Source organism: Cygnus atratus, chromosome 8 (assembly GCF_013377495.2).
Source record: "Cygnus atratus isolate AKBS03 ecotype Queensland, Australia chromosome 8, CAtr_DNAZoo_HiC_assembly, whole genome shotgun sequence".
Classification (NCBI taxonomy): Eukaryota; Metazoa; Chordata; class Aves; order Anseriformes; family Anatidae; genus Cygnus; species Cygnus atratus.
Genome location: NC_066369.1, coordinates 15260565 through 15364323, shown reverse-complemented (window position 1 = coordinate 15364323; position 103759 = coordinate 15260565). Strand labels below are relative to the sequence as shown.

At 38.5% G+C, this 103759-nt stretch overlaps 4 protein-coding genes across 12 annotated transcripts; 2 read left to right on the top strand and 2 right to left on the bottom strand.

The window, feature by feature from the left end:
- Positions 1–7950: 7950 nt before the first annotated feature.
- Positions 7951–25759, top strand: PRG4 (proteoglycan 4). Its single transcript, XM_035537445.2, has 9 exons — positions 7951–8044; positions 12326–12445; positions 15230–15349; positions 17349–21164; positions 22216–22305; positions 22542–22681; positions 23239–23395; positions 24240–24419; positions 24633–25759. Exons 1-9 carry the CDS (start codon positions 7951–7953, stop codon positions 24893–24895), a joined length of 4980 nt encoding a protein of 1659 aa, XP_035393338.1. The 3' UTR covers positions 24896–25759.
- Positions 25760–25909: 150 nt separating this feature from the next.
- Positions 25910–69489, bottom strand: TPR (translocated promoter region, nuclear basket protein). Of its 4 annotated transcripts, none has more exons than XM_035538049.2 (51): positions 69319–69489; positions 67912–68016; positions 67482–67555; positions 65982–66078; positions 65422–65525; positions 64598–64762; positions 63789–63881; positions 63593–63673; positions 62129–62216; positions 61473–61613; positions 60472–60563; positions 59452–59649; positions 58808–58915; positions 58093–58319; positions 57079–57242; positions 56516–56655; positions 56286–56434; positions 55820–55982; positions 55231–55365; positions 54324–54464; positions 53985–54153; positions 53224–53390; positions 52136–52288; positions 51313–51429; positions 49971–50174; positions 49704–49888; positions 49132–49279; positions 48636–48773; positions 47794–47925; positions 47347–47477; positions 46796–47006; positions 44802–44948; positions 44204–44402; positions 43364–43569; positions 42594–42655; positions 41424–41632; positions 40839–41111; positions 39919–40067; positions 39017–39100; positions 37578–37778; positions 36126–36257; positions 35530–35620; positions 34867–35051; positions 33960–34028; positions 32772–32866; positions 32034–32140; positions 30056–30151; positions 29267–29423; positions 27810–27928; positions 27143–27241; positions 25910–26124 (listed from the first exon to the last, which is right to left on the bottom strand). In XM_035538049.2, the coding sequence occupies exons 1-51, from the start codon at positions 69467–69469 to the stop codon at positions 26069–26071; spliced, it is 7107 nt and encodes a 2368-aa protein (XP_035393942.1). In that variant the 5' UTR covers positions 69470–69489; the 3' UTR covers positions 25910–26068. The 4 variants fall into 4 exon arrangements, with proteins under 4 accessions (XP_035393942.1, XP_035393943.1, XP_035393944.1 ...); XM_035538050.2 differs by having other exon boundaries at positions 32772–32863; positions 69319–69488; XM_035538051.2 differs by having other exon boundaries at positions 39919–40061; positions 69319–69488.
- ODR4 (odr-4 GPCR localization factor homolog) lies at positions 69467–86468 on the top strand. Of its 6 annotated transcripts, none has more exons than XM_035538058.2 (14): positions 69467–69602; positions 70589–70723; positions 71165–71296; positions 71680–71775; positions 72926–73032; positions 74100–74136; positions 74269–74409; positions 75023–75118; positions 75658–75720; positions 77285–77413; positions 78078–78168; positions 79793–79978; positions 83969–84061; positions 85289–86468. In XM_035538058.2, exons 2-14 carry the CDS (start codon positions 70625–70627, stop codon positions 85354–85356), a joined length of 1338 nt encoding a protein of 445 aa, XP_035393951.1. In that variant the 5' UTR covers positions 69467–69602; positions 70589–70624; the 3' UTR covers positions 85357–86468. The 6 variants fall into 6 exon arrangements, with proteins under 6 accessions (XP_035393951.1, XP_035393947.1, XP_035393949.1 ...); XM_035538054.2 differs by having other exon boundaries at positions 75655–75720; XM_035538056.2 differs by lacking the exon at positions 69467–69602 and adding an exon at positions 69975–70102 and having other exon boundaries at positions 75655–75720.
- A 4884-nt stretch (positions 86469–91352) lies between these two features.
- On the bottom strand, positions 91353–94901 carry PDC (phosducin). Its single transcript, XM_035537897.1, has 3 exons — positions 94826–94901; positions 92569–92729; positions 91353–91880 (listed from the first exon to the last, which is right to left on the bottom strand). The coding sequence occupies exons 1-3, from the start codon at positions 94884–94886 to the stop codon at positions 91353–91355; spliced, it is 750 nt and encodes a 249-aa protein (XP_035393790.1). The 5' UTR covers positions 94887–94901.
- Positions 94902–103759: the final 8858 nt, after the last annotated feature.

Here is a 103759-nt window from a genome sequence, read left to right as displayed (position 1 = left end):
CCTGTGCTGCAGATAATTCCTTTTTCAAGTCAGACTTGGATCAGCATTGCGCCAGCTGTGCTGTGCTATAGCCTCGCTGGATAATTTACATTTTTGCAATAATTGTATTTGTTACAAAAAAATCTTGCTGTTATATTTAAACTGCAAATGGGCTGTTGTGTTCTGCGTGCCCTGGTTTGAGTTGCTGCAATCATGGTGAGTGCACAGCTCCTGTGAGTTTGATTTCTCAGAGTTCACTTTGAAGGCACTTAAAAGAGAACACAACTTGTTCAAAGATCTTTGAAACAGAAGGGAAAACAATTTTTTATTTATTTTTTTAAATCTTTATCTTTGACAAAGAAAAAGGGATTTGTCATACTGAGACAATCTTCTCTGCTAAATACCCAGCGGCTCTTGTTCATGGTGGGTGTCTTTTACATAACAGCAAAGAGAAAAACCACAGTGCAGCAGAAGTGCATGAAATAACTTTATCTTGAAAGAAATTTCAGCGTCAGAAAGAAATCAGTGGACTGACATCCCTTTTGAAATACAGATTTTGGCTATCTATATAAAAAAAAAGTATCTCTTGTGTACTGTTTTCAATTTTAGTGAAGATATTCTCCATTAAATTAACTCCTCTTTGTCCACAAGTATCGATAGTGTATTTTGTCTTACAATGCCTTATATTTTCTCTTCAGCTGAAAGAATGGCCTCTTTTCCTCTCTACCTTTCCCTACCCAAAACCACATCTGGTGCCCTGAAAACTAATATTGCCAGAATTTAAATTGTCTTCTATCAGCTACTGCTTTCCAAACTGTAGTGGGTTTGTGTGGCAAGGTTTTGGTAGCAGGGGGCCATAGGGGTGGCTTCTGTGAGAAGAATCTAGAAGCTGCCCCATGTTAGTTAAGGGCCCCGCTGTTGACCAGAGCCAAGCCAGTAAGTGATGTTGTTTGTGCCTCTGTGAGAGCACATTTAAGAAAGGAAAAAAAATGCTGCCTCACAGCAGCTGGGAGAGTGAGAGGAGTGAGAAACAGCCTTGCAGGTGCCAAGGTCAGTGAAGAAGGAGGGGGAGAGGTGCTCCAGGTGCTGGAACAGAAGTCTCCTGCAGCCTGTGGTGAGGACCATGGTGAAACAGGCTGTCCCCCTGCAGCCCATGGAGTACCACGGTGGAGCAGGGTTCCATGCTGCAGCCTGTGGAGGAGACCACAGTGGAGCAAGTGGACCTGCACAGACAGAGGCTGCGGCCTGTGGAGGACCCCTGCAGGAGCAGGCCCCAGGCTGGAGCTGCAGCCCGTGGAGAGGAGCCCACGCAGGAGCAGGTGACCTGGCAGGAGCTGCTGCCCATGGGGGACCCGGGTTGGAGCAGTTTGCTCCTGAGGGATGGACCCCGGGGTAGGGAGCCATATCTGGAGCAGTTCTTGAAGAGCTGCTGCCTGTGGGAAGCCCACACAGGATCAGTTTGGCAAGGACTGCATCCTGTGGGAGGGACCCCACGGCACAGGGGACGAGAGTGACTGAGAAGGAGTGGTGGAGACAAAGTGCTAGAGACTGACTGCAACCCCCATTCCCCCATTGCCCTGTGCCGCTTGGGGGGAGGAGGTGGAAGAGGGTGGATGGGGGGGAAGGCATTTTTGGTTTCTTTCCTTTGTTTCTCACTTCTCTAGCTTGTTAGTAATAGGCAATAAATCTTACTATCTCCCTATGCTGAGTCTGTTTTGCCCGTCACGATAATTATTGAGCGATCTCCCCATCCTTATTGCAACCCTTGAGCTCTTTGTGTCTTGAGCTCTTTGTGTCTTTTTCTCCCCCTTCCTCTTTGAGGAGGGGGAGTGAGAGAGCGGCCATGGTGGAACTCGGCCACCCACCCGAGTAAAACCACCACACAAGCACGTCCTCAAGTCCTGCCCGGAAAAGTGGGTTTCTGTGCGTTAGTTAGTGTGTCATCATTCAGTACCCAAGTGTTGTTCCCCTCCAAAAACATTAAGCTTTCCTCCAGCTTGTGTTACACTTTGAGCAGGTTTCTGTGATACACCATCAAATTGTTAGATCTTCCTTAAGCTAGTTACTCTTGTTGATAAATCATGTTGTATTATAATTTACAGAAATCAGACTTGATTGTGAGGTTGTAAGCCACCTATATAAAGTCTGTCTCAGAAGCCTTCTTTATTGAGCCCATGCTGTTTCTTGTACTCTGTGCTATATTTTTCTGCTTGGCAAAATCCCAGTCCATTAAATTTGTTCACAAACGTAATGAAGAACTCTGCCTCATTCTGCAAAATCTTTTCAAGTGCTGTACTTTGCATCAGTTTTCAACGACCATACAGAACTACAAGGGTGATTGAAACTGAAGAGACTAGACATGACAAGAATGCCCCTATCCTCTAAGAACTCCATTAAGCAGAAGCTAAGTGCTGATCATTTCAGTTGAAGAACTCAGACTGTTGTAAAACTATGAATGATCAAAATCAGGTGTTTACTTTACAGAAAAGACAAAGGCAACTTCCTCAAGCCTTTGGCAGCTTCAATGATAGCTCTCTCCACTAGTATTAATACATAGTATTCAGTATTGCCAAGGGAGGTTTTTTGTACATGAACTTATTTGTCCTACAAGACCTTCCTGTTGAATACACCTCAAAAGTTCCAAACAAGAAAAAAAATCAACCCCCTCCAAGAAGAAAAAATTAACTACTTGTTCTTATATAGTTATGCTGATCCAGCTAGTCTTTCCCCTTGAATACAGACATTTAAACAGACCATTTTTGCTTGAATGCATGAGACGTGAAAGCTTGAGCATGAGTAAAGAGGATTATTTATAGCAGCCTGAGCGCAATGTTTAAGAAAGATGATTCTTCATGTTACAAGAAAATTACTTCATACTAAGTCTGAAAATAAAATAAAGACTTGCAATGATGTCTCACACTTTTTCACTGGTATTTTGCCAAAGCAGGGGTTTTATTTGTCAGTCACTTAACGAGTGGTGGCTGTTTCTGGGAATCTTTATTAACAGTCCTGTAGGTGGTAATGAAATAACTGTGTTCTGAAAGAGTTTGCTGCATCTTTCATTCACAAGTTAACCAGTAGCCACTGCTAATTCCACTCCTGCTGCTTAATTGGGAATTCCCTGTTTAACTCTTCTAGATTTACCTCTTTTTCTACCCCAGCCACCTTTCTTGTGTTCATTTTCCCTATTCTTCTTATCATTTGATATCCTTCATATGAACCAAAGCTTCTGTTATTTTTTCTTCCTATAATTGAACATCTTGCTTTTTCCTGCTATTATTCACTAGAAAAATTAGTCCATATACTATATTGATAAAAAAAAAGAACAATGTGAAATACAATTCATTTTGAGAAATGTTTTTTATGAGACAATAGTCACTTTTTAGCCTGTATGGATTGAAATCAATAAATGGAACCAAATTAAGGGGGAGGAATAATTAGTATACTTGGAAAGAAAGGAAAGACAAATATTTCTGATTTAGTAACATCCCGCTCTGTCAGACCTTTTCGATGGAAGATTTCTCCCTGTAACTTTCTGCTTCTAAAAGCCTGCTCTGTTTTATGACTCAGCGCTCGTATTCCACACAACGTGAGATTCTAGCCTAGTTTAAGTAAACCCATGTTCAAGCTTTGAGGCTTTCCTCTTTTAGAAGAAATTGATAGGACCCACAGAGAAGTATTGTAATAGCCATTGAATGATGATCTTAGGGTCAAGGCTCCAGAGGAATTGTAGCTATGCATATCTATAGGTATAAACGGCCAGCAGACCTGCTCCTCCTCTTCCTGCTCTTCAAGGTGTTCAGTAATGTCTGCAGTTGTGCTGAGTATAGAGAGGCTTCTGGAATAAAAAGCTTTCTCCTACCGATCTCGATAATACTACAAAAATAATGCAAACACCATGCAGATTTTATCCTTCATCTTCCACCTATCATTATTGCCTCATCTGTTATCTCTATGTGGACATATACAATTTTTAAGTCATATTCTTCTCTCTACTTCTTACTTTTAAACCATTCTGTCAACTTTTTAGGTATTGGAAATGTAGTAAGTCTATATTGATATCAAATGGATGACGTATGTGTCCATCTGACCCTTATTACAGCAGCGTGCTAGAGCAGAATTCATTGCAATATTACTGCTACTCGAAATACTCAAAGATCACAGAAAAGCCATAGTACTAATACTCCTTTGTCTTAAAAGTCAGCATATTTAAATTCTCTTCAAAATTATTATTATTATTATTATTTTTTCCCCTAGAATCTAGTTAAATATGAAAATAAAATGTAGCCAGTTCTGGTATGGAAGGTGCATGATCATTGAAGGAAATGCAGGGAAGTGTCCTTTGGTCAGTTATCAGATGCCCCAGAAGAATTAATTGTAACCCTATGCCCTCCCACATTAGGGCTTCTGCCTCCCCTGCATCGTTCTCCTTCCTCATCCCTGCAAGACAGAAAGCCTGGAAGATCATTAGCAAGAGTGTTTCCACTACATGGATTTAAAGGTGCTTAAAGTACGTTTTACATTCTGTTAATCCGCTTACTGAATTATCCCATACAGCACACAGGGAAGATAAACCTGCCCGCAAAAGCAGCTTAGTGATGAATTTGTTATGAAAAAAGAGAAAAAAAGTTTTATTTTATTCTGAATACACGATTTTATAGAGGCTAGACCACTTCACATTGTGTATCTTCACATTCTTCACATGAACGTATGTTTCTTCACAGAAAGCTTCACATTCTTTTTTCTCTAAAAAAGAATTTATGATATTTAAAGGTGCAACCTCACAGTTCTGGAAATCCTAATTTAACTTTCAGGATAAGTGACTTGACCAAGCTTGCCTCAGAACTGGAAACCAACCTGAACCGATCCTCGTTGACTTCATTAATCTGCAAAGGAAAAAAACACACACACACACAAAAAAAAAAAAAAAAAACACCTTCCCATTTAACCTTCAACCATTCTTTCAGAAAGTATGCTCTTCTAAATTAGTTTTTAATGCTGTAGAGAAAAGTACTACAAAGAAGATTCATTGGAGATTTTCAAATATGATTTTTTTTCTGCACAGGTAACAGAGCAAATGTGTAACAGCCTCAGTTTCCATGCATCACAAAAGTAAATGGAACCCACACAGGTTGGTAAAAATCCGACATACTGTCAGATGCTGCTAGCTAAAATTGCATTGACCGGAAAGAAAGGAAAAACTACATTATCAGTTTCTATTTGAAGTTCATATAACTAATGATGAAGAATTAGTAGTCATCAATGATCACCTAGCAGTCATTCAAGTATAGCAAATACAAATGCTCTAGATGAGGATAACTGCAATTGAAATCAGGTCACAGCAGGTCAGGAAATCATCTCACGATTCATACTTTGGAACCCCATATACATCTTGCCAATCCAATTACTTAATTCATAAGAGAAGTGAAACAATACAGCCCTACCAAAATGAACATATCTGTAAAACAAAATACTTGTAGCAGCTAGTCATGACTATCCATATTTTCAAGCTGTGTATGTACCTAATTGGCTTTTGATTTATTCATACTGCCATGTTAGCAGATCACGATTAAACATTTAGAGCTTATTTTTGTTTACTTTTTTATATATATTTTTTCACCTCATGTAGCTGGCCACTATTAACTGGCACGCAGAGCTGTACTGACTGAAATGATAGAAGTCATCAAATCTCCTTTAAAACAAGGATATCAAAATATACTTTACCATGTAGTCTTAAATGTTTAGCTTGATCTAACTATAAATTATTTAAGTTACGAGTATTTTAGTATTTTTCTAGAGAATCTAGAAAATGAAGTTGATTATTTTTAACTACCCTAACTTCTTTCCTGCGTTCTAAGTATCTACAGGTTTGTACCTTTCATCTCAATCCACAGAGTTTCTGTGTCAAGTGTATAGTCAGCTCCACTAAAGGCTGAATCAAAGCTCTTATTATGACAAAGAAAGGTAATGTACTTCCTCCAGTGTATTACCTTGAATATACTCCGTGAAATCTCAGGGCCTCAGGTTTCTTTTTTCGTATAGTATAGTAATAGCAGAAAATTATTGGCAGTGGGCAGAAGAGCTCGAATAGCAGACTGATACTGTAAGTGCTCCCATTTAATACTTTTGTAAATAACTCCAGAAACTTTTGCAAAGACCATGCATGTTCCTAGAGCAATGAAAAAGCACTCTTTTATTGATCAGAATTAATTAATGGAAGTGTTGTAGTGACATGAAAGCTATTAGAAATGTCCACAATGCAGAAAGATTGAATGAAACTGCTTCTATAGTGATAACATATAAATTACAAAGAAATTCTAGCATAAAAAAGCTATTCAGTCATTGGACTAAGCATGGAAAACATTTGAACCCAGGTCTAAACCCATTCTTTTTCAGAGATACCTACATTTTTTCTTTAAGTGACTTAAGCCTAATGGTTAAGTGCTTTCCTCAGGTGGGATCAGTGTGAATTGTACATATTTGTTATTTTGGGATATTGAAGTTGCTCTGGGATTCAAGTAATAGCATAAGACAGGAGTACCAAAGTTCCCTGCCTCTATTTAAGTTAGTTTCTGTGTAAAGAGGCAGCCCCCAAGTCCAGAGAGTCAGCATGACTGAAGTTTCAAAGGGAGTCGCCTTTTGCTCTGGGAGTGCCAAGCAGCCATTTCCAGTACTCTGAATAGTGAATGGAGAAATGCAAAGACCATTAAAATAATGTAATTGTCTTCCGTTCATTTCTGATGCTTTGTATAGAATAGATACAATAAATTTGAGACTTGACTAAATTGTTTGATTTCTAGCCAACACCTTGGCAACATTTCCATTCAGCTTAGGGGAAAGTAACATATATTCAGTGCAGAAGTGGAAAATTATTTATGACTGAGTGAACTGGATCTCAAAAGTTTTTGGAGAAGAAACACCATCAGTAGTGGATAGTACTGCATAATTTTAGGCTACTGTCACCTAAGCTTTATTTGACAGGAAAGAAAATATACTCTGCATTTGCCTATAATGACTTCTTATTGCTATGCAATAACGTCTAATGCCTTCCAGATGCATTCAGGACAATTTGTTCATTTCACTCAGTGATCAAAATGTGTTTTGACTAGTAAGTCTCTATTTATTTTTTTCTGTAATCATTTTTCTTAATGGGAGTATTTTCCAGATGTTGTGTTAGTCTAGTCATCTGGGACCTCTTCCAATTCATGTGGAAAGTTTGCTGTCATAGGCTGTCATTGGCAGTTTTGTTTAACAAGCAGTCTAATTAGTTAACCCCAGGATAGTTACAAAGAGATATATAAGGCATCTGAACCATCCCTGAGGGCAGACATATTCACTGTTAGGTAAGTGTAATGCCTCTCTCTACTCAGAGTGTTCTGATCAAAGTGCTCTTCCTCAAAAGGAAAATGATGGGCTGGAAAAAAAAATACTTTTCCTTTTGAAAGAAGATTTACTTTTATCCTACATTTCCATTGACTTGCTTAAACACTAATATTTTGATGATAGATTATGGTTTATAAAAGTATGCTGCTTAATAATTGTTTTGACAGAGTAATAATTAATTTGACAGTTTAATAATTGTTTTTGACAATTTAAAAATATAATAGATCTATATTTATCAGTATTATAGCCCTAGGGACTGGTGTACTAAACTCCATCAAGGTTAAAATAAAAGTAGACCGTGACTGTAGATTTCACCTAATACAGTTCTGCAAAAAATACTTCCATTATTTGTTAATAGTGAATTTTCCAAGTCCTACTACAAAACTTAACAGCTGATCAACTAATAACCATGAGAGAATTTATGGAATAATTCTAAATTACTAACTCTCCTTGAATAATTTTAATATGAATTTTATGTTGCTATGAAACTCACATTATGTATAAAGATATGCATTTCAAGTTTAATTGGTTCATTATTTATAAAAATGAATTGCATGTAGTGATGTGAAATTATTCTTTTTAGGGATGATGTCGTACCTGAAAGTAATGATCATATGGAATGTACTTTGTGTATCCTTGGTGATCCTTTCCTTGTCCCTGATTCAAGAAGTGTCTTCTCAAGGTATCGTAACATACAAAGTTGAGGGGAGGGTGTCTAAGATATCTGACAAATAGTAAGAAAGCTCCAAATGTATCCTCATAAAAATACTAAATTCTAGAACATAGTATTTATTTGCCTGTCTATTTATTCAAACAGGCATTGTGATTCAGTTTTATTATCACTGATTACTTTCATACCTAAATTTTGGTACAGCGTGGTCCTCTTTATTTATTTATTTTTTTTGCGGAGTAACATAAATATGAGTATTATGCAAGATGCATATAAGCCTATTTCTTTTTCTGTAGACATAGTCTACAGATCCTGTTGTTCTTAGGTTGACATATTTAACCAAAGTGATTGGCAATATGCTTCAAAGAGAATCTTGAATTATAACACCCATATACTTTAGTTAGAAATGTTTGAATGGAAGAATGGGCTGAGGGAAAGGAATGTGCACACCGTGCTAAGTTCTTTGCCATTAAATACACTGTTATTATCACTGCTAAGGCTGATTTCAGCATTTAGGTATCTAATACTACAGAATTTAATTTACTCTCAAGCTCTGTAGTTGACCTCTGATGAAAGTAGCACCATTACAAAGAAATGAAAGAACCTACAGCCTGGCAAGTCATGTGCTGTCATGGTTCTCAAGTGGCTCTAATGTTTTTACAGTGATAACATGGTGTACCACTTGCTAGTAAAATAAAGTTTATTACTGTTTGAGCGTCGAAGTGTAACATCTGTCCCTCTGAGCAGCTCATCACAGCACAGAGGTGTCAGGCTTTACCTGCAGGGCAGAGCCATCTGGTGCTGCGCCTTCCACAGCCAGGGGAACCCTCCCGCTAGCTTAACAGAAACCAGACTCGTGCCAACAGCAGATAGAACCATTTGGGCATTTTCCTTACAAGTACCTTCACAACTTCCAAGTCATAAATTAAAAAAAAAAAATGGATGAAAAGGCATTATTTTCTGGCTTTATCTATATTTTCTTCCCCAAGGCAAGGAAGGTGCAACATGCTGAACACATACCCAGAAAGGAAGATGTCTAGCTTCCCTCTTCAGCTCCCCTATTACGAGCCCATTAACTCACACCCACTGACTTCTCCATTTACTCCCCAGCTCCCCTGTGCTGATGACTTGTTATCAGGGCCCCAGCAGTCCTCTTAAGAATGGTAGCACTTATTACTTGTAAAGAAATGGTAAAAAAATGTTATACCTCACTGCTGAAAAATCACAATATAGATTCACAGGCTTAATTATTTGTTATCTTAGGGTCTTCCTTAATACACACATGAAGAATGTGTGCTGTTAGAAATTATTGTCTTTGGTGTTGTGTTGTGTTACATGTTATTCCTTGTTATTTTCTTGTTGTTCCTCAGTGTTTCAGCTAATTATCCAAAGTCTGTTTTAGCTTGCTGATTGTTCAGCTTCTTTGTTTGTATTTAGGGGCACTCCACTTGTGGTCCTGCATGTTTCATTTCCAGAAGAAGCTGTTAGTGCGTTAACGTTAGCAGAGATTTCACATAGGAGGGGGAGTTGTTCCAGGCAATTATCTGATATTGAATATTTGATATTGAAAACTGACAATAAAAATGGCTCCAGGGACCTGTATTTATTATGACAATGCTCACCAGTTTAAAAACTAAGCTGGTTTTGATATGAATAACTTTACCAAAAGTAAAATTCTGACAGACCTAATCTGTCCGTCAGGTATGCTGGCGCAGGCACACTTCTATCACCATGCGTAGGGTCTTAAGACAGAACATAAATCAGTAAAACAACATAGCGTTGGCTGATATGTTGCCTAAGTTAAGCCCGAGTCTGTCCGGATGCCAGAAGTGGTGCAGCCCCTCTCTCACCTGGAGGGGCCGCTGAGCAGCCCGGGGCTGCGCTCTCTCTGCAGGCCACTGGGCGGCACGGGGCTTGCAGCTCCATGGCTCCCAGAGAAGAAACAGCCTTCTTTAGGAGAACGTGAATCTTCCCACCTTGCCATTCAGTGTTTCCTTGCATAGCATTTTGGTTTGGCAACATTCACACTGGTGTCGTGTGATTTTAGATTTATGGAGCTGTACAGGGAGATGTGGGGAAGGGTATTCTAGAGAGCATGGCTGCCACTGTGATTATAACTGCCAATACTACATGGAGTGCTGCGCTGACTTCAAGAAAGTCTGCACGGTGGGTAAGTTCCCAAACTCAGCCAGCTCCTGTCAGCAAAGGCTTCTCCTCCTGCTTGCACCAGTGTCTCTCCTCCGAATGCTTAAATGTTTCTTCTGCTTCACTGCATCCTTGTTCTCCTCTGATATGCGTGGTTCCCCCCTCAAAAAGCCTCAGTGATAACCTCTCATGGACCATTCAATGAAAATTCTGTATCTGCAGTTTATCACCAAGAAAAGGGTTTTGGTTTTTGGAAGAGCAGAGCAAGAGGGGGATTTTTCCCAACTGCTTGCTTGCTCTTTCTTCGTGCATTTGTACTGTATCTGTTTGTCTTTTATGCAACAAAACTGTTCAAAGCAAATTCAGGTAGGAAGGAAAGTTTCAGGGTTTTCCAGAGAGAAATTCGGGGACAATCCCATTCAAATGTAACAGATGTGGAGACTGTACGGTCTAATCCAAAGTCAGAGGGAATCCTTCCACTGACAGAAATTAACTCTGGGTCAGAACCATGTCCGGAGTGTGACAGAAAAGATGGCTGGACAAGTATTATTTATATGCAATATAAAACTGTATAGTGTAAATAAGCACAGGTATTCCAAACTGTTCTACTGAAGAATTTATCAAATATATGATATTCTTATAAATTATCAATATGTCAAAAATACCAGTGATTTAGATAACTGTAGTTTGTTACACTACATTGTAGTTCTAATAAGATTGATGGTGTAAGATAAGACTTCTTAGATCTAGCAATACAGGCTGAGTATTAAAACTCAAAAGCAGCATGACCTAAAATGCTAATTCTTTAAAAAATAAAAACAATTCTCACATAGGCACGTGGAATGAATACACTGGCATCAACAGATCACACCATCTCTACACTGGTCAGAAACTCTTCAAAATCTGCCTACACAGTGATGCTAACTTAGATAATTACTTAATTGTAAAATAGGATTTTATGCCCTGAGTGCCAGCAAGACGCTGACTTCAAAGGGACTCATGCACAGTAAAGATACAGGACAACAACAATAGATCACATGATAATTCTGGAAATACCAAGTGATAGTTAATTCTCAGCTCAATTCTATGAGATGCTAAGCATCTTAAAAAATATCCACTTCAGGTCTAATGTACTCCAATTTAGCTATCAACTAAGTACCTATTAAAGATATTACCAAATTTCAAAAATAGTTTGTAATGTAAACATTTAAGGACAAACTTAATTCTTGACATATATAGCAAGCATGTTTTGCTCTAGTCTGTAATAGCTGCACACACACTTTCCAAAACAATCTGGTCATTATGTAGTACAAAACAGACATACCGTGGTCACTAAGGTTATCAGATGTTAGCCACTAATGTAATATTAAAAATGTGGTTATTAGTCATCTGTCAAAACATGGCAGATACTCCCCTAGTATTAATAATTTAAGAACTGTATTAGACTGGGATAAAACCTAAAAAATAGTGACTTTGTGTAACTTTGTATAGTCATTCATATAACTAAATTACAGTATTTGCCTGTGGACACCAGGTACACTTAGTCATAACTTATACAGGCCAATTCTTTTTCAGAAATACTTTGGTAGACACATCTGTGTTGCTGCAGAGTGGTGCTCTGAAGCACCATCTTTTTGAAAATGTGGCCCAGAATTACTTACTGAATTTAAACATTATTGAGATAGCTGCTATTTGATTAGGGAAATGGCACAGGCTACCCACAGAGGCTGTGGGGCTCCTCCTTGGGGAGCTTCCAGAGCTGCCTAGACATGGGGCTGGGCACCAGCTGGGGGGGCCCTGCTGGGGCAGGCCTGAGGCCAGGTGACCTCCAGAGCTCTCAGCCTCAGCCAGTCTGGGAACCCTTCTGTGATGGGGCCTATCTAAAGTGAACTCCGAGGCTGTTTCATTCCACTATGAATTCTAAACAGTCTCACTACACCACCATGGCAAAGTGCTGTTCTGGTTACATGATTTGATCCAAAACTCACTGGACTCAACTAGTTAAACAAGTTTTGGATCAGACCAGAGTAACCACCTCGGCAGCTGTTCTTTAAATCAGCTTAAGCAAGCGACTTCACTGTAGAAAGGTCCCAATGTTAAATGTGAGCTAGACAAAAATACTAACTCCATTGTTCTGCCTTAATGTAGCAGTCTCCTGCAAAGGACGTTGCTTTGAAGCTTTTGAAAGAGGAAGAGAGTGTGACTGTGACGCGGACTGTGAAAGATATGGCAAATGCTGCCCCGACTATGTGAAACACTGTAAAGAAGGTAAGAAATTTCTGTATTGCAAAATTTTTCCTACATATATTTATACCTTATATTGCCATAAAATATAAACCACATAGACTTTGTTCTTGGTATGATCCACATTAGTTCTCAAGTGAACCTTTCCATAAAATTCAGCCATGCTAGTACACCCACAGGATGACAGCCCAATAAACAGGAACCAGGAGGCAGAGACTACGTAAATGTTTGCTAACAATTCCATACTACAGAGATCCTGCACAACTTACTGGCCTTTTCTAAAATCACTGGCACTCAGCATCAGCTATACACAGCATTAGCTGTACAAAAAACGAACAAAACGAAACAAAACAAAAATCATAAAACCTAATTTCAGAAATAAATTGGCCATTTTCTGAAGTGCGAACACTGAAGCATATAGGTAGATATACTGGCATCCATCACATGATATGAATTCCAAGGGGAAAGTTTTATTTTGTCTTAGCCTCTTTAGCACTCCATACCCTAATTCACTATCAGAACCATTACTCAGAACAATACATGTAAGGCCAGGTTTGACACATGTATTTCCACTCATGCTACTAAAATTATATCAATAACATAATTCAAAGACAGAAGCTGGGCAAAAATGAATGATGCTTTGCAGTAAAAAGTCTAGGTCATATACGGAGAAGTAGTAAGGTAGGTCCAACTCCCTTAAATTGCCCTGCAACCCACCCAGATGTGCGTAATAGCCAGTCCCTGCACTGGGGATAGCACTACTTGAACCTTCAGACCATTTGCTTTTGGTTGCTGCAATCACAGGAAGCACATGGGCAAATTGCCCAGATCTTTCCCACCCTGAATCCAAAACAGGAAGAGCAGCCCAATGTAGACCCCCTCCTGGGGGGCAAGGAGGGCCTCCCTGATGAGATGTGATTGCACATTCACACTGCAAGTGAGACATTTTAAGAAAGTCCACGTTTAGCCTTCAGGCTGTGAATTCAGTTCAGGGAATGCTTGTACCGCCCCACAGTCAAGTCACTTTTGTTTATCCAGCCCTTCACAGACCAGACAACCTACAAGGCAGCCAATTTTCAAAGCCTGTCCTTTAGCAGACAGGAGAAGTGTTAGGGATTATCATTTGGTTCACATTACCAACCACTCCCAGTCCCCAAGCCCTGGTATAGCTGCTCGGTTTTGCTACTCAGTTGCATAGTAATTTATACTGAAATAGACTCTGTATTGAGCACTTTTGACTGGATGTCTACAAGATAAATGTCTTAAAAGTGTCATGAGGTGAATTTGCTACCTTGGAGGTTGCTTCTTTCTGCTGGATCTACCAGGATGCCACTTGATTTAAATGACATTATCTACTATTTTATCAGTGATTACATTCCATCTTCTTTTTCTTCTTGCTTTTTAATCCCTGCTGTGAAACTCCTTCAGTTAGAGCAAGATTCCCAAAAAGATGTACAAGTGTAACACTGGGACTGCAATGGACAAAGATGACACTAGAGCACCCTTCTCAGAGCTGCCTGATTGACCAAGTATCTCCTTTTGGCTCAGAAAGTCCCCAGGGACTTGCAGCTCTGCCTTCAGGGAATGCATAGACCCATCCCAACTTGGTACCTGGCTGTCTCAGCTTCAGGGATGCCCAGAGATCATTGCCATTACATTATATAGCATAACATTAGAAAAGAAAAAAGAAAAATTCTGCTGGAAATCTTAGACACACGTGTGATTTATCTGATGTTTTTCAAAAAAATTCTCAGAGAACAGTAGCAGTGGCATTCCAGGCTCACGAAATTTCCATTGCACTAGTGCAACCAATTTGGAAATTCAGGAGTTTAAGATGCATGAACACCCACAGGACATACTTAGCTGTTTCACTTGTTCTTCAGTTCAAGCATAATGAAAAATTATCCAACTGCTCATAGTCTTAGAAAGTTTCTTCTAGGATTTTGGTTTCTTAGTTTCGCTATTAATGTTTGTCAAAACATACACAAAACCAGACACCCCAAATCCACCCTATTCAGTACCCAGTATTTCAGTATTTTTGCTATCTCTGAGTAATTAAGAAACATTTTAAACTTTTTGGAATAATGCAATAACTTAAGTCATGCAGTGAACTTTCACTTTGCTCTGTCTATATATTGTGACCACTTTTTTCTGGACAATGGAGCTAAGTTCATCTAGAGATCATTTTTATCTTTCTATTCCTCCAAAAGCCCTCTACCCCAGAACATATACACAGAGTTAAGGACTGATCAAATATCCCCACATTGACTCATCTGAAAGCTGATTCAGCTCCCAGAGTGATTTTATTCAGCAATTGAATTTTCTCTCTCTTCCCTAATAAAAGCTTCAGGATATATGTGCAGAATTATCCCATGTCTGAAGAGCTACATCATAACTAAATCTTCAAGGGATTATCAAAGTAATACACCATCTCTCAGATACCCACTATAAAAAACACTCACAAGTTAGCCCCAAGCTATCTGTATTCAAAAACAAAACAAAAAACAAAAAAGAGAGAAATTCTCAGAGTATAAAACTCCACTCAGAATTCTTCTTTTTCCCAGCTGAAAATTCCTGTTAGCTAGAAATGCCTCACCTCACACTTCTGGGAAAAATATTTCTCTGATCTATGACAGGGATCCAAAGGATATTTTTTTCTTTTTTCACAAATAATATTTTAAAGAATATTATAGATGGGAAAAAATAAAAGATTTATGTGGAAGAGGGACACTGAAATTCTGTATCACTTTCTTCTTACACCAAACACGTAAAAACACTCCCATTAACAGATTGTTTCATTTCTTTCAGCACACACAGAAAAGACAACACCCAAGACTCCTCCACCAAATAAATCAACATCTAAGAGGTCATCTGCAAATGAAGAAAAGAAGCCAGAGGAAGTAACACAGCCCCATGAAGTTATAGAAGGTAGGAAAGAACACAAATGAAACAGGATGGGTGTTACTTGAAGGAATATTAGAGACCATTTTCCTGCTCTGGAAATAGAAGGGCAATGTGAGACATTACCAGACAGTTACCAAGCTTGGAACCACTCAGTTTATAAACTCATTACCTCACCTAGTTCTCAAGAAAGACTGTACTGATTTTGCAGTGCTCACTTCAGACAGATGTTAGATTGTGGTGATGTCCCCCGCGTCTCTATTTGATTTCCACATGTATCTTCAAAAACTATGTTACATGCCATTGTCAGTTTTGGATAAAATCCATGGCTGGAACAGGAAGGGTGTTGTATTTTGGGACAGTGAAAACTGGCAGAACCAGGACAGGAAAATCTCCTAACAGGTTTCTCTAGCTTTAATCAAGCCCAGCCTCATGCAGCTTCAGAAAACACAAACAATTTATTTTTATTTTTCAGAATGGAAAACATGTTGCATTCCTGTGTTCTTTGATATTCTATTCCAGCATTTTAAATGATAATTTGGGAGATCAGTTTGAACTTGAAACCTGAAGTAACAACAATGAAACAAGGCTAGAAGTCAATACTGGCCAATACTTTAACCCTTTTAGTATTATTATTATTGCTATTATTATTATAAATATAATAATAATAATAAATATAATAATAATAATAATAATAATAATAATAATAATAATTTGGAGTACTTACCTTTCTGCTGTGGCAGTTTCCTTTTACAAAATCAATACAGCAGATCAAATGAAACAAAATTAAGGAAATTCAAACAACAAGATCCCACTTGATTTACAGAATTACATACACTTTGGGAAGGAGGAATACTATTCTGTAATGTTCTGCTTATACAACACTATTTCTACAATACATTTACACAGGAATTATTCCTCATACTGCAAGATCCTAAGTGTTTCTAGTCTGCTGAGAGAGGCATTGCATCAGTACATTCATCAGGCCATGACTGTCAGAAATCGCTCAGATCTTGAAAGATTTTTTCAGAATACTTGTTCAAAAGATGAACAACATGACCCCAAATCACATGATGCTGCACTTGATTTTCTCAGGTTTTCAAGAACCAAGTGTCAACTCGGTGATAACGGTAGATAGTAAGGAATCATAGAAATAAGAAGCAAACAAACAAAAAACTTTGAAAACAGAACTAACTGGCGAAACATCATAAAGGTAACACTGAGAGATCAAAAGACTAAATGCAGAAACATTTAATGTTAGTTTCTGCTGAATATATCTGTAATTTGACTCAAGTTCATGTAACTACATGTAAAGGTAGAGTCTTAAAGCTGTAAATCACAAAGAGGAAAAATACCAAGGATATAGAGTAGGACATGTATGCAGGTGTCTGTACTGAAAAAGTTTGTTTTTCCTCCTGTTTCATTAATCCTCTCCTTCAAGTCCAGGTCACAGGTGCAGGCTTTATTATAATTATGGCCAAAGGAACAAATCAAAAGTACAAACTGGGAAGGGAAGTGTCCTATTAGAAGAACTATATAAGGTGGTTCCCCTTCCATGAAAAAGATAGAAACACTATGTGGTCTCACATACAAACACTGAATTAAAATCTGCTGTGCTGCATTCATAGGTGCTAAAGGTTAATCAAAGGTATTAGTTAAAACCTATTAGGCTGCTGTGAAGTCCCAGGAAGGCAAAGGAAATATACAGTCCGAGTTAGTCTGGATCTCGAATGTTTATATCTTTTGGCAGTTACATAAGTCCATAACTGGTATTTATCAAATTGAACTTGGGTTTCCATGTATTTATATACACACACATCCACAAAAATAAAAAATTTAAAAAATTGCAACTTTACACATAAGGCTTTTTCTTTTTTTTAAGCAAAGACACAAAAACAAGATAATACTGCTATTCAAAAGATAAGTAGCTACTTCTAATCAGCATACTAAAAAAAAATAAATAAACACCAAAAAACAGGTGCATGCATTGAAATTTGAATGTCTTATCATGTATTTTTTCTCATAGATATGGGCAGTGAAAAAATGGTGACCAGTCCTCCTCCAACTACAAAACAGCCTGATACAACACCACCAGTCAAAGCAACCACAATTAAACCATCTACTCCAAAACCTAGTTTAACAACTACCACAATTATTACCACAAAACCAACAACTTCCAAAGCTGAAGAGACAACCCCTGAAGACACAGAGGCTCCAACAACTGAGGCAGACCCTACCATCACACCCAAAGAGGAAGAGATAACCGCTGAAGCCACAGAGGAACCCACGACTGAGGCAGACTCTCCCGCCAGCCCCAAAGCTGAAGAGACAAACCCTGAAGCTACAGAAGAACCAATGACAACAGCAGACCCTCCAGCCACACCCAAAGTTGAAGAGATGACGCCTGAGGCCACCGAAGAACCAATGACTGACGTAGACACTCTCACCACCCCCAAAGCCGAGGAGACAACCCCTGAAGCCACAGAGGCTTCAATGACTCCAAAAGCTGAGGAGACAACCCCTGAAGCCACCGAGGCTCCAACGACTCCGAAAGCCGAGGAGACAACCCCTGAAGCCACTGAGGCTCCAACGACTCCGAAAGCTGAGGAGACAACCCCTGAAGCCACTGAGGCTCCAACGACTCCGAAAGCCGAGGAGACAACCCCTGAAGCAACAGAGGCTCCAACGACCCCCAAAGCCGAGGAGACAGCCCCTGAAGCCACTGAGGCTCCAACGACTCCGAAAGCTGAGGAGACAACCCCTGAAGCCACTGAGGCTCCAACGACTCCGAAAGCCGAGGAGACAACCCCTGAAGCAACAGAGGCTCCAACGACCCCCAAAGCTGAGGAGACAACCCCTGAAGACACTGAGGCTCCAACGACTCCGAAAGCTGAGGAGACAACCCCTGAAGCCACTGAGGCTCCAACGACTCTGAAAGCCGAGGAGACAACCCCTGAAGCAACAGAGGCTCCAACGACCCCCAAAGCCGAGGAGACAACCCCTGAAGCCACCGAGGCTCCAACGACTCCGAAAGCCGAGGAGACAACCCCTGAAGCCACCGAGGCTCCAACGACTCCGAAAGCCGAGGAGACAACCCCTGAAGCCACCGAGGCTCCAACGACCCCCAAAGCCGAGGAGACAACCCCTGAAGCCACCGAGGCTCCAACGACCCCCAAAGCTGAGGAGACAACCCCTGAAGACACTGAGGCTCCAACGACTCTGAAAGCTGAGGAGACAACCCCTGAAGCCACTGAGGCTCCAACGACTCCGAAAGCCGAGGAGACAACCCCTGAAGCAACAGAGGCTCCAACGACACCCAAAGCCGAGGAGACAACCCCTGAAGCCACCGAGGCTCCAACGACTCCGAAAGCCGAGGAGACAACCCCTGAAGCCACCGAGGCTCCAACGACCCCCAAAGCCGAGGAGACAACCCCTGAAATCACCGAGGCTCCAACGACCTCCAAAGCTGAGAAGGCAACCCCCAAAGCCACCGAGGCTCCAACAACCCCCAAAGCTGAGGAGACAACCCCTGAAGCCACAGAGGCTCCAACAACCCCCAAAGCTGAGAAGGCAACCCCCAAAGCCACCGAGGCTCCATCAACCCCCAAAGCTGAGGAGACAACCCCTGAAACCACCGAAGCTCCATCAACCCCCAAAGCTGAGGAGACAACCCCCGAAGCCACAGAGGCTCCAACGACCCCCAAAGCCGAGGAGACAACCCCTGAAGCCACTGAGGCTCCAACGACCCCCAAAGCTGAGAAGACAACCCCCAAAGCCACCGAGGCTCCAACAACCCCCAAAGCTGAGGAGACAACCCCTGAAGCCACCGAAGCTCCATCAACCCCCAAAGCTGAGGAGACAACCCCTGAAGCCACCGAGGCTCCAACAACTCCCAAAGCTGAGGAAACAACCCCCAAAGCCACCGAGGCTCCAACAACCCCCAAAGCCGAGGAGACAACCCCTGAAGACACTGAAGCTCCATCAACCCCCAAAGCTGAGGAGACAACCCCTGAAGCAACAGAGGCTCCAACGACCCCCAAAGCTGAGGAGACAACCCCTGAAGCCACAGTGGCTCCAACGACTCCCAAAGCAGAGGAGACAACCCCAAAAGGCACTGAGGCTCCAACAACCCCGAAAGCTGAGGAGACAACCCCTGAAGCCACCGAGGCTCCAATGACTCCGAAAGCCGAGGAGACAACCCCTGAAGCCACCGAGGCTCCAATGACTCCCAAAGCTGAGGAGACAACCCCTGAAGCCACCGAGGCTCCAACAACTCCCAAAGCTGAGGAAACAACCCCAAAAGCCACCGAGGCTCCAACAACTCCCAAACCCAAAGAGACAATCCCTGAAATCACCGAGGCTTCAATGACCCCCACAGGTAAGGAGACAACTACAAAAGCCACCAAGGCTCCAACCACCCCTAAAGCTGAGGAGACATCTCCAAAACCCACTGAGGCTCCAACAACCAAGGCTGATTCTCCCACAACCCCCAAAGCCAAGGAGACAATCCCTGAAGCCCCTGAGGCTCCAATGACCCCCAAAGTTGAAGAGACAACCCTGAAAGCCACCGAGGCTCCAACAACCCCGAAAGCCAAGGAGACAACCCCAAAAGTTACCAAGGCTCCAATGACCCCCAAAGCCAAGACAACCCCGAAAGCCACGGAGGCTCCAACGACCCCCAAAGCTGCGAAGAAAACCCCAAAAGCCACCAAGGCACCAATGACTGAGGCTGAGTCTCCCACCACCCCTAAAGCAAAAGAGACAACTCCTCTGGCCACAGAGGCACCAACAACCAAGGCAGGCTCTCCCACCATCCCTGAAGTTGAATTCAGTACCCCTGCACCCCTCAACATTAAATCAGACACAACTACATCAGGTGAGAAGTCTGCAACTACACCTGTTAAAAATGACAAAACGTCAGCTAAACCTGTAACAACTGCTGTAACCAAAGAAACAACAACTAAAAAGGAAACAACCACAGTGAACAAAGAGATAACAACACCCAAGAAAGACAAAACTACTGTGCTTAAAGACATTTTAACAGCAGGTAGGAAAGACAAAACCACTGTAACCAAGAAGCCTACCATGGCTGATGACTCTCCTGAAGGTACAGACAATATTCCAAGTATAACTCCTGCAGCCAAACAAGTTGTAACTACAGCAGCTGAATTAGAAGCAACTACTGTAGACAAAAAGACTGCAGTGGCTACAGAAAAAGAAGCAATCCCGGCTACACAAGACAAAACTCCCAAACCAAGAGAGATTTTAGCACCAACAGCTAAGGAAGAAGAACGTCCGGTGGGTACCGTGATTGTAACAACACCAGCAGCTACAACTCCCATGCGCAAGCCCACCATGCTGCCAACAACTGCCAAAACAGATTCAGCTCCTAAAACCAGGGAGATTGTGACAACAACTAAAAGTGATACAACTACAGAGAATAAACAGACTATAGCAGCAGCACCTAATGAGTGCGTAATTACCACTAAAGAGACAACAACAGCTGGTAAAAAAGAGATAACTACCCTCACTGATGAAACTAGCTACACAACTGAAAAAGAAATAGAAGATGCCACTGAAAAGGCCCCTAGTCTTGACAAGAAAGAGGAAACTACAGTTATCAGAGAGAGAACTACAACAGATAAAAAAGATACAATAGAAGAAATGTTTATTGTTTCTAGAGGGACATCCAAGCCAGATATACATTTCCAGGAGGTTACTGACACACGTGATGAGCCTCATCCAGCCAACCCTGAAACCATGCCAGTAAAAGAAGAGCCTGAGATAAACAAGCCTTTAATACAAACTGTGGACATGCCAGTTCTACCTGGAGAAACACAAGGTAAGTATATTCCAGTAGGTACAAAAACTGGGAGCACAACAATACCTCAAGTGAAGGATGTGCAAGACCTTTCTATCCAGTGTCAGAAGGAGGCGCACCTATCTTGGTGGTTAACTGTGACTGTGGTGATGCAGCCGTCAGCATCCCAAACACTGGTACCTTAATTTTCAGTTGTGTTGTTACTGAAATTCTCCACCTCATTTATAGCATGATCTCATTTCAGCAACTGGCCCTGCTGAAAAATGTTTGCTGTAAATACCATGGCAGATGCAAACAAAAAGAACAGAAAAAGGAAAAACAAGATAAATTTCTAAGTCTCATGAAAACACCGTTAGAGCATCAGGCTGAATACCCACTACTAGTAATAGTACCTGACCTGGGATTTTGTAGGCTCATAAGAAAAACAAGAAAGCTTTTCCTCATATTCTTTCTCTGTGCTTTTTGCCACAACTTTTTTCATGTCCTCACTATTGATTATATATTAAGATACAGCCCACGAGGTTCTTGGGCATTTTTTCATTTATGTTTTGACAGATGATTTGCAAAAACAAAAAAGGGATCTTCTAGATTGAAAATATTTGGATTTTTGTCAGAAACATATCCTTCCTTTACATTCAACCGAAAATAAATGTAAGTCCATTAAGAATGAAGGAGGGGAAACCTGCTACAGAAGCTTGGAGGAATGAGTAAACATCTGTAAGCATGAAGAAATTAAATATGAGACAGCAGATGATGCATTTATAGATATTTTTATGAATTACAGAAGGTAAACAATAAATGACAATAGCTGTACCTAGTTATATAAACAGCTAGCCTTACGCTCCTCAGAACAAATCATGAGAGTTAAACTTTTTAACAATATATCTTGAATGAACAATTAAACCGTTTGTATGAAAAACCTCAGACAGACCTGAGGCGAGCCCTGAACACCATCCTACACACAAAAATCCCATTTAAATGCGGCCAGTGCTGCTTCATGTGGGCAGGGGGAGGCAATGCCCTTTTTATTTAAAAACAAACAAAAACTAATCTTAACTACGCTATTTTGCAGTGGACAAGACCGACGAGAAGGACCTGTGCAGCGGGAAGCCAGCGGACAGCATGGTAGCCCTGCCCAATGGCACCCTGGCTGTCTTCCGAGGTATGTCGGTCCTTCAGCCCTCTGCCCCGGCCTTCACTGGTCCCGGCCTGCCTCCCAGGCTGCCACATGGCGGCCTCAGGGTGGAGGCGTGAGGAACACGGTCCTCAGGCAGGACTGTGAGGAGAGGCAACACAGGGGCATCCTACTTCCCAACACTTTTCTCCGCTTTTCTCCCCATGTCCGTCTGTCCGCCCACGTGTCTCACTGTGTGGGCTGCTGTCCCCTCCCGCCCACAGGTCACTACTACTGGCTGCTGAATGGCAGGAGCCCGCCGACCACCAACCCCCGCCGGATCAGTGAGGGCTGGGGCATCCCGTCCCCCATCGACACCGTCTTCTCCCGGTGCAACTGTGACGGGAAGACCTTCTTCATCAAGGTGGGGAAGAGCAGAGAGGCTTTGAAATGTCATCCTGCTGCATAGCAGCTCAGTGCAGCCCTGTGCTCCGAGGCCACATTGCTCGTTTTATAGAATAAGCAGCATTTTCACACTTAGAATTGAGTGGGTGAACTGAAACATATCCCTTCCCTAGCCCCACCTCCACTGCCTTGGCATTGTGCTTCTCAAACAGATTTAATCCAGTGTTTTCTCCCCGTAATTGGTTACTGACAGACTAACTGATCATACCACTATGAGCAATAGTTAAAAAAAACAAACAACAAAACCTTTAAAAATCTGATTATTGCTTTGTTTAGTAACCGTTATTACAGTTCATTTCCAAGACTCTTCCCATACTCAAAGGCACAGTTAAAAGACTGCAGAAGATATTTCGTGATGTTGTTATAGCTTGTTTTTAGTGGACATAGGAATAGTTCCAGCCAGTTCCACATGGTAGTTATCAAAATGCTAGCATTACAATTAATTTTAATGTCTGTATTGAAGCTGTTACCATGAATGAATTTCCTCTGAAGCTCATCTTTTGCTTAAACCACTAGGGTAACCTATACTGGCGTTTCACTAATGGTGTGATGGACAAAGGCTATCCCAAACCTCTTGCAAATGGATTTGCAGGGTTAAGTGGGAAAATGGTAGCAGCGCTCCCCGTGGCAAGATACAACAGCAGACCAGAATCAGTTTATTTTATCAAAAGAGGTATGTCTTGTAATTCAAAAGTTCACAGATGATCAAAAGGTGCTTGAATTGCATTAGTGAGGAATAAAACACTGTTTCTCTTGACTGATAGGTGTCTGTTTTGAACAAAATATGTCTAAGTGATGTAATAGGACACTAGGTAGTCAAAACATAGCCTGAAGCTTTAAAAAAATGTATTAGAATGTTAAAGTGCTTTTTAAAATAGACCAGACCATAAGGGACATGATCTTAGCAAACAAACATTAAGGTAAGTTTTATCTGGTGGTAATTTTTTTTCAATCTCAAATTCATCTGAGATGGAAAGACTTTAAATAACCTTATTAGTTCAGAACTACGCATGGAAGTCTCCCTCTGTTCCTTCTATTGCTAACTGTTTCTCATTTCATGCTTAAAGTGAATGTAATTTCCTTACCTAATATGAATGATGCACTGCCAACATAAGAATGATCTAAATCAAAAAAAGCTGAGGTTAATGAAATGCCAATCTTTTTCTGGACTCTAGCCTTTCCCTTGTGTACCCCAAAGCTATGGTCTTAGCCTCCTCCTTGATAAATAAGTGTGACAGCAGTAAAAGCAGTTCCACTGGAATTGTACTTACTGCAGGAAATTTAATGAGGCTGCAGAAGTTATTGCTACATTTAGAAGCATATATTGGATTTAGAGAGCAATGCTTTTGCATCACAAAATGTAGGAATGCATAGAAAAAGCTGCAGGTTGCAACAGCATTAGACAGCTGTAGACGTATTAAAATGATGTTATTGACTTCCTGCCTGTGATATTGATGATACTGTGATCTCTGATTTAGCTTTTTTATTTTTTTTAATTACACTAATGTCTCTTTTAGATGGTAACATGCAACAGTATGTATACAGACAAGAGCCAGCCAAGAAGTGCCAAAGGAAAGCCCGCATTACCATAAGATACCCAGCTTTTGTCCCAAGACTTGTAATAAGGAGACGCTTTCAACGTGCAGTAGGATTGCCAACTGTTATTCAGACTGTCAGAATCAATCCATATCAATCCGGTATCTTATGTTTATTAAGTTTCTTTTATACAATTATTTTAATCTGAGTAGTCTCTGAATCACAACTTTGTTACATTTTTGTTTCCCTAACATCGTACTTTACTTTTTTTCAATCTGATGATTCTTGCTTGCTGTAGATTATATAAGCAGATGACAGCTTTTGTCAGTCATGCTGTGACACTTTCTAAATGTGACACTTTCTTTTGCTTGCAGGAGTTCTGCGTAAGGAAGTCAAAATGACTGCCTACTGGAGAGGGCTCCCCAAAGTAATTCATTCAACTATATCAGTACCCAACTACAATAAGCCAGATGGCTATGATTATTACGCCTTCTCTTACAGTAAGTTAGAGCTAATGCAAGTTACTCTGTATTCCAAAAGGCTCAGTGATAAGAAAGAAAGAAGCCCATGTACCTATGAGATTTCTAAAGTTACCACTTGTGAGTCTGCAAGGCTAATTTTAAGCAAGTACTATTAAGCAGTTCTGAGAAATAAACTGTTGCCTGTAATGGAGATGTTTCTGTTCAAAATCGAATTACAGGACAGCTAGTAGCAGAGAGGTACAATCATTCAGACTAGCCCTTTATGGAATGCATTGCCATAAGAGTACAGGTTTATATAATGACAAAGAAAGCTGACAACTACATACACAATCATATTAATGATAGAATGAGATCCTTGGACCATTATACATCAAAAGATTTTTCACTGGCTTCCACAGGACTACGTTTCTGACCAAACGACAACAACAAAAATATAGGGAGCAACACAAACCATTTAATTTCCCAGGAAATAACTATTTCTAATTCCACATTAGGTAGATCCTTTCCCTCTAGCCAGGCTCATCTAAAAGCATTTATCAGAATTTTCTTGATTATTCAGGGGAAAAAAAAAAGCTCAAATACTAGACTATCCAAATACAGGATACTAAAGTAAGTCTCTGCCAGTATGATAATTGTATAACCTTAACATTGGCTACTTCACACTCATGGACCACGGAGTTCTTGTGTTTACAGTAGTGCAGGATTGTTTTTAGTTTGTTTGATTTCTAAATTCTTAAAACTATTTGTGTTGTAGCAGTAGAAGTGTAATCTTCTCTACTCCCTGTTCTTGCAGCAGATTTATTTATTAGCAGTATTGTAAAACTAAGCTGAACACAAAGAAGAACAGATCAAACAGTTGAGGCCAAAAATGGATTTTTATAGCCTCTCAATTCCATATATACATGTGGAATGAAAATCTGCTATTAATCCATAAATGAAATTAAAAGGCAGGCTTTAATTTCAAGATTCTTTCTGTATACTAAATGTAGCTTCTGGAATTTAATTTTGACATATCTTCATTTCAGATCGGTACTACAGTTTGGACGTGGGCAAAAGAATAGCAAGACCTGTTACCGCTCTCACAGGAAAGACTGTATCCAAAGACTGGTATAACTGTCCTGAAAAGTGATGCAGAGCAGAGGATTTTTTAAAAAAAGATGCCATTTGAATTTTGACAGTTTGTCTGATTTTATTAATAAAGACATTGAAGTGTGTGCACACAAATCTAAGTATAAAATGCTGCTTTAAGCTCTGGCTTCATTACACTAAAGCAACCACAGGCAAACTGGCACATTTGTATACACAGCTGTAATTACTTTACAGATCATTTAACTAATATTGCCTCTGTTCAGGCCTCCTCTGCCTCCCATTGCATGAGTTACACCTGTGTTGGGAAAGAAAACAAATGCATTAAGAGAAATCCTTTTCACCCTTTTAATCAAACATTAGTACACATGATATTCATCCATCTGTAAAGAATTTCTACTGCAGTGCAACACTTCCTTTCTGGTAAAATTCAACCTCCTTCTTCCTCCCCTCGACCCTAGTGATACGGATACCTTATGCTTCTGTCATTTAACAGAATGTTGTTGACTTGTGATCCTGTCTCAGGCTCTGTGCCAAAAGAACATGTACAGGGCTCATGCCATATTTGAAATCAGTTAGCCCCCTCCTTGTACTTAATAAAGAAATGGTGATACAACATAGTGGAAGTCTATCCTAGGTCGTCATCCTCACTGTTTTTTCTTTCACTTTTTAGTTTAACAAATACATATATTTCAATACTCATGTCAAGTCTTATGGAATGTTAAGATAATGCTAAACTGAATGCAATTAATATAAAGATTTTTCTGAATACAGGAAATGCAAACAATTTATTTTCCTGGTTTAACACTACATTGAATAAAAAAAGCAACTGTAATGCTTACTTAAATTCCTTTTTTTAAAGAAAAATAATTTAAAAAAATAAAATCAGCATAAGACATGGTGAGATAACTGGAACTCCTTGTGTGCTGAACAGGAAACTGACATATAATCTTAAAAACAAAGATTTATAATCTTATATCCTAGTATTTATTTTTAAAGCTTCTTTTAAAATTTTGGTAAGGTCTAATAAGTTAAATTTGTAAGGTCTATAGTGCCATTCACTTTCTCTCCATTGATAAGGCAAGTGCCACAGGAAAAGTTTGCCTATTACAAAAATGCTCAGACTAATATACTAAAAAAACCTACAGAGCTTTTAGGGCAACATACTGAAAGCTAGGGCACGGATGCTGTATTATTCAGTGTCTTACAAGCAAACACAAGCATATAAAGTACTGCATATATGGTCAGCAAAGAAGAAAGCAATAAAAATTGGTTTGGAAGAAAAAAGGAGCCTGAATTTGAGCAACCATGCTTACCCCTCTGTCTGTTGAACTGACGGCCACGAACTCCGGTTCTTAATGTTGGTGGCTGAAGTCTAACACGTCGAAATGGCTTAGGCTGGTTACTACTTGTGTCTGTGAAGAGGTGGAAATACAGAAAAGAATGTCTTTTTCTGGCGTGGTTTTGCACTGTTAATGTTTACATGACTTGATACACGTTATGGTCTTGAATCTACCTTAAAATTATGAAGGTGAGCACTATTTCATTGACACTTCTGATATAAATAAAAGCCTCAGAACAAGTTAAGTGTGGCATTTCATTCATTATCTGTGCTAGCTGGTAAATCAGTAACTGAACAGTCATTTACTTATTGAGCAGTCATTTACTTATATTCTCTGACAATGTAATTGAAAACTATTTTAAATCTGACATCAAATGTAACAGTTGATAGACTGATGAGACTCATGCATCATTGATGTATCAGCAGTAACTCTTGCTCCTTGAAGCATTATTCTTACTATGGATTACTGTAGTTACTGTGGTCCAAGTAAAAATGATTTGCCATCAAGACTAAAGGCATCTAAACATGTTCTTATTCGAGTTGATAGCTTGTGTTGTATACGTGCAGCAGCAGCGCACAATGCTAGTCCAAAAAAGTTCCTACACTTAACGAAATAGTTGTTTACAGCAATTAATCAGTACCTGCAGATGAACTAGAGGGAGGATCTTGACTAGTAGAAGGAAGATCTGACTCATCAGATGCTTGAACAGATTCTTCTTCTTGCTGGCTATCAATTTCTAGGCCAGCTTCTGAAGTAATTCTAGAAGGGGGCAGGGGGTTAGGATGGGAAGAGAGATGATTGTATTCACACTGACAAAAACTCAGGGAAAAAAAGCATTATTTTAGAGCAGAAAGATTCCTTTCCAAACATCCTTTCCCAGAAATTTTCATGTTTTCTTCAGCTTTCACTGCTCCACTTAATTATAACAGGTTTATCTGGCTTTTAGAAAAATAGTGATATAATTTCCTTGTTATGTAGCCCAACTGCACATGCACAACTAATATATTAATCACCTCTCAGAGAAAGTTATAGAAGCTATTTAGTAACAACGACTAAAAGCAGAACATGATAGTTGTATGCACATTTAGACAGGGGAAGGATAAAGCTGAGGGACATCCACTCAGTGGTGCAGTATCTAAATTTTTTGGACTCTGTCTTCAAAAGGCAAAAAAAAAAAAAAAGCAATATGAGGATGGAAGAGAAAAGGATAATTAAACATTCCATTTAGTTTAAATACAGCTTGCTTTTTGGTATACATTTAATTTAATAATCAACTTAAATGTAAACATATATAAATAAAATGTTAGAAGACAACTGAAACTCCTAAGATGCGGAAAATGCCTTTTCTGAACTACAAGCACTATTCTGTGAACCATTTAATTCCTACGTGGATTTATGTCTAACATGTCTATATTTTGTAGGAAACAATGTGATCTTAACATCAAAAAATCCATCCTCAGCCCTTGCTACTCAAACGCGCAGACAGACTATGGTGAAGCACATTGGTGCTGCATCAAGAAAAAGTAAAATATATATTAAAATATAGCCTTTGCCCTTTTAGATTTATATTTGGTCATAACACATAATACAGTAATTATTATAAATATAAAAAAATGCAATGGCAAGGTAGGAGACAAAAGACATTTGTCTATCCCATTTTTAAAAACCACTAATTCCTCTCCCTTGTGCGCTGGCTTTAATACTTGCACTGGCTTAACTGAACAGCTTCTGAACTCCTTGTTAGGACTGATTTTATTTACTGACAACCAGCAATGCTTTAGCCTTTATTCATTCAAACTGGGGCCTTTACCATCTGTATTTGACTACAATGGAGCCCTCTGTATTCTGAACAAATGGGGAAAATATCTTTAAAGTGACAAGTATTAGCTATGTTAAATTAGCAGAAGAAAAGCTTTGTTTTCACATGAAAAGGTCACAGTACTTTACTTAGCAAAATTACTAAAGCCTGGTGGACTGACCTTTGTACCAGAACAGGTTAAATGAAAACTTAATGGATCATAGGCATAGTTAAAATTAAATGATCGTTAGAATTAAAACTAATATGAATTCAAGTCAAACAATGAAGGTACAGCTTACCCTTCAGATTCTGCCTCTGCAAAAACTTCATCCCCATCATCCCCAGCTCCAGCCTCTGTAGTGGTGGACAGATTGCCAGTAGATGTTGTAACCATTGGAACAGACTGAGAAGCATGCTCTGAAGCATCAGCTGAGGTACTTTCAGTAAAAACTGTAACTGTACAGGAAAGGTAGTTCAATAAACATAGAGTTAGCTTTGACTTCCTAAAGAAAATCTATGGAAATCTTAGGCCCATAAAGAATAGAGCTACTGGAATGCTCCTGACAGTATATAATTAATTATAATTCCCACAAAAATGATCAGAGGCTGGAGCACCTCTCCTAGCAAGAAAGGCTGAGAGAGATGGGGCTGTTCGGCCTGGAAAAGAGAAAGCTCCAGGTGACCTTACTGGAGCTTTTCAATACTTAAATGGGGCTTATAAGAAAGACGGAGGGCGACTTTTTGCTTACTCAGACGACAGGACAAGTGGGAATGGTTTTAAACTAAAAGGGCAGATTTAGATGAGGTGTTAGGAGGAAATTCTTCACTCAGAGGGTGCTGAGGCACTGGAACAGGTTGCCCAGAGAGGCTGTGGATGCCCCATCCCTGGAGGTGTTCAAGGCCAGGCTGGACAAGGCCCTGGGCAGCCTGATCTAGTGGTGACATCCCTGCCTGTGGCAGGGGGTTGGAACAAGATGATCTTTAGGGTCCCTTCCAACCCAAGCCATTCTATGATTCTATGGTAATTCCTTTCTGGAAAACTGAAATTTCTAACCTTTACTTCAGCTTGCCAATTTCCTGCCACTTACCTGGTGCTGCTACTTGTAAAGGTGTTGTTGGAACGCTACGACCACCTGATTCTTCCTCGTGAGCAAGGAAGAGGGGGGTTTCATACATTCCTAAACCTGCAATACACAAAGTTGTAGTGACAACTTATATAGCCAGATAAAGTACAGATTAACTGCTTTCTTCTCTCTGTACACCTGACAGAATCCAGTGATAGGTTCTTAAGAATGGAGATTTTTGTTATTACAAATGGTTTTGACTTACTGTCATAGCTAATTACAATTTCTTGAAAGGTATAAGCTTGATGAAAATACTACTACTAATTTTGATTTAGTCTTTTTCCTTACACCATTGTTTTGCTGTCAGCTTTCTTCAAACAATAGCATACTGTTCCATGCTGACAGGGATGCAGGGGAAAGAAACTGAGTCAGGACAATAGTAAAGACAATACAGACTGCCTGGCCATCTCTTAACAAGCAAGAATATATCTCAAAGATTTCTTTGCATTTGCTGATTTCCCCTATTATTTATATCCTTCTGGACAAAACACCCAGGAAACAGCTAGACAAATACATAATATGATGGGCAAACAATTGGCTGACAGGTCAGGCTCAAAGAGTTATAGTAAGTGGAGTTGCATCAGGCTGGCAGACAGTCACTAGTGGGGTTCTGCAGGGCTCCATTTTAGTGCCAGTTCTCTAATGGTTTTTAAAAAACGGTCAGTATGTATTCAAGTCCTGCATCCAAATTAAGTTTACAGATGATACTAAATTTGGAGGAGCTGCTGAGGGTGGAGAGATCTTGCAAAAAGATCTTGACAAATTAGGAGACTGGGCAATCACCAACCATACGACATTTAACAAGAACAAGTGGTGGCTTCTGCACTGGGGCTGAGGCAACCCTGGGTAGGTACAGACTGTGGGACAAGAAGCTGGAGAGCAGCCCTGCAGAAAGGGAAGGGGGGGTTCTGGCTGACACCAAGCTGAATACATGTCAAGTGTGCCCTGGCAGTTGAAAGGTCCAGTTGCATGCTGGGGTGCCTCAGGCATGGCACTGCCAGCTGGTCAAGGGAAGGAATCAACCCCTCTGCCCTGCACTGGTACAGCCTCAGTTTGAGCACTGGGTGCAGCTTTGGGCACCACAACATCAGAATGACCTAAAACCATTAGAGTATCCACAGGAGGGCTGCAAAGATGATGAAGGGTCTAGAGGGCAAGACATCTGAGGAATAGTGAGGTCATTTGTTTTTTACAGCCCAGAGCAGAGCAGGCTGAGGGCAGGCCTCATGGTGGCCTGCAGCTCCCTCACGAGGGGAGCAGAGGGGCAGGCACTGAGCTCTGCTCTCTGGGGACAGTGACAGGACCTGAGGGAATGGCATGGAGCTGGGACAGGGGAGGGTCAAGCCGGGTGTTAGGGAGAGGTTCTGCACCGAGAGGTGTTTGGGCACTGGGACAGTTCCAGTAGTCTGGGAACCGAGCTGCTGGAGCTCAAGAAGCGTTTGGACAACGCTCTCAGGCACAGTGTCTGGTTTTTGGGTGGTCCCGTGTGGAGCCAGGAGTTAAGACTCAATTACCCTTGTGGGTCCCCTCCAACTCAGGATATTCTGATTATGTGATTTTACTGAAAAAAAAAAAAGCTTATATCAACAGGAAAACTACAGTAAAAAGCCAGTCCTGCAATATTTCAGTTCTCGTTAAAATAAGTGTCTGGTGACCAGCAGGCAATTTGTCCTGCATAAAACTGCAGCTATGTTTCTTCAGTTCACAAGCCTGTCTCTCAGCCACAGAAGTATTCTACTTTTTAAACCATAACAAAAATAGAAGTCTAGCATATTGAAGGAAACACCTTTTCATTTTACCATTAATCTTTCTGCTGACAATTATTTAGAAGTCAGAGGTTCCCACATTCCACATGTACCCAAAGGAAAATTGCATTTTAAATGGCTGAACTTTTTTTTTAAACTCAAACAACCATGGAGGAAGAAGTATAGAAATGATTCACCTCCTTGCGATGCAAGCTGACCAAGGTCAGAGTGACTTGAACTAGTTTGTGGCATATCTTCAGGGGGTCCAAATCTGAATCGAGGAACTCCAGCTACCTGAGGGGAACTATGAAAATAAAGATTTTAATTTAAAAGAATTCTGCAACTTCCAATGATCAGGAAAAAAAAAAGAATTTTCTAAACAAAACAAGAGAACAACTTAGCGTGAGACAAAATGAATTAATAGTAATCATCAAAAGAAAGCTAACTACTAATAATTCAATAGTGATTAGTTTCTCAAACTTATTTGGACTGCATCCAAAAGCAATAAAAAGCAGTAAAAGAGTCCTGAACAGAATATTATTTCCTTATTCATGTGATGAATCCTCACAATTTTAAGTGGATTATTAGACATGTGCAGAACCATCCCAAATCCAAAAATGGAGGTGAACTTGTGCTACTTTTACTGGTCAGTAGCACATGTAAGACAAAATTATCCACCATTTGTTACTGATTGTTAGAATATTAGTATGGGGGCTGAGGGAAACAAATATTGGAGGTGATCTGCCTCCTAATTTGCTGTTAAGTTTCATAATACATACTTCAATGTTTACTTAATTAAGATGAGATTAGTCATCTTGCATACATCATAGCATGTTACTCCCATTAGAAATTCATTTTGCTTGAATTTATTTTCATTCCAACGACAAGAGGAAAAAATATGTCATAATTCTACTCATTTTTTTACATCTACTTACTGAATTGCTTCAGCAAACCCGTCTGTACGATGTGGAACTACTAGAGTTGGTGTGCTTGGAACTGTTCTGTCCTCATCATCAAAGAAATGCTGCTGCTGGAAAAAAAGAGACTGATATGAGAGCCTACAATGTACTTCCAGTTCCTACCAAGCGAAGTTAAGGGTTTGTTTGCTTTTTCCACATTGTTGAGCAAAACAAAGACAGATTTAACTGTAACACAAGTTTTATGTCACTTCAGACATCTAAATCTGGGCCGCTTATATAGGTTGCCCTTACAAGTGACACACGCACACACAAAAAAAAACCAACCACATATCCATGACACCCAACATTTAAAGGATTTGTAGACATCTGCTTCAACAGAAAACCCTGCCAAAGTGTCGACTACAAAGGAATCCTGAGGTGACTCATTCATAAATACATAGGAATTATGTGTCTTAGTTAATATACCTGGATTATGGGATTTTTCACAATGTGAATCAATTTGTATCTTTTGTTCCTACACTACCTACAAAGCCAGACACCTCCACTCCCTCTTCCCTCATCCATTCCCAATCCATGAAGCATTCTCTTCATCTCCTTGTCCATATCTTTTCAAACCTTTCTGAAATACCCAAGCTCCCTTCCATATGCTCAATTATTGTCTAGGCAAAAAAACAGGTGGTTAGGCCAGTTCCAAGCAGAAACTGAATGCCAGGTACATGCAATGCAAGCAGAATAAAAATATACTGAGCTGATGCCTTTGATTGCAGAAAGTAACCCTCAAAGAACTTGTATTTGTTCTGTCAAATATGGTTGAAATTAGATAAAGGGGTCAAAATTAGTTGAAAGAGACAGTCAGAAGTCATACACGAATTAGCATTGCTCCTTTAGTATGAGGCTGAAAACACTTTTCAAATAATATATCCACTTAAGACTGATTCTAAAAACAAGTAATTAAATCTGACTTGGACAAAATCCGTTCAACACCTTTTTTCTCAACCAAACTTTTCTAGTATTTGCATTCCATAATTAATATATAAACTAACTGCATAAACTAAACTGCATATAAACTAAAGCACTGAGATATTACTTGCAAGAATCCATCTCACTCCTGACCCCAGTAGCTACATTTTTTTTCCTGAAGATGTCTAAGAGTTATGAATTCCCTCAAAAAAGGTTAGTAGTAGTAGACTTTCATACACTTACCATCCCACCTATACCAGGAGTTAGCTGAAGTCCACGTCCCACTGACTGTCTTCGAGTCATCTGGATTCGCTTTATAGTAAAGAGAAAAAACGTACTGTGAATGCTTCCCTGGAATTCTAATAGCACAGAGTTGTTCAATCAGGGCCAAGTACAGTGGCTACGTAAGTAAGAGCATAACAATTGTATTTCAGTATAGAACACTGCTCAGTACACCATCACACCTTTTTAAAGAATAGATTGTGGCAGCAGATACCCAACAGCTCACATATGCTGCCTGGCCTAACCACGAAGGAGAAGCATGTAGGTTTAAATCCTGGGTAAGCAACATTACTATTTTATTTTGCTTTCTACTGAGGACAAAAAATTTCAGCACAGAAATTTCATGGCCCTGAGCCACAGAACAAGTTAATGGTAAAGTACAGTTCCATAGTTAGATTATTTTTATTTTTTTTTTTGCAAAATTCAGGCTGTGACATTTTCATTTACAAAATCTATAGGTCTATGTCAAAACATAATCATCAGTCAGACACTCTTGTTGAAAGGTTTAGCTTAGAAAATGAATAGCAACTTTCTTTTGCCCAGTCTGCATTGGGGCAGAGACTAATAAAAATCCCTACTAGTCTGAGTTACAAGGTGTTTAAGAACAGTTTTTTTTTAAATAGTGGAAATATCAGCCCGCATTAATAAATAACATTGGTATAATCATTTCAAGATACAAGTGCTTTACCGCTTTCAGTGTTCCCTCTCCGGTGATAATCTGTAGAATGAGACCTGTTAGGTCATTTTGATCAGCTTCCATTTTCAGGATGCTAAATAGATGTGATCTATTTTTACAATATGCAGAGTACTTAGACTTCATTTAGAAGAAATCATACAGTTCTTCTGAACTGCTAGGACTATTTTATACCTGTACTGGAGGACCCAGTTCTTGAGGAGGAGCATGAATAGTTAATCGTGGAGGCAATGGATGTGGTGGTCTGCGTGGTGACTGTGGGGGTCGAGGGGCCTGTCTCTCTGAGGCAGACGATGGTTGCTGTTCTCTTGAACTTTCATGAGGAAAAGTGGACTCCGCAGCACTTGTACTCCCCTCACCTAAAACATATGGAAATATGGAGCAGTAAATTTATGCCCTCCAAATATTTTTAATTCAGAAAAAAATTAAGGTAGATCTTCAAATTCTGTTACCACATTAAAATGGACATTTTTACTCTTGCAGAAGTGGGGACAGCACAATACTGTTACTTCAAATCCTTTGAAAGGGGACTTGTGCAAGCTAAGCCAACACTAGCACCAATACAAGCTATTGATTATTCAGACACTGATTTGGATTGAGGGTATTAATCTCCTGAGCCATCCACAGCAGCTTCTACAGCAACCAGAGGCTGCAGGGTTATCAAAGGAATGTAGAATATATCTAGAAGAGAACATTTCAACGGAATCTACATTTCAGGTTAAAATGGTCATTAGCACTTTGCCGTACATCCTTAAGAGCAATTTTTAACACATGCAAAATGACTTCTACATTTTCCCCTTTACAGACAGATTTTGAATAAACATGAATCAACCATACCACTATTTTGAGAATCTGCTGCCCTCTGGTTGCTTTCACCTCCTCCCAGGCTCTCCTCAGTTTCTGTTCCAGGATCTGTACCATCAGCACCCTAAAACCAACAAACATAATGTGATTTAGCACCAAACACCCTCTGGCTGTAAAAAGAATATATAAGCATTCAGAAAGTAAAAGAAAAGTCGTATATATGAAATCTTAAAATATTCCTGTAAATACCTATGAAGTTACATACATGTATGCAACTGTACGAAATTTCAAAATTTTTGAATATCTGTGCATACACAAATGTGAACAACATGGTCATCATCATTTAATAACAGACAATGAAATATCCAGCTTTTGAAGAAACTGCCTCACTAACTTGGCATCCACATTTTTTGATGCTGGCTCTTACACTTTGCATTTTCATTCCGTCTTACACATTCAGAGTTGATTTTTCTTGTGAAAAGATCAGTTATAACAGAAATTACTACACCTCCTAGCAACCTCAATTTTCTGGGATAAATGACTTTCAAGTATTCAAATCTTTCCAAATGCATTACACCACCAATTTCTTCCAAGTAATTTAGCAGACTATAAAAAGGCACAAATCTCACCTCAGCATCATCTGCTTCGTACCCATCATTCCCATCAGCACTACCAGTTCCTTCATTACTGTCATCACCTTCATCCCCCATCCCTGTGTCTTCATCATCATCCTCATCTTCCTCTTCCTCATCTTCATAATCCTGCAATAGTACCATAAAAATACTTTAGGGAAATGCTGAAAGAGCAGCAGAAACACTTCATGTAGTCAAGCGGTAAGCTTCACTTCATGGTACAGAGACCCCCTTTGTTTGTGGAACTCCTTCTGAAGATACTCAGTGTTTATTGTTCGTAGAGTGGATGTATGTATTTTTCAACTGCTGTTGTAGGCTGACCTCGGCTGGCTGCCATATACCTGCCCAGCTGCTCTCTCACTCCCTCTCTTCAACAGGAGAGAGGCACGAAATAAGATAGAAAAGCTCAAGGAGCAAGACAAAGACAGGAAGTTCACTTACTGATTACAGTCACAAGCAAAACAGACTCAACTTGGAGGGGAAAAAAGACTTGGTGGGAAGAGTCCTGTGGCTGGTACACCGTGATAGACAGTTACAGACACTTCAGGAGAGACAGACAGGGCAGGTGAGGTGGAGGAGCAGCACTCTATGGAATGGGTTGGACTGTACAGCATTTGTAGTTGGGGATGACATGGTTGAGATCCACTGGTCAGGATTAGGGGGAAAGCTAATAGAGCAGATGATGGGTGTCTGCTATAGATGACCCAGTCACGATGACAACATCAATAAAAGGTATTAGAGAAAATCTTTAAATCAGTTGCCCTTGTCCTTACAAGTTATTTCAACTTCCCAGATATTAACTGGGATTATCATAAAGCAGACATCAACAGGGCCAGGAAATTCCTAAAGCACACTGAAGATAAATGTGACAGAGGGACTAAAGGAGCCAACTATGAAAGCTGCCTACCTCAATCTGTTGTTTGTGAATAGAGATGATCCTGTGGGTGAAGTGATGATTGGTGGCTGCCTTAGCCACAGCAATCATGAAATGGTTGAATTTAAAATCCTTTGGTGATTCAAGAAAAACTATCAGCAAAGCTACTACCCTGGATTTGGGGAGAGCAGACTGTAGATTGCTCAAGAAACTAGTTAGTGAGATCCGCTGAGGTCCACAAATGCTAGCCACCTGTAAGGAATGCAGGAGCAGGCAATTCCCATGTGTCTGAAGTGAAGCAAAGAAGGCATGAGGCTGGCTTGGCTAAGGGCGGGGGGGGGATCTCATTTTGGAACTCAGAGGCATTGTGGAATTTTACAACTCCAAAAAATCAAGTGGAATTAGCAAGTGTCTTTGAGACACTAAGTCCAGGCTACAGAAGTCCAGACAATACTTACACAGCCAAAAGGATGTTCTTAATTATACTAACTGTGCAAGATGAGCTTTACGATTTTATCTTTCATCAAATGTAAGTACAGTAACTGTTAAATAAAGTTATTCTATGGTATACATACTTCCTGCTCGCCTTCATTTTCTTCATCATCATCATCTTCATCATCACTATCAATCACAATTACATCATCTCTCTTGGACTGACCATCCTGAGATGAAGAAGTATTTTGTTGATCTGACTGAAGAGGTCCAAGATCTATTGGGATAGACTGAGAAGTTTCTTCACTATCCTCCATGGGAGTGTACTCTCCCTGTGTAACACCCTGTAAAAGATAAAAGCAAATAATAAAAAGAAAACAAAATGTAGCATATGACAATCAAATACAGACAACTAAAAGTGTCCCCAGGATCAAGGAATAACCATTTCTCTTCTGAGCATCAACTCCGAGCTGCTGTTTTAGAGTTCTTTCAGTCTGGAGGAACAGTAAAGCAATTCGCATGATAGCCAGTTATCAAATTGTTCTCTTTTCATTCAGCACAAATGTATGTTCAAAACAGTTGAATTGAATCTGACAAAAATGACCAGAAATGCTAATAAAAAAAAAAATGTATCAAGGAAAAAAAGCCTCTCAAAAAATGAAAAAGAAATTAGGACTCTAACATATACTTTTTGTAGCATTCAGGACTTCTGGTTCAGGTAAGGTAACTAGATTTTGTTATTTTCCAAACTTTGTGTCACTATAATATTGCAAATTCTGCTGTAAAGCAGCAGAATTTAAAATAATCACATCAAGTACTAGAACTTTTAAAGAAAGTTTAAAGATACCTGTGGAACAGATAGCACACAGCCAGGATTTAGTGGGGGGATAAACATCTAAATATATAAAGGTTATTGAGGGAAAATGCCTCACTAAAGACTCAATATCCACTACTACTTATATGAAATAGATTCTACAACTCTACATGAGGCTTTGCTAAGTTAGAAAATTACCATAATTTGTACATGTTTCTGAAGAGAAAGGAGATTAAATACATGTTTTTCACTCGTGTTTGGCTTTGCTAACTCTGCTACAATGTGTATTTTAAGTTGCTTTTATTTTAGTATTTTTGTTTGTTGTTTAACACACCATGACCCATCTAACGCTAAGCTTACTCAAGGACTTGTGAAATCTTTCTCTAAAATTAAAGCCAGAAAGCAAAGGAGTAAATGAAGAAATGAAAATTCAAATTCTGTTTTAAGACTGTGGCACATTTAATCTCTATGTCTCAGTTTTACAACATCGAATTGTTATAAAGATACTCGGATTTCTAAACCACATTAAATTACATTCAAAATTGCAAAGCTCCGTTAACATTCCCACAGCTACTTATGTAGGTATATGCTGAGTGCAATAAAAATTTAATATCTATCCTTGAACGTAGGAAGTTTAAACTTAAAATGGTTTTAACTGCTTTCTATTGAAAATCTGCAAGACCTGATTTGAAATTTCTTTCAAAAACGTTTGAAAAAAAAGCTTATTTTTACTGAAATTATAATTTTCTTCTTTTCAAATATGCTTACTTCTCCAATTGAGTCCTGTGAGTCTTGATTGTATGTTTGAGCTTCTACCTCACCATCGGTGCTCTCTTCTGCTGTCACTTCCTCCTGAAAGACCATATATTTTTCTCATTTAAAACACATCAGTAATCCTAAAGTTTGATTCTTTAACATAGCAGAGATCATTATTATTATTTTATATAAAGCTTATCTTTTCCCACAAAGATATGGATAACGCTTATTTTTCTCTTTTAGCTCTGTTTTTATCTAGCACCTGAAGAAATACAGTTTTCCCATTCCAGTCCACTGGACCTATTCTCTTCTACATCTCTAAAACTTTTCAGAACCAGGAAAGAAACCTTGAAGTCTCCCACTCCATCTCCATCCTCTGAGCAAATTCAGTGATAATCTTCTTACAATCTTGCCCTTCTACGTTATGCAACATCTGTTTCCTACACAGTTAATGAAGTGCCTTTGTCTTCCTTAATATTTTTCATGAGTTACCTGCTGTGAGGTATCTCAAGTTCAATCCATTTTTTCCACGATATCCCAACTCCCTCACGCAGTATTTCACACACATCTTCTCTAAGCTTTTCCATGAAACTTCTCGTCTTTGCTTCCTTGGCAGAATGACTGTAGATAACGACCTTCTAGACCACATTTAAAAATATTCTAAATTCTTCCTCTTCAATGCTAGAATATGGCCCCCTCTCTCCATACACACTACAGCCAAGATTTGAATCTCCCATTGCAACTGCAACAACCTCTGCCTTTTATGATACCCAAACATACTTGCTTTCTTTTTTGACAGAAGAAAAAGTCATGTCAAAAATTAACTGACTTGCTTTGAAGTAACACACTTCCTCTTCCCATTAAAATCAACCAAAGTGGCAGATTAAGTAGTAGCATTTTATGTTCCTACAAACCTCAGGACCAACTCTCTGCATGTTTCTCATTTTCTTTGGAAGAGGTACATCCACTGTCTCCTCCGAAATTTGTTCTGAGTTTTCCACAGTGTTATCCTCCTCTTCCTCTCGTGGACGTTTAGACAGAGAAGAACTTGGGGTAGCTGAAACTTAGAAGAACCTCTCAGTTACTTGAAGGAGAACTACAAATGTAGGAAGCAGAAAATCAAAAGGTTTGGTATTTTACTCTGGAAGACCACCTCTTTTTCTGCACTGAATGATAACAGAATCAATTTCATTTTGCTGTCTCCTACATCATGAAAATATCAGCCTCTTTGGTTACAAGCCTTACGTTTTTGGATCCATATTCACTCCCTAATTGAACCCCAATATAAGATTCTCAGGATTATAGTTAAAATACTTTTTCCAACATTTTTGCTTCTGACAAGGAGTTAACAGAGTGTCAGCTGGAAAACAAAGCAGTTTACAAAAGTCTGTTTTGTGAAATATGTATTCTAAACCAAATTCTACACTGTGTGCAGCAGACACACAACAATGCACCACACTGAGTAGCATCAGTGTTCTCTATATTTCATATTCCAGCTTACGTAGTTTACTAATGACTCCTAAAATTAACCTTGCTCCAACAGTATGGTGGAAACAGGAGCAGAAGGATTTAATGTGTTAAACCCCAACACCACTCTGGACAGATAAATACATGAATTTTTATCTTTAAGGAATGTGGTGACATCAGAATTTCAGGAGTAGCATTTTGGAATGTTCAAGAAAGGAGCCTACTTGTAAAAATTGGTAAAATTTGCAGTAAACTAAGAGGAAAAAAAATCACAAGCAAATTCTTTTTCTGAAGCTAGGCCTGTTTTGACAGTAGAGCTACTTAAAATCAATGATTCAAAAAGGTAGGCCTATAAAATGAAACCAACCTGTGCCAAACACTGCTGTAGAAGTGGAGGGCCTCTCTATTTGAGAGCTCTGTACAACTTCTACAATGGTAGGGGATGGCTCCTGATTAGCGGGCTCAATCTGAGGATGACTTTGCTGAGTGGGCTGCACAAAAGCAGTTGCTTGAGTCTGCTGCTGAACAGTCAAGATGGGCTGAGAGAGAGATGTCTGAACATTAGGGCTGGTGGAACGCACAGACCCACTAGTGCTTCCAAAGACAGGAACGTGCTCCACGGGTCCTTCTGATTGCATAGCTGAAAGGCAAACAGTAGCACATTCAACTGACTTCATATTATCTAGCACAGTTCACATTCTCCACTTCAGGATGCCCTGAACAGTCAAAACTCAATGTTTCCTAGATTCAGTTAACATTGCTTCTCACACCTGTCTTCAGGAATTGAGAACTCATGAACTTTTCTGTTGCCTTAAAAAGGACAATATTTAAAGATTAAATTAAATATTAAAGATTTAATTCAAGTATCTTTAAACTAATAATTAATGAGATTTCAAGGGAAAAGTAGCATTTATGTTTACTGTAGAACCCTGTACTACCCTAAAACGCTCACCTTCCTGAGTCTCCACCTGTGTTGTAGGCATAACTGTTGCAGTTGGAGTAGTGGTAGGATTAGTGACTGTAGCAGGAGTAACCATTGGACGGATACTAGCTCTTGGAGTAGACTTATTCCCAGCTATTGCTGCAGCAGTCACTTTACTCGGAGTTGACACAACCGGTGTTGGCTTAATATTCGCTGTTGGTGGATCTGAAGTGCTAGCGCTGAAAGACAGGATTCATTATGGTAGCACACATTTAAAAGCAGATTTTAAAATATCAAGTTTAAATACATTATCATAACCATAGTCATTTTTAAAGGTTTTGAATTTAAAAACCTGCAAAGACATAATGATATGTCTTCCAAAATTTGCTAATAGTTTAAAAAAAGTGACCCACTACACCATTAGCAGCATTTTGTCCAGCTTAAAGGTTTGACAGATTTCTTCAAGGTTAATCAACTACAAAACCGTAAGCAGACCAAAAGGAGCAGTGCATAGCTCATAACATAAGCTGCGCTGGGTCTTTCTTATAGTCAGTAATATACCTTATACTAAAACTAACTGGCTCACTCAATACAGAGCAACATAAAGTCTTGGTTGAGACAAAGATCAGCCAAATTTTAAAATGGCATTTTTAAACATCACAGCCTTGGTTTAAATGAATGCTGTTATAAAAATTAAAAGGGAACTGGTTCTCTAAACTTAGTAATACAGTAATAATCTCCATTTTAGAGCTTGGTTGCTTTTTCATTTGACAATTTTATCTGTTAGTTGCCATCTATTTAGTGCATTTCTCAAGCTTGAGCTCTTTGCACAAGGAAGATCCCCTCACTCAATAGGGGAAAGGTAATAATCAGCTGTACTAAAGATTCTTGAAGTCTGAAAACACTTAAAAAAAATATTTTATATTCCCCAAAAATCATGTTCATGGTGGTTAATATGACAATTCAAAATCTGACATGATTGATTAAATCAATCAATTTATTGATTAAATATTTTTTTTCCTTTATTGATTAAATAGGTCTGAGAAAACAGGAGGAACATCATGTCTCAACCAGTATCTCCCAAGTTGCTAAAGAAAATTTGTGAAAAGTAGTTTACTAAAAAGAAGAGCAAATAGATGAAGACAAAACCAAAAATTCCCAAATACAGAAACTGCAAAATCCCCAAACCCTTTAACTCACATTCCTCTTTCACCTGAAGCTGGAGTAGACTTGAGTGAGATCTGCCTCTGCTGTTCTGGGACCTACAATGTAAGATGTAAAAGTATCATGCCATGTAAATATGAAACAGAGAGACTGACTTGGTGAAACACTTCAGCTGACAGATCTCTTCACTAAAAATTGATAACATTAGTTAGCATACCTAGTCAGATTTCGTGATTACTGCAAGTTCTCCAAAATAAATCAAACCAGTCATACCAAATATATCAACCAATTCAGTAATTTCTCAGATCTTTTCAGATATTTTTTGAAGCTATTGAGACATTGAGTACTGTCAAAACCTGCTGAACAGATGTATGAAAATAGAAAAATAGAAAACAGTGCAGTTTATTGGCTCATTCACAGTGAACAATGCAACTGTATGCTTGCTAACACTGGGTATTTTGACTCTGGCAGGAAACAGGTTTTAAATTAAGTTCTGCACCTTTACTAAAGCCACCTTACATATTTTCAAAGCAAGTAATCTGGGGATAGCAGAACTTGAAGAGTGTACAGTTTGTTGGGTCACTGCTGTTTTTTTTAATTTAATTTATTTATTAACAAGAATTTCCATCTATTATTTAGGATGTTTAGAAAAAACATCTTCACATAAGTATTCCCAAGAAATTAATTACTATATAGATAAAAAACAAACTAATGGTGCTAGTGCTAAGAGCTGTTGTTGTAGTTCAGTCATGGAACATAAAAGCAGTTTATTTCCTCTCACACAGCTTTCTAGAAGGATTTTGTACCTTATTTGTAGATTCTGGTGGCTCATCTCGCTGTTCATGGTGTCGCTCTTGCTGCTCTCTAAGCTCTCTTTCAAGACGGCAGATTCGACCTTCATACTGTGACTTGAGCGCACTCATCCGCACTTCCAGCTCAGTCTTCTGCTCTTCTAATGAACTGCTCTTTTGCTTCCACTCTTCATTTTCTTTCGTTAGCTGTTCTTTTGTACCTAATTGAATAGGAAAGAATCCAGTCTTGCCACTGTAAAACTGCCTACTCTGCATACTGGATGTCTGTCAGTTTTAAAAGGTTACTGAAGCGTTTTGAAATCCTAAAAACGTTAAGCTTTAGAAAGAGATCTTAAAGGTAAACTTCATGTGCCATTTTTCTATTTAATTGCAATTAAATAAAAATAAACACAAAATAGACAATAAATATAACCAACAAATAAAAAAATGAGCAGTTATAGAATGCCAAGATGTTTCCAGCAAGTTCTTGCACCACTGTTCCTCTCAACATCAATTAAAAATAGAATTGGTATGTTTTGCACCTGTACATTATAGAAAGGCAGGAAAGGAGGGAAGAATTACTAAAGTAGTCAGTCTAATCAACAAGACTGCCAAAAAAATGGCTGGCCAAACTACGGCAAAATTTTAATTCCCCCGACGTACAGCTAGTTGTTCACTTGTATCATCTCCTTAAGGAATTTAAATTTCTCATTTTTAGAAAGATTCTGTAACATCCAGTCAAGAAAGTATTTTAGGAATTCTGTCTAAATACTTTCCACGGGAATAATTAAAAAACAAACAAAACAACAAACAAACAGAAGACGACACCTTAAGAACATCAAAAAAATACAATACCAGCTAACTGTGCAATTTTCTGCTTGGCTGCAAGCAAGGTTTTCCTAGTTTTCTCTTCCTTTTCAGTGATCTGCTGCCTAAGCTGTTCTTCCTGTGTAGCCTTCTCTTGCAGATCTTGATGAAAACGAGCAAGTTCTGATTGCAGCTGTGATATCTGCTCCTGAAGATTTCTAGCTTCAGTTTCCTTTTCTGCTATACTCTATAGAGAGAGATTGGCCACAATGAGCTACTCCAGCACATACAGTCTAACAAGCTCCATGGTCCTATTATTAGCTGGCCATTGTATAAAAAACTTTTAATCAACAACAACAAAAGGAGTCCAGTCCTCTCTGAATGCAATAGCTGAGAGAAGAGCATTTTTTTTCCCCCACTTACTTAGTCCAAGAAACAATGAGAGACACTAGACACAGGATTTAAGCCAGGTTTAAGGTCCATCTTTCCTGGCAAGGCAGAGGCATAGCTTGGTCATTTCATGTTTGTGTACACACAGATGTATGTGTACACACAAACACACACAATGACAGCCTCATAGTCTTCAGTTACTTATTTAAGATTCCAGTAGAACACGGTGCTTTGAAATTGCTCGCTCTGATCTTACCTTTTGTAAACTTTCAACCTGATTCTCCAAAGCCTTTGTCTTCCCTTCAGCTTGGCTGAGAGAGTCTTTCAGCTCTTGTACTTCCTGGGCAGAAACTTGTTCTTCTTGTTGTTCTACTAAAGACTGAGTTGCTGCTTCGGCAACCATCTGAAATATGTCAAGTGGTATAAGGCTAAAGGGTACTATCCAGTTAGAATGTTATTGCTTTCACAAGCTGCTTCTGCATGCAAACGAATCACTTAAGTTCTGGGCAAAACATGCTCATGGAGCAGATCCTCCTGGAAACTCTGCCAAGGCAGAAAATAAGGAGGTGACTGGTGACAGCCAACATGGCTTCACTAAGGGCAGATTGTGCCTGTCAAATCTGGTAGCCTTCTATGATGGGGTTACAGCACTGGTGGTTAGGGGAAGAGCAACTGACATCATCTGCCTGGACTTGTACAAAGCATTTGACGCTGTCCCCATGCCCCCCATGACATCCTTGTCTCTATATTGGAGAGGATGGACCACACAGCAGGCAAGGAGTCATCTGGATGGTCACACTCAGAGTTATGGTCAATGGCTCAGTGTCCAGGTGGAGACCAGTGACAACAGGTGTTCCTCAGGGGTCACTGGGACCAGTACTGTTTAACATTTTTGTTGGTGACGAGGACAGTGAGATTGAGCACACCCTCAGCCAGTCTGCCAATGACACCAAGCTGTGTGGTGCGGTTGACATGCTGGAGAGAAGCGATGCCATGCAGAGGGACCTGGACCTTCACTCAGAGGTTGGTGAGGCACTGGTGCAGGTTGCCCAGAGAGGCTGTGGATGCCTCATCCCTGGAGGTGTTCAAGACCAGGTTAGATGAGGCCCTGAGCAACCTAACTAGTGGGTGGTGCCCCTGCCTATGGCAGGGGGGGTGGAACCTTTGAGGTCCCTTCCAACCCAAACTGTTCTATGATTCTATGACAGCCTTGAGAGGTGGGCCTGTGCGAACCTCACGAGCTTCAACAAGGCCAAGTGCAAGGTCCTGCATCTGCTCCAGGGCAATCCTAAGCACACATACAGGCTGGACGAAGAATGGACTGAGAGCAGCCCTGAGGAGAAGGACCTGGGTGTGCTGGTGGACAAGAAACTCGACATAAGCTGGCAACGTGCTTTTTCAGCCCAGAAAGCCAACCGCATGCTGGGCTGCGCCAAATGCAGCACGGCCAGCAGGGCACACAGCTCTGCTCTTGTCAGACCCCACCTGGAGCACTGTGTTCATCCCTGGGGCCCTCAACAGAAGAAGGACATGGAAGTATTAGAACGAATCCAGAGGAGGGCCACAGAGATGATCCAGGGGCTGGAGTACCTCTCCTACAAAGACAGGCTGAGGGAGCTGGGGTTGTTCATCCTGGAGAAGAGAAGGCTCCAGGGAAACCTTATAGCTGAACTTCCAATACATAAAGGGGGCCTACAGAAAAGCTGCAGAGGGACTCATTGTCAGGGAGCGTAGTGAAAGGACAACGAGTAATGGCTTTAAACTAAACGAGGGTATATTTGCATTAGATATAAGGAGGAAATTCTTCACTCAGAGGGTGGTGAGGCCCTGGCACAGGCTGCCCAGAGAAGCTGTGGATGCCCCATCCCTGGAAGTGTTTGACACCAGGCTGGATGGGGCTTTGAGCAACCTGGTCTGGTGGAAAGTATCCCTGCCCATGGCAGGGGGTTGGAACCAGATGATCTTTAAGATCCTCTCCAACCCAAACCATCCTACAATTCTACGAAAACACAGGTATTTTAATGTACTCCAATGTTCTATTAACAATGCTGCTAATTATTAAATGATATACAGCTTATGATTTGTGGCAGTTTCTGAGCCTACAGCAGAATAAACGATGTAATTTTCTACTTTTCTCTTTGCAGATAAGTGTTCCTGTAGTGTTATACTAAGGGAATGTGAAAATCATTAGCCAGATTATACTTAACTCTAGATGAATTTCTTTGCAAAACAAACAAGAAGTTTATCTACCTTATCATGCTGTGCTTTCAGCTCCTCATATTGAGTTTTATATCTGCGCCCAATTTTCTTGACCTGTGTTATAGTTTTCACTTTTTCTTGTATGTCAGCCACTTTAGCATCCAGTTCTTTCTGCAAGGTGTCCTTCTCTGTTCTTATTTTAGTTACTTCCTCCTTCAGGTTCTGAACAAGATTCTGGCTTGTAGTCAAGGACGCATTCGTTCTAAATAGCAAAAGATTGGAAGGAGATACAAATGAGATATCTGAAACAATACATTTCAATTATGCTTATTTATGTAATAGCATGTGTATCATCTGTAGTGAACTGTGTTCTCTAGGACTTCTCAGTACAAACGGATAATGCACGTTCATGTTCAGTGAAGAGAGAACTTCAAAACAATTCATGTTTCATTTGCATATTATCAAGTTACAGTAAGAATATGGAACCGCTACACTGAGATAGTTAAGAAAGTAAATTTCCAATTGGCGCTTCATTATAAATGAAGCTTTGCACGAAATGAGGTTTTGCACAGAAGTTTTTACTAATTGATTAAGTACCATACCTGGCTATTTCTGCTTTAAGCCTGCCCGTTTCTTCACTCATTTGTTGTATACGCTTGGTGTTTGCCTCCTTCTCTGAAAGTAGCTTGCGATATTCTTCGAGATCAGTGTCCTTCTGTTGACTCAATAAATGCTGAAAGGTTGACAAAACAGTTCGCATTTTCAGAAGATGATTACACAGTTACACATATAAATTCGTTTAAAATTAGCACTGCTGCTTTTGTATTTTGACTTGGACTGCCAATGAACTAGAATAGCCTATTTTAAAATTGAATTAAAAAGCATTGCTTATGCAAATACATTTCTTCGTTTTTGACCACTTTCTGCAATATAGCTTATATTTTTTGTTTTAAAAGAGCTTTTAGAACTTTTTTTTTCCCCAAGGGTTGATAATTTATTCTCCCCACCCTGCCCTCCCCCCACCTTGTTTTAAAAGATGCATTTGCCACCTGTGTCCGGGCTTTCCAGCGTTTGACATCTTCTTCCAACAACTTTTTCTCTGCCTGCAACATTCCACTTTTCTCACTCAATTCAGCATTAGACTCCTGTAGAGGTAGAATGTCTGCCTCAAGCTTGCGTACCTGAAAAAAAGGATAGTTGGGGATTAAACTATCTGGATCTTTTAAGACTGAAGAAAATGGAATATGGTAGGCCTTGAATAATGGTGGTAAGAGGGATGGAGAGATCAAAAAAACCGAAACCCAGCACAAAACCACCCTCAAGAAGTCACGATATAGCTTCTTTTCCCACTCACTGCCCTTCAGTAGCCAACTGTGCACAGGGAAACCAACAAGGAGCAAAAGCGGGGTACAAGCCTACAGGGAAAAAATTATAAACACACCTTCACAATCTCAAGATTCTCACTTTGTACCTTGCTGTAGGAAACAGATTATCAATTATGTATTAGAAGTCAAGCAACGCTGCACTGGATTCTATCGAAGCAACTGGTATGCAGAAATGGGAAGAGGCAAGTAAATCCCTTTTAAATTCTTAATAAAGCTTTCGACTGCTTTGTATCTATTTCTGTGCCATTTTTCGTTTACCTGTTGATATTGTTGTTATATCTTTAGCCAGTAAAAAACGCTGATTTTCTCTTCCATTTAAACAGAACTGAACTTCCGACTTTCCAATACTCCAGGTGAAACAGCGTCTTATAAAATTCTCAATGGAACATTTCCTCATTTGTGTATGATGTAAAGGAATAATCCCAGTTTAAATAACTAGCAATGATATATCCAGACATTAACTGTCTGACTTGAATACATGGAAACAGGTGAAACACAGTACTAACCTTTGCTTGCATTTGTTGTAGCTCTTGTTCTAGCCTCTCCTTCTCTTCTCTTAGCATCTTGTTGGTTTCTATCAGTACGTTCATGGTCTCTGTTTTTTTCATTAATTCTTCATGCTGTGCAATGGTTTTTGCTGTTACCTTTTAAAAAGATTGAACTTACTCATTTGCCTTGCTTGCATATGCTTACATACTCACTGGGATCTGGCATAACACTGTCTTACATAGACATTGTGGCATTCCTTGTGTCACACACATGTTCAAAACAAGTAAATATCACTAACAAAAAAGGATAGGGGAAAAACTCAGAGAAAAGATCTTTATTTTCCCTATTTATGTGTTTTTGGGATTGCCACACTGCTTCACAGGACCCAGAACAAGACCCTCCATTTGGCTATACACCAACCCCAGCTCAGCAAAGGCAGCAAATGAGAGAAAGTAGAACACAGAGAACAGCCCTCTACTTACTGAAATCATAAGCAATAATATCCAACCATACCTGCACCTTCTCTCTCTCAGCATTGAGACTGTCTTGTAGCTCCTGGAGTTCCCTTTCAAGGTGTTCCACTCTCTGACGGTAACGCAAACTCTCCACCTGTGCCACCTCAAATCTAGTTTCTGCTATCTCCTTTTCTCGACGTATAAATCTGCAGTAAGAAAATGAACAAAACATCATGTCAATGAAAATGCAAGACAAAGCATTTTAAGTTGAAGCATCTTATATCTGAAAAACTACTGAGTTCAGAAAGATCAAAAAGAAAATCCTAGAAAAAATATTCTAGAATAATTTAGATAAACTAAAAACCACAAGAAAATAATCCCTATGAAACTTGCTTGCCAATCATATTTTTCTAAAATGTGCTCTAGCTTCTTGTCAAAATTGACTCTCAGTTTCTTTCTAGGAGTAGAAAGAAGTCTCCTTTATTAGTTAGTGATGAAGGACAATCTCTACCAAGTTAAAGGGTACTTGCATTTTACACATTGTGCTTGAAATATAAAGCAAGAGAGAACTATTTAATTTGGCAACTGAATTTATAACCACCACCAGAGGGAGCTTGGAGCTAAGTTTACCTAAGAATTTCTAAGATTTGTTCCTGGGATTTCCCTTCCTCATTGAGAGAAACATTCAATGCAGATGGCATGGCTTCTTTCATAGAGGTCACCATCTTGTCACTCAGACTTTCCAGTTGTTCATGTAATAATCGATTTTGTTTTTCCAAGTCCTCACAGCGGGATGCAAGTGTTGAAGCTTCATCCTACAACAAAATGGTTCAATGACTGAAACCTGTATAGACTGGTAAATGAAAACACCTACTAGAACCATAAAAATGATCATACCTTCATCATTCTCTCTCTCTCTTCCCAGGAGGCTTTGCACTCTAGCAATGCAGACTCAGCTTTCTGAGCAGCTTCCTCAAGCTGCTGCCGTACTGCTGTATTCTTGGCAACTTGCTCTTTAATAGCCTGTAACGCTTCAACATCAGCAGCATGAAGCATTAATTCCCGTTCATATTTATTTTGAGCTTCAGAAGCCATCTTTGCCTGCAGAAAAAAGTAACAGATTCTGATATCCTTAATGTTACATTTAACATGTACACAGAGATTCTCAAAAGCTAGACAAAATTAGTGACCACTAATGAAAACCACTGGCCAAAACCTCTGTCATTCTCAAGTACAAAAGAAATGAATATTCTTAGAATGGTTCCCTTAAAGGAATTATTATTTATAAGAAAAGTGAGAATTTGTAATTATTTCCTTTAGTGGCTGGGAGGAGCTAGTCTACAATCAATCCTCTTGCTGTAGATTTTGCATGGTTGCGATGCAGGAATTCTTCCAAGAACATCCACCGAATAGGCAAAGATATTTACCACATGATGGTAAAAAGCTAAAGACAGACTGCGGTCATAGTATTAGGTGAAAAAATGGAAACGCCTGCCTATTAAATTTTGGGTTGGATGAACCGACAGCTAAAAGTTTTTCTCTATTCTTTACACTAATCAGTGTTGCTGGAGTTCTCACCTACAGAAAAGTAGATTCACTGTAGAAACATGGTTAGTAAGACAATCTTATCAGGTGCTGCTAAATGTCATTGCCTGCAGTTTTAAAAGATGACAATTATGTTTTGGGTTAAAAAGGTATTTTCCCCATTGTTTTGTTGCGTTTGTTTTCTTTTTCCTTCCCGCCTCAGGAGAGGGAAGTAGGAATTCATTGAAAGCAGTTAATTACTTTCCACAATCAATCTTTTCATAATGAACTAGACCTTAGAAACAGCAAGTGGGTGGCACCCCTGCCCATGGCAGGGGGGTTGGAACTCGATCTTTAAAATCCCTTCCAACGCAAGCCATTGTGTGATTCTCTGATAGCACCTTCTGTTTTATTTTCTTCCTTCCTTTTTTTTTTTTTTTTTAAATATGATAAAAACTATGCCTGCAACACTATGTTATGTTCAACATCAGTTTACTCTAACACCACAATGTTTGATAAGGTGAAACAACAAAGCATTAAATAAGCAGATGTTCACAAAATAGGAAAAGAATTGTAAGAACATCTTCTTTATCCGTCAGTCACTGATTGGAAACACAACCTTAGAAAATGTTTTGAGTTTCTTAAAAAAAAATGATGAAAAGCTTACATTAATTTTACTACCATTGGCTAAAGTTGGCAAACATTACAAACATACTTGTTCCTGGCAGTCACGCCTGGCTTGCTGTTCATTATTTAGAGCTGTGCTGGCTCTCTGAAGGGCTTCCTGAACTTCTGACTGCACAGTTGTAAGACTCTTCTTTAGTTCCAATAACTGTAGTGAAAAAAACACAACCAAACAAAACAAAACTTAAAGACTAAATGGTAAAGTATTTTACTGAATGTTGAACTCTGCAAGGCTTTGAATGTAGAGAGTTATGAATAATTTAAAGCTTAAGTATAACTATTTTGTAACAAGTTGAAATGTAAAATGAAAATACTTCTATGGCTTTGACTTATAAACACTCAGAACTCTTTCCTGGCAGAAAAATATTACTGTTCTTTCAGAGTCACGCTTGAAGCAATACTAGCTGCAGTCATCATGTTTCTTTCAAGACCAGTAAGAGCCCAAACACAGAACAAATAAATAAGGGCAAAGACTGCTCCAGTTTTAGGGTATGTGAACATTACAAATGTGGTTTTGGCTCATGTTGCAAAAATGTTTTTCTGAAACCTTTCTCAAAGGTTTTTACTTGTGTTTTTTCTGCAACTGGTGCTCGAAGTTCAAGAGGATGGTGACAGTTTTAAATACACCACCACCCTAATGAAGGAAGAAACTTAATGTACTACTCATGTTTGGTCATCTCTCAAATTTAGTTAGGCTTTTGTATATCCTAAAAGATTTATTTTTGGACACTACTACACTGTATTGCCTCTACAGAAGGGAGTGAGAATAAATCTATGTTTAGGAAGTTAAGTAAAAGCATAGTCTTGCAGACTCTTTGGAAAGGGGTATAAGGGAGGTGGTATTCGATGCATACCTGTTGTTCCATATTCTCCACAGCTTTACGTTTCTCCTCTTGAAGTTCCTGCTTTTCTTTCTCTGACTCCATCAACTTCTTTTCCAGCTGTGCTTGATACTCTGAAGATTCCTTCAGACGAGCTTCAACAGCTGCACGAACTTCCTCTGTCACCTTCATCAAAATCCATCATAAGAGGTCAATATTTTTGTCTTATTTTGCTTTAAATATGGTATTCCAATGTGAAACCAACATTTTAGTAACATTTTAAAGCCAGAGCAGGTATTCTCAAGATCTAATTTAGAACATCACTAAAAACGTTGAAAACCACATATAGCACAGAAGAAAAAAAAAAAATTGTTTTTTCAAAACTGCAATACAACATGAAGTACATCTAAAAAAATTTTGGGTGACTACATTCAAATACACAGAAGCCAGCATATCTTCTTATTACACACTAAAGGCTGCAATACTCAAAGCAAATGAAGCTACAACGAGATTTTTACAGAAACAGAACACAGACCAGAAGAGAACTGGATACTAGACTAAAAACATTCTGTCATCTTCTGATGCTGTAACTTCAGTAGAAAATGAGAATTCTGTTTTCCCAACTCTTATTTTGACATGCTGAACAGCTTAGAAGAAGGGGCCTTGTTCACCATTAACATGGTGAAGTATTTGACAGAATGGAGACCACATAAAGAACGTTCTCTTGCATCACTGAAGACCGTAACATTTTGATGGAAAAGGTAGGGATTTAACTGCTTTTGACTGAGAGCTTATTAAATTTTTTAATCACTGATCACAGTGTTAAAGGAAGAATTTTTAAAAGATAATTCCCCTCTTTAGAAGAAAGACATTGGCAGAGTACAGCTGAGTCAAACTTATGATTCAACATTTTACAAATATGCTGCAAAAAGTTCTCATCACTAGAAGTATTTTTAATCGAGTTGTCTAAAATATGGTCTTACTCCTTTATTTTGGAACGCCTTCCAAACTAGCTTGAATTTCTTTGCAATGCACCCCATAATTCTACAGACTACAATACAAACCAAAAATAACATCTTTCATTTTGCTTTATTCAAGAGTGTCAGATGTTAACTACTTACTTGTTTTTCCTTATTAAGGGATTCCTCTAGGCTAAGAACCATGGCCCTGTACTGTTCCACATTATTAGAACTAGTCTTGAGTCTTTCTCTCAGGTCATTAACTTGTTCATCAGCTTGTCTTAGTCGACTTAGAAGATCATCCACATCTTCACTTGTACTAGGCTGACCTATAATATCAGACCGTACTGTTAACTGTGGAAGCCTAAAGCAGCTTTTAAACCACTGTTCTATTTAAAAACTGAAGTCTTTTGAGGATAACAACAAGGAAGAAAACAATAATAATAATAATAAAAAAAGATTCTCACAAAGCTTCCCTACAGAAAATTGTCATCCCTAATCAAAATAGAAACTTACAGTAAACAATTGTTTCACAAAAAAATGGCTTTTTAAGAATAGGTAACATTACAGATAGAAGAGTCTTAAAACAAAAATAAAAGGGATCCTTTAATAAGTTTGGCTTTATTATTTTTTCCTTCGTTAAAATTGGTCTGGACTTAGATTTTACTTTAAAAAAGTATCCTGGTTATCTTTTGCTCGAATCTGTGGTTGCAATAGTGAAGAGGTTTATTATTTAGAGTACTGATCTAAGATTTTACTTTAAAAACTTATGCTGGTTATCTTTTGCTCGAATCTGTGGTTGCAATAACAAAGAGGTTTATTATTTAGAGTACTGATCTCCTAACTCTAAACTATGATTTTTATCATTCTGCAGAGAGCAGCGTTTAACATAAAAAGAAATTCAATGTAGGAAAACACCCTACCTTTCCCTAGAGCCCTCTGTGATGACTGAGATGCTAGCTGAGCCTCTGTATTATTAAGTTGTTGTTTCAATACTGTAGTTTCTTTCTGGGCATTCTTCAGAAGTTCCTTTGTGTTAATGTGACGGTTTGTCTCAGTCTCTAGTTGCCTCTTAAGATCCAGGATATGAACCTGAAAACACAAGATTTTTAGACTTGCATTTAATTCACACATGACATGAAGCCCCGACATGTTTGTAAATTTCACATATGAAAAACACTGCCCTGTAGGCTAGCAGAAGCCATGCAACTCAGGCTTTATTTTCACTAAAGCGATTATAACATATTTATAATTATACTTGCCTCTTGATTTTTGGAAAGGGCATGTCTTTGTTCCACCTCATTTTCTAGTTTCTTCTTTAGCTGAGATATCTCACGCTCTAGCTTTTCTATCTGATTATTGAGTCTTTGTTTTGTTTCTGTCTCAGACCTCTCCAGTATTCCCTGATAAAAAAGCACCACACAGCATGCTTACAACACATTTCAAAAATTTTCTTCTGAATTACTGCAGTTCATAAAAGGTTATTGTCACAACAATTCTCCTATCCACAACATAATTACTGCACAGAACAAGAAATAATAGGTAAACATAGAATATTAGGAAAAGTCACACTTAAAATTTATGACTTAGTTTTGAAACATTCTTTAATAACATCAATACAACAACTACTATTAGAAGAAAATCCATTATCTAAGCAGTTCAATATTGGGGATTAAAAAACCAAAAACCTACTACAGAAATAGGAGTCAGTCACACGACAAAGTGCGCAGCCTTCAATATTTAAGCTGTATATAACTAAAAACACTTTAAAATAGAACACAGAATTATAAAAAAATAGGTACCTTAAACCAATATAAAAAACTACCAAGGTGGACATTGGTCAATTTTATTGTTATAAAAATTAATATACCTTGTTTTCTTTGTACTTTTTTTTCCTCTCTATTTTACTGTGAAAACCCTGCTCCTTATCTCAAAATTATCCTTTTTATAGGTGGATAAAGTCCTGAGTATTGTAATTCAGGATAGGAATGACAAACTTGCTTAAACAAGTTACTCAAGTAATTTATGTCCAGTGTCAAACTTGTAACCAAAAAAAAAAAAAATCCTCTTTCAGAACAAATTCCATTAACGTTGAAGTCAATTTCAACTGGTATTTATTGCTAACTCTGATAGATAGACCAGATTTAACATATCAATAATACCACATACCTGAATAGTTCGCAAATTAGTAAGTAGTAAGTTCTGTCCTCTTTGTTCAACCAGTAAAGACTCACGTTGCTGAGTCAAACGTGCATCTGACAACTTCAAGATATCCTTCTCTTTTTTTAAGTTTTCTGCTCTCACCTTTAAGATAACAAATAACAAGAACTTTGTTATCAATCCCAAATCTGTTTGTTAATTTTAATTTGGACAATACTAGTTTTATAATCTGTTAATACTCATGAAAAAAACAAGCGTTGTATGTAAGATTACAGATTGTAAATTAAGATTTATGCAAATAGGCCAAGAACAGTAAGAACATAACTGTTTCACTAACCACTTTCAGTTTTCTCTGTAAATATGAGTTTTGAAACACCTTGTACATTTCACTCCATCTTTAGTCAGTACTTGAGACTTTTTCTGGAATGTTACAAAGGCACCCATAAATACAATGACATATATGTACACAAACTGGTACAAATGTAATAGCTGGTGCATTTCAAAAATCCACACATTCAATTTTGACACTTTTTAATTGTATGAAAAATTCTTCTACAAACTCGAAATATCTGAGACTATAATACAATATACTGCTCACCTCCGCCACAGCCAGTTTTTCATTAGCTCCCCTCAGGTCTTGAGTCATAGTGTTAATAATCTGCTCTTGCTTCTGAGTTGTTGCTGTGAGTTTCTGGGTTCTTTCATGCAGAGATGTTATTTCTCGACGATAGCCTTCAACATTATCCTGTAGCATCTCATAACTTGGAACAAAGCAAAATATGTTTGTGACCGTATTTTATTTTTATTTTATTTATTTGTAAGTGGTGTAAGTACACAGCTATGTTTCATTTTCACGTGTGTGAGTTTTCTGATAGCCTTATGTGGCACACTCATCTAGAAAGTACGTTCTTGATCCCACCTTCATGATTTTGTGTTCTTAACAGAATAGACAACACTAACATTTAATTGACAACTCTCCCTGAGCAACTTACATCAAGCAGTCAGTGTGACTCTATTGACAAAGAACATGCACATATGGTAATGCAATTGAATAACTGATTTACCGTTTGGAGGCAAATTCCAGCTGTGTGGATATCTTTGCATTTTGTGACCTTAATTCTGTGACCTGCTCCTGAAGCTTTTCATTTTGTTCATTCAGCAGCTTGTCATTCTCTGCTTTTTCTTTTTTATAGTTCTCAAAAACTTCCTGCAACTACATCAAAGAATAGACATTGAAGTGCTTACAAAAGTGAAAACCATGATAGTTTTCTACCGTGTTTACTGAAAAGAATACCTGCTTAAGTGCAGCCTTAGCCTCCACTGTCTCCACTGACTCACTCATCGACACTGGAGCAGGAGTTGACATGGCCTGAGGTATGCTTGAGCGCTTTGGAGTAGATGTAAGAGAAATCTCCTCTGGTAGCATGCCTGATGCTAAAAAATAGAATAAAATAGAAAGGGTAGAAGTGGTAAGGGCTTTCAAAAGCAACAATTGAATGAATGCTTGCCAAAGCATCCTATAACCATATTTAAACATGGCTAAGAACAGTACCATGTTTCCTAGGAAACCCTTGGGCACTACTGAGAAAGCAACTGGTTGTCCATTCTTTATGGTACAACATGTTACCAGATCACATATGTAATCACCACTACAGCTCAGTCATTGTGTGGTAAGTTATTACACTGCACAAATAGAATCAGGTGCCTAAATCTAAAGTCATGGGTTTTCTAGTGAGTAAAAGTTGAATGCCAGATTAACAAGTTACTGGTAACATTGTAGCATCATCACTGGAAGCTCATAACAAATGAGTTTTATTTCTATTTATTTTTTGAGTGGTACAGAAATGTGAAGCTTACCTTGCAAAGGAATGACAGCTCCTGTGGTCTGTGCCAACAATATGCGAAACATGTCACGCTGACGAACTATAGACTCGACGAGCTGCAGCTGATGATGACGTGATTCACGCAGTTTTTCTAGCTCATTGAGAGCTTCCTCAAGCTGACTCTGAAGCTCAGAAATTCTGAAACCAAGACCAGTTCTTTTTAGTAGTATACACAGCAAGGTTTACCAAGATTACACATAATCCTTATATTTTGCCTTCCAGTGTACACTTACTGCATCTTTGAAAGCTAAGCATCCCTGAGATTTTTGAGAAAACTTATGGGAAGATTGGCCTTTGGTCTTGTCATTTTATAGATGACTAAAAGAGTGTAGGTCTCTTCCATGAAAAAGCAGAATAGAGGTAATTCTGCTCATGTAAGTAACTTCAAACAGTAGTGTGAACAGAAAATCATATTACGAACTTTTAATACAGAATTATATTATCTGTGGGCTTTATAGCTAGTGAAACAGATGTGCACATACTAAAATTTTTCTCAGCTAACAAGAATGAAAACTTAAATCTTCCTTGTTTGAAAAACAGCTCCGTGTGTAACTACATTCACTGAAATGAATATTCAGTGAAGTTTTTCAATGACAAATATTTTTCTTGAACAACACATTTTCACACAAATCTTTTTTCGAGGTTTTTCACACAAATCTACTCCTATTATAAAAGACTAGCATTTCAGCGTGTGTTCTTGCATCTGTGGATTGAAAAAACAACGTTTAGGAAGAATTTTTGGAAGAAATATTATTTATCATTCCTTTTCATCAGTTTTTTATCTGGCTAAGATATAAATCTATACAGCAATTTTAATCTAAAAACCAAGACAATGTTGCTTAATTGCCGTTACGGATTACATAGTTGTTCATGAGCATATATGCACTTAAATATACATAATCAGTAACAATAAAAAGCAAAATGTACATGAATAAATCCCTGTTACTACTTAGTATAAGCACTTTACTAGAAGGAACAGATAATTTACTTAGATGATGTTGTTTCTTGCTCTTCTTTTTCTCTAGCTTCTCCCAGCTCCCTAAGAGCCACCAAGAGACGCTGATTCTGCTGCTGAAGTTCTTCAATATTTCTGTAAGACACTAGATGTTGAGATATTACTTCAGAAGAGCTACTGATGTCAGCAGAGCTCACTTCTTCATCACGAATCACATGATTGCCTCTAGCTTCTTCAAGTTCCATTAAAAGAACACGAATCTGGAAGAGAACATTCTAGCATAAGACTTGCACACAGCTTTAGAAGTTTGCTCTGAAAAACAGCATTAAAAAGTACTTGAAATTATATTTTTCTACAACACATGAACTATTACTATCAACACATCCTTGTAAGATAACTGCATTATAGAAATGTTTGGCAAAAGAAAACCACATCAAAATTGGAACTATTCTTGGTGTTCTGTTCTTTGAAAATATCACATGACACTCCAATTAAACAAACAAAACAAGTTATACTTTAGTTTTCCAGCCAGATGCTGAACAGTACTATGCTAAAGCTGCATCCCTTCCATCCATAAACTTATTCTAATTTAGCAGAAATGTAAATACCGCGTTGTCCCAGGGAGATTTTTTTTTAATAGCACTAGGGCTCAAACACAACTCTTCCAAGGAGACTTCAGAAATGCAGTATCATATTAATAAAAAACTGTAAAGGGTACGTTTTAAAGCCATTGCAACATTTGTTCTACCTGCTGTGAAAGGTCTTTTACTTGTATTCCCAGTCTCTGGTTTTCTCTTTCAAGCGTGGAAGCCTGCTTATTGGCTTTATCAGCAGCCTCCTGCAATCGCTGGATTTCCTGCAATTCAGAAATACAAAGCAATTCATCCATTTCTTTCCAGAAAGATATGTCAATAGCTCTCTTCAGTTAAAGTGTGTTACTTGAAGAAGTAAAGCTTTGGAGTTGCACTCCAAAGGTTAAACTCCACTTATTTAGGAATCAAAAGCCATGATGTTTCATGCTCTATTAGTGTGCGTATTAAAATTAATAGGAACTGAATTAATAGGAACTGGGCACCACAGTGTTGTTTTTTTTGACAAATACTGATATTTGCTTATAAAGAATTCTGCTTTCACAAAGAATTAGAGATAAATCACTGCATTTAAGCCTTCAATGTAATAATCGCTGAAGAATGCTGTTTCTGTGAAATACAGTGTATAGGAAAATAAATCTCAAGCTAGAAAGTTCAATGGACATTTCCCCACAGCAACAGCTGACCAAAAGATCTATTTTATACATATAGGATTAAGGAAGGATTATACTCAGGATTAAGGAAGTACAAATCAATTTTTTCAATATTTTTACATGCTCTTTTCTCCTTCTTTTATACTAACCTTCATAGCTTGTTCAAGCTTTGCAGACAGACTAGCAACAGCTTTTTGGGAACGCTCAAATTCTTCACGCTGACGTTTTAAGATTGGTGCTTTGGCTTCCACCTCCTGCACTATTTCATCCAAATATTTATTAATTCTCTTATTCTCCAGCTTTTCCAAAAGCAACTGATCCTGAGTTTCTACATATGCATTGTACAGCTGCAACAAGATTTTTTTTTTAAGACATCTGTCCAGATGTGTCAAACAACCATTGGTAATTACACTATTAGAGCAGTCAAACTTTATACAGCAATAAACTAATTTCTTCAAAGAAATGAGTATGACAAGTAAAATGTGCTTATGAGTCATACCATGGCAAAGCAGTTATCCCTATTAATTTTAAAACTGCAAACATTTATAGTACAACTGTATATAATAAAAGAATAATAATTATATATATATAATAAAAGATATGCAACTGTATATAATAAAAGAATAAGAATATCCCATAATAGGGATAAATCTCAAGCAAGGTTAAGACAAAAGAAATATAAAAAAAGCAGCAAGAACAGAAAATTACTTAATGGATGGACAGAATGAACAATAACAAAAGGAAAATAATAGTTCCATGGATACGTTCATTTTTTCTGCAAGAATAAGCCAGTGCCACAGCAAAACAAACCTAAATTATGCAAATATGCATAAAAAAAGGAAAAGAAAAAACTAAATAGAAGAAAAGCTCCTATCAAAAATCCATACAGAAAATAAGTCGATGTGCTCAAAACACAAACGAACAAACAAACAAACAATCCTGCGAATGTTTTGATATACCAGGGGAAATCTGTCATTTATGCCACATAAACATCCCAAAAACGTAGCTAATAAAGCTAATAAAATCCTCAAACACAGGATTTCATTGGCTTCATTCAGGCATTACACCAAATCCTGGACTGTGCATGAAAGTCTATATAATTTTGTTATTAGTGCATCTCTGTTGGCTATTCAAGGGCCTTGAAACTTGAATAATTTCTTCTCACTTACCTCTGTTAATTTCATTCCAGGTTTGACTACTTTAGCTACTGCTGCAGCAGTGGGAGACATAGCTGCCAGTTCTTCCTCAGACAAGATAGCTCCTGAATAAATAATCCCACCAATTACATTAAAAAGTTGCAGTAATTCCCATCTTAAATATTCTTTATTGATATAAAGAGTGTCCTCATACACCTTTGCACTTTCTTAACTACTATACATTAAGTGACCATATTTTAACTTCTTAAGGTTACTGGTGCAAGAGTTTTCTGCATTCTATATTATACATACACATGTGCAAGCGATTGATATTATATTTAATATTCCTTTTCATATATTATCAAGCTCTTTGACCAGTTTAATTTGAAATGATGAACAGTTTTTACTATTAGACTCTTTAAGACTTCGATCATGCCAGAAGGTAAATAAATTGAGATAGCTGAAGCAGAGCTTAACATCATATTTCTTGGCAAACTGCAGGAGGTTTAGAGTGGCAGAGTGTTTGTTGACTTTCACTACATTAACATATGGAGACAGCAAACGCGCTTAATGCCTCTGTGTTCCTTTCTGCTCTATTCTCTCTTGCTCGTAATTACCTTCAATATTACAAACATACTATTCTTTACAACTAGAGCAGTTAATACTGAGCAAGACTTAATGGTAAACAAATTTAAAGACAGGCATGTCTGGTGTTTTTTTGTTTGTAAAGAGGAAAATAAGAATAGTTTACCATCCCCGCTCCACTCTCCAGGAAACCATTACAAGCAGCATGATTCAGCCTTAAGGAAAATATTTTCCTTTCCATTTTCCTTGAAAAGGTATGTCAGATTAACAAAAGAACTTGAGAAAATGTTTTGACAGAAATGCACTTTTCTACTGGGGGAAAAATACTATATATATTATAAAATATAAATATATAGATAGATAGATAGATATAAAAGCATAGTAATTTCATGGTAGACTGGTAAGGATAACATGCCTGAGGCTTCGTGTATTTTAGCTTTTAATGTTACCTTTACGTTTCGTTGCGGATAGAAGATCGTTAGCATTCTCTAGCTCCTTTTCCAGCTTACTGATCTTCTCTCCCAGTTCTTTTTCCATTACAGCTTTTGACTCTTCCAACTCAGCCAAATGCTCTTGGGTTGCTTTATTAGCTAAAATTAACAAGCAATTTGTGTTGTTTTTTTTTTTTTTCTTTAGAAAGACCAAAGTTGGCATATGAACCTTAAACTCCACTTTGACTTTTATATAGTCTGCAGAAGATCACGCTGAGAAGAAAACTCAGTAGTGTGACAGAAGTTAGAACTGCTGCCTATCACCTCTGCATTGACGTGGGATAAAATAATAACTGCCCATGTATCAATGAAATCTAAAACTAAAAAACTAAGAAACTAAAATGAAGAGAGATGCTTCTCTCTCCTAAAAATCCAAAGTAAAATTCCAGGTATGTTTGAAGATCCCCCTGCCCATACACACCTTCAATTAAATTCAAATAGTAACATAGTAAAATGGTAAAAATTTTGTTACAAAATTTGATCTCTCTATCCCCAAATCCTAGAGATTATCCCTTCAGAAATGCTCAGTATCTGTATTTCAATACATCAGCTTAGTCATGAAGAAGGAGAAAAGTTCTGTTCCTCCCATTTGCCATTTCTCACTCACAGCTTACCTTCACCTGCTTCCTTCAGAAGCTTGTGCAGCTCTTCTACCGCTCCTGTCAGTTCATTGCTCTTTGCCTCTGAGTCATCAGCAGCACTCTAAATAAAAGCATTTTATTTAAGCTTTTATTACATAATAACAGCAACTACAGAAGAAAGCTTGAACTGACCAAAAATTATAAACATACAGATTTTTGAGTAAAATATTAAGAGATTCAGCTAAACTGGACAAATGTTTCCACTTGAATTAACTTTCACTCGATGCAAACTGTCCGAGAGCAAGAAGTGTCAGACACTGATACAATAGGACAAAACCAACTAATATGTATGCTTCTATGCCCTTTAGCTGGCTCATAGGTGGTGCTAGCTTTTTCTTTATTGAAGAGCAGGAACAATTTGTAGAAATTTTCAATGTTCAATTTTGATCATTCTTAAAAATTTTAATTTTTCAAAAATCTTATATAAACAGTTTATGTTTCTTTGCTACCAATTAAAGATCTCAGAGTGCATGACTTCACAATACTTCAGCAGTTCTGCAAATCCATTGGAAATAACTGAAATAAAATTGAGAAAAGTCTCAGAGTAGGCTCTCATGTGAGGACACTAAATCTGGATGCCTTCAGTATCAAGTCAGCAATTCCAAACATACAGCGAACCTTATGTTTAGTAAAAGGCAAATATTCAAGCCCCTTCAACCCAGTGTTTCTATAATTCAAAGAAAGCAGTAAAAAAAAACAACCACTACCAAACGAAAAGGTAAATGGTGATGCATGGAAAAGTTAGCTATTGACTGTTAGCTGAAGGGTCATCAGCTAACATCTGATCAGACACAATATTAATGCAGAATTCAAGCATTCTATTGCACTTAATTCTAGGTGGTTATTTATGCATGAAAACTCTGGAAACAGAACTAATTAGCCTGTGAACCTGACATGCAAACTAAAGACCATTCAGTTGGCCTCTTTACCTATCTTTGTCTTATTCAACATACTATAGAATATTTTTCACTTTGAGCTGACAAAATCAAAAATTACTTGCTTAGATACTGCTTGACACAATGCATGACATTCAGCTTTCTCAACTGGACCGCTAACACTTGCAGTGTTCACTGCAGTTAAACTTCTACTAAACTTAAAAGAATGCTTCTACCCATCTTTTATGTAACAACATTTAACTCCTAATACATCATAAAATATAGCTTCACTGATACAAATATGAAGCACCAAAACAGTGAGCATAAAGTTACTATTTTAACCAGTTTTGTTTAAACTACAAAATGATGCAAACATGTTGCCTAAGACAGGATGTTTTACAATGTTTTGTAATGGAAGGTAGTCTTCCTCACCTCCTCTACTTCGCAGGAGGAAAAAAAAGACAAGCAAAAAACTCACAAAAATTGGCCTATATTACACTTAAGCCTAAGATCAGCCAGAAGTAATACTAATATACTCTTATTGTTGAATCGTTAAACTTACCTTATACAAATTAGATAATTTTATGTGGGCATTCAATTCATTGTGGAATCTTTCCTCCATACTAGCTTGTTGTTCTTTTGCCTAGTAAATGAGACACAGGGCGAGGGAGCATTCAATCATTTCTATTTCACACTTTTTTTTTTATTTTATACAATCAACTGTAATGCTGTTACGCATGTACTTCAAGTTACCTTACCTCCTTCAGTTTATTCAAAAGGTCTTCCACATGTTTCTGAAGATTTTCGTTTGACTGTTTTAAACTGTTAACCTGTTCCTCCATTCTGGAAACCTGTTCAAACAGTAAATGAGGACACTATGTATAAATTTGTCTTTATTTTAGACAAATTAGTAGTTTGTTTTGAAAATACCTATCCCATTGTTAGAAAATGTAAACTTTTATGCTCTTTCTGGTACCTTTGTTTGTTTATAAGTAGAAAACAGTCTTGACTCCAACACATTCAGCTAAATGAAACAGTGAGAATCCTTGCTCATATTATGTATACCCAAATAGCTGCATGATCCTCAATGCAGGTAAGCGCTACAGAAAGCCTGACCAATTGACCCGGTTAAAACAACTGTTTAGGTACCTAAACAGAAGCTCACTAAAGTTGAATATTTGCAAAATACAGCCACTGATTCTGGCACGTATTTTGATTCAGGAAAACAAAAATATCAGCAACACACCTCCAAAAGAAAGTTAAATCAGATTCTTCTGCCCCTTGCACAATTAAGAATTATATTCCCGTACATTTTAATAGCATTATATTGTTTTATCCTTTTGTTCTCAGTGATTCCAAAATTTCTAGCTTACCATTAAAAGTTTGACAGTCATAGCCATTCATATTCCTTATAATTCTCAAGTTAAAAGAAAGAACTCCTTACTAATTGCATAACACACACTATTTTTTCCTTTAATACAGCTATTACTTATTTTTGTTAAATTCGGGTAATCAGGAAACATAACCTAAAAAAATAAATGGCAAAAGCACTCAGAAATTACATTACCTCCTCCTTCTTGTTCTCCAGATTACATCTAAGCTCCAAGATTTCATTGCCTTTCTCCCTGGCAGTATGTAGAAGTTCATCTGTTTTGGCTTTCAACTCAGTGTTCAGCCAAGTGTTTTGACTCTGTAGCAGTTCTTTTTCTTGCTCCAACCTTTTCTCACGGTACTAAAAAGAAAATCACACATTGTAATTGTACTGGTTCCCTAGAAAATAAAGAAGCTAACAAAGTACTATGATCGAAGTAAAAATGATGTATTTTAATTTGGTAAATAACACCAAATGAAAGGTAATACATCGGTAATACTGAGTTACCAATCTCAGACTAAGAACTTCCTGACACATAAGTTAGTTTCCTCAATGGTTATGCCAGTTGGGAACATTAACTAGGGTAATATCTAGTTCAAAGAAATAAATTAAGGTATCAAAGTTTTTTCTCCTCTCTTTTCCTTTCACCCTTTCAATTCCTTACAGAGTTATTTCTGCCCACAGAGAAACATTCACAAATAATCATTTTTCTCCCTTCTGCCTGCCTTTGTGGAGCCCTTCCTCCTAGCTGGCAGAAGCAGCCACTGTTGCCACTGATGAGGCTTGGATAAGCTTGCCTAACTCGATGCTCCCCTCTCCCGCTTGTCTTCCATGAGTATACTTCTCACTTCCAGGCCCAACCATCAATTTTAAACTAAAATCATTCATCATAAGTAACAGGAGTAGGCTTGACCTACTTTCAAAGTCAATAATGACAAAATGATTACATCACATATAAACAACTACTTACTGGTAACATTACAACATTAACAGGTACTATGCACATAGGAACTTCTCACCTTCACAGTAATATCTGACGTTTGAAGTTCATCCAATTTTAGCTGAAGTTTCACCTTTTCTGTGTTTGCTTCTGTTAGTTTTTCATTTAAGCGTTTAACATCCTCTGGGGGAAGGAGAAGTGAAACCATTGTTAAAATCAAAAGGTAATTGTAGAACTAAATGTAGAACTCAGTTTTCATTACTGACCAAGATTAAACGAATTGTAAAGAACGAGAACAAACAACATATAATGTATAAATTGTACACTGTATAATGAAATACATTATGAAATATTTATCTTATATATCAATATTCATAATGAAATACATTATGAAATGAAATATTTTATGATTTCATATATAGAAAACCAAACATCAGTTATCAAACTACTGTAGTTTTGTGCAACTGGCTTAAAAATTCCTGCCTTGCTTGCTTCCTTTTCTCTAAATAGCTTCCTGATAATCCATTATTTGGAGCTGCCTATATAAACTGGATATTCCATAGTGGTCCAATCATTCAGGGAAATGTTCTACTTAGCATAATCATATGAACCAACTTGTTAATATATTCTTGGTTATACCATTTAAATGTTCAACTTCCTGAGATCGTCTTTCACTTGTTCGAACCAAATCTCTCTTTTCAGCTTCCAGTTCTTCTTTTTCTCTACTTAATTGGTTCTGAAAAAAAAAAAAAAGAGCAATAAAGACAGAGAAAGCTTATTGCATTTAAGACAGTTCAGCCAGTATTTACACTTACCATCACATGGAAGCGTGCTAAATGCTATCCCACCCAACTCCAGAGATTGAAAACTGGGATAAGAAGCTTCTAGAGTGGACAACCAAAACAGTCTAAACTACAGAGGATGAAACTATGGCTGAAGTCCATTGTTTCTGTCGTGTTGGGAACAAGTCAAACAATTTCAAGTTAACATACTCTTCTAGAGCCTAAGAGACAACAGGTTTCGGTTCTTTTTTTCCCCCCCATAAATCATTCTGATACTAATGCCCAACTGGCCTTTTGTGCTTAAATGCAAAATATCAAAGATCAGACAGCAAAGCAGAGAGAATTATAACAAAGCTTTCAGGACCAGCATACTGAATAGGTAGTCTCCACATCTTTGCATTTTAACTGACATTAATGTCTGAACTGCCGTAAAGATTCCTCCTGGTTCTTGCTGTATTTGAACAAAGACTAAAATGAAAAATTTTGTACATACAGCAGATGAAGTGAACTGAAGGCCTAGAAGAAATGCAAATCAAATAACAAGAACTGTTCAAAACTACATCTAATTATAACATGCTTTGAAATACAGCTTTTTTAGATAAGGTGTTCATTGAAACTGTTTTATTTGGTTAAATAAAAGATAACTGAGTAACCGAGGAATGAACACGTAAAAAAAACAAAAACAAAAAACAAAACCAAAGTCAATAGTCTTGGATTGTTTACAGGCCATAGTATTGCCTTTGTCTTCTAAGGTGGCAATACAAACCACTTCAGGCAGAGCTATGTAAGGCCCTCTGGCAAAACAATCACGTCCGCCTTCTCACTGTGGAAGAATCAATATAATGATAACGTTTTTCTTTCCTGCTCCAAAATTAGTGTTCTGCTGGATCAGTCATCCAAAGTGACTCATCCTGTAACCCCATGACTTCTGAGCGTAATGCAAGGAAAACTGTACCAGAACAGAGGAAAGAACGGAAGAAAAACAGATCTCCTCTTTAATCTGCAGCTCAGCTTTAGATTAACTGTAACATGAAGCACACCTTTGTCTGATTTTTGAGGTTCAGCTTAAAGTCACTTTGGAACAGGTTTCAGATGGGATGAAACAAATCTATTCAAAATGAAATAAAAGCATCTGCTTTGACATACATTCGCCTGTAATTTCATTTGCTAGAACATAAACTTCTACTCAAATAAACCAACACGAGAAGCACGTGCAATTTTCCTGTACACACGTCCATCTGGACGTGTACATCAATACAAAGTTGTGCTGATATCGACACAGCCCAGCTTGGAATCTGATTGTGTTCTTCACTGGCATCAGATAAACTAAAGTCTTACTGCCTAGTTCTTCCAGTACCTGGATGGATGCATTACGATCCTGAGCATCTTCAAGCTCTCTGTTTTTCTCATTCAGTGACTTCAACTGCTCATCTGTTGGGTAAGAACACACCGTAGTGAGGTGTCTGTAATAAAAATCCAGTAAGTGGATTGGGTGGACTAGGCAGTGTTGCAGCAGCCTCATATAGTCACTGGGGGCAGAGGCGTTTATTGTGAAGAGAAATATGTAAGCCACCATATTACTATTACAATTTTTTCCCCATTAGAACAGAAAATTCCATTAAAAATGCAGACATACATAAGCGCAAAACCTCCCTGTTTGCAGACGCAATAATTGCATTTGATGGTTGAATATTCAACTCCTATTTAAAACTTAATGCATTTCAACATAACATTGGACTAAAGAATTAAAATCCCATCCAGTCTTAAGGATGCGCGGTTATACTCACGAAGCTTTTTAACCTCCTCACGGAGAGTTTGACATTCTTGCGTCTCAGTTACAAGCCTCTCCTGACTTTGAGCCAGTCGCTTTTCTACTTCAAAGTACTGTTGTTCTGAAAAATAACAATATTGCCTCAATTCTGCTTCAAAACTGTTATTCTTCTTTCTTCTATTTATCAAGGATCCACATTTACAGACTTTAAACAAAAACAGTATTTGTCAATAAAATATTTTTAAAATACTAAAATAGAATTTGAATAAAAATGTCTTTTTGAAGCTAGAAGATAAATTTTCACACATAATTAGCACTGTTTAATTCATTTTTAATATGGAAAAATATGTTTCCAGAAATGATCCACAAAACAACAGTTTGATTAATTTTTATACTTCTTGAAAATTTTTATGTAGCTAGAGAGTTATATTAGCACAATCACGTAGTGGACTCAGTTGTGTCAACACTAGATGTAAGATGTTTAGATGTAAGAAAACAGGCTACCTCTACACACATACAATGAAAGCCATGTAAGTCTAGGTGTTGAGATTTAATTTGGAAAACGTTTAACAGTTCTTAAAAAAATAACTCTTGTGCTCTATGCTGCATTTCTCATAGTACTAAAAAAAATAGATTTGAACTTTGATTCATCACCTGAAACACTGTGTCACAGAGCTTAACTGTTAAATGCTTTGTTAAACCAGAGTTTATCAGACACAGTGGACTTGTAGGGAAATACTGAGGGATTTTTTTAAATGTATTTTATACTTCCTACCACATTTTAAAATTCCAAATAATGCTGCCTTCCAGCTATATGAGAAAAGCCAGTACATGAAAGTGACTAACGTACTAAAACTTGTGACTTACCTTAATTTACAGTACATTTTAATCACTTACTGTAGCCAGACTTTTATCATGAAACAGACAGAAAAGTTGAAGGAAAAATAGAATGTTTATGCGTTCTAAATAAACTAACTTATTTTGTCAGCAATGTCCAGGGCTTACGCTCATCTACCCTCCTCCCACTTTACTCCAGCTCTCCACAGCCATCAGTTTCTCCGTGACCATGTAATCTCCAAACCAACACAAAGACTTTGTTTGGATTAGGAGCACTTTATCCGGAAAGGTTGTAGTCTCCGGCGTAGAATTTAAAGAAAAAACTTGGGGAGTCGAGTGAACAAATCAGTACTGCTCCTCCACGAGGATCGAAGCTGACCGAAGCGAGGCACTACCTCTACAAACATAACGAAAAACGCTCTGTGCGCCCGTTTTGGAGGGGTTCTGACCCTGTAGGAGACCTCGAGGTAGCAGCACCACGCTCCCCTCGCCGCCCCACGCCGAGCGACCCCGCCGGTCCCGCTCCTCCCGTCAGGGGGCCGCGACGCTCCCGGCCCAGTCCCGCTGCCCCTCGCCCCGCGCTCACCGCTGTCCACCTTGAAGCGCTCGTGCCTGGCCCGCAGCCCGTCGATCTCGCTCTGCTGATCGGCCAGGAAGCGCTCCAGCTTGCCCTGCACCGCCTTGGGCAGCTTGGCGAGCTCGGCCCGCTCCAGGACCTGCTGCAGCACGGCCGCCATCTTGGCGCCGCGCGCCGCACCTCCCCTCCCAGCCACCGCCGGGCGCCAGGGGACACGGAGTTTTCCTGCGCGGCGGTCGGCGCGCTGACGAGTGCTTCCGCTTCTGGTCAGGCAGCTCCGTCCGCCATGTTGGGTGAGGCCGCGTCCCCGGTCGCCCCCCGAGCACGGCTAAAATGGCGCCGCGAGGCGCTAAGGCTTTGAGGCCGGGCCTGCCGCGGAACGGCTCGCTTCCACGGTCCCGCGCGGCCGGGCGCTGCGGCGGCGGCGGGGGGGAGCGGCGCTTGGGCTTCTGACGCACACAGCATGGTGGCCAGCCCTCTCGCTGCGCGCCCCCGTCGGCGGGAGGCGGTGAGGGGGTGGCCGGGGCGGTCCCGGTCAGCGGACCGAAGGCGCTGTTGGCCCGGCAGCGTGGGCTGAGGCGCGGTGTGGTGAGGTGCCGTGAGGCGCTGTGAGGAGCGGTCTGTGCCTGCTGAGTGCCTCGGCCTGGCCTGACCCGCAGCTGCAGCCCCGCCGGCCCTGGGCTGCTTTCGGCCGCAGGCGCTGCGCCCCCCCGCCCCCCGGTGCCCGCCGACCTCAGCCGCTCCCCGGCAGCTGCTGGGCCAGCCGCGGCGCCTCGGGCCCTTCCCGGCACAGGTCTGCGTGTACGGGCGCGGTGAGTCCCCCTGTCCCCGTGCCCTCCTGCGGTCCCCGTAAAGACGGCCGCTTGGAGAGTCCACAGCCGCCCTGCTTTTAATTCATAGTAATTAGCATTAAATTTGTTCAGGGCAAACGTGCGGTGTAGCAGCTCCCTCCCGGGGGTGCTGAATGTGAAAGCAAACGCCCTGCTTACCTCTGATGCAATGTGATGCAGCAAGAAACTGTTACTTAGAAGTATGTTTTCCCTAGCGTTTTCCTCCAGGGTTTTAAAATAGTTTTCTTTCAAGTAAGGCTCGTGTGTACTTTTCCTTCCGTTTAGAGATTTATATTTTTAAGTTAAAAAGAACTTGAAGATCACGAAGATAGTTAATCTTTGCTACATAAAAATTAACGCATTCAGGATTTTTTCTGTGAGACTTACTTTCATGTAACTGGTGTAGTTGCCGGCATATACTCTGACTTTATGTGCCCTTTCTTTTGTAGGCTGAAAATGCAATACTGAGTCTTAAACCTGCAGCAATGGGTAGAACTTACTTTGTTGAGGAAGCTATTGGGCAGTATCTTTCAGACCTCAGCACGAAATTTAAACCTTATGTCACTGGCCTGTTAATAGGGCAGGTAAGTTTGTGAAGCTTGTAGCATACGTTTGTGTTAGTAGGAGAAATTCCCCTTAGCTTTAATCATTGTTGTTAAGTCTATTAACGTAATACTGAGCTTGTATAACGCTGCAGGGTCGTGCTATAACTGGAAAGGATACTATAAAGTGTTTGCGGTGTTAACTGAGTACTCAAGTCTCCTAAAACTTTTTTCTTTTTTTTTTCTGAAAGATATGACACGAAGAAAAGAAACTAAAAATCTCAGTCATAAAACTTTGCATTAAAACCTTGTTTAGAGTTAAGGCAAATGAATAACATGAAGGAAGTAGTTTTGTGGCAGGTTATTACAGAGTTTAATGCTACATGCTGTAAGGCAGCTTTTAGAGGTGTTGTGTTACATAGTATATTGCCAGACTTGATATAACCCTAATGCTGTATTTGTTCGTATTGATATTCTTGAAAGTGTTCATCACAAAGAGACTACGTTATTCGGGCTGTTCGAACACCTCCAAAGGAAGAGCAGAAGGAAGGCAACACCAGCCCTTCAAAACTGGAATCCATTGATGAAGAATGGATCACTGCACATGCAAGTCAGGTAGCACAGTGAGTTACTGAAGGGGATGGGAGAAACAGAAAGGAAACAAAATGTACAGAAATTTTCTTACAGTAATCTCTAGCCCCTTTCTCAAAGTAAAGGAACCTTTTTAGGCACATGGTCTGGTATATTAATTAAACCAAAATACCTGTATTTATTGTTTTCAGAGTTCATGACGAAACAGTGACTTGATAGGACTGAAATGGGAAAATTTGCAGGATACTCTCTTTTCCATTTCAGAGGATGCCGTATGGGAAAAACAGCCTTGCTTATTTTATTTCTGCTCTCTGCATACTTCTCTCATTAGGAATTTTTGGTATATATGGTTACACCTCTGCTGGATATCTGATTTCTATTAATACATGTTCTTTTCTATTTTTAAGGTTTCTAGAATGCTTCCTGGAGGTTTACTAGTTCTTGGTGTGTTTATTATTGCAACTCCAGAACTGTCAAAAGACAGTCAAAATGCTTTGCGCAAGGTAAGTAGAGGAAAGAGGAGGAAAGACGAGCATAATTTTAGGTGTGTAGCTGGGTAATTTTTTATTACTGTCTTCAGTAATCGTGGTTGTTTGCTACTTTTAGAAATAAAGCAGCAAAACCTTCCGTTTTGATTTCTGGTTTTGAGATTGAAACCTTAGAAACTGCTGTCCTTTGGGACTGTACAGCAGCCTTCATTTGCTAGCTTTCTGTGTCTTAGGGTGTTACTGCAATAGTAATTCTTCAAATATGCTATCTTAAGGTGTTTACTAAAAGTGGGCATTCTGTCTTAAAGAGAATATTTTTAAAGTTGCTTATATTGAGCTAAATCTTTGTAGCACAATCATTAGTAACGGTAGCATATTAGCTTTGTGACTGATTGAATTGTTTAGAGGTACTTATAAGAGTGCAGGATCAATAGTTCCGGTTTCTTTAAAAGGAATATTTTGTATATAAATGTTGACTTAGTTGTGTGGGGGATTATATTTAAAAACTACTTGCTACCATGTCTAGTAACATGCCTTATTGTTACAGGATCAGAGCATCTAGTGCTACATTCACTGTTGTTCCCTAGATATAGCTTCATTTTCTTCTTTTGATACGACAAACATAAGTGATCTTAACATGAGTAAGATTTAAAGCCTTGGGTCCAAGACTGAACGTTGGCAGTAAGAATATATTTATAGCGCAGCATAATCAGGTCTCAGTAGTGATTATTGAAACTAGAAACCAGCATGAGAAGATGATTTGTGTATAGGTGATCAGTGACTGCTGAATTCAAATTTGTTTATTAACTTAGTAGCTGTTTTGCACAGCTGCCTTTCCTGATCCTTAACCCTTAAGAATAAAGCTGTAATATTTTTTCTAAGGAGAAAGGTATACAAGTTAAACATGTGCTTGGTTCAGTTTAAGAGGAACCTGAATTAAGTTTGCACAAGCAATTTTTTCTTTGGAGTATTAGCCTATGAATCTTTGCTGAAGTTCTTTTAACGTGATAATTTGGTGATGTATAAGCTGTGTTTTCAGTTTATCTATAGTCATGATAGTTGGGCTTACAACTTCAGTGCAAGACTATTTACCAGGACTTATAATGTGTTATTTGCGTGGAAAAATCCATAATACTTAATACTTTTTTTTTTTTTTAATCTTTAGATAATCTTCTCAATAGAAAAGTCTTTGACTAAAAGAAGGCTCTGGAAACCTGCTGAGGAGGAAGTCTCAGACAGAGCAGCCCTTCAAGTTTGTTCTGCTACAAAGAAGTATCCTTTATTAGCAAGCTTTGACTGAGGTCACTACCCCCCAATCTGGTTTTTGTAGTTATTTTTGAATAAAAGATTGTGTTAAGATTCCCAGGGTTCGTTTGGCACACAAACCTTAAAAGGCAGTGTGTCTTCTGGTTTGCTCTGTTCACTGCACCATGTCCATTTAACATATGTTGTCTGTGCTTAGTGTAACCAGTCACAAGGTTTGGTATGGCATGGGTAGCTCTCTTTTTCTGGGTATTCTGTATGAGTACCTAGGATGGGGTATCAGACTGCTCATACTAGAAACTATATTTTTCTCTGGATTAAAAGGAATGGGTGTGCTATGTTTGGTACTTTTAATGTAGAAACTGCCAGGCGAAACTGTGTGTTCTGTTACCAATAGACATAACTGTTCTTTTTTTTCTTCAGAACTGGAATAGAGAGCAAAGTTTTAGACTGGTAGATGAATTGGGAGGGGAAATTTGTTTGAGTTTGGATAGACCAGTAAGTTGCAATCATAGAGTTTTCTGATTAGCCATAAGTAAGGCTGCTGGTCTTCTCATTGCTGCAAAATTTCCATGGTTTGTTACTATTAGGTTTGTGTGTGGTGGCATCAAACTATGCCTTTCACCAGTTTTCTTGATTTGTATAAAATAAGGGGAGCATCTGAAATACTGTACAACTTAAGGTTGCGGTTAAGTGGTGCTCTAATGGTAGTGGGGAAGTGCCAAGCATGTGGACACGAGTGCTGCAGAAGAATGTTACGTCCGTTGATAACAGGATAAGCACAAGAAAAAGCAAGGTTTTCCAGAGAAAAGTGAGAGAAACTAGGACAGATTGCAAATGTGTACATTGGTGGTTGTAAAAACCTGTTGATCTTAGTACTTGTAAGAGATGGGACAGCATCACTATGGTAGTTTGAATTTACAGTCAAATATATTTGTATTTTTTTTTTACACTAACAAAAGATGCGAACATTCTTCAAAGCATATATTGGAGAAGAATTTACTATATAAAGGATAGAGTAATTGTTCTTATTTGCTTTTTACTTTTCACTGAATCTTTTTCTTTAAGTAGTGAAGAATAGTTTGCCGAACCTACGATGTACAAGATCCAAAGGTAAGTTTGACTTGTGTTTTTGCACAGCTTTTAATGCGTGACAGTGTTCAAAAAAGAACAACAAACAAACAAAAACGTTGTTAGTTATATACTGTTTTGTATAGGAACTTTCTTGCTTATTTCTTCTCTCAGAGTTCAGCTAAACCAGCAGATTGGAAATATCAGAGTGCTCTGTCTGCTTCCTGGTTGTCTTTGGACTGCACAGTAAATGTTAATATCCACATTCCACTTCTTGCTACTTCACCCAACCATGACTTGGAGAAGAATACCAGGGTAACTAAAGGGCTGCACCAGTCTTGTATTTAATTTCTGCAGTACTTTTTCTGCTGGAAATTACATGAGACAAAGATTTGAATACACAGTGTGAGTAGATGAGTAGGACTAGTAAGCAGGGGATGTTTGACACTATTATTCATCTTTTAAATGTTATCTGAAGTTACTGTGAAGCATTCCTAGTATAAAAAATGCTGACATTTTTTTCTGCTGTGCTTAGTGTTGGCAGTTCCCTTTTCTCAGAATTATTGGCAATGTCATGAGGATCCCAATTAAAGTCTCTTCTGTTTCACCTGGTGAAAGGTTGCACCCAGTTAAAATGGGGGGATGCTTTTAATACAGATTAACTTTCAATAGAATTTACAAAAATATAATTGTGTATTGCATCTCTGGGGTAGCACTTACCCATTAAGAAATGAATATTTCAATATATTCTGAATACTTTGTTTTTAAGATTTGGCATAGAAAAATATATAAACAGATATTTCAGAGACTTTAAAACCTTCTCAGAGTAACTTTTGAAACATGTATTTCTGTAGTCTTCAGCATGATACTGTCCAACTCCTTTAGTGAAGTTCTTTTTGTGAGATTTTTGCCTTTGCTTTTTTTAAAGAATGGATTAAATCGATGGTCAAAACAGATAGAGGACAGTGTTTTTCTGATCAATGGACAAGCTAAAGATGATGATACAGAACTGCTGGAAGGGCAGGTGAGTGCTGTATAACAAGGAATTAAACTCTAATAGATTTGTAGTTAGAACTCCTGTTGTAATAAAACAGTGAATGGGAGGTCTTCTGTACGATGTTGGTTGATGTAATTGGCCTCTTTCAAATAAGTAATGCACAGGACTCCTTGTTTTCCCATCCTCACTGCAGTAAATTGCCTCTTCTTCCTCTACCACAGTGAAAGCAATTACTATATGTGAAGCCTGACTAAAAAAATTTCTATTTGTTGTCTCTGGCTTTGTTGCCTCATTAAACAACCTAAGTCAGGTGTAAATATAGTTGATGAGATTTCTAAGACCTATGTGTGTCAAAATGCTCAATAAAGAGTGGCTGCCATGTTCATATCTCCTTCTAGTTTTGTAATTACGTTCTCATGGCTGTTTTCCATAAGTTTTTGTCTCTGAAAAGCTATTAACTAGGGCACACTTTATACTATTGTGAAGGTAACTGTAAAGTAGCTTGACATAACTGATTCAGGGAGATTTTTCCTATTTCATTTGATGTATTCATTTTCTCTCAGAAGAAGTTAAGAGGAAATACTCAATACAGCACTCAGATTTCTGATGTCAAGGTTCTGACACAGCTGGTAAGTAGTGCACTCTGATAAAATACAATAAAAAATGAAAGAACCTTCTTCGTTGTTGTCTAGAAATCCAACTTAATTTATCTTAAGATATTTTCCCCCTTGGATATTGGCTGTGAAACTGGCTATGGACAGATTGGAATGCTTTTTGTCTTTGAATTTTTCGTAGTGTGATAGTCATGTTGTGTAAGAATTGCACAATATAGTTGTGAGGAAAATTTGAACCGCTGGTTAGAGGAATGAAGTCCTACGAACTAATTCAGTTGGTAGTAGGATACCTGTACCTCCCTGCATACATTATGTTCACAGTGACTGCATTCTGATGTTCAGAACGAACCCCATGCTTTAGTTTGTCATGGCTATCTTTGGACATTTACTTGAATACTTTCAGCAGAAGCTCAGTCACTGGATTGGGGTTAAGATGCAGATCCTGTGAGCTGAATCATAATCTGGAGCTGTCGGGTCTGTGTTAGAAGTTTCCACTCCAGCAGAGCTTATGTTGGTGTGACATTTGAATTAGGTGCCCCAGCCATGTTTGTAAAGTCCAATGTATAGGCATTGTTTTGTAGGCTTCCTTTTGTAAACAGGCCAACCTGTTTTGTCACATAGGATTCTCTAAAGTTGCGTCTAGCAAAGCATTTATACATTTATAAAGTGTCATTTTTAAGACTTGAGAGAAACTCATCTACTTTTGTTGTTACATTGCTCCAATGGTTAATTGCTTCAGAGGAAGGAAAGCTTTTTATTTTGACATTATCATAGACTCATAGAATGGTTTGGGTTGGAGGGGACCTTAAGGATTATCTGGTTCCAACCCCTTGCCATGGGCAGGGACACCTCCCACAACACCTGTGTGCTCAAAGCTCCATCAAACCTGGTCTCCACTTCCAGGGATGGAGCAGCTTCTCTGGGCAACCTGTTCCAGTGCCTCAGCACCCTTATAGTAAAGAATTTCCTCTTCATATCTAATCTAAATTTACCCTCTTTTAATTTAAAACCATTACGCTTTTTAAAAGGGTTTCCAGTCATGACATGAGTCAGTTAAGCAGTTCATGTGGAAGTTATGAATCCACCTGTTTCCAGGTGTTTTCTTAAAATGCTTTCTAGAATGTACTCATTGTTTTGGAAATCAGGGGAACTATTTTTATGCAGCAGCAGTTCGATACAGTTCTGAACATGACCAGATTTATGATTTATTGCTGACTGATGGGATGGCTTTCAGGATGCCCTAGGTTATGCTTACTACATAGTAAATATATAAACCTCTGAATAATAATAAAAAAAGTCACAAGCCACTTTCCTGAAAGGTTTGAGAAATCCTATAGACACAAATATTTAAATCACAAAATATGGAATGTCTGGCAAAGTAAATACATCATACATAATGGAAAAGGAGAGAGATTCTCAGTCGTAGCTAACAAAACAAACAAAAACTGACGAATTATGAGGGAAGACAGATCATGTGTAAACATCTTAAGGTATGCTATTAATTCCCTAGTTCTGTTTTTTCTTAATCATGCTGCAAGTGCCTAGGTAACAAGATAAAATTGAAACATTTATTTTTCAGTCCCAGGGTTCAAGTCATAGATCAACGGCAACAGTCCAAGTCTGCAGTGGTTCCATAAATCTCAAAGGTGCTGTGAAATGCAGAGCCTACGTACATAACAACAAGCCAAAAGTTAAAGAAGCTGTTCAGGTAGTGAAAAGGTGAACTAGCAGTTCATCGGAATTTTTTTTCCAAAATACTTGAAGTTTATCATACTGTTTTTTTTCTTTGCCAAAATGGTGAGGTCTAAACTGGTGTTGAAACATTCACCTCTTGAACTTACAGATTTGTTTCTGAAATCATCTATGCGTGTGTGTGATGGATTCAATTCCTTTCTTGCTTTTAGCAGATATGTCTTCTGTTAATACTGTTCTCTGGTGAATCTTTGCACAATTTATAAACATGATTAGGCTGTGACAAGTTTTTTTTTAATTAAGAAAATGTCAGGCTGTATATTTATGTACACATAAATGAGAAAATCCAGTTTTGTTCAGTGTTTTTTCTTGTTTCTTATTAAATCAATGCCTTGTGATTGTCTTTTGTTTGTTTTTAGTAGTAATGCTCAGAAATTTGTAGTTCTAACAGTACTAATTTTTTCTGCTTTCATCTTTGCTTTGTTGTTTTCTGGTTTATATTCTTGTGATGTTAGCTTGTCTTTATTGGATTTTTAATTCTCTTTAGAGCTTTTATTGTCTGGAAAACTAATCTTTCAACAAGGGTTTGACCCATGAGGGACTTGTTTTGTTGTTTCTTACTAGTCAAAAGGTTTGCAGATGTCTTTTATATTGCTCATGCTTTGTCTTTTTCTTTGCAGGCTTTGAAAAGAGACATAATAAACACATTGAATGATCGTTGTGAAATACTGTTTGAGGATCTCATTATAAATGAAGGACCTCACAAAAAAAGTAGGAATTCATGGAAAAATCCATTTACATTTGCAGTGATTTTTGTGTTTTTCTAGAAAAATCAGCTGGCATACTGAATTTCCACTATACTTAGAGCAGAGTTAAAAGCAAATGGCACAGTTTCTATTTGGCAGCCCTGACTTTTTCTTAAATCCGGAGAATTTTGGTTAAATTTGTGTATGTTCATTGGTATCACAGTTTTCAAACAGATTTTTGTTCAGTTCTTTTAACCACAAAATGCAATTTCAGCCTCTTTCTCAATGATTCTGAATTTTGTAACTTTTTTTATAATTCTGTAGTTGAACCTCCTGTTATTGAGCTTCTAATTGTAACTAGCACATTTGTGCTGTGTGTTTTTTTTTTTAAAAATCTCTCTATGGTATTCCTATTAATATTGAAATTAAAGATATAAAATTTGTCAAGATTAAAGAACTAGCCGGATGTGGCCTTGGATGTTCTTACATCACCTGTATTATGAATGCTAGTGGACATGATCTTTGAAGTCCAGTACTTCATCTCTGTTAAATTAAATATGGCATTGTATCTGGTCGTTATGGTGTGAAAAAGTATCCTAACTCTCATTTTCTAATTAACTATGCAAGTATATCATCCATGTTGGCTCTTCCCACAGAACTTCTAATCACTTCAAATTTCATTTTACAGGTTTGGTATCATTTAAAGAAATAGATCTTACTTCAACACCACTAATAATTGCTAAATTGCATTGGCTTGAATTTATCAGAGCATCCTAACAGAAGCCAGAACACAATGCAAGTTGATCTCATGAAAATAAAAGTTCTTATCCTGATCATATTAAAAACCGATGGGATATATACAGAGACCAAATCTGCTAGCTCATGCTGGATGATTCTTTAAACTTTTTTGAGACAGTGTAATGATACTGTTATCTACTTTTTTAAAAAAGCAAATATTAGTTGAAATATCTGTTTGAAGATCATATACAGAGGAAAACCTTGTAGAAGATACAATCTTTTGTAGTGATTTTAGAAAAAATGGAAAAGAAATGGAAACAGGTTGATCATATAAGGGAAAAGAATTTGTGTTCAGAATTACCATTTACTTTAGGGTAACAGTTCTTTTTGGTGTGCTATACCATTCTACATTACTGTTAGCTTACTTTTATCTGAACTCCGTGCTTTAAACTTGATGCTTTTATTTGCATGCAATTTTCAGTTTCCTCTTTAGATGGCACCCGTGCTTTGTGGCTGTAAACATGCAATAAAGGAGCCAAGTGTTTGCAAATCCTCCGTGTTGAAATTATATGCTGTCCTGTGTGCACTCTTATCTTCAGTCTTTCCCAGAATTCTTTTGCTAGTTATTGTAAGCATGATAAAAGGTCTGTTTAACGTTTTATAGTCTGTTTTGGAGGTCTCTCAGATATTTCTGGAGAGAGTAATGTGAAAACATAAATCAGTATAATAGCAGCCAAAACTTTAATAGAACAGTAACAACTAAACAAACCATGTTTGAAATCAGGATTTTTACATGGAAACCTTGAGCAGTTCGTTTGCAATAGCTTTGTTTTACTGTCAGATTAATTAGGAGTCTTATCATAACTGGCAAGGCTTTTATTTGGATGGTATTTTTCCCCATTTTCTTTTAGATTTTGAGAGGGTATATCATGTCTTACCTCAGAGACTGTTTGTCCCTTTTGCTGGATCCAGTGTGATGCTCAGTGATTATAAGTTCGGTGATGAGGCTGCTGGAGAAATTCAGGAACGTTTTGTTGAAATGTTGGACCAATCTGTGCAAGCTGAAGATATCCATATAGCAGAGGAACTTAACACAGGTAAACAAAGTATCTGAGAACTAGGATAGAAGGCATCTGTGATTACTGAAATGTTGACTAATATCATAGGCCAGTTTTTATCCAGATATGGAATGTAGTATGTTTCAGGTTGGTTTACTTGTCAAGCTTAAACATTTTTTTTATATCAACCTAATTACATTTTGTACATATTTCTGAAACATGGTAAGGGTTCTTGCAGCTTCTGAGTTCGGCTTGTAACAGAGTGCTTGCCCTCCAGAAAAAAATATGCTTTTTCATTGCTTGCATTATTTGTGCAACTATGGTCGCAGCTCATGAAGTTCAGATAGATAGTAGAAGATGAAGCTATTAGCAAAAATAAAAAAATAAGTCTTATGTCTTTCAAGAAGTTCTCATGACAAGACCCCTTCAAAAATATCAAGTTCCTTCTTTGTTCTGAGTGTTGTATTTTATGTGCCAAATACAGTGCTTCAAAACTGAAGTTTTGTGGTTCATTCGAAAGGGAAAGAAAATCAGCAGAGCTTTTCATCTACTGAATGTCTTATAAGTTTATGATCTGTCTATGAGACTGTTATATTTTTTAATACAGATATTGTTATAATCTAATTACTGATTTTTTTTTTTTCTGAATAATCTGACTTAAATTGTTTCGTATTTTTTCCATATGAGTTTTATTTCAATGTTGAAGCCAAATCTGTGAAATGGATCTAGTAATACTTCCTGTCACCTCTTGGAAGAGATTCCTCCCACATGTCATCATGAGCTGCTGCTTAGAGTTTTGTAATTTGAATACAAAAAAGCCCCACTGATTCTCAGATAATAGAAGTAAACACTTTTTTTATATTGATACTTGTGGGCAAAAAAAGGAGATGTTTAGCCAATGTGCTCTCAAAGTTCAACTGTGATTACTGATATTCTGTTTGACCCGCTTGTGTATTCAGAGGGTTTTTTGTATTTCTTAATTTGAGAACTAACCATAAATTCATATGTCTTTCTGAATAAATCGGTATTCCTAGGTGTTAACTAAACCTGTTAGCAGTGAATCTGACTCATCAAGTTGAGAAGTAAAAGATGTGCACAGCTCAAGAGCCTAAAGAAAAAACAGTAAAACCAATAAAAATCTGCCTTGTATTATAAGAGTAACTTTAGTAATCTTAAAGCTAATTGTTAGTGAGCATTAAACAATTAGCGTAACTCAGGGAAGTAAATTAACGTTGTTGTAGCAGCGCTAAAGGTAGGTGTGTGGGGGGAAACATGATGACTCAGTTTGGTTTTATTGTTTATGTAAGGATGTATGATTTGGAGGTAGGAGGAAAGCATAATTTAGAGTAACAGTAATGCATCACAAAGATTTGATGCCACTAATGTGTCTAAAGTGATGTCCAGATATCCAAACTCACTTTGTCAGCTGTTCTCATAACTTGCTGGTTATAGAGCTAGGCACATGGTATTTTTTCTAATGTGAATTAAAGTAAATGTATAGAAGAAGAAAGTGGAAAAGCATACTAAAAGGATTTCAGAAAAAAATGAGAGACTGGCCTTGCCCCAGTGAACACCAAAATCTTTGTCTATAAGAATGAGTTCTGTTAACAGCGGTGGTGGCAATAATGCTATGAACGCCATGCTGTTTGATTCTGATAATTATTGTGAAATTATTAGCTTGTCATTTATTAAAATGCCTCTTCACTTTTATTAATGCTAGGAGGCCATTTTAGAAATTAGACCTGTTAGCTGCCTGCTCTTTTTTTTTCCCCCAAATATTATCAATTGTAAAGAAAAGCATTCATTTTGCAGTTTGACTTTTTTTGGTACTTTGAGATGAAGTTGCCATAGATTGCTGTAAACATGCTTTTGTGGCATTAGAGTTTGGGGTTTCCCTTGTGCATTCACAGTGCATCATTCTAATATGGGTGGGATTTGTTGTTTCTCAGAGCTTAGAGCTGGCTTTAGTAATGACAGTCAATATTCACTAATGGGTATAAAAATTGTTTTGCTGTGAATTTTGACATCTTTATGTTTGTATCCCAATTATTGTGGTTTTAGACACCAACCTTGAATTAACTGTGGAAATTATATCCATTACAAAATCGTGGGAAACCTTTGCTTTTAAAAAGTACTGTTTAAAATTCAAAAAAAATGACCAGGCTTTTTAAACGGTGCTCTTTAAAACAGGAAACTTGTAAAGAAGAGCATCCAATCAACGCCGTGAAAAGATTTATTTTTTAAGCAGCATTTAGTCAGCACACATGACAAAGATATTTTTGAGAGGGTCAGGTGTGCTTTCTTAATACGGCCTGCTGCTGTATCCTGCAGTTTTATTCTCTCAATTCTTTGAACAGCTCTCTAGCGAGGTCACTATGGGCCATGTTTTAAAATTGTTATTTGGAAAAGAGAAAAAAATGACCTATTTATAATTGAAAGTTATAAACGGCTCTAACACTGTGGTTTCAAGGTATTTAGTACTTTAATACATGCAATCGAAAGCTCTGTATTTATTACTGGCTTTACTAAATCCCTGTTCCTCCTCGGGGTGGGGGATGTTAAATACACTGAGTAGATAAGGTGGTGGTGGTAATCTTTTCCCCATCTTTGTTAGAAAATTGATGAATTAATGAAGAATTAAGGATTCATATAACTGGTAATGGAAAGCTTCTGCTTTCAAAAACTCCTTGTGATTTCTACCACAGCTGCTTCAAATACAGGCCTTCCATAACTTAATGGCATAAATACTTTCAGTAACTAAATAGCTCGAGGGTTTTTTTTTTTACTGCTTCTTTCCTTTTTTTTCCCGGGAGCAAGTGAGCTTTGCTGCCTTCATGTGCAGCTTCAACAGTTTCTTTCAGAGAGGTGTAACTGTCCTTAAAAGAGTGGGTAAAAAAAAAAAGTAGAGGGCACAAACTGTCCTACTTGCTCATCAGAAATAAAGCAGAAGGTAACCTGCTGGATCTAGGCTTCAACAGGGACCCAAGAAATGTGGTCAGCTTCTCTAAAAGTAAAATGCTATTTAGGGAATTGAAAACTATTAAGCACTTTGGAGAGAATATGATGCTCTTATTCTGCTGTTTAAGGTATTTACTTGAAAAGCTATCTTGTAACAGTTAATCACTTATTTAATGTATGCTAGTTGCAGATTTCTGCCTCATATTTTAGGCAGGTGAGGGCATGTTTTCCTTTGCACAGGAAAAATAATGGTGAAACAACATCCTCAAATGGACTTTGAAGTGATGATAATTCCTGTTCAAAAAATCACTCCCATGCATTGAAATTTTTTGCTATTATTTATGTATTTTGTGCAGCTTGCGGAGATGTCTTAAGGCTGTGTTTATGCTTGGTGTGTGTGTATGTATATATGTGTATATATGTATATCCTGTTAAGTTTCATATCAGACAGTTCTTAACTGCTATGCTGTACATTCTATACAAAGCCGGTCAATTCAGGGGTAGAAATGGCTAAAGACAGGTTGTAAAAGACTAGTTTGAGTGCTTTTTTGAAACTCAAGATCTTGTGCAAGTTAGACTTAAGATTCTGAAGATACATATACATGACTCATCTTAGATGACAGAAACAGCCTATCTGATCACACATTTGGTTTATACATTCCCCCATGTTTTATGATAAAGTACTTTTCCATGAATCATTAGCACATGAATCATAATGGGATGTGCCTTGTATTACTCAGCTATGTAATTTGTAATTAAAGCAGATTGACAACCTCACTCTGGAAATGGGAGATCCATTTATTATTTAGATCAATATTTTGTAGACTTGATATTTGGCACTGCTGTTTTTTTTCCTCTTTGTCTTCGTTTTCAGAACGGGAGCAGTTTGTTAGTCTCTCTCTCATATGTCTGGGGTAGCTGCTGTACCATTTCTACTAGAATAAACTGTTTTTTCTAACATAAATGTACTTTGTGAAGTTGATATGAAGTTGATAGTATTTTGCATTAACACAAGTATGAAATGCAGATGTTAGCTTTTCACCTGGTATTGTTCACTTGATTTCCATGCAGTTGATATTTGTCCAGTTACTGAAAACACAGATGACACACAACAGAAACAACTGACAAAAGCAACGTTGCTGTTGAAACTGCAACAAAACATAGGTATGTTACTTCGCTGTTTCAGCTGTGGCAATCCAGAAATTCTAATGGGTTCCTTTCATTAAAATTTGCTTCCACAGTGGTGGTGTTATTCTCACAGCTGGCAAGATTAATTAAAAAATGTCTTAATCCTTCCTGCTATCCTAATGCAACAGCTTTTTAAAGATGTGTCCTGATTTCACAGCTGTAGAAGCAGGGTGTTTTGGGGGAGGAAAGAACTGCAAGCTGCTATTTGAACAAAACCAGTGCTTGCAGTTTGTTCAGCCTACAAGTTGATACAGAAAGCTTAAGTAGATTTCTTTCTTTGTTGAGAGCCATCACTTCTATAATTCTGTAGTTGGAAAAACAAAACCACAGTTGAGTGGCTTGTTCAAATAGGCATCCTGAAATTGGCTAGTGACTCATTAAGCTTCTTCTGATGCTGACAAATATGTATGGGCTTGGATGGTAATTGTCAGACTCAGAAATTGGGGGAAGAGCAGTCACAGAACTCCTCCAACTACAACATCTCCATGATATCCCTTGGTCCAGCTCTCATACATCTGTCTATACTTACTGGAGTTCTCTTTGGTGTGAACTTTGACTGCCTTTTTGTCTTATAATAATTACACTTCAGTCAACAAAACAATATCATTTGCTTTCCATTAATTCTTAAGCCTAGAACATGGTAACTGGAATGGTTAAAGCAGAAGAGTATTAATTTCTGTTTGTTTTGCATATAACCATGTTTTCCTTTGAATCATCAGTCTTTTTTTTCCTAGTACGTTCTACTCAACTGCATCAGTAACAAACTATTAATAAGAAAATGACTGTTGTACAAAAAGACTTAAGGAGTAGGTGCCACACAGGAAAGGAAAAACTTAGTAACTTTTGTTTCTTAAAGCTTTTTTTTTTTTTTTTGCTAGTCTTCTTCCTAGAATTAAGCGGTAGTGTGGAGTCATAGCATGATTTTATGGGCCAGGACATGGCCAAGTTACTGCAGAATACGCAGCTGGAGTTCTGGAAGGAGCCTACTCTGATCAGAAATGTTATGTGGTATTTACATAATTTAATTAACTGAGATTGTAGGTTTCGATTTAGGCTTAGCAGTGGTGTACTTAGCTTTTGGGGTGGCTTTTACTGTTTTTCCTCTTACTTGTCATTCACGTTGACCCTGCCCTCCACACCCTAGCTGCTGATGACTGTGCTGCCATTGTCACTCATTGAATTCATTTCTTTTGTTGTTTTTAGGTGTGGTAATAGCAGCTGCTGTTGCAGTCTTTGCATCAATCTTCTCTTTCAATTACTTCAGCGACTGAAGTCAAGAAAAAGAAGCCTCATTGACATATTGATCAGTAATCACACTTACACAAGACTGAAACATCTGGGTTTAATACATTAGTAACTGAGAATTGTTACCTAAATGACACCAGTTAGATATGCAATATAAATTGTAATGATACATTCAGTTACCTTGTTCCAGCACGTAATTACTATATCAAGTAGCCAGTGAATCAAGTTCTTAAGAAGGTAGCTCTGTTACTATGTATAAATTAATTAATAGTACTATGCTCTAGAAATAGCCCCTAAACCAGTACAGAACCGCCATTTTCTCTGACTTGCTATTTTAATGTAAAATGCTTCTGCTGGTGTTTTTCAGGCTATTGGTAATATTAGCAGAGTTACCCAGTATGACAATTCTTGCTTTAGAGCTTAAGATTAAGAGAAATCTTATCTCATTAAACTTAATCAGGGAAAAATTAGGTTTTATGAAGCCAACATCTTACCACATGCATTTTTAGGTAATATTAGTTAACTGTCTTACTAGGTATACAAATAGTTTCCGGTAGACCAATTCAGACTGTAAATACCTTAGTTCAAGACCCGGAGAACTCAGAAATCAGTAAAATGTATTGAGCTTCATATATAGATATGCTGCCTTTTACTTGCTGACTTCTGATGACAATTTCTCTGTCCAGCCCTGATTCAGTCAGCTTTGTCTTAAAATGTTAACTATTTCAGCAACAGCTTCATCTAGGCAGCTCTAATTATGTTGTAGATAACTAAATTGTCAAAATTTGTTTGCTAATCATGATTTTTAGAATATAAGCAGATAATTTTTTGTTATAAGATATTCTCCTGGGTATGTTAGGCAATAACTCTATTGTAAACTTGCCATGAGGAAAGCAGGAGGAAGGAAAAACTCTAGTAAGATTCGTAAAGGCAATGCATATATGAAATATGCTGTTTGTTTGGATCTGAATTAGAATAGAATTCCAGATTTTAGGGCATTTTAATGCCACTGCAAATTTCTTTTTAGTGTTAAAGGTTCTGGAGCACTATGAAAAATAAACACTTATGTTCTAAAGCGTAATAAAGTATGTATTGATACTTTTAATAAAAGGCAACAATGAGAAGGATGCATTTTAAATCCTCTTGTCTCATCTGTGTATTCTGTTTTCACATGTTTGTTAAAATTATCTGCTTTGAGTGTTGAACTGTGTTTTGGAACACAGTGCTGATCTTTTGTGCTCAGTATTGCTCAAGTAGAGCCTCTCAGTGAGAAGTGAATGTTATAATTGGAAACATTGCTTTCAGGTAAGTCCTTCAGCTGCTGCATATTTTATAGATGCGTGTTACTCTGTGCAAATGAGTGGAATCAGTATAGAAAGTGACATTATGCAAAAGCAGTCAATTCTGGCACTCCTGTGGTAGAAGTTGGGTGCTGTCCAGAAAATGAGACGTTTTGAAGCACATTGGTAAATTCACACTTGGTCTAAAAATTGCTCTACTACAGCCTCTATAAGAAGGTAGGGCAGTGTAATAATGGGAAGAAAAAGTTGTTTTTTTTCCCTACCCATTGTTCTATTTGTCTCATTCTTATCTGGATCTCTGGAGGACCAGGGCTTGATTTCGTAGAAGTTCCCTCTTGCTTTTTTAAACAAGCATGCTCTTAAACTTGTATCCACTTGATATTTTCTTGCCCAAGTGTGACTGTTGTCTGGCTTACTTAATGGTTAAATCATTCGGTATGAGATTGGAAAACAAAGTGTGATCTTTGTACCCTAAACAACAACGACAAAGTCACTAAATTACACCCCTCTTGCTAGCCTCCAACTGGAGGTTGCCCGCAGTTTCTGTGTACAGCGCCATGAAAGAAATGCAAGAAACTGTCTGCTCTGCTTCTGTAATGCTTTTTAAAGTTTTCTACTTCAGTCTCAAAATGCCTAGCTTCTCTGTAAAGAGAAACACTCAACTGCAAAGTGCTTCAGTGTCCACCTCAGTGCATGTTATTCTGTTAGGTGTCTCTTACTCAAAACTAAGCCAAGGAAGGGGGAAGTACGACATTCGAGACACTTGCACCCAAAAGGAAAATTGTCATGAAATGCTCTTCCTATAGCTCTTCGTTGTGTTTGGCAGCTGTGGTATAAAAAGTACAGCTTGTTTAGATGTTCCATTGATCCCCTTGCAAAGAACTCTCTCTTCTCCCTTCCACATGCAGATGTATTTCAAAATGTACTAAATGATCTTTATGATGTTATTACATTAATTGTCAAATTAAGCCTTCAGTTTATAACTTACTAGGCATCAAGGACCTATGATAGTTCAGTATTGTAGTTTGAGGTTGGAAGAAGGCAAAGAAAGAAGTTGCCCTTGATGAGCTTTCTGCTTTAATAAAGGAGACTGCATTTTGTAACCATCTGTGCAGTAAGAAAACAATTTAACCCTGTCAAAGCAAAAATGAGTAATTTGACTTGTATCTACAGATTGAGCCTTCCAGTCATCTTGCTGTGAGGAAATAGTGGTTGTAGAAGAAAGCAGGTTCTCGCTTGTTTAAGAATTACGGAAGGGATTTCATTGTCTTCTTGCTTCCCATCCCCTTTGCGCTGTTAGGCCATTGACAACCTGAGATAATGATTTATTTTAAGGAAAATTAAAAGGTACGTGTCAGAAAAAAGAAAAGCAAACTTCTAAATGTCTATTTATTGACTTATTTAACTTTTGTTCAGGTCTTATGTAGGCACATCCATTTCCTGATAATTAGATGATCTAAAGCTTTCAATTTGTGAAAATCCCATTGTGACTGAAATAGAACTTGATTAACTCATATCCATGTCTGCAAACAGGTTTTTATTTTAATGTGCAAGAGTCTAGAGGAGCTGTTGGAACTTCCATGTCAGGAAATCTGGCTCCTCTAAATGTAGTTCTAAAATTGAAGTTGTGGAATATTTTAAACAAACTTTATTCTCTCTGCTTGTCCCTTTAATTCATTAGTATTTCTTTTGCTATGTTTACATCTAGAAGCTTCAATTCTAAGGGCTATATTTCAGCATGTCAATAACTGACGTGCACCTACTAGAGCTTCTATTCTCAGTCTGATCAGCAGTGACACCACCGATAATTAGGCTCCCCACCTTCATTTTTGTCTGTGTTGGTGTGCCTGAAGACGTGCAGGGTCTCTGCCACTTTGAGTCAAACAGAAGAAAAACTGTAGATTAGGGTAGCAGGAAGGCTGCTCCCATGTGCTTGTTAAAACATTTACTACTTGTTATTCAAGAATCTTCTGTACAGTGAAATGATATTTGAGTGAAGTCTTGCTTTTTGTTTTTAAGTTTCTAGTGTGTGTGTTTTTTCTTTTCTTGCAGAAATAGGGATGACTGCTGTGATCAGAGCTTTATATGAAACTTAGTCATGAGGTTCTGTTGAGGCTTGGTGTCACATTTTTTTTCTTTTTTTTTTAATTACAGGTTGAAGGAAATCCTGCTTAAGCATGCTTAATCTGTCTTTTAAAAAACAAGCTGACACTCCAATTTACAACTAGCTATTAATATAGTTTCTGGGCTGGTTATTGTTTGTAAGGGTTTTTTGCTTTCAGTCTGATTTCCGAAAGAAATGAGACTTATGTGATTAGACTGCTGGTGTGCATCTCCTCCTAACTTTTGAACCAAGTTTGATGAAGAGGGAGAGTTCTCAAGAGTGTTAAGCTCCAGCCAGTTATGTGGAGGTTTTCTGGTGTGTAGAGGACAAACTTTTCATACCTCCTGTTTCAAACATTTCACGCAGGACAAATGTCCTGCTATTCAGGGAGCTAGTTGTTTTTCTGATGAACAGAAGGTAATTCGTTATTTTCTGTATAACCTGCTATATTAATATGAGATTTTCATAATGTTAGGTGTACCTGCAAAGAGGAGCTTTTTGAAAAATTGACATGCAGATGCAAATGAAATACTAAGATGCAGGTGCTTTTAGCCGAGGGGTAAGCATCATGCTTGTTGAAGAGGGAAAAGGTCTGCTGTAAGAGAAGAGAGTGGTGCCAGCTTTATTCCATCAGGACGTCCACCTGAAAAAAAACTTACATCACTCTTGTATTCATTGGTATAAAAAGAAATTTATGACACTGAAATCGTGGAATTTTGAGAAGGTACTGTTTGACACTTCTTGGTGAAATGAAACCATGAATTGCTTTACAGATTGAGATTGTGTTGCTGAGATACGAAACTTCATATTGCTTTATTTAAGTGACGTGGGGTTTTGAATGCTCCATTAAAACATTAATCCATAGCAAAACAAAAATAGAAATTCAGGTCAGTAGTATTTTGATGGCCATTAAAATTGGACAAATGAAAAACTGGATTTTTTTGTCATTTTTCAAAAATGAGACATAAGTTGGGTCTTCATCATTTTGTTTAAAAGGCTCTCTGGTGAGTCCTACAGTAACTTTTTACAAGGTTATATTTTTCAAAAATGTTTAGAGCATTATTATTTTGTTGTGCAGATCTTTTGGAAAGTAGTGTGACTTTTGGTTATCCTGTGAATTTTCCATGCAAAGGAAAAGTGGAGGAAAAAAATGTGTTTAAAAGAGTAGTCAGGAGCCTGTTTTTAATGTGGTCATGGAAGTTGAGCTATGTGAGTCGTATCACTGCAGCAGTAGTTCCTTGATGCTAGTCACTGAATTCCAACTGATCCATGTTCAGACTTTTCCATGGTGGGATCCTGACATGAAGCAGAACTGGAAGCTCTTGCTTTAAAGTGATCAAAATTTGAAACTACCAAATCCAATAAAAACCAGTAAGTGAATCAGTTGAGTGTCAAAACTCATCTTTTAAGATTTTGGTTTGGTAATCTCAAATGTTATCAGCAAAACTGTGATCAAGACGTAAATATTTTTATCTTCAGAGCAAGATACAGATATTTCTGTCTTCAAAGTAAAGGTTAGCCTTCAGATTTGCCACAGTGCGAAAGTCACTGAAACATTACTAACGTTTTGCTGTTTTGTATCAAAACTGGAGGAGCTGGATGTCTTTATGTCTACAGGGAGGGGGAGAACCAGTGAATTTATAGTGAATTTACCATGTATCTTCCTCAAACAGGTTTATAAACTGTAGTTCTCTGCAGCATCCCTTTCACTAAAACTTTGAATAAATGTTTACTAATATTTCCCTTATTTTTAAGGTTAGGGGTATGTATTGCAAGCATATTTCACACGCCTGATGGCAGGTTTTGAGAGCTGTTAAGTTTTATTCAGAGTTATTACATAAGCACAATATACTTTTTCAGTAACTTGCAAATATTTTAAATATTACAGTTCAAAACATACAGCAATGGTGAAACTGAAATTATCAGCTAATTTGTTTGTGTTAGTGATTTGGATGACAAAGTTAATAAAAGCGATGAGCTAACTTCCGTATTTTCACAATTACTGAAAGTTAAATGCAGAAACATAAAATAATGTCCTGCCCATGGCAGGGGGTTGAAATTAGATGACCTTTAAGGCCCTTCCAACCTGAACCATTCTGTGGTTCTATGAGATACTTAAGCCATTTAGGAATGCAAGGACTTCAGGCTATTTGTTTGTCCTTAAAACTGCTGGTTGAGGTCTTGTTGGATGAGGTTTGTTCCTACTGAAGGTGGTTGGAGAAGTGAATCTCTTGAGCCAGGCCTCTCCATAATTTCAGAGCCCAGGGATGGCTTTTCTTCTGTGAAGAGGGGTAGGCCAGTTCTGTTCCTGTTGAAATGCAGTAGGTCTTTTGCATGGCTGGGCCCTTAATTTTGTGTGTCCCTGATTTCTTAGAGATCACCAATGTTATCCCCTGTTCTTCCTATTGCTTGTGGCGGGTATAGAAATAAGTATGTACAGGACTGGCTGTTGTATGTGTTTTCAGTAAAATTCACGTGCTAACAGTTAAGGAATATTTATATGTGTATCTCACAAATAAGTTAGGAAGCAAAGAAATCCTTCTCTAAATGAGATGGGTGCTACTGAGATGGATTTACGACATACTGAGGGGAGAGAGTGAGGATTGTGACTCTCTAATTATTCAACATCTTGCTCATCAGTGTTACCATTTCCCAGTGCTGGAAGCTCCCTTTCAGGTAGCAACCCATACTCATTTAGGAAAGACTCCACATCCACAGCAAAGAATTCCTCATTGAATTGTTCAGAAACGCTAATGAAATTGCTCAGGAGCTCCCCACCCTTGTAAACGAGCAGGGTGGGAAGCACTTCATCTGAGAAGCGGTCTCCAGCCCCAGTGTTGGAGGCCTTGATCTTGCAGAACTTCACAGTGGCGTACTCGGCAGCAAGGCAGGTTAAGCTGCTGTTGAGAGCGTCACAGCCCTTGATGCCGTCTTCATAAATGTGGACAATGACGGTGGTAGTCTTCCGTTCTTTTTCAATGGCTTCCAGGAACTGTTCTCCGTTTTGCAGCTCACACAGATAACCATATTTAGGCCCAAAACTTAGCCTCTGGTGCATATCCTGCATGCAGCGTTTGCGGTATTTTTGTAGGCAGCTTTCATCTTCTTTCTCATCTTGAATTAATTCATACTCTTGCATACTCATCTGTGAATATTGAGAGAATGCTATATAAATCAGTGGTCATTTGTTGACACTCAAACAGGAACAGAATAAGTTGCTGTCTAAAGAATGCTGCATAGAAAGCTTAGCAAGAAGAACAAAATCCTAGTGTTTCTTTAGTGTCCCTCAAGACAGGCAGGAAGATCCCAAGATCCCATATCAAGGTTTTTAAGGACATTAAAAAACTTTCAATTTCCTTAACCAACTGTTGACCATTGAGGCAGGGAAGGGGGCATGAAAGGTCAGACTCACAGGATTGTGTGGTATGTTGTTGTGAAGTATTCTGCTTATTTTACAGAAGTTAGACCCTGCTGGAGAGAGGGCTAGGTAGACAGTTGGATCTGTATTTTAGGTCAGGTGTTGCTATTTTCACAGTAAGCAAGTCTTCATTCTTTGAATATGCTCTTGTTCTTCAATGACACTATGTAGCTGCATGCCACTTAGTGTTAGTCATATAATCTGTGCCCAAGAGGATGCTTTATATTAAATTTACAGTATAAATACAAAGTAAAATTACTGTCAGTAGTTCTGATTTGTTCTGTCCATATGACAAGGCCTCTCCTAAACTGCCAAGGACTTGAGTCTGGCAAATTCAGGATTTTCATGTTTATAGACTTATGCGTTTTATATGGAATCAAAATGTATTTATTTTGTTTTTTTTTTCCCCTCTTACCTTACGACAGAATCTCTCTCTGGTGTCTTTATCATCTTTACTGAAAGACCTGTGCGGTGAAGACATTTGTCGAAGAATTTCTTTCTTGCTCAAGGGTAAGGAGTCTCTGTCTTCGCTTTCTAATTTAAACTTTCTCCAGTCATTGATCACACCTTTGGGCCCTGAGAGAGAAGAAGTTAGATGAAAAACTGGCTGCAATGAGAATCTGTCTTAAGTTTCTGCCCGTTGTTGGCTTGTCCTTCTGTGCTGCAATTTATCCACCCCTTTTCATTTCAGAGCACTCTCCAGGAGTGCTGAAAGCCAGAGTTTTGGAACCAATGTGTTATATGGAACCCCCCCCCCCCCCACCCCCCACCCCCCCCCCCCCCCCCCCCCCCCAAAAAAAAAAGAGTTTTATTTCTAACCTGCATCACTTCGGTCGTCTGGTACATGTCATGATCCTATAAAAGGATTTTGGTGAGCTACATGAATAGTTAATGATGAAGTGGAAGCCTGTTAAAATTGATGTCTTAGCTAAGGCCAATGTCTTGTAACTGTACGTTTGTCCATCTTTATGACCAGGGTCTTTGAATACATACCATGCATAAGGAGTGGACATTGATAGTAAAGCTAAGAACACAGGACACTCAAGATTTTATTTATTTTTTTAAAGCTATATCAGTTCCCCTTGAAGAGTAACCTGTAAGGCATTGGTATGATAATTTTGATTGTAATGCAGATCTTGTTCTTTGGAGCTGACTGATTGGCTAAATTTTTTTTTGGGGGGGGGGGGGGGGAAGACATTTCCAGCTCAATGTTTCCAGCTCAGTGTTGTTTTTCAAAACAAAACATTTAAATCTGCACCTTAGATTATAAAGCAAAAATAAGGAATATTTCAGTGTTTTCAGAGGTGAATGGAGGATTTAGAAAAGGCTAGGTAAGAAGCTCACCCTCTCATGAGAGAGAGGAGAGTACTGCTGCCAGTTGCTAAGAGTCTGTTTTGGATTAAATTTCAACATCTCAAAGAGGCAGCTAAAAGCACTACACCCCTAGGTGGAAAGGGAAGGTGAATTATCTTTTGCAAATAAGATTCCAAGACAGGAATTAACCTGAAAGTCTTGGCATAGTAATAATGATTTAAGTATACAGTGACCTGATTTTCCAAATTATTTAGAAGCCTAAGCGTGGATGTTGTGCCTACGTTTAGGTCTCTGGAGGAGGGAAAAAAAAATCTTAGCCAACAGCAGCAAGGCTGCTTGGGAAACTTGGGAAAGAACCCTAAAAACAGTTGTTATAAGAGATACAAGAGTTGTTACAGCACAAGAAAAAGAAGCTGTTGGAGCACAGAGAGGGATGATTGTCTTAAAGCACAGTTACCTGTTAGGGTGATAGGATGAGGTGATAACTGTAGAACTGAGTACAATGCGAGTACTCATAAAAATTCATGACAATTGAGGGCTGGTTTAAAAAGAATTGTGGTCTGAGCAAGGATGCTTTTAAAGCTTTTAAATGCTATGCTGTATTTGCCAAAAGGATTTATAGATATATTTTTAACACTGAATGTTCCTTCCATAAGAAGGAAATTTTTTTTTAAAGTGAAACCTTGTAACCTAATTCTAGTGCATTGTGATTCTTGTTCCCAATCTCCCCTCATTCCCCCCCAAAGAAGAAAGGCATTTTGTTTGTGACTGAAACAATAAAGTAATAAGGTCGGCATTGGGCAGTTGCTGTCCTCAGGTGTCTGAATTTGTCATTTGTTTGGAGTACAAGGAGGATTGGTGTCAAAATCAGTTTGATGTTACCTGCCTTTCTGTGAGGGGCATCACTTAATCCAAAATATCATAGAGTCATAGAATATCCCAAGCTGGAAGAGACCCACAAGGATCATCGAGTCCAACTCCTGGCACCATACAGGTCTACCCAAAAATTCATGACCATTTGACTAAGAGCACAGTCCAAACACTTAAACTCCGACAGGCTTGGTGCCGTGACTGTGTCCCTGGGGAGCCTGTTCCAGCGCGTGACCACCCTCTTGGTGAAGAACCTTTTCCTGATATCTAACCTGAACCTCCCCTGTCGCAACTTGACACCATTCCCTCGGGTCATATCGCTGGTCACTAAAGAGAAGAGATTGGTGAATATTCTCACTGGATTTGCAGCATACATTTATATGCAAGGATTTTGGCAACCCAGTGAATATACCTGGATTCTAGGCTTTCCCAGTGAGCAGAGACAGTTTAGCTTTCTTTTAGAAAACAAGTATGGTCAGTTTTCTTGCCTGTGTGTGTAGCTTGTCCTTCAAAATCTTCTTCCAAGCTAGTGTTTGCATTTTCTTCCATTTTGGTCACTGGCCCAGGAGATGCTGCAAGTTCAAAAAGGAAATCAATAACAGGATGGAAAAGGAAATAAGTATCCTTACAGCAGGATACTGTGCAGTGTGTAATTTTCTGTAGCAGTTAGGTATCAGCGAAGATCAAAACACGTGATAATTGTAGAGTTTCTCATCAGCTTGTAAAAAACAATTAGGATGATATGTCAATCTCTTCTTAAAGATCTCTGGCCAAACCCTTACTGAAAATGCCTGTGCAAGGGTTTCTTTATTCTACTGTTTCTTCTCAGTCATCAGAGAATATTCAGAACTTAGTGTTCTGAACACAGCATAGAAATAGTGCTAGTAAAGCTTTGTGCAAGGCGAATGGTTTCCCCTTGAAAGTGGGAACGTATTCTCCAAGTCCTGCATGTGTGTCTATTTTTAAGGAATGCTCGAATAGCTCATTTCTCATATGGAGGATGGAGCTGAGTATTTGTACTTGTTGGGCAAAGAACCTCTGAATATCCTGGAGCTAGACTGCTTGAACTGGTTTTATTTATTTATTTATTACAAAACTGAAAAAAAAAAATGTAGGGATTATAAATCATTTTCTTCTTCCACCTGTTCTATAAAAAGGCAACCCCAGGAGCCAGTCCCTACCCAGGGGATACTGTGATACAGCAGTGCTCAAGTAACATCCTTTTTCTGTCATTTATAATGAAGTTTTTGATGGGTGAAGTAGAACCACTGATCTTTAAGGGAAGAGAGAGGTTTGTGTGTGTGAAGAATTCGGAAGATAAGCTGAGTTTTGGGTAATGCCAGAACATTACAAAGCAGCAGGATTTGACCAGAGCATTTGGTCTCAAACTCAGCTGGTCAGGCTGATGTTCTGCTGCATCCTGAAAGTTCTTGAGGTCCTGCAACTTTCACAAGCAGATCAATTTCCTATGTCAGAAGTATATACTGGGAGAGAAAAGTACTGATACTTGAAATCCATGTTTGGTACCCTACATATTCCTCTGTATGAGCTCAGCCACCACCTAGTAATGAGTCTTTTCTCGCATTACACGTCAATCAGAAGTTTCCTTTTTAGTTTAAATTTTTAATTATAATGTCACGAAGTGTCACTGTCCACAGGAGTCTTAAGGCAGAAAATTTGAGTGCTTCCGTTCAGCTTAGACTAGTTTTTAGCTTTAGGTGTTCAGATGTTAGGATTTATTTGACTTCATGGGAAATCCTATCTTGAAGCAAATACTTAGATGTTATTATGCTGTGAATGCCATGTTTAAAAGTTGGTGGTGAGTTAGACCTGTATGACTTCAGTGTTGTAGTATGTATACACAAGAGGAAATGGACCTTCATTTTTTACCTATCAGCGTCAAGGGATGAAGAGGAATAATGGCTGAGCAAGGCACAAAGAATCTGATGCTTGTGTGTATTGGGACTAATTCTAATTAGTAAACATGGATATGTCATTCCATACATATATTGGTGGCAACTAATCAAACTTGTGGGAAGTCTTGCAAATTAGTTTTGGATAAAAGTAGGTAATGAGTTGGTAGAAATTCTATCTGTAGATAATTACAGATAGTATAGATCCCAATTACCGAGTCAATTGCTCTTCAGTCAATTCTGAAATAGAAATATGGAGCTAATCCCTTTTCACATGTGCAAAAGTAAAAATTGTCATGTCAGTGATATACTGCTACATGGATAAGCTGGGCCTTGTAAGGCATTCCCATCACTTACACTGGTGTCTACAGAAAGCTCTACTGTGTGCTGATGCTGAGGATTGTTTTTTTCTTTCATGGGGAAAGAGAAGGATTAATTCTCTGTATGCTTTGCTTTTTTGTATCTTTTAGCTGTGAAAAACACTAAAAACACAGGATATGATGCTAAGCGGTCTGTTGCAGGCTTGAACCAGGAAACTGGCCACGTTTTAGGTGAACATTAATGATGGAAACTGATTGCTTAATGAATGAAAACCCTCTTTAAAATTTGTGTTACTGATCTGTTGTACCTAATAAATCTGAAAAGATTAGGTGACTCATAATAACACAACGTTGCATTTCACCACTGTTCTGAAGTGCGACATGAGGCAATAATCTTGGCAATACACAGACCAGTAAGCTGACCATAGGCCTGGGAGTGGGGAACTCCTCAGATTTAATCCTGGCCCTCAGCTGAGTCAGTCTGTGAGCCTGGAGCAAGTCACGCAAATCGTTCTCTGTTCCTCTCAGTGGAGTTATAAATATTTATAGTTCTTAGCTCAGTGCTGCGGGCACTGGGTTGTCCAAGCCAGGTGTTTCCCAATTAGACACCTGAGGATAAGGGCACATGAACATGTAACTGCAAGGTGATCCGTGGGAAGCTCAGCTAATAGTATGAGTTGGCTCTCCTCTATACATACTCTTCCATCCAAAAAAGCACAGTGGAAAAAGGTGTAAGCTGTTGCATTTACTGTTTTGTGTGGGTGATTTCCTACCCTAATGAGGGTAGAAGATTCTCCTATGTCCTAGTGAAGGATATAGATGTGGTCTTTGTTGCTACCTACCTACCTTTCTTTCTTTCTTTCTTTCTTTCTTTCTTTCTTTCTTTCTTTCAGTGTGATGAGACAATCATACAGCATTTTCCAAAGAAAAAAATAAATCCCTAATATTTGGGTATTTGGGTGCTACCAGGTCTGGAGCATGTTGTGTAAGTTCCTCCATGTAGAAAATACGTCCAGCCGTTACTTGTGCAAAGTTTTAAAACCATGCAGTCAGCCTAATGCTGAGATAGTAAAGCAGGTTGTGTAAAAGAACAGTTTGTAATGACCCAGCACAAGGTGCCTTGGACCTGAAGTTGCAACTTCCCCTGCTGTGTAGGTGCACCGAGCTCTGGTGTGCCTGGGAGCAGGGGCAACTAAAGCTGACCTCTGAATGTGTCAGCAGCTTTCCGAGGAGTGACTACACCATGCAACCCTATGGATGGACCAGTGTGCGTTCACACTCCCATCTGCCAGTGGACCCTAATTAGTTGTCTGACTCTACTGTCTTTCAGAAATGTAAGGTCATCTGTTAGCACAGTGCTATTAAACCTGAGTCAGCTGTACAGCCTGGTGGACTGCAGAGCTTGGAGGCAGCAGTTAGTTGCAAAGGGGTGGCACAGGTGAGGATTATATGACCATCGGGGAATTCCTTCTCTTGTCACTCTTTGGTGCAGCTGTACACAGTGACACAGCTTCTGTTCAAAACTCTCTGGGTTGCTTTGCAACAGTTTAATTCTCCAGGCTTTTCAGTGATGATGCAGGAGTGATTTCTGAGCAGAAGCTGACAAACGCACTCTACAGTGTAGCTTTGTGTGTGGGAAATAAAGACTATGAACTCAATTTCACTTATCCTATATTACAATATTTAGATTGATGTTCTCCTGTAAGCCCACAGAAGTACCTAGCTTCTCCATTTTTATTTCTTATTTTTGGGTCACAGGGTATCCAGAACCTCTCAGGAATCCAGGAATTGACACAGCATAGCCCATCAAGTTCAGTATCCTCTGTTTGATGGAGGCTTCTGTGAAAGGCATCAAAACCAACTATAAGAAAGTGTGTGTATCAGATGGTAATAGGACAATATATTTCTGGAGAAAGCTTTTTCCTATTTGCATTTATAGGGTTGGACTTGCACGCTGGAGAACTTAAGTCCCTGCTCAGTTGCAACCATCTCATATAAAATATTTTCTGCTTTAAACCTGATTTTTTTCATGAAAATGTGCCATCTTGGATTTCTGCTAAATATTTGTTCTATGTTGGAGCACATGGTGAGAGCCAGAACATCCTGAGATGATGGTCAAATAAAGTGATATAGAAGTCTTGGGAAAGGGGGGCATTTATTTAGAAGATATATTGCATTTTCATTGATTTTTATCGTTGCTTTTGACAACTGAAAACTGTTCCTTATGTTTTTATTTGAAAAATGCTGGGGTGGAGGGAGTTCCTAATCAGTTCTGCTGATCATCAGTGCTTTAGACCATACTCTGTAACATGGATGGTGACTTCCCATATATATTTTAGGAGACTGACGATTCTATAACTTCTTTACTTCCCTGCCTTACTGTCAAACTTTCTGAGTGAACAAAGCAGAAAGTAGTGCTTCTTGCTAGAGGGCATTTGGGACCTTTCTATGTCTCCACAGCCACATCTTCAGCAAAAGCAAAGCCCAACCCCATAGCATATGCTTGAAGCTACAAATTAATTTCTGTGAGCTTTGGAGCTGTCGTTCAAGGATATGTAGTTCCTGGCCATTTATATTGCTGGTGCTTATCCTTCTCTTGTGATAAGACCAGGCAGGCCTGTCTTACTACAGTACAGAAATGACTATTTATTAAAGTGTTTCCGTTTAACCAGTATGAAATAATCCTTCCTACTTATATACTAAAAATATCTTGTATTTTTGACCTTCACAGAGTAGTTTCCTGTTTTTACTATTCCTGTGCATATTGAGATTTCAACGTAGCTCAGCAAGAAAGCATGTTACCTTTGTATTTGTAATAATGGATTATTTAATCCTTGTAAGATATTGCAGCTGCAAATGCAAAACCAGTATCTTTTAGTAGTAAATTATAGTTACAGGCGAGCAGGAAATAAAAAAAATAAATCTATAAACAAACTGTAAAAGGCAAGATGTGTTCTGTAAAGGACAAAGCCAATAAATAAAAATTGCTTCCTAAAAGAAAAGTTTTGCTAGTTGTCCAATAAGTAAACACAAGAAATATTTTTCTCAAAATGTAAACAAGCTCTAGGCACAAATTTGCTGCTCTCCATATGTGCAAATCCCACTCAAAATGCTGTTCTGTTTACATAAAGTTATAAATCAGCATCATGCTAATCCCCAGCAATCAGTGGAAAATTGCCTATGAACTATGAAATTTAGGGACTTGTGGAAATGGAATAATGAAAAGTAAATGATGTCTCAAAGCCATCTTCGTCAGTGAGATGCAATTGCAGGTTCATATTGAGCTGCGTGTGGGTGGTTGGCTAGCCAGTGTGTGCACCCGGATTGTCCAGTCGTCTCCTGCCTCATGGAAAGCGTGATTCAATATTAACAGCATTTCCCTCTCTCCAAGCACCCATTTACATCTCTCCTCTCTACTGTTTTTTCCTGTTTTCCATTTGTGGAATTTCTTCCCCGTGAGGCTTGTCCCCTCTATCATTTGATGATCAACTTGGAACTTACCAGGAGGATGGAGAGTTGCTTAAGCAATCCAAGAGGAGTAGCTATGGACTTAAATGCTTAGGTTGCTAGAAATTGGAGGAAGCAGGTGAAGTCAGATACTCTGAATGGTACGTTAAGTGTCAGTCTACATACTACTCCAAATAGACTGGAAATAATACTGTAGCAGCTATTCTGACTTCAGTTTCTGAAGTCAGTGTGTATTTTCCTGCAGGTGCTTGTGTTTTCCTATGGGCTTTGTCCATGAGAGAGTTGTGGAAATGCAGATACAGCTGTGAAAATCTCGTGTTGGGAGATTTGAAGGACTGCTCCCTTTAGGTTCTGCGTGGTCCAGTAATGAGATGTCAAGTTTCTCTTGCAAGCTGTGTTCAGTCCTTGCTCCCAGTCACCGGAACGTGGCATTGTCCACCCCTATGTAGGTAGAGGTAATTTTCCAATGTAGCAGAGTCAAGAGCCCTTCACGTGCGAGACCCTGCACCTTCTGTGCTAGCAACAGTGACAAATTTCTGAGGAGCCTAATCTAAAGCTTATCAACGTCATTGAAGCCTTGTCAGTAAATAAGTGCACTTTGTGTGCACCACAGGGTGTGATCTGCACCAGTGAACACAATTTGTGTGTTTGAGGTTGTTTGCACGGTTTGGTTAGTTAGGATATATGTGCTTCAGACCCAGACGTGATCTGTTGCATCGCTGCTATAGTGGCTCTGTAGTCACTACATTTGTGACAGATTTTTCATTCCATGTTCATCTTGTGTTGTTCTTTCTGTTAGCTAAAACGCATGTTTGCTGAATAAGAGACGTAGGGGTGAGGGTGAAGCCCATCAGTACCGAGTACTGTACCGTCAGTACCATCAGCTGGTCCCTTTTAGAAAAGTAAATAAAAATTCAATCCTTGGTCATGTATGCATTTAGATTTGCAAATGGCATTAACATCATTACATAAGCAAAACCAGTGTCAAGGTCTGAGGTCAGAATTTCAGACCCATTGCCAAAGCACTGCAGAGGCAACTGAAAACGTTAAGCACCTTTAATCATCCAGAGCAGATCACTGATGCTGGGCACCAAACCAGGTAGCTGCTAGTCAAAGTACCTGCAGCTCCTGTGACCTTCAGCAGTGAGTGGCTCACTGCCATTTGTTGTGCTAAACACCAGTTTCAGAGCCAGCCTTCACAACCTTGGTCACCCCATTTGACCATTTGCACCAGTGTAGTGTTGCTGAGATTTGTGAATGCAGACTTAAGTGGGTAGGTGAATATTTTGTGGGTTTACCTAGAAGACAACTTTGCTGGGGTATCACCTAGTGATTAGATCACTGTGTTTGGAGAGGAAAAAAAATCTCAAAAAGCTGGAACGGGACAATATTAGCTTAAAGAATAGGTCTTATGATAGGAAGAGAGTATAAACCAGGGTTGACGCAGAAAGCTGTCAGCTTCACTGCAGATCACTGTGACGGATGAGAGCGTTACTGGATTGGATTATTTGGTCTATCCGCTTTAGGAGAGTTATGCTGTTCTTTATTTGTAAGATGGAAACATTTCAAATAGATGCAGTTCAATGTTTCATTTATCTTTAAGGCTTTGCCAATTAGGAAATTCCATAAATTCCTTACGTGATCACCCCTGGTTTCATGTCTTTGTGTTAGGTTAAACGCCATAGGATAAACAAAATACTTTTTCCTTTTTCTTTCTTTTTAAGAGTACTTCAAAATTTGACCTATAATTATACATGAGAAATAATTCATATGTTATGGATTATGTTTTATGGGTTGCCAATTTCTTTTGTTATTCACTTATACAAGTGCAAAATCAGATTGCCTTGTAGTGTTTAAACATTTTATTTCTGGATTTCACTCTGAAATGGAGAACTAGCTCCACTTCTTTTACATCAAATAACATTTCTATCACAGTGTCACTGTGTCTTGTATGGAGAAGCAGAATGAAAACATTTTAAAACAGGACTTGTTCTGTTGTTTCAGGAAAATAAAAAATTAACATTAATGATGTCAAATTACAGTTAACATTAACCAGATTTAAAACAAGCAAACAAAACATCTAAGTTTTGTGTATTAAATGGTAAATGTCTTTTGAAATTCAGGATTTGATTCAGGGTTTGAATTTTTGGAATGTGTGCAGTTACATATTTGTTAGTATGGTGGCGCATATTTTTACTCTTATTTATCTTGTTTTTAGTAAATGTGGGTTTTATCAAATGGGGTACAAGGGGAGGATGGTTGGATGCCAAGAAAACATCTATTTGCAGCAAAAGCAGAGCAGCCAACATTTTCAAATGCAGATATCTGAGGCCACAGACCTCAGTCCATGTTTAACCTCAATGCCCGACCTGCTTTGTCCTTCAAAAGTCAGGACAGATGTTCCAGTTGATGTTTAAGTATGTATTTAGTTTCTGAACTCTAAGTAAACATCTGTACACCTGCTAGAATTGACATGTCCTTGGGAGACTTGGTTGGAGCTTTATGCAGGTTAGCAAATGCCTGCTGAATAGCACAAAGCCACAGAGAGGTTTTTTTTTCAAGCCTGGTGGATGTTTGGCAGCACCTCTCATCCCAGTAAGTTGTCAAAAATCACCTATGATAGAGCTGTAACTCTGACAGTGACCAGAGAGAGATGTTTAGAAAGGTTGATGGCCATTTTTTAATGAAATTATTGTGGAGTTAATTGAAAAGCTAGAGGAAGAAGTACCTTGAAGGGACTCTTACTGCTCCTTTCTGGCAAGAAGAAAGGGCCCTGCAGGGAGGGCTGGGGGAATCAAAACTTGTGAAGTTGGGAGAACATCCACCGACTGTTTGGGGGTAGGGTTTTATCATGAGGGCTCTGGATGTGCAAAACATTGCCTGCAGAAAACAGTTAGCAAAATAAGTTTGGCTGTGAAACAGTAATATTTAATTCTGCTGGTCTTTCTTAGTTTGGTTGAAAGTTTTTGAAGTGTATACTTGTATTTGTAAAAGTATATCAGTAGGCATTCTTGCTTTTGCTTTCTTCATATCTGCAGTTTCTTATCATTACCTGCAAAAGGCAGGCTTGACTGAGCCATCAGGCTCAGTATAAATGCAGTCTACATAAACAGTTTTACTGTCAGATTTGATAGAATAGGGCAATTTATCAGAGGTTGTTTATGACAACTTTCAAATTCATGTATTCCTCATTCCTGGCTTTCTCTGACTGTTAATATACATCTTCTGAGATGTGTGAAGATTTTGTTTGCCATGTTCCCGTCATTTGAAAAGTTGTGTTAGCTTCCAGTTCTGATGCTTGATAACAGTGGATTAGTACCTCTCTCTGCAGCTGGACCTGCTCACCCCAGTTGGGTGTCCCTGTGCAACTTCTAATGCTTTGGGCAAGCTAGGGCTGTCACTTTTGACAGGGAGTATTTATTAACTTCTTGGTTGCTGTATTAGATTTACATATGTCTTGTGGTGATGATTCTAGGGTAAGGTAAGTCAGAGCAGACCAAGAAAGACTGCTCTGGTAAGGAGTGGGGTTTTGATGTGTCTTTGACCTGTGCTCTCAAGAAGCTCTTGGGTCTTGCAGCTTGCTGCCTTGTAATTGCTCCTTTAGGACTGACAGAAGCAAGCAGACAGGGCTTGCTTGTAGTTGTGAGGTACTTGCTATTCTTCTATTCCCCTTCCCCCCCCCCCCCCCGTTTTTTTTTTTTATCATTTTGGTAGACAAACA

Coding starts and splice junctions, on each gene's coding strand:
- PRG4 (XM_035537445.2), top strand. CDS start 7,951: ATGTCGTACCTGAAAGTAATGATCATATGGAATGTACTTTGTGTATCC. Junction 8,045..12,325: donor TCAAGAAGTGTCTTCTCAAG/GTATCGTAACAT, acceptor GCCTTAATGTAG/CAGTCTCCTGCAAAGGACGT. Junction 24,420..24,632: donor AATCAATCCATATCAATCCG/GTATCTTATGTT, acceptor TTTTGCTTGCAG/GAGTTCTGCGTAAGGAAGTC.
- TPR (XM_035538049.2), bottom strand. CDS start 69,469: ATGGCGGCCGTGCTGCAGCAGGTCCTGGAGCGGGCCGAGCTCGCCAAG. Junction 56,435..56,515: donor CTAAGGCTGCACTTAAGCAG/GTATTCTTTTCA, acceptor TCTTTGATGTAG/TTGCAGGAAGTTTTTGAGAA. Junction 53,391..53,984: donor ACAGAGGGCTCTAGGGAAAG/GTAGGGTGTTTT, acceptor CTGATATTATAG/GTCAGCCTAGTACAAGTGAA.
- PDC (XM_035537897.1), bottom strand. CDS start 94,886: ATGGAAGAAAATGCAAACACTAGCTTGGAAGAAGATTTTGAAGGACAA. Junction 92,730..94,825: donor AGGACAAGCTACACACACAG/GCAAGAAAACTG, acceptor CTTCTCTCTCAG/GGCCCAAAGGTGTGATCAAT. Junction 91,881..92,568: donor GAGAGAGATTCTGTCGTAAG/GTAAGAGGGGAA, acceptor CAATATTCACAG/ATGAGTATGCAAGAGTATGA.
- ODR4 (XM_035538054.2), top strand. CDS start 70,625: ATGGGTAGAACTTACTTTGTTGAGGAAGCTATTGGGCAGTATCTTTCA. Junction 70,724..71,164: donor CTGGCCTGTTAATAGGGCAG/GTAAGTTTGTGA, acceptor TATTCTTGAAAG/TGTTCATCACAAAGAGACTA. Junction 79,979..83,968: donor AGCAGAGGAACTTAACACAG/GTAAACAAAGTA, acceptor ATTTCCATGCAG/TTGATATTTGTCCAGTTACT.